The sequence below is a fragment of the Pezoporus occidentalis genome, unplaced genomic scaffold, assembly GCF_034315485.1.
Source record: "Pezoporus occidentalis ecotype Australia unplaced genomic scaffold, CSIRO_AGI_Poc_V1 ctg55, whole genome shotgun sequence".
Lineage (NCBI taxonomy): Eukaryota > Metazoa > Chordata > Aves > Psittaciformes > Psittacidae > Pezoporus > Pezoporus occidentalis.
Window position 1 is genome coordinate 4,006,890 of NW_026915888.1, and position 115,611 is coordinate 4,122,500.

General features: G+C 48.7%; 5 protein-coding genes and 1 long non-coding RNA gene across 9 annotated transcripts; 4 read left to right on the forward strand and 2 right to left on the reverse strand.

Moving 5' to 3' along the window:
• Positions 1 to 3,026: 3,026 nt before the first annotated feature.
• Positions 3,027 to 20,051, forward strand: HSPA4 (heat shock protein family A (Hsp70) member 4). The gene is made up of 19 exons (XM_062638174.1): positions 3,027 to 3,247; positions 7,016 to 7,073; positions 8,704 to 8,844; positions 9,550 to 9,672; positions 10,132 to 10,231; positions 10,636 to 10,769; positions 12,549 to 12,793; positions 13,175 to 13,251; positions 13,543 to 13,694; positions 14,620 to 14,726; positions 15,040 to 15,173; positions 15,608 to 15,789; positions 16,173 to 16,262; positions 16,752 to 16,904; positions 17,388 to 17,513; positions 18,491 to 18,598; positions 18,912 to 19,031; positions 19,379 to 19,540; positions 19,797 to 20,051. Exons 1-19 carry the CDS (start codon positions 3,141 to 3,143, stop codon positions 19,995 to 19,997), a joined length of 2,520 nt encoding a protein of 839 aa, XP_062494158.1. The 5' UTR covers positions 3,027 to 3,140; the 3' UTR covers positions 19,998 to 20,051.
• A 2,362-nt stretch (positions 20,052 to 22,413) lies between these two features.
• On the forward strand, positions 22,414 to 28,000 carry RNF14 (ring finger protein 14). 2 transcript variants are annotated; one of them, XM_062638167.1, is made up of 8 exons: positions 22,414 to 22,671; positions 23,154 to 23,311; positions 24,031 to 24,555; positions 24,978 to 25,206; positions 25,889 to 26,061; positions 26,560 to 26,690; positions 26,936 to 27,031; positions 27,113 to 28,000. In XM_062638167.1, exons 1-7 carry the CDS (start codon positions 22,518 to 22,520, stop codon positions 26,994 to 26,996), a joined length of 1,431 nt encoding a protein of 476 aa, XP_062494151.1. In that variant the 5' UTR covers positions 22,414 to 22,517; the 3' UTR covers positions 26,997 to 27,031; positions 27,113 to 28,000. The 2 variants fall into 2 exon arrangements, with proteins under 2 accessions (XP_062494151.1, XP_062494150.1); XM_062638166.1 differs by having other exon boundaries at positions 22,415 to 22,671; positions 26,936 to 28,000.
• Positions 28,001 to 30,483: 2,483 nt separating this feature from the next.
• On the reverse strand, positions 30,484 to 34,492 carry GNPDA1 (glucosamine-6-phosphate deaminase 1). 2 transcript variants are annotated; one of them, XM_062638169.1, is made up of 7 exons: positions 34,435 to 34,492; positions 34,232 to 34,363; positions 34,063 to 34,164; positions 32,503 to 32,685; positions 31,679 to 31,863; positions 30,971 to 31,145; positions 30,484 to 30,683 (listed from the first exon to the last, which is right to left on the reverse strand). In XM_062638169.1, exons 2-7 carry the CDS (start codon positions 34,353 to 34,355, stop codon positions 30,586 to 30,588), a joined length of 867 nt encoding a protein of 288 aa, XP_062494153.1. In that variant the 5' UTR covers positions 34,356 to 34,363; positions 34,435 to 34,492; the 3' UTR covers positions 30,484 to 30,585. The 2 variants fall into 2 exon arrangements, with proteins under 2 accessions (XP_062494153.1, XP_062494152.1); XM_062638168.1 differs by lacking the exon at positions 34,435 to 34,492 and having other exon boundaries at positions 34,232 to 34,419.
• A 2,061-nt stretch (positions 34,493 to 36,553) lies between these two features.
• Positions 36,554 to 37,505, forward strand: LOC134173779 (uncharacterized). The gene is made up of 2 exons (XR_009968394.1): positions 36,554 to 36,675; positions 37,222 to 37,505. It is a non-coding gene; the product is annotated as an uncharacterized LOC134173779 (long non-coding RNA).
• Positions 37,506 to 40,266: 2,761 nt separating this feature from the next.
• On the forward strand, positions 40,267 to 55,693 carry NDFIP1 (Nedd4 family interacting protein 1). 2 transcript variants are annotated; one of them, XM_062638172.1, is made up of 8 exons: positions 40,267 to 40,468; positions 47,971 to 48,058; positions 49,202 to 49,332; positions 50,578 to 50,665; positions 50,840 to 50,964; positions 52,350 to 52,416; positions 52,797 to 52,902; positions 54,672 to 55,693. In XM_062638172.1, exons 1-7 carry the CDS (start codon positions 40,430 to 40,432, stop codon positions 52,898 to 52,900), a joined length of 642 nt encoding a protein of 213 aa, XP_062494156.1. In that variant the 5' UTR covers positions 40,267 to 40,429; the 3' UTR covers positions 52,901 to 52,902; positions 54,672 to 55,693. The 2 variants fall into 2 exon arrangements, with proteins under 2 accessions (XP_062494156.1, XP_062494155.1); XM_062638171.1 differs by having other exon boundaries at positions 40,268 to 40,468; positions 54,695 to 55,693.
• Positions 55,694 to 77,196: 21,503 nt separating this feature from the next.
• Positions 77,197 to 89,027, reverse strand: SPRY4 (sprouty RTK signaling antagonist 4). The gene is made up of 2 exons (XM_062638173.1): positions 88,790 to 89,027; positions 77,197 to 78,852 (listed from the first exon to the last, which is right to left on the reverse strand). The coding sequence occupies exon 2, from the start codon at positions 78,804 to 78,806 to the stop codon at positions 77,907 to 77,909; it is 900 nt and encodes a 299-aa protein (XP_062494157.1). The 5' UTR covers positions 78,807 to 78,852; positions 88,790 to 89,027; the 3' UTR covers positions 77,197 to 77,906.
• Between the last annotated feature and the right edge of the window lie 26,584 nt (positions 89,028 to 115,611).

Sequence of the window (115,611 nt, forward strand, 5' to 3'; positions counted from 1 at the left end):
TGATTCATATCAGAGCTCGGGGCAACATGATACTCCAGGTACCCTCAGCTGAGGAGATCGCAAAGCCCATTCCTATTTGAATATCCCAGAATAGCACTATGAACCATGCGTTAGGTGACATGCAATGGCTATTTACAGCAACCCAAAGAATAGCCTGTGACAGATATCAGCTAGGACTTATTTTAAGCTCATATTAATGTTCATGTTTGGCTGGTGTTAATGAATTGTGAGACATGCCACTGTAAACAGTCTGAAGATGGAGGGTGCACACTGAGATGCTCCATGGATTTGTGGTAAGTGCTTCCTCTGAAATCAAGCCTCTGTTTCACATACAGATAACAGGAAGAGGAGATGCTTCATCTTCCAGGCAAGGAAGCATCTGTGAAGCTCCCCAGAGGAACAAGTTTTGGGGAAGTCTGGAGGCTGCACACTGAGATCAGGGCTGAGCAAGGCACAGATCAAGCAGACTTCCATTGAATGATGAAAGCACGATGAAGATACTTTGAAGAACAGACAAATGAACAGCAACACATCAGTCTTTTCCCATTTTAATTTATACCCATTTTATTTTATATATATTTTATATATTTATATTTATTTTATATATTTATATAAAATATAATACATTTTATATATTTGAGGATTAACTATTTATGATACCTGCCATGCTACAGAAGGCCCGTTTGCAGGTCAGAGCAGTGAAGCTGTATCAAGTCCACGAACAATAAATCATTCCTTCCTTAGAAACAGGCATGAGGTTTAGGCCATGTTACCACTACATTTGTATACATCCTCTGACTCTTGTTTTCTTCTATATAGCAGTAGTTGATCAAATATATAACTGAATTCTGAAAGTCTTGAGCATAGGGTGTGATTATGAAATAGCAAAAAAGCAGATATAGAATAAACCCCAGCATACACAGTATCAGCTACTTATCATGCATCAAGTCAGGAACTGTCAAACTCATAGGCAGACTCCAGCGACTTGAGTTACTTTGCTATTTCATTTCAGAGTTGCTCTCTACTGCAAACCAGACTTCACCAGGGAAGAAGTGATAAAGCCCTATCAAATAATATATATAACAAGAGATCAGGATAAGCTGCATGTCCTCCAGCTGTCATCAAATCCCAATTATTTCTTAGAAAGATCTATGCCACTCTTTTCATGTTTTGTACACCAGAAAATAGAGGAGAACAGGGAGAATCATGGACTCTGTTCCCCTTCAGATGAATACATCACAACACCTCGAGTTCTGATTTCATTTCTTTCTGTTTCCCGTGGCCAGGGGGTTGTATGTGATGACCAGAACTCTCTTCTTGGGCTGGTGGGGCCCTTCTCTCCCACCTCCCTCCTGTCCCCAGCACTCGGGCCCAGATCATAATGTCCTTTCCAACCCTAACCACTCTATGTCTCTATGATTAACTGCCTCATCTGACACCAGGCTTGCTGCTCCTGTCCCCTCACGCTGGCAGGGTCTTTCCTTTCAATAATGAAAGTGAAAAACAGAAAGAAAAGGGGAAATGAATCATAGAATAGTTCGGGTTGGAAAGGACCCTAAGATCATCCAGTTCCAACCCCCCTGCCATGGGCAGGGACACCTCACACTAAACCATCTCACCCAAGGCTCTGTCCAACCTGGCTTTGAACACTGCCAGGGATGGAGCATTCACAACCTCCCTGGGCAACCCATTCCAGTGCCTCACCACCCTCACAGGAAAGAATTTCCTCCTTAGATCCAATCTAAACTTCCCCTGTTTAAGTTTGAACCCGTTACCCCTTGTCCTGTCACTACAGTAAACGGGTGATGCTCTCCTCGCTGCGCTGCCCAATACCCTCCCTGCGGAGCGGCGCTGGGCTCATTCCCTGGCACCTCGCTCTACGCTCAAGGACGCCCGAGGCTGAGCCGTTCATTACTACCCTGGCGCTGGCACCGTGATGCAATTCCCGGCCCAGCGGCAGCTGCCAGCGCAGCGTCACCCAGCTCCCTGCCAGGAACGGCACCGGGGCTGCTGCTGGGCACGAGCCCTTCCTGCTGCCGGGGTTGAGTTCCTCGGCCGCGGGTCTGCTGGATCACTGGGACAAGGAGCAGTGCTGGAAATACAGAGCTGGGACCTGGGGAGCGTCCTGTTTGTAACACAGCGCATTGCTGCCTTACGTTTTGGCTCAGAATTAAAAGCATTCCCAAACAGGAAGTGTCATAAAATCACAGAATCCCAAACTGTTCCAAACGGGTTGAAGGGACCTCAAAGCTCCTCCAGCCCCAACCCCTGGCACGGGCAGGGACCCCTTCCACTGGAGCAGCTTGCTCCAAGCCCCTGTGTCCAACCTGGCCTTGAACACTGCCAGGGATGGGGCAGGCACAGCTTCTCTGGGCACCCTGTGCCATTGTCCCACCACTCTCATAGTGAAGAACTTCTTAATGTCTAATCTCAGCCTCCCCTCTGGCAGGTTAAAGCCATTCCCCTCGGCCTGTCCCTGCAGGCCCTTGTCCAAAGCCCCTCTCCAGGTTTCCTGTAACCCTTTAGGTGTTGGATAGAAGTTTCTCGAGGTTGCTAAAACAGAAGCTAGGTTTCACTGCCATTTGGGGGGGGGGGGGGGGGGAAGGCAGAACCACCACCGTGGTGCACTTGAATGGCTCTGGCCCAGAACAATAAAAGGTGATTTCTCAGTATTTTGGGTCCTTTTCTGCGGAACCCGAGTTCCCGGGAGTTGTGACCCATTTCCATCGCTCTCACAAGCACGCCCTTTGCCTCCAGCCCCCTCCCTTGTCATCCGGTGATTACATCGTGTGGAAAACGGCAAGTTTAACTTAAACGTTCTTCCTCTCGGCACTGCACGGCACGAACGGGGCTGTGACACCCCAGACCTAAAGGCAGGCAGGGCACAGAACCCCAACTTTCTCGGCACAAAACACTCACTTCTGGCCAAGGAAAAGCGCGCGCACCGGGCTGGGGGCGTGGCCAGCGCTAGCCCCGCCCCCTGGGCGCGATCCCCGCGCCCCTCGTTAGTCTCGCGAGATCCGCCTCCTTCCTGCGCTCTCTTCTGTGCCGCGGCCCGACGGGATCCTTCGAGAAGTGCCCCCGCCCGGGCAGGCCCCGCCGCCGCGCATTGACCCGCGCCGCTCCTCCGTGCCGCAGCCATGTCCGTGGTGGGCATCGATCTGGGTTTCCAGAGCTGCTATGTGGCCGTGGCCCGCGCCGGCGGCATCGAGACCATCGCCAACGAGTACAGCGACCGCAGCACGCCGTGAGTGGGGCGCGGGCCGCGCTCAGGCGGCGGCCTCCCGCCGGAGGGACCGCGGCCGCCGGGGCCGGGTGTGCCGGGGCGGGAGGCAGCCGGGGCTGGGGGCGCTGGGTTTGCCATACAAACGCGATAGGAAGCGAGCGGTACCGCGCGGCCGGCGCGGAGAGAGGCTGCGGGTGCCCCGCGCTGCTGCTTTCCTTCCTGTGCAGTGTGAGCAGCGTGTGCGCCCTGAGGCAGGGCTGACTTCTGAACAGGGTCTGTGAATACAGGGAAAGGCAGCCACATCTTTGCTGGAAGTAGTAAAGCTTAGCTCCTAATAAATCTCTTCACCGTGTTCCGATATCCTCCTGCCTGTACCCCTGCAGTTCAGGCTCTTCTCCCCCCATTTCAGCTGGGCTGAACGCTGAGCTCGTGTTGAGGCTTTTAAACTCTCACTTGAAGCCAGCCACCAGACTGACTGGGGATGTGAGCAGCGCAGCCAGCTCTCCCCCCCCTTACCTGGAAAAGGCCCTGGCTAATAGTGCAGTTTGCCGGTGAACTCGGTCTTGAAGCAGGTCGCACTTTACAACGTGTGTAGTGTGCTCTAACTCTGCTGCTCTAAATCGGACTCCCAACACTTGTCTCAGGAACACTCTGTGATGCCTGGTTTTAATAAACTTTCTGAGAGGGAGAACTGGGATAAAACTCTTCTAAGAATAAATTGCAAAATAAAGATGGAAAAGAAACCTTCCAGTGCATCAAACCTGGAGGGAACTGTTTGCAAAGCTCTCTGAAAAGTTTCTCTCTGTTGTAGCATAGTTTTATTTTAAGCAGGTGTTGGAGTAAATAGCTGTCTTAATGAGATAGTTACATTGTCTTAGGTGGGGTTTTTTTAGGTCCTTCACGTCTATTTATAAAGATGAGAAGAATAAAATGATCTTGCTTCTCATTAGACAATACCTCGGCTCTGTTTGCCTGTTGCTATCTCTAAGCAATGAATCAATGAAGGAAGTTTTTAATCTGGTACCATGTGCTGGAGTAAGGAATAGTCTCTGAAGTGTTGTCAGTAACATGGCAGCTTAAGGGTTAGATGTACTAGGAAAATAGTTAATGTGAAGAACTTCAAGGCGCTCTTCTAGAAGCTCTGGGTACCTCAGGGAGCTGAAGTTCTGCTTATATATATTTGAGGTAAGAAGACACGTATGGCTCACTGAAGCTGTGTAAAGTACCTGGCGCAAAGCATCTTCCAGGAAATAATTCAGTTATGAAGGGCTGAAGTGAAATTGGAAAAAAAAGAAGCATAATTCAAATGATAGAAAAAGTTTTTAATGGGACTTAATCTCCAAGCACTGTTCTGGGGGAATGCAGATACCATTGTGTGAGCAAACCCATCTGTAAAGGGAATGCTTAATGACTTTGGCTTGGAAACAGCCTCTTTCAAAAAGCCACTGCTCAGTATTTCTGTACCATGACCTCTGGAGAAGTCATGCAGGGTGTTGTGGCAGGTTTCCTCAGGAGTGTGCTCATGGTCAGGGTTAAACGCTATTTACTATGATGACATCCGTGTTTTGGGAAGGATTTTTAGGTATTTGTTATTGTCATTGTTTGTTTTAGTGAAGTAAACCCTGCTGAATGCACTGTATTTAGTGCAGTAGCACAATGGTGTTCTCTCTGAATCTGCTTTCAGCTCTGCACTTGGATTCTTCCAGAATCCTGTGAAATTGGAACTTCTCTATCCAAAAGCAGCACAAAACATGTTTGTCTTTGAATACAATATTCTTAAAATGGAGAAGTGGTAGAGAGCAGGCTGGTAAAAATGAGAGGTGGGGGGAAGAGGGAGGTCGTCCATTATCTCCATAGGATGAAAGTGAAGTTGTAACTGAGCTTATGGAGTTGAGTGCTGGTTTTTTTTTTTTACTGTAGAGGAAATGTGCTTTGAGGGGCAGGAGATACCATCTGGGGAAGTGGAAGCAGGTGGGAGTGTGAAGTTGTGCCTGCAGGAGCATTAATGAAGTTCAAAGCCCTGCTTAAGTTGCTTCATTAGACCTGTGATGACCTTCAGTATGATTATGACTCTGCTCTAGGTGCTGTGGTTAGTTATGCAGCTCCCAGTAAATTGTGTAATAGTCTAATTCGTGTTTAATGAGTTAACCCTGGATCCTGTAGTAAACTGATTTGGGGAATGAGGCTGCCTCCTCCTTCCTTCCTTGCAGTTTAACTTAGCTTTGTCCAGGGCCTGATGTGACTGCTTGGGGCTTTGAGAAAAGAAGGGCTGGGATGGGCACAAAGGGAAGGAACAGCTGAGAACAATCCCATCTGTCCCACTGCAGCTCCTCAGAGAAGCCTGCCTGTTCATAAAGCATGGTTAAGAAGGATGTTTGCACTTCAGGGTTTTATTCCCTGCACATAATATGAGTTACCATATCTTTGGTTACTGCGCTGTCTCCTTCTGTTGAGAGGGACTTCTGCTTTGAGTTTTTAGTCTGGCAGGTTTTGAGAGTTCTGTGATCTGTCTTAGTGGATTTGTGGTGGATGGGGCTGATGGCTTGTGAACCGAGCAGTGAAGTAGCAGGGTATCTTAGTAGTCTAGGAGAAAAGCAGCAATTCCTGTTCATGTCTTTAATTCCTTTCTGGAGCCCAGAGTAAATTAGTAACCAGCTTCCAGCGTAGGGCTCCTGAGCTTTTTAACCATAAGCTCTACAGCTTGTGTTCCCTTAGGGTTTGCGTAGCACAGAATCCCCTCACTTTAGCTGGTCCTTTGAGTAGTTGTTTCAAATAACAGGTTCATTCAGAAGTGTTAATTCTGTTGCAGCACATTGCTTTGGGGTGGGCTTTGCCTCAGTTGTTAAGCTGTTAATAAATTGGAAGAAGATACAAACCCAGTGCTTTATCTCACTGTTGTCTTCAGTTCTGGTTTTGACCATTTCTGTTTGACAGGCCAATTCCAAACCTCAGGCTGGGATGGGATTTGTTTCTTATGGCAGCTCTGTGGCAGAGCCCTGTTGTAAAGCAGATTCTTGACCTGCTGCACAGGGAGCAGTTGAATTGTGCTGTTCCAGTGTTGTGTGAATAGTAACAATCTACTTGATTCATGGCATTCTTTTTTCCCCAGTAAGTTTACCTCAGTGATATGAGGAGCTTGGATTGGAGGGCTGGATTTAATTTTATGTATGCAAATAAAGAGGCTTAATAGGAGCAGGAATTCCTCCAGAATGGAGGGGGTTTATTCTGTGTTTTTCAGACCTGCAGGCTGTCACAAGTAGCTTGGCATGAAGTATGGTTTTTCTTTCTGTAACCTATATTGCAGTGAGTGCAGATGAAACACAATCACCAATTTTTCTCTGCAGGTTTGCTTTGCAGCTGGGAAGTTTAGTTAGCATTTGGTGCAGATATGTGGGAATGATTTCCTGAATACCTGATTTATTTCCTGTATGTCTTCTGAACAGTTGAATGTTTCCTGTATTATTAATGAACAACTTATCTTTGAGTGGCCTTAGATACGTGTGTAACTACTGAGTTAAAGGGTGTCTCCCCAGTTAACTATATAGATATAGAGCTTGAAGCAGCATGAGTTAAGTTTGGGTTCAGTGCTGTGCTGCTGTGCAGAGCATTGTTCTGACTGAGCTGAAAGTTCCTGTTCCCAGAATTTCTGTGCATATATTGCAGTGAGTGACCAGCCCCTCAATAGACCAAATGCTGTTTAAAATCTGATACTATCAACATTTCTCAACAAGATAAGCAGTGCAGTTCTACCAGTCACTTACTAACAGTCAGTCTTTCCTCTCATTACAGGTCATGTATATCGTTTGGACCCAAGAACCGCTCCATTGGTGCTGCAGCTAAAAGCCAGGTGAGAGTGTAGGCTGGGTAAGTCAGTAGGTGAGGAGCAGGGTGTATTGTTTGATTAGGGAAGGTGGCAGGTGTCTCTGAGCTGGTTTCTTGGTGTCTCTAGAATGTGTGAACAGCTGAGCTGAATTCAGCTGCTCAGCATGTAGTCTTGGGTAGGAAGCTCAGGGTTGATCATTGCATGTGATGAAGTGTGGAAACAAAAAAAGATACATAGTTTTGCTGCTTCTGAAATTCTGATAAATACTAATTAGAATTTACATTTTCAGCCCGGAAAGCAAGCTAAGCAGAGTGCTTCATCCTACCTTAGCATGTTCTTGTTTGTATGTCTTATGATAGCTTTTAATTATGTGACTGCATTCTATGGAATTCCATCGAGTGTGTAGTTCTGGCAGAAGGGGGACATACTTGAGTGTAAATATATCTTTCTTGACTCTTCGTGGTTGAGTTACAACCTAGATGTCTGTCTTGGGCATTCTTGCTTATGCTTTGAGTGTCTGTTGGTGTAGGTAGGTAAATATGATTTAAGGACACAGAAAAAGTGAAGCTGACTTGTCCTACTTCACATTTGGGTCCTGCTGTGTCATGCCTTATGTTGCTGTGAAACCCCTATAAAATGTGACTATTTTTTTCTTTGAAGTCCTCTACAGGAAGTGACTATTCAAACACTTGATTTTTCTTAGACTAAAATACCTAGAGATGGGTGAAGAGTCATTATCTAGAATACAAAAATGACTGGACACAACCATGTTATTCAAGAACAGAACAACTGTACTAGAACTAAATACAGATGTTTTTTCTGGGATTGAGTGTCTGCTTAGCTTAAAGAAAAGCATTGATACAGAGATCCAGTAGAGATGAGGTATGTCCTGCAGAAACTAAATGTACCCAACATCAGACCCAGGTTATGTAGGAAATAGACACTTGACTAAAACTGAATCACAGGTAAATGTTACATGGTACAGTGTTGTCTGCTCAGTGAACTGCTCTGGGTTTTAGTATGTGTCTTGCTCTAATGTAAATTAAAGAATTAAACAAGTTTGCTTTCACCATGTGAAAACAGGCTGTAACTTCTTTCACTTCTCCATTTGCACTGATCCCTGCTATTAATAAAAGACTCTTGTCAGTTAAATCAATTTGACAGCATCTTGGGGCTGTCTTGACTTTTCAAAGCTTTGTGACTGTGTCCTTGAACTGTTTTGTGGGAATACCTGTGTTGACTGTCACATGCATGTGATGAACCTGAGCTGGAGTTTACATCAATGTACTTGTTTTGTTTGTGGAACTACTGGCTGTGCTGTGATAGAAAGTTGGGGTGTAGGTTAAGGGGAAAGACACTTTGCTGTTATTTTTAAAGAGCGTCCTACAATTACACTGTGGCAATGGAGTGCTGTTTTAATCAGATGTTGATAGAATCTTGGCTCAGTTTCCTAGCATACGTTTTATTTTAAATCTCAAATTCCTGTAGGTTCCGTGAGTGATCAGAGGGAAGGTGCCTTCTAGCAACTGCCCTGATACAAGATACAAATGACAAAACTCTGCCGGTGGGAGAGGCATGAGAACAAAACTCTGTCTTCTGTTTGAAATTCAGATGTTGCCCTGACATGTTGTATTAAAGATTTCTTTTCCTCTAGGTTATTTCAAATGCAAAGAATACAGTACAAAGTTTTAAAAGATTTCATGGTCGTGCATTCTCAGATCCCTTTGTTCAAGCTGAAAAAGCAAGCCTTGCCTATGAACTTGTCCAGCTGCCAACAGGCTCAACTGGCATCAAGGTAAGTCTGGCAGATCTGAAAAAGAGCCAGAGGAGGAAACTGATAAAGTTCTCTTTAGTCTGTTTATTTTAAATCTTCTTGCTGTAGTTTCTGTTCTCTTGTGAATGGAAAATCTCAAATGGGGAATGAAAGGCTGATAATGCAGATGGTCTCTCCAGGTGTTAGGTGAGACTGTATTTAGTTATACAGCTTCACTGCCTTGCAAAGCCCACACCAACTGCTGTAGCAGTGCTTTTTACCTTTCACTCCACGGTGAATCTGGAAGACAAGTTACTTAACCAGTGGACTTACTTGGCTACTGTCCAGGTACTGCAGAGTTGTGAGAAGTCAGCTTAGTCCCTTCAGCTGAAATGGTAAAAATGGGTCCTTATCTACAACGGCTGATCGTCTGATTTGGATTTTAGCAATAACTGATGAACTTATCCCACACCAGCAGGAAGGAGGGTATCCTATGCACTGCTTACAACTTGGGGTTAAAAAACACAAAGCTGCTCTGCGCATTTTATATGTGAATTAAAATGTGCATTCCAGTGTTTATCTCACAGTTGCTGTGCACAAGCCAGGCCCTCAGGGAGAAGCTTGTACAGAGCTGGATTACTCTGTAAGCTTGCTTTTAGTAAAGGCTCTTTCTTGCATATGTTCCTTATGTGTGTAGCTTGTGGGTTGTGCTGTAGTGTAACCTGTGTGCATGATTCTTCTTTGAAGGCCATGTATATGGAAGAAGAAAGAAACTTTACTATTGAACAGGTGACAGGAATGCTTCTTACCAAGCTAAAAGAGACTGCTGAGAATGCGCTCAAGAAGCCTGTAGTTGACTGTGTTGTTTCTGTAAGTATGTGATGGTAACCAGGTCTTACCTATTTGGTTGGCATCATAGACTGAAATGATGGCAGCATGAAATTGCCCATGAGACTTGAATATTCAGGTATTTGTCTTTTCTGTTTAAAATGAATCTTTCTCCCATCTCTTCAACTCTAGACTTACTTCATTAATGGTGAAATGTCTTCAATGGCTGCTAATCAGCAGCATAAATAATATTTGATACCTGTTTCTGGTTCTTTGCTCCTAAAATGAGTGGCTTGAGAATAGGGTGGAAGAAACTTCACAAGAAGTAACTTTGTCTTCATGTAATGTTCTTCTTTCCCTTTCTCTGTTGCAACTGAAGTGAGCACTGAATTTGCAGGGTACCTCAGTTGTGCTCTTTACTGATTCTCTACGCACACTTGTAGTTGTTTGCTAAAGGTGGCTGTTCCAAATGCTTATATTGGATATCTGATCATCTTTCAGGTTCCTTCTTTCTACACAGATGCAGAAAGGAGATCTGTGATGGATGCTACACAGATCGCTGGTCTCAACTGTCTGAGACTGATAAATGAAACAACTGCAGGTAGCATCTTCCTTTCTCTCCCTTGCTTAATACTGTAGTTGTATTAAATAAAAGGGCTTGTAATCTGTCAGTCATCCATGTCCTCTGGAGTTACTGCTGCTTTTGTAAACTTAAAATGGATTAGTCAATCGTAAAGTTCCTTGAGCTCTGGTCTGTTATTTTGTTGCTTTACAGAGGCATAAAGATATTTCCTTAGTATGTGTTATAATGCAGCTACTGGGGGGCTTATGTTGTTTTGTGTTTTTTCTGTGTCCCTTTAGCCCTGGGAGTTTTGTTTAACTAGAAACTTTTTTCTGTAGCTTGAAAATGAAGGTGAAATGCTGATTATCTTTACTGATGACTCACTTAAGGAATTATGGACCTGAATATCCTGACTACAGTCTCTGCTTCTTGTCTCTGTGTAGTTGCCCTGGCATACGGGATCTATAAGCAAGACCTGCCTGCCCTGGAGGAGAAGCCACGGAATGTTGTTTTTGTGGATATGGGGCATTCTGCGTATCAAGTTTCTGTTTGTGCATTCAACAAAGGAAAGCTGAAAGTAAACAATCAGTTCTGCATCCATTTTAATCACTAGCAGCAATATTCACTAGCGCATACAGGGCCTGTGACAGGCAAGCTTGCTTGTCTTTACACTATGCATCCAGACAGCTCAGTTCTTACTCTTAAAGTTGTTCTTTGTCTGGAGTTAAAAGTAGGGCAGGGAGCTAGAGAGCTTTTGAGCAGTGTGTGGAGGAAGCAAACATGCCTCAATCAGCACATTTTGGCAAAGAATAAAAAGCCTGAATTAAACTGTGTAGTCAGAAATTATCATATCTGACTGGATGCTGCTTTCAGAGAATACTCCAGTCATGAGAGCAAGCATGAAAGCAGGCATTCCTAGGATGCTCTAAGTGTCATGTTTTAAACATTAGCTGTGGGGCTCATTTGAAAGAGCAAAAACATTCTAATTACATTAAGCTTTGAGTGGAAGGTAAGCAAGTTACAGTATGAGCTGCGAAAGCATTACTGTTCTCAGCATTTCTTAGTGGCCTTTTTACAATTACAGTCTGGGCTTCTGCAGTTCCAGTAACTGAATCGGTTGGAGAAACAAACCCAAACTTTCAAGTACAGGGCAGTGAAATGCAGAGAGGGCAAGAGTTATGAAAGTCTTGGTTTTTGTTGAAGTTCTGTTTTCTCTTGTAAGGAAACGTGACCTACTTTGTGTTTCTCCGATTTGTCTTTTAAACACTGTAACCACAGAAGTGTGGAAGGGATGCCTCTGAGTGTAGAGTGGAGAGTGGGGCAGCAAGGCAGTTAAAACAGTGTAGAGGCCAAACCTTGTCTGGAGGAGAATAATGGGATACTTCACTGATTTCTGTTACTTAAAAAATCAGTTCCCAACATGTTTAAAGCACAGAATCAGCTGAGGTGGATGGGTCACAGATGTTCTTTGCAGATAATCCCCTCATCAGAAATGAGCACCTATTTGTGAGAGTTAATAGTATTTATTCTCTCCAGGTTTTATTCTTGGCTTGTTCCACCCTTCTGAGGCATCAAAAATTAATCTGGGATATGACTCAAAGTGACAGTGGCTAAGCAGAATTTGGGAACCGATCTTGTGCTTACAGTACAAGCTGCTGAACAGATTGTGCTGCTGAGCCTTGCCCTAGCTTCCTAAATTGCCTCTGAAAGTTGCCACCTGGCTACAGGAAGGCTGAGGGCCCAAAGCTGCTTCTAGCATTTGGTACATGGTTTTTTTCTCCTGTGAGAATTGCCATTCAGAGAGGGGTCTCATATTTGTGAAGGTGCCAGAATTTGTCCAAGGTAATGGTGGTTCTGTCTCCAACAGCACTTTGAACACATCTGATAACCGGCTACAACAGGCACAGGATAGTCATGGCTTAGACTTGGTAGGCTTTAAAGAAAACCAAACGTATCTCAGGATGTGTACATCTGTTACTGCAGATGCTGGTAATGTAATTGCTACTTAGGTTGCCCTGAAATAGAGTAGAATAGCTTAGTTGTTGCCAGCAGTGTGTGAAGTGTGAAAGCTGAGTATGGGACATGGATTTATTGTTTGGACTAGGTTGGGCCTCTTCTAGATGAGGCTTATCAAAAGAAAGTCCTCACTGCAAAGGCAGAGTAAAAAATGAACTGTACCGGATTCTTCCTGTTGTGGCTGCACCAGTGCAATTCTTCCTCAGCAGTAACATTGTAGTACTTGCTTTAATTTCAAATTGACTGTGCTTGAAACCAAGAAATGCTTTGATGTTAACTGCTAACTGCTGTCACTGAGTAATGAGAAACTGCCATTACTGAAGAGTACCGTTTCTTTAAGGTTCTCGCTACAGCGTTTGACACAACACTGGGAGGCAGGAAGTTTGATGAGATGTTAGTTGAATACTTCTGTGAAGAATTTGGCAAGAAATACAAACTGGACATCAAGTCCAAGATCCGGGCACTGCTGAGGCTGTCCCAGGAGTGTGAGAAGCTGAAAAAGCTGATGAGTGCAAATGCCTCCGACCTCCCAATGAATATAGAGTGCTTCATGAATGACATTGATGTCTCTGGAACAATGAACAGGTAATGGCTATACTTTAAGCTTCGTTCAAAATGCTTCAGTCAAGAAACTTAGCACTTCAAACTTAGTATCGAGTGCTTAGTCCTGGGGGGAGGTGGAAATGTGAGAACAGTGTGTGTGGGGTGCTGCTAAGAATGATGATGTTTAGGGGCTGGCCAGTGGCCTTGGGCTAGGAGGGAGGGCTGTGAGTGTTGCAAGTGTGCCTGGATTACTAGAGCAAAGTTTGTGGGAGAGCTTACTTCATAAGTATAAAATTAGGACTGGGGGAGGGAAAACCCTGCAGCATGTAGCTGCAGTGGCATTTTTCTGCTTTTGGTGTCCTGTTGTATTTGCAGTATTAACTTCTGGTTTGCTATAGCTTGATTTATGGTTTCCTCCAACAGAAGCAAATTCTTAGAGATGTGTGATGGGCTGCTTGCAAGAGTAGAGCCCCCCCTTCGCAGTGTGCTGGAGCAAGCCAGTAAGTGATGATGCATTCTGTGTTCTGCATACAGGAAAGACATCCCTATCACAAGCTTCCTTTGGGTCTTGACAGGGCTCAGAGAGGTGGATTTAGCACAGCTAACAATTTCTTGCTTAGCAGTTACAAGCTTTTAAACTTCTTCACACAAGGTAAAAACCTGAAAGTCTTATTGCTTCGAAACATGGAGAACAAGCTTAAATTAAGTAATGGTTGGTGTAAGCATCTAGTTTATGATGTCAGCATATTTGTGTAAAACAGTCTAAAAACTAATGTCTGACTCCTTTCTAGAGTTAAAGAAGGAGGATATTTATGCAGTAGAGATAGTTGGTGGTACCACAAGGATCCCCGCTGTAAAAGAGAAGATCAGTAAATTTTTTGGCAAAGAAGTCAGTACAACTTTGAATGCAGATGAGGCTGTGGCACGAGGTTGTGCGCTGCAGGTAACAAGTGCTGTTTGTTTTAGCTCTTGAGTATTATTACTGAAATCACAAGTATTTGAGACGGGGTCCCCAAGTAACATGAAGGATACTTCATGTGTATCCTAGAATGGATTCAAGTAAGCTTCAGGAAAGCAGTTGGAAGAATGAGAATAGCAGATTTAAGCAATTCTGTTGTGCTGTTTGTCTAAGCCAAATCAGAAGGTCAGTGTAGCTTGTTGAAGTGAAGCAGAGAGCATGTTTCAGTGTGGCTGGGAATTGGTAGTTTGGTAAAGCTCATGTGATGTTTTGTCTTCCAGGCTCCTTTGGGGGCCCAGGTTAAACAGGGGAAAACCTTTTTTTGTTACAGCACTACTGATGAACTTGTGATATTAAACAGTTGCTTAATAACATGGATGGGAATGAAAGCTTAGCTTCTTGCTAATGGGAATCTGTCTCCTGAGCTGGAATCAGCCGCTTGAATGGCTTAAGCAGTAGTAAATATTCTTAATAGTTACAAGTGCTATCATACCTTGAAGGCACCTTGATTTTGCTCTGATCACCTCACTTCTCTAAATGTTTAACATGTGCTTACAGCTCTGTTCAGTCAGTTGTATGAGCTGTAGGGATCTGCTTAAAGAGAATTTTCTGGTACAGTATGCAGATAGCCTGGTACTGTGTCACTGTAGAAAGTAACTTGAGATTTCCTAATCCCTTACGTGGGCACAAAACCCACTTCAGTAGCCTAACCATAGCAAACCAGACAACATGACTCTAAGGCAGAACTTGTGTATTTCTATTTTTGGAGTGATCAGATTAAGACAGCCATTAGCCTCCCTTAAACTAGAGTAAATCGGCATATGAAGCTGCCTAAATAGCCACTTGCTGAATTAAGTTAGTGGTCACCTGAAGTTTGAATGTTTCTAACATGGCTCTTGTGTTCTTTCAGTGTGCTATTTTATCCCCGGCTTTCAAAGTGAGGGAATTCTCCATCACAGATTTGATACCGTATCCTATTTCTTTACGATGGAATTCACCAGCAGAGGAAGGGTTAAGGTAAAAAGTTCAGTTTGCTTTCATGATTATATACAGCTTAAAACCGAGTGATGACAACTGGAAGTAAATAATGCTTTTAGAGCAGTGCTCAGTTAACAAATCAAATGCTGATACTTTTTCTGACGTTAATGGGGGGCAGTTTAGCACTTCCTACATGGCTGTTGGCCTTGCTCTAACCTAAAAGGTTTGGAGACTCTTCTTGTCCCTTCTTAAAGAAGCTTTTTCCTTAAGGTATAAGGGTCTCTAGAAAAGTTGTTACCTTTATCAGATTCATTAGCCATGTACTGAAGGATTGCTCTGTTTTCTCTTGCAGTGACTGTGAGGTCTTTCCCAAGAACCATGCTTCCCCGTTTTCTAAGGTCCTCACCTTCTACAGAAAGGAGCCGTTTACTCTGGAGGCATACTACAGTTGTCCCAAGGAGCTGCCTTACCCAGATCCTGATATAGGTTAAGACCATTCTTTAACCATTTATTAGTGGCCATGTCCAAGTTTCAGGACTTCTGTCTGATCATATAGTCTGGAAAGTGCCATGGGGATAGGTCTCTGAAGTCGTGGGTCTACAGTAAAATGAGTGGAGTAATATGAAGTTTATGGACAAATAGGCTAAATAAAGATCATCCTGATGTTGGAACAAACCTGAAAGGGGTACACTGAGAGTTGTGCTGTCTTTAATGCTCTCTTACAGCACACCATAGAGAATTCTAATAGCTGTGTTTCCTAGCACTGCCGAGTAAAAAAAATTGACTTGTTTGACTTGAGTAGGATTTGATACCCTCTTAAGTGCATTGCAGTGATCTGTTGTCAGCAACTCAGGTTTTACTTCACATTTAGTGATTAAGCTAATCAAATGGTATCTTTTTTTCTCTCTGGGATTGCTTAGCTCACTTCTTGGTTCAGAAGGTCACTCCTCAAACAGATGGATCCAGTTCAAAAGTGAAAGTCAAAGTCAGAGTAAATATCCACGGTATCTTCAGTGTCTCAAGTGCGTCTTTAGTGGAGGTTCATAAATCTGATGAGAATGAAGAGCCTATGGAAACAGACCAGCATGCAAAAGAGGAAGAGGTAATGAATTCTGTTGCTCTTAGTACTTGGCCAGTTGTGCTTTGTCAGCCTTCCAAGTTCTGGGAGGGTTCTAATACTTGTGTAAGGATTTAGTAGATACCTCCAACAACTAAAATAAAGATGCAATCAAGTACTAATTGAAGTATGTTACACCGGTGACAGATCCTCTTGATGCCAGGACTGGGGGGTATAAATAAAATTCCTAATTGTGGAGCTGTTGCTTGCCTAGGTTACAAGCTTATAACTTAAATCTTGAGACTCTAGGTTTCATTCTGTTCCTTTTGCCAAAGAGCACTAGGTGTTGTGATCAGCCTAGGAGCTGAAGCAGTGATCTGCATATGCATTGTTTAATGTGTCAAATTGGACCTCTTTATGAATTTCAGAAGATGCAAATAGATCAGGAAGAGCAGCAGAAAACTGAAGAACAACAGCAGGCCCAACCTGAAAATAAGGCTGAGTCTGAAGAAATGGAGGTAATGTGACCATTTGAGACTCCTGTTTTACAGGATACACTCGCACACTGCGTATTCCCATGAGTCTTGTAGAAGTATTTGCTGCTTTTGCTGTAGCTCTGGAAGCTGAACTTTCATTGAATGTATGGGTAGTCTGTGTTTGATTAGAGCTTTGGAAGTATGTAACTAGTGTGGATAATTAACTGCAGACCTGGCAAGTGTTCTAGTACTAATGAAATGAGTGAACACTCCTTTTTGTGTAGCTTTCAATAACTTAAATACTAGAGAAGTAGTCAATTATTGACTACACTCCTGTGGTGGTTTCAGTGTGCCTGGGAAAAGTCTGTAGTTGCCTTCACTACCTCTGACTAGCAGCTGCACTGTCAGTGTGACAGGTAGTATGTAGCTCTGCTGAGGTGCATCAACTCAGTCGTACTTTCTGTTATTAGTCTTGAATACTCGGTGTGAACTGGCTGATGTTCTTACCTTGAATATATTTCTTTAATGCAGACTACTCAGGCTGACTTGAAAGACAAGAAAGTGGATCAACCACCTCAAGCCAAGAAGGCTAAAGTAAAGACAACCACTGTGGACCTCCCCATTGAGAACCAGTTGGTGTGGCAGATAGGGAAGGATATGCTGAACTTATTCATTGAGAATGAGGTAAACTCTTAACTGCCAAAGTTGCCATTTCACTGGTTGAGCTCCAGAAATGTTCCTGTTTGAACATGGTTAATGGATAAGGATAATCAAGGAAAGATGGAAAGGCTCATGCGCTGTTGGTGAGGTGAACAGCATTGACCCACAGAGCCAAGCTACATTCTTCCCATTAGTGAATGCTGTAACTTTCCCTCAGGAGGGGTTCTGCAGAAGGCCAGTTCACAGGGTGATTACTTCTGAGATCACCTGCAGTTAAAGGTGCTCAGTGGCAGCTGCTATCAAGTTGAAAGTTCCTCAACGAGAGGAAGATCTGTTGAGTATCCCACCAAAACTGCCACGAATCCTCATACATGTGCTGCGTTTAGAACAGTTCTGTAAAGCACACTATTCCAAAATCTGAAGTCAACCTTAAGCTTTTAAGGTATTCCAGCAGTGTATGTTAAATAACTACCTTTTTGGCTTACTAACTTGACAACTTGTTCACAGGGCAAAATGATAATGCAGGATAAACTAGAGAAGGAGAGGAATGATGCCAAGAATGCTGTGGAAGAATATGTGTATGATATGAGAGACAAACTCTGTGGTATTTATGAGAAGTTTGTTAGTGAAGATGTAAGTACTGCTTACTTGATATCTTCTAATGCCTTTCTGTACGATCAGCAGTTGTATTGTCATAACCTGTGACCTGTATCAGATGCTGTCTTTATCTAGACTGTCTTCAGACTTTAAATGAGGAGAAATAGCTTTTAACCTTTCTGGCTATGCAGATAACTATCTAAATATGGCCTGAGTACCAGCAGATGGTACCCAGCATACATGGTGTGTTCTAGTCCAAAGCAGTTGCAGCAGTTAAGGTGTTACCAGAGTGTATGTTTTGAGAGTGAAACAGACTAGGTGCATGTGCACAATGCTTTTAATGTTTTCATGCATCTTGTTCTAGTCTGCTTCTTTGTCAGTATTTAGGGATAGTGTAAAGAATAAAAACCTCAAAGACAGCCCTACCTGGGCACAAAATCAAGGGATTTGTCTGACTAAAGGTGGGTGCCTGTGTCTGGACAGGTTGCCCTAAAAATCTCTTGGTGTTATTAATTAGCTTTCTCTCTTGTACTAACGGAGCTTGGTGTGTTAGCTTTAAAGTTAGGGGACTGTGGTAATCAGTTGAGTCACTGCAAACTCCTGCCTGGATCCCTGTTGGTGGCAGTGGGAGCCTTGCCTTGTAGAGCCCAGGCACCTCCATCTGAGTCAGAAGTGGGCCAAGTTGAGTGGGATTCATCACTCCCTCACTAAAGATGAGTTGTTGTCTGTTCTCTGGCTTGCTTGTGGACTGATGATGAAAATGTGAATAAAAGATAAAGGTGGGGGGAATAGGCTTTTGTGGCACAGTACTGGTCTCAGCTGTGATGGAGGGTTCTTCCTTAGCCCTGGGCTCTACCACAAAGCCATACTGAAGGATTTCTGATTTCTCATTAAAGTAGTTTCAAACAAGTTCTCACATTTTTAGCCTGTAACCCTTCCAGAAAGGTTCTGAGCATCATTTAATACCATCTAACAGAACATCTCACCTACCTGTTTTGTGTGGGTTCCTTCAGGATAGAAATAGTTTCACACTGAAGCTAGAGGATACAGAAAATTGGCTTTATGAAGATGGTGAAGACCAACCCAAGCAAATTTACATTGACAAGTTGGTGGAATTGAAGGTAAGTGGTTCTTGGATGCAGTAAGTTCCAGTGGGAATGTGGAGAGCTTTGTTCAGGTGGGGAGCTGTCAGAGCTCTCCTGGTGCAGTGATGAGCACTGCTAACAAGCTGCTTAGCTTGCTCATTAATAAGCACATGAGGAGCAGGCCTCCAGTAAACCTGTAGCAGTTCAGGGTTGAGGGAGATTCAGTCCTTACTGTAAGTAGGGGGAATAGTAGAAGTTTCAGGGGGGTTCAGAAGTGGTGAATGTACCCTATCAGATCGTGCAGGAGCATGGCTGTGTGGGTTTTGATACCTGCTGTTCTCTGTTTCAGGCTCTGGGCCAGCCTATTCAGGCAAGATACCAAGAATCGGAGGAAAGGCCAAAAGCATTTGAGGAATTAGGAAAGCACATTCAGCAGTACATGAAAACTGTTCTTGCATTCAGAGCAAAGGTATTTATGTATTTAATTTCTGGCAGATACAAGCAAGTGCTACAAGTCTTTTCTGCATTTTAAGTAAGCTCCTTCAACAAGCTGGTGCACCCTCCTGGCTCTATTTTCAGAAGTGGATGTTGGCTTGAAAACCTGACAGTCTCTTAAGTCCATGAGGTGTGGATTTCCTCATGGACTTCAGCTCTCTGATTAGAGCCGTGGATGATCAGGTGAACTGCTCTGCTGGCTCCAAAAGCCTCCTGGCTAAATGGGTCTTTCTGGTGTGCGGGAGCTCGGGTTTGAGGAGATCAGTGTGCAGTGCACTTAGATACTGGTTTTGAACAGCTACTCCTGCTTTGCTGTTTCAGGATGAACAGTATGACCACCTGGATGAAGCAGATGTGGCGAAAGTGGAGAAGAGCGCAAATGAAGCTACGGAGTGGATGAACAACCACCTTAATCTCCAGAACAAGAGAAGTCTTACGTTGGACCCAGTGATAAAAGCGAAGGACATACAAGCCAAGATTAAAGTAAGTCTTTGTACATAATTCACTGCATTTCCATGAATCTTTCTGATTATTGGTCTAGTTTGTCATGCTCGGAGAGACTTTAAGGTAAGAAATCTGTGCTGGCAGGACAGTGACTGGGTGTTAACCTCTTGATCATTGGGGAGCATCTGCCTGTGGCTTGAATATCCAACTGGTGGTGGCAGAGTTCACTTGAGCAACAGGTTAAAGTAGAGCTGTGGTTGGATAAACCCACTTCTGTGTTTTATTTGATTTCCAGGAATTGACAAGTATTTGCAATCCTATTGTCCGAAAACCCAAACCCAAAGTTGAGCTCCCAAAAGAGGAGCAGAAGCCACCTGAACCCAATGGACCTGTGGATGGGGAGGGTGAAGGCAACACCACAGCCCCCACTGCCGAGCAGAGCGCTGCTGCCCCGCCGGCTGCTGAGAAGAAGCTTCCAGAGATGGACATTGACTGAGTGTCAGCACCTGTTTATATTATGGCGAACTACAATAAAGCTTTAAGTTGTCAACTTTGTATGTTCTGAATACAGAGTGAAGCAAGTGCATACCACAGCGCTCGTAGGAACTCCTGGAGAGGTTTGGTCAGTGCGTCGACTGCGACGCTCAGTGCCTCGCTCAGATAAGCAGCATTTCTTGCCATTATGGTTGTATTTAGAAGTGTTGGTATTTTTACTAGACCTTTAGGAACAGCCCTAAGTTCATTCTCTATTTGTAGTGTCCATGGGGAGCTGGCCTTGATGTAGAGGGGTGAGACAGCAGCACTGTTCTCTAGGTACCCTTGGCCTGTGGTTCTCTGTTCACTTCCCCTCACCGGTGGCCCAGTGGCACTTGGTGCCATGTCCCCTGGTGTGGGAGCTGCTGGGGGTTGGGGGAAGCTCCCACCAGAGGCTGACGCAGAACCTTTCCGTCACTCACCCTCATCTAACCCTTGCTGTAGTGTTAACACACTGCTCCAGCTCATTCACGTGCGCTCCAACACGAGGTTGCAAAGCAGGGGCTGGTACCATCATGTTAATGGGTACCTTCTCATCGTGGGTCTGCATCCCTGGCATGCATTCAGAGAGGAGCAGCTCCTGTGGATCCCTGAATGTGCTCCTAGCCAGGGACTGTGTGTGTCTGGCTGCTTTCTCCTGATCAGACCATGCAAGCTTCTCTCTAATGAAATTAGATGCTTGTAGAAAGAGTGAATACTTGTATTTCTGCTGCCTGCACTGAGCGTTGACTCTGACTTGCTCCTAACTCTTCCAGGGAATATGCTTGCTTCCATGGGGATACGCTTGCTTCCATGAGGCCTTCAGTTGGAATGCTTGGGGTTTGGTTTGGCTTTTTTTTCCCAGGAAAAGGAAGACCTGACACATCTTGGCTTTTTTTTTTTCTATGATCTTTAGGCAATGATTTGCTTCTAGTACCGATTGTCATTAATCTTGCAAACATTAATTTGTATCTGTTAAAATCCAAACCTGGAACACCCATTCAGATACTGCAAGAAATAAATGCACTGGATTCTACCCCATCACCTTCTCCAGCTCTTGATTGCAATGCAGAGGCAGTGGTGGGGGGGCAGAGGCAGGGCACAGCTCAAAGTCTTTAATGCCTTTTGTGCTGCTGCGGGTGAAGCTGCAATTGCCAGACCCTGCTTCAGACCCCTTTAATGAAGCAGAATGGAGAGGGGCTTTGGACAAGGGGAATGGCTTTAACCTGCCCGAGGGGAGACCGAGATGAGCTCTTAGGCAGAAGCTCTTCCCTGTGAGGGTGCTGAGGCGCTGGCACAGGGTGCCCAGAGAAGCTGTGGCTGCCCCATCCCCATTCAACCCAAACCGTTCCGTGTTTCTGTATGGGACCGGGGCTCTGTACCGCCGGGGGGGGGGGGCTGGTCTCGCCAGGCGCTATGGGGCCTCCCAGCCGCCGGGGGCGCTGCAGCGGGCGGAGCCGTGCGCTGGGAGCGGGGCCGGGTCCCCGCTTCCTGTCCCCGTGCCGGCCCGGGTGCGCTCCTGTGAGGCCGCGGCAGGGACGCGGTGAGGCCGGAGCGGGGCCGCGGGCGGGGCCGGGGCGGGGAGCGGGCCCTCGGGTGCCGCGGGGCCTCCGTTCACGTCGGCGGGCGCGGTGGGGTGGGAGGCATGGCCTGAAAATGCGGGTTTCTCCTCTCCAGCTTCCCTGCAGCCCCTTCAGGCACTGGAGCTGCTCTCAGGTCTCCCCTTCAGGAGCCTTCTCTCCTCCAGCTGCCCCAGCCCCGCTCTCTCAGCCTGTCAATGGAGTAATGAGAGCACGGGCCGGGCTCCAGCCCCTGTGAGCGTTCCTCTGCCCGCAGGTACCGGAGCCACGGCCCCGCACCGCGGAGCTCAGCGGTTTTCCTGCCTTACCGGAGCTAAAGCCCATGAGCTGCCGTGCCCCGGAGGAATGAGCAGGGGCCCTGCGCTGCGCCCGCCGCCGCCGCTGCCCCTGGTGCGTGACCGGAGCCTGCCGCTTGCCCCCGCGCCGTGTGAGCACAAGGTAACCCACTGAACGTGGCTTCATTTCCCTGAACAAGAACTGAGAGGGCACCTGCGCGGTGTCGGGGGGAGCAGAAGCTTCACATTGCTGCCTTCAGTACCTTTAACCGTAAATGGGGCTGTTCGCTCGTTTCAGAGCGCTGGAGGAGGGATGCTGCTACTGACTCGTTATCCTCGGGCTTTCTCGTCCGTCCCTTTCAAGCAGGAACTCACTGTCCCTGTGTCACTTTTGCAGCAGGTCTGGTTCAGCCGCTGACAGAGGCCATTTGCTTTGTGACTTCCCAGTGTTGAGGGGTTTATTTTGTACAATCCTCAATATCCTTCTGTCTGTAAGAAAGCTTGATTCTGTTCTACACTGCTGCATCTGTTGCTTGCGTTTGTAGATCTAACAGAAGCATGAAACAGAGACCCCAAATGATTCCTTTGACTAGGGTGTGTTAACTCGGTGGATGTTGAAGAGCGGTTTTAACTCCACAGGAGGTTTAAATGTCTTCCGAAGACAGAGAAGCCCAGGAGGATGAGCTGCTGGCACTGGCCAGTATCTATGATGAAGATGAGTTCAAGAGAGCGGAGTCTGCCCAAGGGGGAGAAACAAGAATTTGCCTGGAATTGCCCCAAAACTTCAAAGTGTTTGTGAGCGGTGAGTTGGGACCTTTTATGTTATCCCAGACCGAGGGGGTACCCTGGTGACCTGCAGGGACACCGACCTGAGCCATACCTGGCCCCGTGCTGTGCTCATGGCATTCCTGGGGCTTGGATTGGAGTAGGGATTTCACCCTCCTACATCCAACCTCCTTGGTGACCTTCCAAAGCAGAGATGAGCAATAGGATTTCTTTGGAATAACTGAGTTCATTTATTACTCCTTTCCCTTAAGGCTCTGTCTTCCCAAGTGCTCAGTTTGTGCAGGATCCGGTACCTCACAGCTCCGGTGGGCCCTGGTTCCATGGGATAGCTACAGCCCCGTGAAACGGTGTTATTTAGTGTTGATCAATTCATTCTAAGCCCAGAGATTTATCAGATGTGGAGACACACACACACACACACACACACACACACACACACCCAGGTGCTGCCATCAGCAGCTGCAGGACATCAGTTCTCACTCCTTGGTGTTGTCTCAGGTGCAGGCAGCTCCGGAGGCAGCCTCCAGACGGGTGGATTCGAGTACAGCGTCTGCTTCCTGCCGCCCCTGGTGCTGAACTTCGAGCTCCCTCCAGACTACCCCTCCACCTCCCCGCCCGCCTTCACCCTCAGTGGGAAATGGCTCTCCCAGGCCCAGGTTTGGCAACGTTTTAACAGAGCTTCTGTGCCCATGAACAAGTTCGTAAATAACCCAGCTCCGAGGGGTGTTAACGGAGCAGGGGAAACGAAAGACAATCCCAGAACCCCAGCCTGGTTTGGGTGGAAGGGACCTTAAAGCTCCTCCAGCTCCAACCCCTGCCACGGGCAGGGACCCCTTCCACTGGAGCAGCTTGCTCCAAGCCCCTGTGTCCAACCTGGCCTTGAGCACTGCCAGGGATGGGGCAGCCACAGCTTCTCTGGGCACCCTGTGCCAGTGCCTCAGCACCCTCACAGGGAAGAGCTTCTGCCTAAGAGCTCATCTCAGTCTCCCCTCGGGCAGGTTAAAGCCATTCCCCTTGACCTGACCCTACAGGCCCTTGTCCAAAGCCCCTCTCCAGGGTTCTTGTAGCCCTTTTAGGCACTGGAAGCTGCTCTAAGACCTTAAACAACAACATATAAGGTCTTAAAATATCAGGTCTATAAACGATGACATTGCTTTTCCAGTTGGCTCTTCTCTTGTTTCCTGCTTGTTTTCATTTGGTTGCTCCTCTGAGGAATGAAAGCTTGCATCTCTGAGGGTGATATTTGTATTTTATGTACATATTTAAAGCTGTGGGGGCTGAGATGGCAGCATGGGCTAAGGAGGACTATGGGAGGGGAAGAAGACAGTCATGGGTTGTCAACTACTGAAATCTGGAATCATTTTTCCTTTCCTAGCTCAGTGCCCTTTGCAAGCATTTGGACAACGTCTGGGAAGAGAATCGAGGCTCCGTGGTCTTGTTTGCCTGGATGCAGTTTCTGAAGGAAGAAACACTGAGTTACCTCAATATTTCCTCCCCGTATGAGCTGAAAATGTGCCCCCAGGGGAGCGGGCAGGGCAGGACACCTTTGGTCCCTCCCGGTGCTGAGGACTGTGGCGGTGCAGCGGGCTCTGCTGCAGCTGAGGAAGAAGTCATGGATGCGAGAGCCGTGCAGGACGTGGAATCACTGTCGAGTCTGATCAGGGAGATCTTGGACTTTGATCAGGCCCAGAGGAGGAAGTGCTTTAACAGCAAGATGTACTTGTGCAATATCTGCTTCTGTGAGAAGCTGGGCAGTGAGTGCATGCACTTCACGGAGTGCAGCCACGTCTACTGCAAAGCGTGCCTCAAGGACTACTTTGAAATCCAGATCAGGGACGGGCAGGTCCATTGCCTCAACTGCCCAGAACCCAAGTGCTCCTCTGTAGCCACGCCGGGCCAGGTAATAGCAGTGTGTGAGCCGCGGTGGTAGCGTTCTGCTCCCTTACCCATCATTACAGAGGATGAGGTGTGGCTTTTCCTGGGGAGCCCTGTGAACAGGTCCAGGGAAACGCTTTTTGCATCCTCTGAGCCGCGCTGGGGCAGCTGAGCTACAACGGGATCACTCCGCACATGTTTTGCCTACTTTGCTCACCCTGGTGTCGGTCAGAGGCCTGAATCAATGTCCCATTGCTTTTCATGCTGCATGCTTTTCCTTTCATTAATGAATCATGAAAACACCGTTTCTAAAAGTGTTTTTATGAGCTATTGGGGCATGCAAAGCAGATTCACCCCAGGTGCAGGTCCTTTCATTGCCTCCCTGTGGCTGCAGGTAGCAGGCTCAGCATTTCCAGTGCATCTGACCTGTCTGTAGTCTTTGTTCAGGTGAAGGAGCTGGTTGGAGAGCAGCTCTTTGCACGCTACGACCGCCTGCTCCTGCAGTCGAGCTTGGACCTGATGGCAGATGTGGTGTACTGCCCTCGCCCGTGCTGCCAGACCCCCGTCATGCAGGAACCGGGCTGCACCATGGCCATGTGCTCCCAGTGCAACTATGCCTTTTGCACCCTCTGTAAGATGACCTACCACGGGGTCTCCCCCTGTAAAGTCACCGCAGGTGAGTCTCCATGTTTCAGAAATGGAGTGAGAAGCAGCTAAGGTTTGCATAGAAAAGACTGAAAGTCAGCAGTGAAGCAGAGACACTCATCAGCCCGTGAGCTTCCCCAGAGATCAGGCTCATGTGGAGCTGGTCTGCTGCTGGCAATTAAAGATTACTCCTTTGATGACACTCCACAGCTCAGGGGGTCCCTGAACTGCTGATTGCCAAATGCTGAGAGGCCACAGCAGGGCAAGAGCAATTCTACATGTGCCTTTTCCTGCCCTTTCCTGTGTGTCCACCACTTCCCGTTGTTAGGGTTGTTACTGGAATGGGGGGATGCTTCTCTGTTTGGCCTCAAAATCCTGTGACAGAGTTTCATTAAGTGTATGCTCAGAAAAAACATCCCCATTTTTCAGCTTAGTCTACGTTTTAGACTAGTCCATTGGCTGGCCTATTTTATAATGGTGTAAATGTATATATGTAAAGTATAACAGAGTGAAACTGTTGAATTTTGGGGTAGGGAGGTTTTAATATTCTCATCTTACGTATTCCAATGTCCTCCTTGCTTTTTAATCAGTTATGTTAGTTTCCTTTGAGAGTATTTATGCTGTTACTTGCTGGCCTCCTTTATGTAATATCTGACAAAACCTGTTTTATTTCCTTCCTGTTTTATTTGGGTTGGTTTTGATTTACTCCCCAGAGAAATTAATGGCTTTGCGAAATGAGTATTTAGAAGCAGATGAGGCAACTAAAAGGTTTTTGGAACAACGCTACGGCAAACGGGTGATTCAGAAGGCTCTTGAGGAGATAGAGAGTAAAGAATGGCTGGAAAAGAACTCAAAGGCTTGTCCCTGCTGTGGTACTCACATAGAGGTAAGCGCAGAGGGGAGAGGTGGAGGGGTCGTAGTAAGTCTGCACACAAACTCAGATGAAGTCAGTTCTGTGCTTAGGCTGGAACAGAGATGGGTTTGTAGGTGCCAGGGTCAGCAGGGAGGGCAAACTGCTAGGAAATGGTGAGAGAATTTTCCCTTTCTGTGTTGTATGGAAAAGGAGGTAACGTTTCTGGAGCTCAGGGACTTGGGTAAATACAGCAGCTGGGGTTGTTCAGACTCCAGGACTAAAATGATCCAGGTTTTCTGTGGATCCATGTGGATCCCTTTGTTTTCCATGTGTTTCAGGCTACTGCTGTTTCCACAACAGCCAGGAAATACAAATAGCTTCAGAAAAATACTGATTTCCAGCATGATGATTATTATTATTCGAGCCAATGTGCCATGTGTGATTGTAGCTCCTAGACCTTTGCAACAGGGAGAAAACGTCAGGGGTTGGTCCAGACTTGGTTATTGCCATTTCTTGTTTTCTTCCCCTCAGAAACTCGATGGGTGTAACAAGATGACGTGCACGGGCTGCATGCAGTACTTCTGCTGGCTCTGCATGGGCTCTCTGTCAAGGGTGAACCCGTACAGGCACTTCAATGACCCATCCTCCCCCTGCTTCAACAGGTACGTGTTCACCTCAGCACCCTCACAGGGCAGAGCCTCTTCCTGCCTTCTGGTGTTAACGTGCTGCAGAGCTGCTTTGTTCAGGTCATGCTGATCGACCTGGGGCACTGCAGCACCAGTGGTTTGTGATACTGAAGATACTGAAACTTGTGGCTTTTGTAGCTTTTGTCCCATTTAGATTGGTATTTTTTGGTGGGTGTTTTACCTTTTTTACACCCTGATGTGAGTTGCTGGCTGCCTTGCAGGTTGTTTCAAGCCATGCTTACTGAGGAGGAGTACTGGGAAGATGAAGATGAAGAGCAGTAGCTCTCTAGCAACAACACTGAGCAAAGCAGAATCAGGTGCTTCCAGTTTCATGTCAAGTTTGTTTGCTTTCCCCTTCTATTGCGTGGTAGAAGAATGGTACCAACCTTGCACTGCAGGATCCTCACCCTTCAGAGGCTGTGGCCAAAACCAAAGGAGAGCATTTCACCCATCCTGCAGTCAGGGTCACTGTGGAAAGCCCTGATAATCCTATTGATTGTTAAAGGCAGGTGCAGCCGGTCAGAGGTCTCAGTGTTGATGGCAAATTCACTTGTGTTGCTTCTCCTTATCTTGCCAGTGCTGAGGCACTGACCTGAGTGAGTGGCCAGTGAGAGGGTGGAAAGCATCAGTCAGACATTGAAACACATGTTCATGGATACATAGCTGAGAGTAAGATGAATTCTTGAAGATACTGAAATGCCCTTCTCAGATGATGAAGTAATTTATTTTTACTAACTCTTCGTAAGTTGCTAGGTTTGCTTCTGGACTAGATCCCTTATTTCCACTGTTCTTGCACTTCACACTGTTTCAAACCCCAGCTGGTTTCCCTGGCAGCTCAGTGAGTGGTGCTGGGAGCATGGCAGAGAATGCTGCGGGGAACTGCTCAGTTTGAAGAGGTTTTTCCATGTGCAGAATGGTCTAAAAATGTTGAAATTAAAACTGCATCTCTTGGGTTCAAATCAAAGAGCAGGGGCCGGGGGTATCTCGGGCACTGGGAGGCTCTTTAGAGGCTCAAGGTGAATTCCTCTCACTCAGCTTTGATTGATAGTAAATAAATTTATACTCAGATACCTGGCCAAAACGAGTACTGATTTAGTGCCCTCTGCAGAGGATGGGGGGGTCTGCGCTCTTAGAACTGGCAGTGATTAGAAACATGAGCTGGTAAGAGTGGATCTTGTCTTGGTTTAGCCTGTGGGACAGTGTGTAGGGAAAATTCACATTGTGTATGGTTTAAACTGTATTTCCTGCACCTTTCACCTGCACTAAATTCACTTTAAGACAGCAAACACAGTTGTCTCCCTGTTTGTCTACGTTCTGGCATGTCTATGGCAGTGCAGGTCTGTGCCTGGGTGGTGATGGCTGCTGGCTCCTGTGTGCCATGGGGCTGAGTCACTGGGCTGCAGAATGACAGAGTGGGGCTGGTGCAAAGCTCTAGGGTGAAGCTGTACGGGGTGTGTTCTGCTGAGAGGCTTGGCTGTTCATGTTCTGAGTGACCTTGCACCCAAAGAGCCCAAGTTTTCCCTGAGCTCCAAGGATACCTGGTGGCTGTTCACAGTGCCACACTGGGATTACTGCAGAGGGTGACACCAGCTCTGAGCTGCCATTCCCACTGGAGTTTCCACTCTGGCCATAATTTTTAGCTCCAGAAGCTGCCTGCTTCCGGATGGGAATATTTGTGACAAGGAATGCGCTTAAACCCTGGCCTCCTGCCTGGGTGGAGGAGATGGTGCTGGAGCTCTCAAACCTACAGCAGGCCAGGCATGTCCTTTCTGCCAGGACAGAAGTGGGCTGAGGGCAGGGCTGGGACACTGGAGGGGATGTTGGGATGGAAAGCTGTGGCTGGGGATGTCCACCAGAGCCACCACAGCACAAATGCTATAGGGAGTATTTGAAGGTGCCGCAGTGGCCTACCTCTGCTTTCACAAACGGTGCATGGAGGGGAAGAGGGGTGATGTGGTCACCACCGTGTGTGAATTCTGAGCACTTAGGACTCAGGGACAGACCCTCTGAGGAAGGGACAGGCAGGGGACTTCACTCAAAGCGCAATCAGTGCTGCAAAGGTAGGACAGATAACCCCCAACCCATCTTCACAGAACGGGGCAGGCAGCTTGGGTACTGTGGTGCCATTTCCTCCTTGTTTTTTCTCCCCTCTTGTAAACTCCACCTCCATTTCTGCATGCACAGAAGGAGCATTAGGTTATGTGCAGGTACTGTGGTACTGGGCAGAGAGCTGCGACCTCCTTCTCCTTTAAAGGCCTAAGAGCCATTTTTATATGGCAGGACAGGAGCACAGCAGGTGTGTGGTGGAACCCTGCCTGCAAACACTGGCCGAGGCCTGAAGGAGGGAGCAGCAGTGGCTGTTCCTACCAGACTCTCTCTGTACAGCTTTGGCTCTAGGTGCTACTGAAAGCTTGTGCAAAATGACAGCTCTTATCTCATGCTTTGAAGGTTTTGTTCTGCTCAAAGACTGTGTTCCCAGTCCTGCTGACCCACAGGAACTGTTCTGTGCTTCATAAGCACAGTGAAACTGAGCACCAGGTACAAACGTGAGCAGTTAGAAAACTTAAAGACATTTAGTGTATAAAGTTACATCACAGAGTAACAGCTTACAGCACTTCTGCATGGGGGGAGTAAATGCTGCCCGCTCTGTCTTGGCCTTCACATGGTAACATTTGATAGGAAACCCAGGGATCAAGTTCCAGAATTCATGGGGTCTTGTCAGTACAGACTTTTGTCCAGCAGTGTGGGACTTGTGTAATTCCAGAGGAAACAGTCCTTCCTTGAGGCTTATTTGGATGATCAGGGGCTGGAGCACCTCCCGTATGAAGACAGGCTGAGTAAGTTGGGGCTGTTCAGCCTGGAGAAGAGAAGCTGCATGGAGACCTCATAGCAGCCTTCCTGTATCTGAAGGGGGCCTATAGGGATGCTGGGGAGGGACTCCTCATTAGGGACTTTAGTGACAGGACAAGGGGTAACAGGTTAAAACTTAAACAGAGGAAGTTTAGATTGGATATAAGGAGGAAATTCTTTACTGTGAGGGTTGTAAGGCACTGGAATGGGTTGCCCAGGGAGGTTGTGAATGCTCCACCCCTGGCAGTGTTCAAGGCCAGGTTGGACAGAGCCTTGGGTGAGATGGTTTAGTGTGAGCTGTCCCTGCCCATGGCAGGGGGGTTGGAACTGGATCATCTTAAGGTGCTTTCCAACCCTAATTATTCTATGCTTCTATGATTATTTGGGATTTCCTTGTAGCAAAAGTAAAAGTACAGGAAGGGGCAGCAAGAGAACTTAACTGCTTCAGCTTTGTCTGGCTCAAAGCAGGGTTCAGTCAGCACTTAATCCAGTCAGGTCTTGAAATGCTCTTTAGGACAGAGCCTGCACAGCCCTCTCTGGGGAACCTGCCCCACTGCTTGGCTGTCCTCACGGGGAGATTTCTTCCTTATATCCAGTCTGAGCATCTCAGGGTGATCTGTGGAGGGAAGGACGCACAGGTGCTTGACCTAATTGCAAGGAATACATCCCAAAGCGTTGACCCATTTGGTTTCTGCAACACTGACTTTTGTGTCTCTCCATATTTAAGTTCTGCAGCCTTCAGTCCACATCAGCAGAGCTGCTCCATGGGGGAAACAGCTCATTCTCCACTGACTTTACCTTCAGAGAACATGGCAGTGGCAGAAGCTTGTGGAACGCAGTGCACTGGATCCATCCACATTTGGTTAGTCAGGGCAGGTGTTGGGCATGTTTTTAATGGAGAGAAGCAGCACATAATCACTTTGCTAATTTAGGAACACATCCAAGTTTATGCAGCAATTCCCTTTTTTCACAGCCGGTTTGCAGCAGGAAAGCTGGTTCAGCACCTCTCTGAACAGTCTCATTAATCGCTGTATGGCTTCTTGGAGTGGCTTTTTTCTTCTCCAGTCTCCTTCATGCTGTATAACGGTTCCACAAGCTTGTTGTGAACCAGCATTAAACCTGATGGAGGAAGTGAAAAGATGACTTCAACAGACATAATAAGGCAACATTCTCTTTCATTGGATGCTAATGAAATCACACATCACTACAGTCCCTGTTCCTTTGCTCTCATTCCCATGCAGTTAAGCATCTACCTTTGCACTTCTGTTACTGCTGCATACCTCAGCTGTTACAGTTAAGAAATGTACTCCTTTGGGAGCTGAGTATCAGCAACATCTAATGCAAAGCATGGCTTGTGCCTCTTAAAAACTAAATACAACAGCTGCTTGGCCTGCTCAAACACCCACCTTTAAAGTATTTCACAGTCTTAACTCTGAGTTCCAGTGTGGCGTCCTCATCACACACAAACACAGTGTTGGGGTGCTGCTGGAAAGCAGATACTGTCCACATGTGGTTGACACCTTCCTCAATTGCTTTGTACAAAGCAAAGGCTTTGTGGGCTCCTGTGATAAGAATCATAACCTGGACCCCAAGACACAGAAGATGGCAGTTAGGGTCTGGAAGATGGTTTCAGAGCACACACACCCCCCTGTTGAACAAAGATTGCTGCGCTGGTCCCTAATAGAGCTCCATCATCCTGCACAGAAGCACTTCACTGTATCACAGTTTTGGCTGCATTTTGTCAATGAAGTTGAGGTACAGACTCCATTAAAAGCTGTCCCAGATTTCATGATCTGCTGGTGGAACATTAAGCCAACCTGTGATTCTTGCAGTTATTTCCCCAGGTGAGATATTTAATCAAACACATCCTCCCAAACCTTCCTAGCTCCCTGTGGATAACAACTGTACTGCAGGGTTACACAAACCTAACTGCTGGTAGAGCAAAAAAGGAAGATGGAGCAAGAGGATCAGGTATTCAGCTGTCTGCAGCAGGAAAGGCATCAGCTGGCCTACACCAGCAGGGTGCATTGCAGCTCCAAAACGGAATCATCTTCAGCTGTTCCAGGAAGCCCTGTTAAAGAGCTACTGTATGGAGTCACTGCTTTCCTCCTAACCTCTCTGGCATCCATGACCGTGCCTACTCCGACCGTCAGAGCCATTGTGGGGACTTTGGAGAGGTCACCATCAAAGAACCTGGCGTTGGCCAGTATCGTGTCCATAGCCAAGGTCTTCACTCGTGTCCTGGATACCAAACTTGAGCCAGGCTCGTTGAAGGCAATGTGACCATCTGGGCCAATACCTGTGATAGAGACAGTTTGAGAAGGTCAGTGGCTGTACTGGTTGTCATGGGGAGCAGGGAGAACAGCACTCCTGTTAGAGGGACACTCAGTGCTTCCAGGAACAGATACACATCTGAGAAAAACACTTGCCATTTTCTGTTCAAGCTCAAATTAGCTTCTGGTAGGAATGACAGCAAAAGCCCCTCTGAAGCCAACAGAGACTCTTCCCTAACGGTCCCTAATGGGACAGCAATGGACCAGAGCAGATGGCAGAATCTTCAGGCAAACTGATAGGAAAAGCTTGCCTTCAACTCCTCTGTGCTCAGAGGACTCTGACTGCTCCTGGCAGTGTCCTGTTAGCACTGGCAATAGCGGTACATTTTGTATTTGGTGCAATTCTAGCGCTGCCCGTTTCTCCTGCTAATCCATTCCTGAACAATTCACTTACTGGATTGAAATACTTCAAACGGGGGGAGCAGTGCACTGGAAGGCAATGCTGCCAGCACAGGAGTGCCCAGGGCAATGAGCACGGGGTGGCTTTCACTGCAGACCCACTGCACTGCACATGCACAGTCCCGCCAGTACATGGGCTAGCTGGTGGAGGAAGGCAGCGCTTCCTGCCAGTGGAGTTAAGAGGCTATCAGTGTTTTGGGCCTCACCTCCCACAAAGAGCTCGATTCCTCCGGCTGCCTTGATTTTCTCCTCGAAGGCGTCGCACTCCGCCTGCAGATCCGGGGCGTTCCCATCCAGAATGTGAACGTTTTCTGCCGAGATGTCGATGTGCTTGAAGAAGTTATTCCACATGAAGGAATGGTAACTTTCCGGGTGATCCCTCGGGAGACCTGGAAGCAGCAGAGCATGGACAGGACTACGACCAACTGAGAGAATATCACCCATAACGTAAGCCACCTCTATGCCCTTGCAGTGGCTTTGGTAACAGAGCTCTGCTTTTGGCTGTCATTTGTGACTCCCTCAACTTCCACGAGTTGGTTTTGTTTCCTTAAATAGCACAATTAAAATCAATCACTGTAGCTCCTCAAAGACTCCTATAAGAGCTCCTATATGTGCTCATCTTAACATGCAGCAGATGTTCCAGAAAGCAGGCATGCACTGTGCCTCATCTGTTACCACCTTGAGCACTATAAACCCTCCCTGGACTGCCTATTCCCTAATGCTGCCTGATGAGGATTTTCCAAGAAAATATCTTGACCAGAGTAAAAGCAGCATTAGCAAATAATTAGCCCGTGTGTCTTTCACCTTTGGAACTTCAGGGTTATTACTAATCTCTCTGTACTCTTTCTTCTCAAGAGGCTGTTTCAGCACAGCTTCTTCATAATGAAACAGTTCTCTGCTATCTCAACAGGAGGGCTCGTTGTTACAGGAGGGCAATCACAAGGTAACATGTTGGTCCTTGTCAGACACCTGAACCTAAAGCGACCTTTATAATCACACAGCAAAGGTGGTAGTTAATATTGCACAGTATTGCGGGGATCTTCGGTCAATCAGTACCTAAGTTCATGTAAAATACAGCAGTGTCCAGTGTGTGTGGTACCACACACCTGATACCCTTTAGGATTTCATAGGAACATAGAACCCCAGCCTGGTCTGTGTTGGAAGGGACCTTAAAGCTCCTCCAGCTCCAACCCCTGCCACGGGCAGGGACCCCTTCCACTGGAGCAGCTTGCTCCAAGCCCCTGTGTCCAACCCAGCCTTGAGCACTGCCAGGGATGGGGCAGCCACAGCTTCTCTGGGCACCCTGTGCCAGCGCCTCAGCACCCTCACAGGGAAGAGCTTCTGCCTAAGAGCTCAGCTCAGTCTCCCCTCTGGCAGGTTAAAGCCATTCCCCTTGCCCTGTCCCTACAGGCCCTTGTCCAAAGCCCCTCTCCAGGTTTCCTGCAGCCCCTTCAGGCACTGGAGCTGCTCTAAGGTTTCCCCTTCAGGAGCCTTCTCTTCTCCAGCCTGGCTCCAGCTCTCTGGTCATATTTCTTACATGGATTTCAGAATTGCCCTGTTCACTGCCATGGCCAACACAAACGTTATCCCTCCTGTTGTGAACGTTCCTCAGTGGGATTCTCTGCACGCACCGTGTGCTGACACCAGAGTCCGGCTGCGGCATCGAGCACTGGGGCACATCTGCCCCTCCTCAGGCCCTTCAGACCTTCACACCCAGAGCACAACAGGTCACGGAGAACCAGCACTTCTGCTTTGCGGTCACTCACCCACGTACTCGTCCATGTTGAAGGTCTTCACGTACTGGAAGGAGAGGTCCCCGTTGTGGCAGTACTCCACCAGCTTCCTGTAGCAGCCCAGCGGCGTGCTGCCTGCGGGGAGCCGCCGCCTCAGCGCCGGGACAGGGGAAGGGCCCCCGCTCCCGGCCCCGGCACCCACCTGTGGGCAGCCCCAGCGTGAAGAAGCGGCCGGGCCCGGGCGCGAAGTGCACGATGCGGTTGCGGATGTACTTGGCGGCCCACTCGCTGGCCTGCGCGTACGTCTCCAGGATGACCAGCTTCATGGCGGGGCCTGCGCGGGGCGGGAGCCGAGCTGACGGGAGCCGCCATCTTCCCGCCGCCTCCCCGCTCCCCCACCCGCACACCCACCTACCTGCCGCCGCCTCCCCGCGATCCCCTCCGCGGCAGCGGCCACGGGCACGGCCACAGCCACGGCCGGAGCTGGGGTCGCGGCTGCAGCACCGCCGGCAGGGCCGCCCCCCGCTCCCGCTCCGCCCCTCACGGCGCCCGCCCGCTCGCCTCAGGACCCCGCGGGAGGGCCGGGGTTTGGGGTTAGAGTGAGCAGAAGTGGTTAAATACAGCCAGTAATGAAGTGCTTGGGCAAGCTGCTCCAGTGGAAGGTGTCCCTGCCGTGGCACGGCTTGGAGCTGGGTGAGCTTGAAGGTCCCTTCAACCCAAACCAGGCTGGGGTTCTGTGAAACGTCCTTGTTCCTTCACGCGTGTGCTGAGGGGTCCCTGCCACTGCAGGCATGATAGTGGATGGACTCCACACCTCGTTAGAGTTGTAAAGTAGGTATGCTTTATTCAGCGCTGAGGCGCATGGGGATTGCTCCTCCAAAAGCATGCGCACCTTTCCTTTGCCACTCAGTTCGTTTATATTACATGTAATGATTACCTGAACATGCTTCACGCCTAATACATATGCAAAACCTATTCCCGTCTAGTAGTATAATTAGTTTGCTGGCATTCATCCCATTGGTGCGCCTGCGCAGTGCCTCCTGGTGGTGCTCGTTAGGGGGTCATGAGGATGAAGGCCTGGAGCTCCTCTTCATCACCATGAGTCACCTCTTGCTTTCATGCAGACTCAATAGGGTTTCTGCTCCGTTCCAGACCTCAGGTTCGGTACAAGCCGGTTTTATGTATCTTAAAGCAGAAACTTGTCAAGTTTGTAAATTTTGTTACTCTGGCTGTCTTCTGTTCCTTTTCTTTCTAAAGATACTGTTTGAACAAGAATGTCTTAAATATTAAGCTATGAATCTTACCTACTACAATTCTGCCTAGCAGCTGTAACTCTTACAATTCTGCTTCACCGTTCTAGCAACTTTGACTCCTACGGTTCTGCTTCACCAAGCGCAGTGACTGCTTAAGGAAGCAGGCACAGTGTTAACCCTTTATTTCCAGGTATCAGGGATCTGCCTGACTCGGTCCTTCAGCCGCTCCGCGTGTCATTCACCAACCCCTGATCCCTAAAGGGAAGCCGTGAGCTGTGTCCTCGGCAGGAATGAGGAGCGCTCATGCTTTATACACCTTGTAGGGACCATTTCAGGGCAGATTAGGGGCATTTGGGTCCTCAGCTGCAGGGACAATGAGCAGACGATGCCCTGCGGGTGCCTGTGCTGCTCCTGACAGCAGTGGCACCCCCAAAAGACCTGGCTTCTGCTTTGGCTCCAGCTGCCTTCAACTGTGATGGAGACGTGACTGGCTCTCCTTGCAGTCTGGGCTGGGTGCTGAGGTCAAAGCTCTCGCTGCATTTAGACAGCTTTTCACTTTCATCAGGAGGACACATAATAACTGATGGCTGTGCTAGGATCCAGCCCATTCAAACGGCCTGGCTGGCTGAGTGTTCCTCACACTGGGTCTCATTGTGGATGCTGAGAAGTCCTGGCTTGGTTTGCATTGGGATGAGGAAGGAAGGGTGTGACGAGCTGTAGCTAGGCTGTGGTTGGTCACGGGAAGAGTTTTAGGCTACAGAGACTAAGTGAACTGAAAGTGCCATGTGTTTGCAGCAGCACTGGTTAGCCAGCAGGCAGGGAAGCCTCGCAGTGGCTGTGGTGATGGGTGAAGAGCTGACAGCAGCATCCTCGTCCCTGCTGCAGCGCAGGGCAGCCTGGGCTCTGGTTCTGGGTGAAACAGCATTTCCACTGTTCCCATGGGGGTCATGTTGGTGGGATTGGTGCCATGGACACTGGCAGGAATTGCAGTGCTTGTGGGTTCACAGATGAACAGGACTGTACCTCCACTGGGACCTGCCTGGGGTCTGAATGCTTCCCACGCTGTTCATTCACCAACGGCTTGCAGGGAATGTGGTGAGCGTGGCCTCTGACCTGACGCCGAGAGGGGAGTTGTGGTGAAGAACCACAGTTCCCACCACAGACTCAGTTACTGCAGCTCACCTGCAGCTTCTGGTGTGCAGAGCCAGAACTGGTGCAGGGCTCGGAGGGGAGAGAGCACCAGCACCTCAACCCTGCAGTCACCGCATCATTGCTTGGCGTTACCATGGAAACGTGCGCGGGCTCGGAGGGTTCTGGAAAGCAACTGCTGGAGACACGGAGCACATAGGAACTGATTGCAAGAGACACCATGGACTTCCCACAGCAGAGAGCTGTAGGGCAACAACCGTGTCCTGCCCTGGGGTGGCTGGGTTTGTCTGCTGTCAGAGCGGCCTGTGGACACCCATCACCCATCCCTGCCCTGCCTCTGCTGTACTTTGCCCCCAAAGGAGAAACGTGGCATTTGAGGATCAGCCTTACAGCATCCTACCACGCTGCTCACACAGCCCCAGTGTCAGGATGGATTTGCTTGAAATGCTGGGGTCTCTGTTGATCACAAAGGGTCTGGCTCTCGCTTTAATCTCCTGTGCAAGTGGCTTTGGCAGATACAGTGCACAAAGATGAAGGAGGCAGCCGGCAGCTCCCAGTAAAAGCAAAACATGTTTTGATGAGAGGAAGAAACTACAATGGTACAAGAGAGCCAGGCACGTGCATCTGCTGCCACAGCTGCCCTGTTCTGCCCACATCCCGTGTATCTGCATACTTTATGCAGTCTTATGTTACTTAGGAGTCGCTCCGGGGCTGGGTTATATGTGTGACTGGCACGCAGGGTATTTTTAGGTATGATAATTTATGCATGTTATTGTTTCTGCATTTCCAGCTAGCTGTGCAAATGTTGAAGAACTTCCTGGTATCTGAGCAGGCTGATTTTCCTTCCTTGCAAAGGCAGCAGATGGAAGGAAACAAACACTTCTCTGCAGAAGAAGTTGAACCAAGGAGTTCTAACAAGCACAGCATTTTCTTTTTCTCTGTGTCGAAGTGATTAGAGTCAACAGTGCTCAGAGACCAGGGCTTTCGCTGGGAACTGCTTGGGAGCACTGGGATTTTTTCCCTGAAAAAAGCAACAATTAAAAAATTATCTCCATAAAGGCCCCTCTCTCCAAATCCTGTAATCAAAGTCTTTTTGATATCCACCATCTGTCACCTCTCCCTGCTCCAGCATGTTCCACTTACCTTCCCACCTCTATTTATAAGAAAAGGAGAAACAAGATTCCATGTCGGGCAGATGTCGGCCCTGCGAGCCCCACTCCCTGCTTAGCTCTCCCAGCAGCACCCAAATCCCAGTTAGGAGTTTGCTGGGGGGGGTCACCACAAGCCAACGTGCTGAGGTGGTGCACGAGCAGACAGCTCTAGAGCACACACATGCCAGTCCCTTCCCGACGAGGCTGCGTTGGGGATTGAGATGAGACATAAGGAAGAAGTTCTTCCCTGTGAGAGTGGTGAAGCCCTGGCACAGGGTGCCCTGCTTATTTCTCACTATTCTAGCTTTAAAACACCCTGCCTCTGGGGGTTGTTATTTAGCTTTTAGCGTTCAATATTTATTACAAAGTGGAGATGAAAAGTGTTCCCTTTATTGCGCAGTCATACACAACAATTAAAGGAGCGCTTGTGCAGTGTTATTGTACAGTGATTTCAGAAGACTCTCTACTGCAATTCTGTAACACATTCAGTCGCTTTCAAATACTTCCACAGCACATCCCATGTGGAAGTCAATGAAAAGCAATGACTTCAAGCTTCAGAACACCTCTTGGCAGAAAAGACACTTTGCACTGGAGGAAGAGTCAAAACACACAGAGGCATGAAGTGATGTGCCCAAACCCATGTGGGAAAGGAAAGCAGAACCGGTCATGCGCTATAACCACAGCATCATCTTTCTACAGCTTTCCCCCACCTAAGAAAATCAAACACACACAGAAAGCAGCTGGAAGAAACTGCATTGCCCCTCGCAAATCAGTCTTGCTCAGACTATATGGCCTAATTAGGCCGTGGTTTGCCTCCAGCTAGCCCCAGAATGGCTCTGACACAAACTGCTTCACCATTTCTTCAGGATACATTCCAGCATCTTCCTGCAGGCATCTACAGGTTGCTTCTTTTTTTAGTGTCTACGATGTCTGAGTCAATCAGTGCACAGCTAATCACCACTGGGCTATAATCCCACCTCAACGGCAAGTAAATCTGTGCGTGTCAGCAGGACAGCTTCTTACTGCAGGGAGATTCTTAGTGCAAATGGTGAATGTTGTGGAAAGGTGAAACCAGAGAGCCCGCCAGCGCCTGCAGCTCGCATTCCAGCTCCTTCAAAGGTACCTGTGTTGCAAGAACCGTGCGTTCTCCTTGCGTCTCCAGCATTTCTCATGAGTTGCTCTTTGAGGTTATTCCTGGCTAAAATCCTTTATGATTTCTGCCTCTTCTTCAACATGACGTCCGTTCATCTCACTAAGGGAGCAGTGAGCTATCTACTCCTGCAAAGGCAAAAAAAGGAAACGTCCAACCTGATTATGGCCCTGACTAATGAGCATTAGGGCATGTATTTATGACTGAGTAGTTCAAACCGATGTTCTCAGGTTTAAATGCTTCTGACTCTGAATTTGCAGCTTGGAATCCCAGGGGGGCTGATTCAGCCTTCCTCATCCTAAAGCTGATATATTTAAGCCTCATAAACCTTAGGGACTGATGTGGGTAGTTCTGTACAAGGCTGACTATAGCTGGACTGCGCACGAAGAATATAAAGGTTACACAAGCTGGGAAGTCTCTTCACCAGTGCAACATTCAACGCAGAAACCCGTCTGAATAAACCAGGCTCTATCTCCGTGTGGTTTCCTACGCGTGCTTCTTTTGGATTGAGGTTTCAAATCTGCGATGCCATCTGCTTTCTGTGGATATGAAAGATCTGATGGTGCTCTCGGAGGAGTTGGCCAACATCTCGTATTTGCTTCAGCTGCAGCGCAGCATGTCGCAGGCCTCTTCTCTGCCTGTGCGGGTACGCCGCTGCGGATGGCAGTGCAGGCACGTGTCAGCACACCGATGGGGTGTTGGTGATGGGGATAGGTAGGGGTACGTATGGCCAAGCCTTGGTTAATGTGGCTTAGGACGGTGCTGGTTTCTGTGGGTGCCCTGGTGCGTTCTTGCTGAGGTGGCCTTGTTTTTCAACACGGGTTTATTTCAATTTTCTGACTCAGTGGGTTTCACAGAGTCATCATAAAATCACAGAATGTTTGGGTTGGAAGGGACCTTACACATCACCTAGTCCCAGTGTCCCTTTAGGCACTGGAGCTGCTCTCAGGTCTCCCCTTCAGGAGCCTTCTCTTCTCCAGGCTGCCCCAGCCCAGCTCTCTCAGCCTGGCTCCAGAGCAGAGCTGCTCCAGCCCTCGCAGCAGCTCCATGGCCTCCTCTGCGCTCGCTCCAACAGCTCCACACTCCTCGTGTGCCGTTGGCCCAGAGCTGGACCAGAACTACCCAGAGCGCAGCAGAGGGGTGGAATCCCATCCCTCCATGTGCTGCTCATGCTCTGGGGATGCAGCCCAGAACACGGTTTAACAACACTTTCTGTGGAAGCTTTCATTCTGAATAATCATACATGAAGTTTCATTATATAATATATAACATATATAACATATATAATAAAGTGGTGCACAGAGTTTGTGTGGTCACTTCTGCAGCTCCCACAGACTGCCGGCCCACAGCACCCCGCGGGCAGAGGAGCACCGGGGGCCCCGGGGCCCGCTCCGGGCCGGCTCCGGTCGTTCCCCGGGCACCAGCGGAGCCGGCCTGGCCCTTGCACCGACCACCGCTCCGGACCCCGCTGCCAGCGGGCTTCGGCCCCGGCCCGGCCCGGCCCGGCCCCGCAGGCGGGCGGGGCGGGAGGCGGGCGCGACCGAGCGTGACGGGGAAGGGCGGGAGCGGAGCCCGCAGCAAGGAGCGACCCGGTTGCCGCCTCCTGCGCCTCCGCCGAGCCCGTCGGGAGGCGGCCGGGCAGCGCCGCCGCCGAGTCCCCATCTCCGTGCCCGCTCGCCCTCGCTCCGCCGAGCGCCATGGCGGCAGCCGAGCCTGGCTGCGGCCGGTACCAGCAGGTGAGGGGGGCCCGCGGCTCCGTAGGCCGCGCCGGGGAGGACGGGGCCGGGGAGGACGAGGACGGGGCCGGGGCCGGGGCTCCACCGCCTTCCCCCGCGGCTGTGCCCAGGAGCAAGGAGCCGGGCGGCGCCTCAGCCCTGGCCCGAGGCCGGGCGTCTCCCAGGGCTGCGGGCCTGGGCCGGGCCTGCGGGAGCGGAGCCGCTGCCCCGCCGCGGGGAGAGGCGGGGATCGGGGCGGTGACCGGGGCTGCGGAGGCCTCGGTGCCCGCTGGGGCGCGGTGGGCCCTGCCGGCGGGCGGGCCGCGCTCGGGCTGCGGAGCGGCGGCTCCTCCTCGGCTGTGCAGCCTCGGGGCCGGGGCGACCTTGCGCGCAGGCGGCGGTCCCCGGCCGCTGTTGTCAGCCCGACCCCCGCCGTGCTGCAGGGCCGCGCCGCCGCGGTCCCAGCCCGCAGGTCGGGAGCGGGGCTGGGCCGGGACGTTACAGTTAGCTTCAGTTCATCGCTGACTTGGGGTCCCCGCTGCCGCAGGTTGAAACCCCCGCAGGCCAGAGACCGGCCCTACAGAGCTCCCTCGTAAATGCGGGGTTGTTCTCCCTTCCCCGCCTCCTGCGGGATTGGACGTGTTCTGTCAGGAGCATCAGCCCCATGGAAGGGGTTTGGGCCCCGTTGGATCCCGCTGTGTGACCCCGCTCCTCTGGTTGTATTCCTGACGAGCAGACGTGGAGAATTCATTACATAAAGGGAGAAGTCCCTCCAAATGGTACACAGCACTTTTCCTGCTGACCCAGGGTTCTTCGTAGAAATCCCTGTGCCATGACTTTGCCTTGGGAGCATTGTCAGCGTGGGTAGGCTGTCTCCAGAAAATGCGATTCTCTTCAGAGATTCACTTCAGCACACGAGATGCAATATTACCCTTATCGTGCCAGCTGGAGGCCTCTGGGGTTTACATACTAGAAATGTAAAAGTTAAATAAAACTCGGGCTTTTTTCTGTTGTGCCGTGCAAAGCAGATGTTTGCTTATGAAGACAAATCTCTCTGTTGTCGTTCTCGGAAATGGCAGGTACAAATAACCAGGTCTTCACTGATCGCCTTTCCTGTCAAGAGTCCTGCCATTAGCATTGACCCCAACAAACATCTTCACAAGTGTCTTTTAAAAGGCTCTTGCTTCGTGTCCCATCGCCTGGAGCCTGTGGAGAGGGCTGACAAACGTGCCACTGCTGAGTTGCTCTTCAGTGGCGCTACCTGCCCCATACATGCTGTCCTGGTCTCCTTACAGAGCAATGTGTGAAGTTGGTGTTTCACCAGCTCCTGTGGACACATCAGGCAGACAGAAAGCAGAGAGTGTTGGTGCTGTAGAGCTCTTATGGGGCACTGCAGAGAGCAGGCTGCGCCCTGGGGGTTTTACTAATGCCAAGCAGATCATGGAGGCTCCAGGAAAGCAGTGGTGTAACTGGGGTGCACAGTCAGAAACTGCCCTGTAAATATATTTACTTTTCTGTAGCTGTTTAGAAATTGATTGTTTTTCCCTCGACCTCTGCCAGAACCCAGGTATTTCATGGAATCCCAGCCTGGTTTGTGTTGGAAGGGACCTTAAAGCTCATCCAGTTCCAACCCCTGCCATGGGCAGGGACACCTTCCACTAGAGCAGCTTGCTCTGAGCCCTGTCCAGCCTGGCCTTGAACACTTATTTGTGGTGGTGTAATGTGTGTTACTGCTGAACCAGCTCCTAACGCTTGCGTAGCTCCCAAAACCCCTGCAAGCTGTGAAACTAAAGATGCAGAGTTGGTATTTAGATGAAGAGGAGATGAGAGGGTGGGAGGGTCTCCCCAGCACTGAAGGTGTTTCAACAACAGCTGATCCTTACTGTGTGCCTGAATGTACAATTAATGACTGTACCTTGTGCCAGTGAAGACAGACTTGTAGTGATTTGATATCTGCATGTGTGTACTTCCAGAAGAAAAAGGTTGATGGTGATGAGGGTGATCAGACCACAGCAGGGATCGATAACTGGGTTTGAATCTGGCTGTTTTCTTCCACCCTGTTCCTCAGCCCTGTAGATGGGGAGTGAGGGGTGGCCGTGCACCCCAGCAGCCTCTTTGGCTGCAGACTGGCAGCCTGTGCTGTGTCCGTTCACCCACGCGTGCAGTGTTCCAGGGCTGTGCAGTGGCACATGATTTGTTCTCTAAAGCTAACTTTCCAGCCCGTGTGCTCTGTGCAGGCATTAGATAATCTGATAAAAAATAGCCTACGATGACGCCTTCGGATGATGTTGCAGTCTGATCTGACATGTTGAGGAAGTGCAGCTCGGTGAAGAATAAAGCAAAAACTCCAGAGAAGAGATCTCGGCTTCCTCCAGCCCTTTTCCATCAGGAGCACAGGCTGGAGCAGTGTGACCAGGGCAGGCTGCTGGTTTCAGTTCCTCCTGGAACCTGCTGTCAGGGTGATGGGCTGAGCTTGCTGTAGATGGGAATGGGAGATGTCTGCAGGAAGGACGGCAGCAGCACGCCCTGGTGTCGTTATCCTGGGCGGTGCTGTGTTCCAGAAAGGGACACTGGGAGGCTGTTGGCATTTAGACCTGCCTCTGGGGAAGCTGTACAGGGATGTTGTTAGGATTAGGTGGCTTAAAGCCTTTTGGGCATGACCTGGATTGTGAGTTCAGTGGCAGAACTGTATTTTGTCCTTAGAATAGAAACCAGCCTCCACGCTGGAAAAAATAACCAGGCTTTTAATAGGTTTATTTACACTGTGTGTTCACCGCAGCTTGCTTTTTACTTGAAGCTTTTGAAGATATGTGTGATGTACGTGAGTGATGTAAACCCACCTAGAAAATGATGGGTGTGTTAAATAGTGAGGACACATTCCTTGCTGAGTGATGTTTCTTCCTGTTCCATTTGTTGAAGGCTTACATGGATCCTGAATCTCTTCATAAGGGGAGGTGTCCATGGCAAACATAAGGAAGAATTTGAGTTCCTTTGGTTTTCTTTTGGTGAAACTGCAGAAGAAATACATTGCTGAGGATATGATGTGAATGCAGCTTGAATCCATGGAGGACCACAATGATTACTTACTATCTGGGAAGGCTGGAGTGAACCAAAGAGCCAATTGCCACCTTGTGCTTACCTCAAGCTTGTATTTCATTTTTTCTGTTGGAGCAGTCACACAGATTGAAACTCAAAGATGAGAATATACCAAATCTTTTAATGTCAGCAGTTACAATTAGTGGTGTCGGTGCTGTTCGTTTCCTTGGTGAGGTGCTTGCAGTATGCAGAAGATGTGCTTGCTATAGATACAAGCAACTGATAAGAACGATAAGAAAATTTCCAGAGTAGGTTGTTTTCAGTTTTTTTTTGCATTCAGACAAGCAGAGTGGGAGATACCCATTGGCATAAACCCAGGAAAGATTTAAAGAGTTGCAGAGTAAAGTGATGCTCTTGCATTCTGCTGCAACTGATAGGGACCACACGCCTTGCCTGGGGCTGCCCAATGACCAGCCCAGAGTGTGTTGAGGTGACTAAAGTCTTGCTGTTTGCCTCTCAAACACCTACACCTGTAGGCAGCAGTGTACCTGTCAGGTGAGGCTGAAAGGCTTTAGTGATTCTATCTGAAAAAGTTATTGTGGAATTAAAATATAGTCCATCTGTAACAGGACTGGGAAGAGGCAGTGAAACAGTAGTTGGCCAGCGTGATAAATAGTTTGTGTAACAGGAGAAAATAGCCTTGCAAACTTCTAAATAAAACATTATCTTAGGTATCAGGATTCTGCCTTGGGAGGGTGCTGAGGTGCTGGCACAGGGTGCCCAGAGAAGCTGTGGCTGCCCCATCCCTCGCAGTGTTGAAGGCCAGGTTGGACACAGGGGCTTGCAGCACAGGTTTGTGCTGGCCCAAGTGCATGTTTGCAGTCCAGCCAGACCAGTATAGTTCCCTGTTTAAGCAGAGCTGTTTCCCAGGGCTGAAGTGTATTTCCATGTTGGCAGGCCATTAACTGCAGTGAGTCAGTGAAAAACATCCTCGTGAGCACGGGTGGTACTTCGATGGACATCAAATACGTTTTGCTTTGTGGTGTTCACCTTGGTAGCTGGGGAGGTCATTGCAAACTGACCCTTCAGGTGGATGCTCCTGCGGGGTTCCTGGTCCTTGCCCGTGCATCCCACTGTGTGGGTGCAGCTGTGTGCTCACTGCATGGAATGTTTTGGGAGGGGGAACGAAGGACCGGTTCTCAGTCCTGTATTAAAGTGAAGGAGAAGCTGAGGCTGGCAGAGACCTCAGGATTCACTCCCCAGAGCTGGGCTGTGCTCAGGGCCCAAGGGAGAATCCATTCCCCATCGTGAGGCCTAGGCAGGAGCATCGGCATCTCCTGGTGCACGGAGGAGCCAGGGGAGGGTTTGCTCGGACTGTGACTGCTGAGTGTCACTGCAGAGCTGACAGCATGCGTGGGGCTGGGGCAGGCACTATCACTCCTCGGGCTAAATGAACTGGAGGTGACGACAGAGAAAACAGTTATTTGCTCATCAGGGAGAGGCCTAATGGATGTGGGCTGCCTTGTCTGACAGCTTACCAGTGCTTATATTGTATATCTATTATATATATATTATATATATGTCTGACAGCTTATATGTGCTGTTATTCCTGGTGATTAATAAGGGGAATTATAAGTTATGGGGATCTGCAACAGCATAGGGCAAAAGTCAAGATTTCAAGTCAGGGGATGTAAGGAAGTATAAGTCAGTGAAAATAATTCTCTTCTTCAGAGTTGGCAGCAACTTGCATTTGCTCCCACAAGGCCAGAGATATGGAAGGAGAGGAATAAGGGATGTTGCGATGGGAGTGAAGTGTAACCTGTTTGTGGGCAGGCTCTTGCTGTGCTGGAGTACTCCCAGATTTAGTAGTGGTGCACATTTTAACTTACTTATTCTTAGCATTTGGCTTGCAAAGGTGATGATTCCATTGCTCTGAAAACATCGATCCTGTTGCCTTTTAAAACAAATATCAGTTCTCTTTCTGGCATTCGCCTGAATATCTGCCTTTTGAAATCTCAGAGAAACCACAGTAACAACAAAAATGGGATCTGATCAGGGTTATCTTCCTCTGTTGCATTTGTGTGCTGTTCTACCTTGTGTGCCACACATAAAATAAGAACTGAAATGCAGTAAACACAGATGATCTGTGGCTGAGTTAATGTATTATTGATGATCTGTTGCTAAGGCGAAGCTTGTAGTAATGCTGAATTAGTGTAAAGAATATCTGCAAAGGGCACGGGGAGGTTAAAACCCCCCAGGGTTAAATCTGTGTCAGCAGCCCCTGTGCCAAGTTCAGCAAATTTAGAAGAATTAATAAATATATTTGTTGGAAATGCTTTCTGCAAAGTTCACATGGAACTGTTTCAAGACAGAGAAGCTGTGGCTGCCCCATCCCTGGCAGTGTTCAAGGCCAGCTTGGACACAGGGGCTTGGAGCAAGCTGCTCCAATGGAAGGTCCCTGCCTGTGGCAGGGGGTTGAGACTGGGTGAGCTTTGAGGTCCCTCCGAACGCAAACCAATCTGTGATTCTGTTGATTCTTTTGTAAAGCCTCAAATATAGGAATCTTGCTGTAAAAGCTAAAATCCATCAGTAAATCGAAGAAGGAAGACCCACAACCTCAGCAAACCAGCCATAAGTCAAACCCTGCTTTCACCGGGTTCTCTGGGTTCTGAAGACTCAGCAGTGGCCCAGGGGGGAATTGGCCGCAAACCCGAGTAGCGTGGCTCAGTGCATCCCTGGTGCTACCTGGGGCAGACAGAGCATGTGAGGTGAGGGCAGAGCTGCACCACACGAAGCCTGGTGATTCATTCTTCCTGCCACATGAACCCTTGCTGCTTTGCTAATAGGCACTTAGTTGAATTTTAGATGGTTGGGATCATTAAAAAGGCTGGCAGGCATTTGTGTACGTTGTCCATTAGAAGAAAAAGCTGTTTTCTGTAACTATACCTCCTGCAGCCTTGAGCTGCGCTTCCAAAAGTAACTGTGTTTTTTGTGTCATTACCTGGATTGGAATGGTTTGAAGCCAGCAGTAAGCTCCGCTCGCTTTCTCCCACACAACATTGTTGTAAAAATAGGCGTTCCTTTTTACTATTGAAAGAAGAACCTTGTAAGAATTCCAGTGGTAGGAATTAATGTTCCACTCAATAATCTGTGTCCTCTTTCATTTCATCTCTCCCAGTGTTGTCACATCTAGCGCTTTCCTTCCCCCTCCCTGGTGATTGTGCTTTTAAGCTGTATATGTCTTCTTTCTTGCAGACATTAGGGCTTTAGTTTCTGCCACCCCTTCACCAGGTGAGGGGGTAGTGCAGGGAATGCAGTATCCAAAGTGTTCTGGTGTGTTGGAGCCTTTCCTCCTTCACTAATAGAGTGGGTCTTGCATCCAAACATCCAGTGAACTGCGCTTCGAGCATCTGAGAAGGTTTTGGCTTTGACTTTCACAGAGCACATGGATGGAGTCTGGGCTTTGCTCTTAGGCATTAAAAGGAGTAAAAACCCACAACAGTTATGTATGAAACAAGCCCTTCAGTTAGAAGTGTGAGCTGATTTTGATTTTTTCCTTATAAGACATGAAGTGAAACAGGAACATATTCCCACCCCCTGACCCCTTGCATTACATGCTTGGGAAGGACTTGAATGGCAGCATGTCTCTCCAGAGAAGAGAAACCAAAACATCATGGATGGCTTCATGAGTAGTAGTGTGGGTATATGGGAGGGGTAGGTCAAGGAGATGTTAAGGAAGAGGTTGCAGGGTTATTCCTGTGGTGATTACAAAAGAGGGTAGTTGGTGAGATGATGAGAAAAGGAAAGAAGAAGAAAATATCATTAGGTGGCAGCTGATTTACAGATTCCTTTCTGGTTGGTTCTGCTTTGGATGCTTCTGCCCTGGTATTGCTGGATTCTCTGGCCAAAGCCTGTGTTCACGTGCCTGCTTCATGCAAGTGACACTGTGTTTGATAAGCTGTGTGGTTATTTATACAGAGACTGTGGGAGGCACAGTGCACAAAATAACCCATCTCCTTTTCAGTCATGCAGTGTGAAAGGTTGAAAGGAAATGGCAAGATCCACACTTGTATGTATCTTTATGTAATGTATCCATGGAAAAACCCTTCCTTAGCAAAGCCACAGGCAGTAAGGGAGTCTTCTGTTGGGTATCTCATGGTGTCCCTTCGACTAAACCAGGTGTAACTGCAGTTCCTAAGCAGTGTGAGCTGAAGAAGTGCCAGGGGAATGGGAAGGTGCTGAAAAGATGTGTGCTGCTCTTTGCCAGGTGTGTGAGGATACGACTAAAACCACATTAAAGCTGAGATGATGTATAGATCATTTCAAGTGGGAGCGTTTGGAGGGAGGCTGAGCTGCTTCTCATGTATCCCATGGTGCTGCACAACAGTTGTCCAACAGAAGAGTCTGATGTGTGCAGTTAAAACTGTGGGGTGATTTCACAGAGCTTGGGAAGCCCCGTTAACCTCTCTGTGTGTGGGTCTGTTCAGCTGCAGAATGAAGAGGAGCCAGGCGAGACTGCACCCGTGCTGAATGATGCCCCTCCACCTTACAGCAGCATTTCTGCAGAGAGTACAGGTACATTTCACTTACAAAGCAAGGTTTGCTCTGCTCTTCTTCCTTGCTTGTTCTCCTTATTATTGATGGGTGGCATTGCAGCATCCTTGCCAAGGCTGCAAAGGACCAGAATTGATCCAGAGAGACTGCTGTTACTTGTGGTTTAGGAGATGCACTTTGGCTACATTCATCTGATGTCATCCCATCAAGTGGTGTTCAAGTTACATTTCGTGGTGTTCTCAGCAGGTTGAAGACAGTTAAAAATCAAAGTGCTGTGAGGATTTGTGGTTCCCCTCTCATTATTTGCCATTTGGATGATGCTGTGCTCCTTCCAAAAAGGGCTTGTTACTTAAAAGGGATTAAGAATTCACTCTTCCTGCAGTTTTCAGTAACTAAAGACTTTGTCCTAAGGATTATACTTCTGAATCATCACACTGTCATGTCCCTAATAGCTTGTAGCAAAGCAGCTTGGTTTGTGTTGGTTATGTATCAGAGCATTTTGGCTTAGGTAAATCTCTTTTTTTTTCCCTATTTTTTTCATAGTCAACTATGCAGACAAGATTTGTGAATCAAATGCAGCATACTGCAGGGTCTGTCAGCCAGCTATGGGTAGAAGTTTGGATATTGTATTTACCAAGCTGCCTGTTGAGCATCCTGCCTTGGCACAGTCACCATGAAGATGTCCCGTTAGTTCTAGTTCTTTAGTGCATCTCAGTGACTGGGGCTCAGAAGTGTGATGTCACTTATTCCAATCCCTTTTCCATCCAGCTAGAAACTGTTTTTGGTCTCTGTCTGGAAAGACTGGTCACTGGTGGGCTGAGGCTTGCAGTGAGCCTTTGACTCACTCAAAGCCCTTGGATTTGAAAACATGACTACTTCTGATCATTGAAGTCAGGAGAAACACAGCGTGTATCATTGTTTTAAACAGGAACAGCCAGGCCTGTTACACTGATACCCAGAGCACTGCTCTATATCAGATAAGGTGCTCCCATGTTTTCCACTTTCTGTTTTGGGATGGCAGGAGGCTGGGAGGGAACAGGAGGGGCCAGATCTGACAGCCTGGGGTATTGACGTCTTCTGAAGTCATCCAAAGCACAGCTCATTCCCAACGCGGTGTTCTCGGGGAACCCACAACTTACCTTCTGTATACCCTTTGTTTTGCAGCTTATTTTGACTACAAGGATGAGTCAGGATTTCCTAAGCCTCCATCTTACAACGTGGCCACAACACTGCCTAGTTACGATGAGGCAGAGAGAACCAAGGCTGAAGCCACAATCCCCTTGGTTCCTGGAAGGGTGAGTACACTCGGCCAGCTCCGTGTCCTTCACGTTGCTGGTGGAGAACTTCTGGTTTAACTCCTGCTGAGCAAGTGCCATGGCTTGTGTTTGTTCTGAGCTTCCTGGGGCGCTGGTACCACACACTCCCAAGAGCCTGGGGCTAATTTGGGGGTTTTTCTGCTGGTTATTTTTATTATTTGTAATTGCCAGTGTTCCTGTGGGTGGCTGTGGTGATGTAAACACCTCAGCAATGCCAGCATCCAGATTAGCTGGGCACGCTGACAGGGGAGCTGTACTGTGTCCCTGGGCACTGCCACTGGGGCTTTTTAAAGATTTAGGATTAACTGTTCAGCCTTGATACTCCTCCTGCTTACTTTGTTGACTGCCCCAGAGGTCAGTGTAGCTGATACAAGGATGGGAAAGCCATTCTGTCAGAATAATTAGTTTTTCTTTTCGTTTATTCTGTTTTTTTTCCAGCACTCTCTCTTGTTCAGCTTCTTCCTCTACCCCTGCGTTACATGGCCACTGCTTGTTCTGCTCCTTCGTAGAAGCCAAATTCTTTGCTGAGATGACAGGTTTAATAGCTTTGATGAGTAGAGGAGTTCTTCACAGTGAGACCAAGAACAGGCTGGGTCTTGACTATCTTAAAAATACTAGAAATCATATTATGTATGTAATATTTCATGCCCTGCATTGTCTCAGGATGAGAAGCGTCCTGCTTACATTTGTACCCCTTTGTGATTGAGGATTCCAGCCCTCTGCCCTACAGGGGACTTTTCATAGAATCCCAGCCTCGTTTGGGTTGAAGGGACCTCAAAGCTCCTCCAGCTCCAACCCCTGCCACGGGCAGGGACCCCTTCCACTGGAGCAGCTTGCTCCAAGCCCCTGTGTCCAACCTGGCCTTGAACACTGCCAGGGATGGGGCAGCCACAGCTTCTCTGGGCACCCTGTGCCAGCGCCTCAGCACCCTCACAGGGAAGAGCTTCTGCCTAAGAGCTCATCTCAGTCTCCCCTCGGGCAGGTTAAAGCCATTCCCCTTGGCCTGTCCCTACAGGCCCTTGTCCAAAGCCCCTCTCCAGCCTTCTTGGAGGCCTCCTTTCTTAAATGTAAGTGAAGCATTTTGGATCCCTCTGTTGAACGCTGCTTTCTGAAGGCTCTGCAATTTGCTGGCCCTTTCTTGAAGAGCCCCATGCAGGATTTGTAGTGCTGTATGGACTGGTCTGACATAAATCCACCCATGTCTCGTCTCCCTTGGATTTGCAGGATGATGAATTTGTGACCCAGGATGACTTTGACGACACTGACCAGCTGAGGATAGGAAATGATGGCATTTTCATGCTGACTTTCTTCAGTAAGTCCATGGGGGGACTTCCCCTTCTTTCAGGCAGTGAGCCAAAGTAGCTGGAGTTATTTTCACACTTAAGTTTATGTAGCACTAGGAGAAACCTGTGTGCAAAGGTTTATGTTTTCTTTGATTTGGAATGTAAAGAGGACTTGACCTGCTGCTTTTCTCCTGCTTTCTCAGTGGCATTCCTCTTCAACTGGATTGGATTTTTCCTGTCTTTCTGTCTGACTACTTCAGCTGCAGGACGATATGGGGCCATTTCTGGGTTTGGTCTGTCCCTCATTAAGTGGATTCTTATTGTCAGGGTAAGTTGTGTAGTGCAAACCCATGCACATCGACAGTTTAGCTCGGTTTTATCCCCCTTACGCTGAAGTTAGCTGAAGTGGATGGGAGAAGCCCGCTGGTGCCCTCTGGTGCGACATGCCTGCGGCACAAGCAGGAGGGGATAGGAGGAAGCACGCTTCTGTTTCATTTCCATATAAACTCGGCATATCCGGGCTGTTTAAACATCCACTGTGCTCCCCTCTACCGGATCACACAGCAGAGGAAGGGGATGACTGGTCAGAGCTGGTTTCTTTTATGGGAGCCTGGATGTAGAGAAAGGCTGATGTAGTGTTTCGAAAACTCGGAGCGGGAGAAAGAGAAACGGCTGTGGGGGAAAGCAGAAAGGGATCGAGATGTGCTGGTGCTGGAAGGAATGGGGGGAAAAAAAGCCAAAATGTTTTTTGGAGGGACTGGGAGAAAATGTTTCTATCAGGAAAGCTTTATTTGGAGTCCAAGGAAGGGTGGTGTCTGTGAAAATGGCACACAGACATTCCAGGCTGAGAGCTTAAATTGCAAGCAAAAAGGCTCATTAGGTGTGCTTCAGTAGAGAGCATTTGGGTTAGGGCTGTCACTTCATACCTGACCTTTTGGGGCTAGGAATTAGAATGTGTCAATGCAGCATCTATTGACTTTTCCTGTAGGAAGTGGAGCTTTTTGTGGTCACCTGGTACCAGTGGTGTTAAGAGCTGTGCTTGATTAAGAGGTGTGGCAGCAGTAGGTGCCACTTAACCTGTGGATGTGATTTAACCTCTGATGACAAGCTTATCTTTTGTTAGGTTTTTAAACCTGAATAGAATGAAAACAAAAAAACCTTGCTGTATTTACCACTGACACAATGAGCTTCAGTGCTCTGATAGTGTCAGTGCCTTTCAGTCAATGGGCAGTAATTTTCCCAATAGAAAAGCCTGTCAGAGGGTTCCACAGGTCTGGGGTTTCTTTTTCAACTGGACTTTTGTTTGCTGTGCTGTCCTACCTCAGTGTAATTAATGCACTGCTGCAGACCTGCTCTTCCCTTGCACAAACTGCAGCTGTGGTTTACAAGCATCAAAGATGTAAGGGAAAATAGGGGTATTTGCCCAGTAGTGTCTTAATGCTGCACTGATTGCGGGAGTTTATGGCTGGGCATTGTTCTGTTCCATTCCCCTTGGTTAGAGTTTGCCTGGTGTGTGTGGAAAAACCTTAAATGAAAGTCTGTGGGGGTGGCTTGTTCCCTGCAATTGGTGCAACTGATGAAATGTGGTGTTCTATAAAGTCTCTTCTGTGCACATCTGGGCTTGATCTGGTTACTGCTGAAATGGGGGGGAGCAGATTTGAATTCAGGTACTTCCATGTGCTCTAACTTGTATGTATGTATTTTTTTCCCCAGTTCTCCACCTATTTTCCTGGTTACTTTGATGGCCAGTACTGGCTCTGGTGGGTCTTCCTTGTACTAGGTGAGTGTTCAGCAGGGAGAAGGAATGTGTGCTTAAAAACTCTGTCAAGTGCAGTTTGGGCTTTACTGGCTGTTCAGATACGTGCATATTGATATAAAAGTGAAATATAACCCTCGTAGAACCCTTCCTCCTGCTGAAGGCCTTCAAGGTTTTAAAGGTACACACAAACACTGTCCTTTTGTTTTCATTTCTTGGTGGCAGCATCCTGAAGCACTGAGAGATTGGGTGTCATTGATTAAAAAACTCAATTACCTTGTATCTAATCAGCTGTTGTGCATCCCAGTGACAAATGTCCCTCTCTATTAGTAATGCTGGGTTGAACTGCTCCCTCTAACTGAAGGAGCAGCACCTGTGTTAACTGACATGGTTTTTCCATCTAGGTTTTCTGCTGTTCCTCAGAGGGTTTATTAATTATGCAAAGGTTCGCAAGATGCCAGACACCTTCTCCACTCTCCCCAGAACCAGAGTTCTCTTTATTTACTAAAGGTAAACTTTCTGCTTTCCTGATTTTGTTCTCTTTTGGTTTTAATTCTATTTAGTGACCCTTTCAGGCTGGGCTTTGCTTTGGTTTGAATATGGTTTAGGCAGCAGACAGCAGTTGTTTCTTGGTATCCTGTAGTCAGCTCCTGTTGCAGCAGAGTCCAGACTGACTTGATGGGGAGCAGAGGAATACTTGACATTTCTCCTTGAGTTTTTGCTTTGAGGAGTTTGTATATTCGTTAGACTCCAGGACGTGAATTGTAAGAACAAAATCTCTGCCCCTTGCTGTTGCACTGTATTTGGCAAGCGAGTCTTTCAGAAGAAGCCACATGCCTGAAGCACGTGGTGTGTCCTGAACGTGAGTGTTAGAAGGTTGTGCCAGTGTCTTTGGCTTATGCCCCAGACAGAACCATTTGTGTGGATTTTGCATTCTGCTTGAATAGTCTGCCAAGTTCCTGAAGAAATAAAGCTCCTGCACACCTTTGCTTGTTAGAAACCCCTCCCGCATACTAGAACATAACACACTGTCCTGCCTGAACATCCTTCAAAGGCCTTAATGCCTAAAAGTCTTTCATTCTGAGGCCAAACCTTAACTTTGCTGCCTTCTTAATGGGACTTTAAAGAAGGAGGCTTAAGTAGTCGAACCCTTCTAGCATAATTTCCTGCTTACAGCAGATAATGGCCTTGCATTAACTGTCCCTCCCTGAGGGGAAGGAAATCCTGTTGCTTCCCAGATGGTGAATGCAACATGATGCTCCCTTTAGAAATATCATAATAGCACTAGATTTCCCCAAGACAGGGTTGAAGCAATTGCAGCTGGGACAGTGGCATAAAGAAAGCAAACAAGCCCCAGCTTTAAATTGGGGGTCATTAAATTGTTCAGATTTTAAAACTGAGGCTTGATTCTTCCAAATTCACTTTCCTTTCATTAGAAACTGCAAATTGCGTAAGATTGTGCTTCATTTCTAGGCTGTAATGAGAGCAGGCCACACAAACCAGCCATTGTGCAGTGTTTTCCAGCCCGAGTTTCCACTGGTGATTGTGTGTAAAAATAGTTCAGTCCATTTATTGAAGTGTTTCAGTTCTGTTTAACACAGTCATGGTTTACAGCCTCCTCCAGGGTTTGTAATATCCTCTCGTATTCCTGCTGAGTCACCAGAGGGTTTCTTTCCCCCCGCTGTATGGTCACGTTTCAGCATCAGCTTTATCATCTGCAGTTTGTTCTCATTGAAATTGTGCAGCTTTACTGAAACTTAACCTTTCATGGAGGAGGAGAGGAACAGTTAGTGCCAACCAGCAAACACCAACTGGTGAAACTGTATGGAATGGGTAGCTTGGTGGTCACTGTTCCATCCACGTGTGCTGGCGATGGATGTGACAAGCGCGAGGGGCTTGTGGTGGGTCTCAGGCTTAAACAGTTCTAGTTTAGAAGTAGAGGATGTCTCTTTCAACCCAGACACTTGATGGAAAGATACAAACATCGTCATCATCCTGGGTGGATGCTGCAATTAAAGGCAGTCCAATTTTGTTCTCATAGTACGGTGTAATTTGGTACATGTGTATGTTTAATGCTGGTGTTTCTAAGAGCCTTGTCTGGTTCAGTGCCTGTTTTCCCCTGAGGAGTTTTAACTCTTCAGACGCACACAAAAGCACTGAGCATTTTGCTAGAGTCATGTCATTGTGTACTGAGATACTTCATAAGCCTTTAGACATCCTGCACTCTTTGTGAACTACATCCTTCTTTATCCAAAATAACAATCTAACTATAGTTGCAGTATTCAATATCCTTCTCTGACAGATGTTTTCTGGGAAATGTCTTCCTGCATTAGTGAATTCTCCCTCAAGAAGCAACAGGACACCTGCAGGAAGTGAATCAAGACTCTGGAGCAGAAGAAAAAATAATCACCTGCTTTAAAGTAACTAAATAAAAGTACTGTTCAAACAGACAAGGAGAAGCATTTCTTTCTATTTGTTTCTAGGTGTAAAGTTTGAATAATTAACGCAGAATTCTGTAATCATTGACTCATTTAGTGGCTGATGTTTGAAAAAGCTCTTGCGGTCGAGTCTGTGACGTGCTAATAAAGCCTTCCATGGGTAGTTCTGTAGTGAGCTTGGTAGCGTGAGCCCTGGCCCTGGAGCCAGCAGGGGACAGACTTGCTTTAGTTCCTCCTCCATCCTGGGAGCTGGCCTGGGCTCTGCTCTGGCCTCTGCAGCCTGTGCAGTGCTGCTGGACAGAGGGGTGGCCTCAAAGATGGGGTGGTGGCCTTGAGGTTGGGGTGATGGCTCTGTTCTGGCCACACACCTTTTCCTGCTGCTTGTATCCAGCAGCACCTCTGCTGCCGTGGCCAAAGCGGGTCTCTGGTACAGGCTCTTGAGGGCTCATTGGCAGAGAGCGTTGCTTTGAAGGCAGCACAAGTATTACGTTTTTGATAGTCTATACTCTCAATGTTGTAGGATACTTTACTTTCATACTACCTACCTTTTGGATCTCTAGGGGTTTTCACAGTACACATTGGTAGTGGAGACACGAAAGGTGATGATGCAACTTTGTATAAAAAATGACCTTGCAAAACAAAGGCCTTTTTTCTTTCCTTTGGCTTTGGGACTTTGGAGACAATTCCTACCCCACCTGTAATTCTTGCTTTTCTAATTTGTGTTAGCAGAGACTATGATGCGTTCTAAATGTAGATTTAATGTGCACTCCTGTGCTTCCTGCCAAGCGGTAACTCACTTCGGAGTTTTACTATGTTAAAACTGTAAATACAGCAGAACGTTAATAAATGTCACTTATGTAGCACTTCTTGCTGTAGAGCAGTGTTTAATTTGGGTTCAAGCCTTCATTGCACCTGGTCGTTGATTACAAATGCAGATGCTCTGGGGGAATTCCATTGCTCTTCCATGGAAGGTGTAACAGGAATCTCCAAGGTGTCTGTCTCCCCTTTGTAACCAGGTTTCCAGGTCCTGGTGCCAGCCTGGCAGCTCAAGAATTGGTTGGGTCCATACAATTTTGGGGCTGTCTTGGATTATTTTGGTAGTTTCACATACAGAACTCATCTGCCTTGTGGAACTGTTCATGGGTTTGGTTCATGGCTGAGCTTCTCCCATTTATAGTCCTCACAAACAAACAGGCTGATGGGGATAGATGGCGGTTACACAGAGACTTCCTTTTTAAACCAGAATAAGTGTACACAGAGAGAATTATTAAGTTTGTCCTGTGAAGCAAAACCTGGTGCATTCAGGAACTGCATCACATTTGCCCAAGCTTGGTAGATGAGCCTTGTGCTTGCTCTCATGGAATCTGGGCCTTATTTAGGATGTGAATATTTGGCATTCCTGCTTTGGTGGCTGAAGCTGCAGGCACCTGCTGCTCATCATCCCCTGCAGACAGTGTTCAGGGCACAGGGTGGGATGTGCAGCCAGGAGCAGGTGGGTGACGGGCCCGTGTTCAATGTGTGTTAACACCAGCTCCAAGCTCCAGTAATGACCTTGGGGCTCTGACAGCTCGGTCCCATATCAGTGGCCAGTCTGTGCTCATCTGCAGTGACCAAATGCACACCTTTGGCCCTTCCACCCCCTGGGTTGGCTTCTCCTTCCAGCACTGTAAACCTGCAACCCCTGCCACGGGCAGGGACCCCTTCCACTGGAGCAGCTTGCTCCAAGCCCCTGTGTCCAACCTGGCCTTGAGCACTGCCAGGGATGGGGCAGCCACAGCTTCTCTGGGCACCCTGTGCCAGCGCCTCAGCACCCTCACAGGGAAGAGCTTCTGCCTAAGAGCTCAGCTCAGTCTCCCCTCGGGCAGGTTAAAGCCATTCCCCTACAGACCCTTGTCCAAAGCCCCTCTGCAGTTCTCTCCAGCTCTTTCCTTGGCTGCTGGCACAGGTTATTCCATGGCAGCTCTCAAAATGGTTAAACTACTTTGCATCAGTAGCAGCCTTATGCAGAAAAGCTCAGCTGTGGTACAGAGGAGTCGCTTTTTCTCGTCCAAATACCAGACTTGTTTGTACACTGATTTCAGAACCCTATTTTTCAATCATTTGAGAGTTGCTTTAAGGTTTCTCCAGGTTTTTTTTAAACCTTATTTCCAGTTCCCATGAAAGAAGGAAAAGGAACCTGAGGGGGGAAGGATCAGATAAACGGAGACCAGCATGTGCTGGAGGAAATCAAATCTGTCTATAGAGAAGGTAGTACCACCACGGAGGAAACGAATGGGATCTGTCCATTGCCCCTGCTCTGCTGCTGGCTCCGGCTGGAGCTTGGCCCCCAGTGGAAAGATCACTGCTAATTTATCCGTGTGAAGTAGAGGATTATGCTAAGGAATAAAACCACTGGAGACCTCCAGGTCCATTTTGCTTTATTTCCCAAACTGTTTGGGGAATGGACAAAAAGCCCATCAGGGAAGGAAGGTACCAGAGAGTGTGGGGTTCAGTCATTGTTTAACGTGAGAGAGCAATCTCAGGATGTGTCCTAGAAGCTTATTTTTAAATCATAGGACTCACACAGACACAAACCCTCTTTTGCTAAGCTTAAGCATGTAAATAAAACCTAATGGCAATGGATATAAGAAATGAAGCAAAAGGCAGGGATCTGTGCCCGGGGTCTGAAGTGCCAGGAAGGGTCTGCACCAGGAGCCAAAAGTTCCAGGGGGGTTAAACACCATCCATGTCCCAAGGCCAAGTGGAGTGAAGCACAGGGGTGCTCTGGAGTGCCTTTGTAAGGATGGAATCACTCCATAGAAGTTATCCTGAGTAAGAAATCAGCGTTTCCAAAATATCCATTGCCCTTTGGTGAGCTCCAATGGGCCCCCAAACTGTAACCTCCATCCGGGCACCAGGAGATGGTCCTTGGAGCATCCTGCAGGCACAGTGGGCAGCGTTGCCTCCTGCCCATGGTCATCACCCCCAGCAGCTGCAGGGTCTGGAGGCAGCACGAGGGGCTTTGTGGGTCAAAAAGCCCCATGCCCACAGTCCCACAGCCCATGGGCAAAGAGGGCAGCAGATCGGAGGGCCGATGAGGAGAAAAGTCCATCTTCCACCAGGGTCTGTGTTTGTTGTTGCTTTAACCAAAGGGGCTGGAGCTCAGTAATTAAAGGCTCAGTGGCTCTAATTGGAATAGGTTTAAACTCGAGGTCAAAATCCCTTCTGGCACTTCCTCTGCCTAATAACCAGCAACAGAAATCAAACAAATCCAACTGGCTCCAGCCGCTCATCTGCACCCAGCAAAGGTCGCGGTGGTGATAAGGGACAGCCCTGCATGGAGGCACAACAGCCCAGAGCCGAGGGTGCAGCACCCAGCCCCGCTTGGGGCGGGATGGGACAGTGTCGGTGCCAGGGGATGAGTGACAGCGGGTCAGTCCCTGGCTGGACCGGTGCTGGCGGTGGAGAGAGGACGGGGCATCTTGTGCCAGTGCAGTGCGTGGGACAGGGATGGGGAGCGTTCAGCATCGTTCCACCAAAATGCCAGGTTTCTTGGAGCAGAATGAGGAAACCGAGGCTGTGGTGGGGGCTTAAAAGGAGGGTTTGTGACCGAGCGGTAATTCCCGTGTGCCTGGTGGTGCTGAGCGCGGTGTGTGCGGGGCTGCACCCCCAGCCCACCCACTGCTCCGCTTCCTGCCACCGCCGGAGGTCACTGCCCCTGCCAGGTCGCCATTTAACTGCCTGTCTAATTATGCCCTAATGTGGCCTTTAAAGTGATCTGGGAGGAGGGAAAGAAAGAGAAAAGGGCTTGCAGATGTGCAATGGTCAACACTGCAGGGCTGGGATGCAGCGAGTGTGCGTGCGGCCATCTGTCCCTCACTCCCTCCCTCCCTCCTGCCCTGCCGCAGCTCTGCCCACCCTCGCTGTGATGCCTGCAGCAGCTTTTGCCCACAAATTGCACCATTTCGGGGCTCTCTGCCGCTGCTGCCCTGTCTGCCCGCCCGCTCACACGCATTGCACTGCCTGGATTGAAGGGCAGCACCTGCAGTGCCCGGCTGAGGCTGTGGTGCAGCTGCAATCACCGCTGCCCCCTCCCGCAGCTGTGACCGGGGCAGTGCTCAAAAGCCCCAGCTGTGCGTGGTGATGCTTCCTCTGGGACTTCTGAGCCTGCAGCAGGGGATGGGGAGCCCCTGTCTGGGGGAAAACGCATCTCCCCCGCAGCCCACATAGGCTGCAACTGCAGCAGCGCCATCACCCTTTGCCATGGGGTGCGCTCCCTGTTTGCGCACTGAGTTATTGCGTTGGTTCTCCAAGTTGCACAGAGGTAAGTGGGACCAGCACAAAATGCCTGGTTAGGATTTGTCCCTCCGTGTGGGAGCTGGTTTGGGTGGTGGAGCTGCCAATGGGGCTGGGTCGCTGCTGGGGGAGCTGCTGGTGGCAGCACACTGCAGCTCAGCAGAGGGACAGCAGAAATACATTAACTTCAGTCTAACTAAAACCCCTTTGCAAGAAGCCCCCCAAACCCAACCCACCAGTGTCCAGCACATCTAAAGGGTGGTTGAAGCCTGCAGGGGCAGTCAGTGACACAAAGAATAACACAGAGCTTGGCTTTGACAAGATGATGTTTTAAAACTCCCAACTCAAGCCCCTGAAACAGCTACAGGTTCGAATCTGATGAAGCGCAGGGCAGTGGCTGCAGCAAGGGGGATAGAGCTGGAGTGGTTACCTGATGTAAATGTGAGCTGATTCTGAGTCTGGCTGGGAACTCTTCATGCCAATTCTCTGGCTTATCCCTTCTCAGACCAGCCCTTGGTTTCAGGGCTGCCACTGCAGAGCTGCAGCTCCTAACAGCCTCCTCTTCCTCTTCCCGGAGCCATCCCTGAAGGATGCCCCCAGTGATGTCCCTAACTCTTTGTTTCCAGGTGTCCCCATGTCCCCATAGGGTGTGATGCTGGGTGCCGGTGCTGGATGCTGCAGACCTGCCTGGCCCTGCTGGGCCGTGGAGATGGGCACAGCACTGACATGGCTTGCTCATTCCTCGGGCAGCTCTCTGCTAACACCTACATGGAAGTAAATCAGGCTTGGCTTTAGGGCTGGGGTCTGGGGAAAGCAGAGCTGCAGACAAGGCAGCATTTTGAGTGCCTGAGGGGAGTGGGAACCGGATGCTTTAGGTGCAGGGATGGATTTGGGTACAGGACCTGGTGTCTGCAGCTCTGAGACTTGTGGAAGTCCATTTCTCTGCTCCATTGTGGCCAGGTGGGATGAAATTGGACCTAATTACTCATGAATGGGCAAAGTGATTTGTCTGTTACAGCAGAGCACTTCTATCAGGGAACTGAGAAGCACAACCTAGAGAATGGATTTCCTGTGGTGTGGGATGCAAAACCCCATCCCCAGGCTTCCGGATGAGCCACTTGTGCTTAATTCCTTCCATTTGTGTGGGTGCTGATGTCGGTGTCCTCGTCTCTCCGTGGTTTTAGTTGTTTGGAGCAAAAGCTCTTAATTTCTTGGAGGAATTTTACTGCCATCTCAATCTGCAGCCCAAAGGGCAGGAAGCTGCTCTGAAGGACTCGAGATGAATCCAGTGCCAGATTCTGGCCCAGGGCAGTGAGGTGGCGAGCAGACGTATAGGGTACCAGCCCCTTGTCCTTTGGTCCTGCCCGGTTTTCTAGGAAGGCTTTTGTCAGACAATAGCCTCTATTGCCCCAAGCTTTTCAGCTGGAAATGGGAGGAAGAAGCATTTTACAGCGCAAGCTTTCCAAAGCTGCTGAGAATGACTTCCTCTGCACGTTAAGCAGAGCCTGAGCCAGCCCACAGCAGGTGAGGTGAGGTGGGGAGGAGGAGGCGGCAGAGGAAGTTATCTCCTCTTTGCCCCAGTGTGTGCCCTCCTGATAGGGATATGGCTTAAACCTCCTGATGGGAATGTGCCTGTGTAGCCCTGCTGACTGACACCCAAAGGGTTATTCCAACCTCTCCCTCATACAAGAGGTTTTGGAAGCTCAGCAAGTGCCAAGAGGAGAGATGCAATTGAGGTGCTTGCGTTGCTGGAGATGCAGTACTCCTATTAAGCAAGAGCTCTGTTTCTGTCCCTGCTAATTGAAGTCAATTGCTTTCTGCAATCAGACTGGGAAGTTCCCTTTCCGACCATGATGTGAGCTGTGCTTTAGTACACGATTTCCAGTATTTAAGCAGCTTTTAGTGTTCTCCCTTTAATTCCATGTACGCAGTCGATTGCTGCCAGCCTGCAGCGGTGGTCCTGGAAGGGCTCTGTCCCTCTTTAGAACAGGAGGGGTTTCTTTGCCTTGCATTTCTTGTTCTCATCCCAGGCTGTGCTCCCCGGTGCATCCTTGAGGTAGAGCCTGGGTACCTCTGAGGTTGGCTTTGTTCTACCCAAGCCGTGGCCCTGTGCTGAGTGTGGGCTGCAGCATCCCTATGGCCTGTGGGCTCAGCAGGAGTAGAACTGTTTCTAATCTGGTCCCACAGAAAAGTCCTCTTCCAGATTAGAAATTAAGGCCATGAAGTGGGCGTGAGTCATTCTGTTTGCTGCGGTCACGGTTTTTCCTCTCATTAATCTTACGGCCTGTTTTCACTGCTGGGATCTGAATGGGAGGGAAGGCTGCGGAGCAGGATGGAAACGCTGTCTCCCGGTCCAGCAGCTCTCGTTGCATCATGCACAATTGCCAGTATCTTTTTCTAATTATTATTTATTTTAATTCTTTCCATTCTGTAGAGAATCTTCGTGTTGTCCCAAGTGGTTTGCAATAGCTGTGTTGGAAAAACAAGGCTTTATCTACAAGCAAACATGTACCGTTTGAATTTAACTAGTGCAAAGCCCTGTTTGAGGCTAATACCACTTTATTTAACTTTAAATCAATGTAATAAATACATACATTAATAAGTATTATTTATATATTCCCAGGGCAGTGCTGGAGTCCCTGGGAGTGTTCACACACCAAATGACTCCAATGCCATGGGTTAGTGGTGGCCTTGGCAGTGCTGGGGAAGGGTTGGACTTGATGAGCTTAAAGGTCTTTTCCAGTTGGTTCTGTGGTTCGATGATATTGAACTTGCATGGATCTTAAAGGAAAAGAAAGCCTTCTTGAACTGAAATAAGAAAGCACACGAAAGGCTTTGGCTTGGCTTTGCCCTGTGGCTTCAGTGTCTAAAGCCAGATCCATCCCTGGGCCAACCCCACTGTAGGCACTGGTGCCGAATAGGCACATCCCAGGGTTTTGCTCTTGCTCATGGTAAGAGCAGATTCGGGCTGGTTGTGGTGACTTGAATTACTGTCTCTGTGGCCAGTAGGCAGAAGAGAGGAGCCGGTCGTATTCTGGACTGCAGCAGCTCTGTGCTGTGATGACACGATCAAAACATTAAGGATCCTGCTTCTTGGGGAAATGCAGGAATCCAAAACATCTGGTAAGCTTGTTTGTGCTTGTGTTGCCTGCCTTCATGCCTTTGTTCATCCCTTCCAATTACTGCTTCTAAGTATAAACTTAAAACAGAGACTAGGCCGAGTTTGTGGGGAACATATGGACAAATGGAAAATAAACAGCGTGAGGAATTCCTGGCTAATGAGCTCTTGGATGATAAGATACCACCAAAAAAAGGAGACAAAGAGGTCTGGCCTATCATGAGAAGCAAATTTCACTAATGATACCCAGCAGCATTTTGATGCTGCGCTGCAGCCTATCTCCCTCACGGTCTCCTCAGGCTCCAGCCTGCTGAGGACCCGGTTCTCTGTTGTCTGCATCAGACCCATACTCACAGGCTCACTCGGACCACGGTGATGGGCCAGGACCCCTGGAGCCTCGCGGCTGAGCGACAGCCGTGGTGATGGAGGAGCCGCATCCTGCCCGGGGCTGTCCCAGCAGCGCCGGCCGGTGGCACTGGCTCCGTGCTGGCTTTCCACGAGCAGCACGTGTTTCCCCTCCTGGCCTCCCCCGGTACATATGCCATTAATTACTGCAGCTGAACAACAGGAACTCGGTCCTTCCTCCTCAAGTTCAAGGTTCGCGTCTCTCTTTCTTCCTGGCAGAAGAATAGATGTTTCCTTGCACTTGAGGCAAGAGCTGCTCTGCTGGCTCTGCTTGTTTGTGGTTAGGTGGCTGCTCGGGTTATTTTTGGTGCAGGGGTTCTGATTAACAGCTACTGCGAGGCAAGGTGTTCTCTGCCTGGCTTGTGCACCCACGTCTGATCCTCAGAGCTTCTAAAACACCCTTGGCTTCCTCTGAAAGCCCCTGGAGCGAGCTGAATGCGAGCCCTTCGCATCCGAGCGTGTGTCTTGGTTTTCAGAGCAGTAATTTACACTGCCACGTTCTCTGTAAGCTCAAGGAAATGGCATTTTCCCATCCATACACCGCTGGGGACAGCGGAGGGGACAAACTGGGGCTGAGCACGCAGGAGGACATCACATAGGGGTTCCTGTGGGGTGAGCAGGGAGCGCTGCCTTGCTGGGCATCACATAGGGGTTCCTGTGGGGTGAGCAGGGAGCGCTGCCTTGCTGGGCATCACATAGGGGTTCCTGTGGGGTGAACAGGGGTTCCTGTGGGGTGAGCAGGGAGCGCTGCCTTGCTGGGCATCACATAGGGGTTCCTGTGGGGTGAGCAGGGAGCGCTGCCTTGCTGGGCATCACATAGGGGTTCCTGTGGGGTGAACAGGGAGCGCTGCCTTGCTGGGCATCACATAGGGGTTCCTGTGGGGTGAGCAGGGAGCGCTGCCTTGCTGGGCATCACATAGGGGTTCCTGTGGGGTGAGCAGGGAGCGCTGCCATTGCTGGGCATCACATAGGGGTTCCTGTGGGGTGAGCAGGGAGCGCTGCCTTGCTGGGCATCACATAGGGGGTGAGCAGGGAGCGCTGCCTTGCTGGGCATCACATAGGGGTTCCTGTGGGGTGAGCAGGGAGCGCTGCCTTGCTGGGCATCACATAGGGGTTCCTGTGGGGTGAGCAGGGAGCGCTGCCTTGCTGGGCATCACATAGGGGCTCCTGTGGGGTGAGCAGGGAGCGCTGCCTTGCTGGGCATCACTGCTCCTTCCCAGCTCCTTCTGCTGGTGTCCGGATCTCCCACAGCAGGCGGTCACGGGCACTGCTGTGCCTGGCTGTAGGGCAGGGAATGACCGGGATGCTGCCTACGGGCAGTGAGGGCAGGAACTGTGGAAGGGGATTTTACTGAGGGGTGAATGGGCTGAGAATAAGTGTGGGGTTGTGGGGGGGAATCCAGCAATTGGGCAGAGAGCTGGGGAAGGAGAGGGAGGATTTGGAGGTGGCCACGTGGGAAGGGGAGAGATGAGAGAGCAGCCCCCCAAAAATAAAGCAAAGAATAGAAGTGGTTCCTAGGGTGTGTGTAAGTGCTGAGGAGTTTCTGCCCTGGCGGGGGGGGCTGTAGGACTGTGCTGGACACTGGCTGGGGCAATACACTGATTTGGGGGGGGGGGATTTCAAGCTGCTTATGATGCAAAATAGCCTCAGTTCAATGAACGCAGCGCTGGAGCGTTTCCTTCCAGAGAGCAGGAATGCAGTTCTGAATGCCTCTGTGGCTCTCTTCTTCTGGCCAAAATACTGTTTGAGCCTTAAACACGAATGAGGTGACAGGTTTTGATCCAACCCGAAACCAAGGAGTTAAAAACCAAAGCAGTGAGCGCATTGTTTGTTCCTGGTTTGTGCCTTATTCCAGGAGAAATGGGGAGTCTTTAACTGGCTCAGCTGGAGCAAAAACCCCCTCGGATCAAACAGGGAGTGAGCTGGAACAACAAAGGAATGTCCTGGTATTTCTTTTTCCAAGTTTAGAAATGGAAGTCAGGGCAGCTTGGGATTTGTGGAAATTCCTCTGTGCATTGTTAGGAGGTGGAGGAAGTGGTTTAAAGTTTAGCCACTGGATTCTGCCTTGCAAAGCAGGGCCCAGTTTCCACTTACCCAGCGCAGGTTGCCCCTGGCTTGGCTGCCGGGGCTGCGGGCGGCTGCCTGCTCCCCTGCACCAAGGGGCCCCACACATCCACCTCCTGCCCAAGAACCATGCAAACACCTTTGGGGGGGTCTCACCGTGCCCCCCACCCCGTGCGGGGCTCCCTGATGGCAGGCAGCCTAGGGAAAGAATGGAAATGGTTTTCCATTCCTGCTGCGATTTCTTTTGCAGCTGCTTGGCGCAGCTGGGGGCGGAAAAGGTGGATTTCAGTCACTGTCAGCTCCTCGAGGAGCTCTGCCCGTTCCTGCACAAAGCTGCTCACGGGGATCTAGGTCACACTCGTACGTTTTGACTGCCTGTTTCCCAAAGCCGTGAGGGTCATTAGGTATCAAACCCAGCCTATAACGTCCCCAGGTCGAGTATAAATGCATTGGGTGGTGAAGAGAAGCATGTTTCCCCTGTTGCAGTATAGATGTCCTGGTGGTGTGTTTCGGTTTGCTGTCCAGCCTGCCTGTGCAGCTGGAGGGTAGAGCTTGTTCTCTGCTGGCTGGGCTGGAGTCGAGCGAGGCTGGGAAGCAGGACATGGAATGGGATGTGCTGTCCCCCCCACTGCCCCATCGGCTCCTGCCAAGGAAAACCTTTGGAATATCCTCGGAGGAGATGGTTTTCCCTCCCCTATGACCCCACGCTCTGCCTCGGGATGGGTGTTATTGTCCTGTGGGGCTGTTCCCCAGGGACCGCGCTCCTCCTCTGTGCTGGGGGTTGATGCTGTTGCCTCTTGCTGCTGGCAGTTGGTGGGGTGATGCTCTGAGGAGCAGCTCCTAGAAAGACACCTCCTAATACAGGGTGTAGCACCCTGCCATGGGGCAGGAGGGCATGAACTGCGCAGGGTGGTGATGGGATGTGCAGGGCTGTGGTGAAAGGGCCCCGCTCAGCATCGCTGCCAAGTACCTGGTGTGCACCTTGGGATGGGGAGGGATGGGGCCTGCTCACATCATGGGGCCTGGTGCCTTTCCAGGGTCCTGTGTGCTGGTTTCAGAGGCAGGGGCAGATCTTGGATCCCCTGAGCCGGCTGAGGCTGCGCCATCTGGCACACGGCAGCCCTGGCTAGCACCGCGTTATCCTTCCCTGCACTGAGATGCTCTGTCCTGCATAGGGGCTGAACATGTTTCCCACTGAATCCCTGCAGGGAACCCGAGGAGGCTGTCCTGGACCAGGCAGGGTCCCAGCTGTGGCCCAAGAGCAGGAATCCTGTGGCCCAACCCAGGCTCTGGGTGAAGCAAGGGGCATTTCTTCCTTTTATTCTTGTGCCAATGGGCTCTGCAATTGGGCAGCAGCACTGCAGCTGCCTGAGTCTTGTTCCAGGTCAAAGCCACCCTGCACAAAGGTGCCCCAAGAGCAGCTCTGCCCAGCACCCGGCTCTGTCAGCTCCATCCCAGTGGATGAGTTCTAGCTGGGCAGTTTTGCATACAGCTTTTTCCAGTCATGGTTGGTTTTTCTTCTTGTTCTGAGTTTTTAATGCAGTTTCTTCCTGCAGTCAGTGAAGTGCTTTGGAAGTTAATGTGAACCAGTGTTACATTTTTGTGTGTTTTGGGTTATTTGTCTGGGCTTTTATTAGGCTTGTCATGCAAGTCCTCATGCAAAAATGTAAGAGAAAAAACTGTGTGTGTGTGTTCATCCTGCGGATCAAATCCAAGCCCATCAGTACATGATGCAGGGAATTGTTCTTTGTTTTTCAGGGAAATTAAGTCCCGGTATGAGGAAGCCCTTGGGGCGATGAGTGGTACCTATTGTTTTATTCATGCTCTCCGTCAGCCTTGTCTTTCCCAGTGCCTGCCACATGCTCTGCCTGATGGAGGTGCTGGGACTGGGATGTGTCTGCTGTGAGAGGTGGGCTTTGAGACACCAGCAGATCCCAGGGGATCCACACCGGATTTTTTTTCCACTTGGTTTTATGTATGTATGTGTGTGTGCATATGTATGTATATATATGTGTGTATATATATGTATGGGATTTAGGAGCTAGTTTTACTTGGTCAGAACAGCCCTGGCTCTGATTTCCGGCTGGTCCAGGGATGGGAATGACCTGGGCAAGGGTCTCCAGCAATGTCACCCTTGTGTCCATGTTGTGTGGGTGATGCCATCCTCTCACTTGCCAGGGAAGCAGGAGACACATTTTAGTGCAAGTGAGCAGACACTGAAAGAAGCTGATATGGAAAGAACCTGCCTGTTACAACACCCCAGAGCTCCCCGCTTGTGTGGATGCTGATAAATGACTGTACCTTTGGGTTTCTTTTCAATCTCTGAGGAAATGGGGTGGCTTCTGTAGCATTTCCCGGTATCTGACAGCCTACAGGAAGCTGAAAGCTTCTCTGCTGACTCCTTGCTGAATGTGTACCTGCAGTCAAAGTCCTGCTCATTTCCTTTGGGCACCAGGCAGGGTGTTAAGGCAGCTCCTGCAGTAAATTGCACCCACCCAGGAGCTCCCAAGCAACGATACGGACTTTTCCAGTGCATACAAGACTGAAAGAGCCTTTCTTGACATAAAGGGTACAACTTTGAGTGATTCAATCTGAGCAAAAAGCTCAGCTGCGGTGCACCATCCTCTGGGTACAGCAGCAGCAATGCCCATGAGATGCTCTCCTCCTCCTGCAGCCGTTTGCAGTGGTACAAAGTAGCTGTAAAGATCCTGGTCTGGTTCCACCCCGTGTCTCACTGTTAGCACTGAAATCTCTGTGTTGGTGATTTCAGCCTTGTTGGCAGCAGGGTCCCCAGGCACAGGGCCCCCCCGGCAGGGATGTGAGTGAGATGTTATTGGTGCTGAAAGGGGCTGCTGAAGCGTGTCCTTCAGTTAGCATAAACCTAACATTATAACACTTATGGTTGACGTTTCAGGGGTTTGAACTCTCTTGTTCCTTCTGAAGTCTGTAATTTTGGGGGTAGCCTTTTTGTTGCAGCACAATCATTATTATAATAACTCTATTTCCAGTGCTTGTGGCAATGGAAACCAAGGGCTCCAGAGGGAGCAGGAAAACTGCTTTGTGAACTGACAGAAGGAATCAAGTTTACTGGACAGAAATTGCAGTGGAGGTGCATTGCTGAGAGCTCCTGGCTCCCAGGACCACTCCAGGCTGAGGAAGCAGCTCCTGCTCTGGGCTGTCCTTCCATTAGGGCTCTAGAAACTACAGAACTGGTCAGTGGCCAAGGGAAAGGCAAGGAGGGAATCGTGACTGTGAGAATAGCAGGTTTAGTCTCCCATGAGCTCCTGGCAGTGCTCCACGCCGTCACGTCAAGGTGCTGCGTAGGGTTATGTACCATTACCCCAACAGCCGGCTGTCCTGTTTTAGGATCAAATGCCATTTCAGAGCGTTACAATCCTTGTTTGTGTTTTTATGTCTACCCAGAGTTCGTGCTGAGAGTCCCTAAGTACATACAAATGGTTTAGCCAGTGAATTACTTGCAGCTTGGATGAGCTGTTCAAGGCTGGCCCTGGTTTGAGTGAGTCTGGGTGGCTTCTCTTGAAGCCATCCGAGATCCTCTGTTGTTTGAGGCTTTCACATCAAAATCCCCAAAAGCTGTTCCTGGTTCTGGTTTGTGTGTTCCAGTTTCAGCCGGGAAGCAGGAGCTGAGCATCCTTCCCCTGGGTTACAGCCGGTGCTTGCACAGGCTCTTTTGGTCTTTGCTCCTGGGAGAACCTGGGTGCTTGGGCAGCCTCTGCCCTGCCCGAGGGGTGGCAATGTGCCCTCCTGGAAACCCACCAGCACCCCAAGGGGAAACCTCGGCTCTGAAGTCAGAGCACAGCTCAGGGTGGGTTGTGCGTGGAGGTGTGACGCAGGGGTTGGCATCCCAGCATCCTGGCATGGTTGGGACACCTTGGATGGAGCAGAACGGGGACACTGGGAGGGGTTAAAAATGCTGAGATTGGGGAAAAAATGAATATTAAAGAAAATCCTCATTAGCTGAAGGGAGAAAGGAAGGAGGACGGCGAGAAGTTGCTAGCAATGGAGAGTGAGCTTTAACAAAGACCTCGTGTCCAGAGCGCTTTAACTTTTCCTGGCATTTCCCATCCATTCCATTGTTAAGCCCTCGGCTGTCGGAAAGCGGCGCCGGGCCAAGGCGCGCGGTGATCTCAGCGCGGAGGCTTCTGCACTCGCCTGTTTATGCCCCTCGCAGCGCTTGCTCCAGGTTCGGTTTCCTACTTGGAAGAGAAGAAAAGGGGGGGGAGGGAAGTTAAGGAATCTTTCATTTATGCAGCCCCCCCCGTTCGGGTGCTGTGGGGAAAAGAGCACCTCGGTGGTTTGCAGGCAGAGGATGGACCTCAGCAGATTCCCACCATCTATAAGGGGAGACAGGAAGGGCTCAGTGACTCATAAGCACACAGATTGGGCGTGCGGGCTCCTCTTTGTTGTTTGTTACCTCCGTTTCATGGCTTTCCTTCTTTCTGAGCGTGTTTGTGTATTTTAGCCGATGCCATCGGTTTGTTGGGGCGCTTTGTGTGCGGTTCCCACGCAGGAGCAGCGGGGTCTGCCCCACGGCTCTGCTCACACAGACAAAAAAAGCAGCCAGTGGAAAGCCTTGAGGGCTCCGCTTGGTGCCACATCCTGATGTGGGGATCGTGGGGCAGGGAGAAGGAGCAGGAGGGATGTTTCCCTGGTGTGGCTCAGCCGTTGCTGTGCCCCAAGGGGGTCAGGACCTGGCAAACAGAGGTTTGGTCTCGGAGCTCCCCAGCTGAGCAACCCTAAATCCATCGCTCCTTTGTCCTTCACGTGGTGCAGAGAGGGTGAGAGCACCATGGCCAATGTGACCTGGGCATTTAGCCATCCATGCTAGGCTGTGGGCCCCACCATGGCTCCTGGTGCTGCTGTGGTTCCTCTGGAAGTCCAGCGTGTCTCCGTGTGCTGCCAAAGGCAGGATGGAGGGGTGCTTGTCCCAGCAAAGGCAGCAGGTTTTCCTGATCTATTTAAAACCAGTTATTTGTCAGAGGGATGGGATGGGTTTCCCTTGAGCAAGGAGGTCTTCATTGCTCTCTATGGACGTTTGTGCGGTTCACGTGTCCTGCCTTACACAAGATGCCCATTTTCCTTTACCCCTTGTCCTCCCACCAAAATCTCTTCTGCTATTGCAGAGTGTACGAGTTGATACCCCCGCTGTGTCTCAGAGCTGGAGACTGCTTATGCCAACGTTATGTTGGCATAATAGGTTTCCTAGCATGTCATAAGGCATGGAGAAAGCCCTTCTGAATGAAGTATTTCACTGATGTAAGGTATTATTTGCGTGCCATAGCTGCCAGCTGTGGGATTGCTGAACTGATCCCTGTGTGTCAGGCGCACCTCTTGGCTGTCAGTGTGTCCCTGCCTACCCAGGGGTCTGAAAAAGCTTTCCACGCTGTGCTCTGGATCTGGGGACACGAACAGCACAGCTCTTTAAATGTGCTCCAAGTTTCGGAATCACACAAGCAAGCCCTAAACTTTCCCAAGGTGGCTGAGTAATCTTGTTTGCTTTAGCATCGCAGTCCCCCAATTACCCAAGTGAAGGATGTTGCCTCTTTAAACAGAGTTCAAAAAGCCGAAGAATTCTTTATAAATAGCTCACATCCTCTTGATAACAACCCGGCTGCTATTTATTGCCCGCTTCCCCTCAGGCAGACAGGTCGGGGTACTCAGAATCGCACTTCCCATGGAATCCAGAGGAACTCGGTTGTTCAGGTTCCTACAATTGTTTGTCCTTCTGGGTTTCCTCTGCAGTTTATGGTGCTTAGCCAGGATAACCCTGAGCAGGAGCTGGCTGAGGGATGGTTAAGATGTATTGCTGCATCGCTGGGGTCCTACGCTGCATTCCCCACTCGCTCCTTTGGGACTGGCAGAGAAGCCCATGGCTTCCCAACTCAGTGTTTTTCCATCTCCTGGCCTTAGTGAGCAATCTCTGGCCTTAGTTTAGACCCCAGGCTCCTATTCACTCAGACTGTGTGGCCGAAACGTGTCTCATGTGGCTGAGATGGGTGCTGCTTCTCAGTGCTCCCCTGGCTCCGGCGGTGCTGTTGCTTCTTGTCAGGTTTCTAGGCAGATCTGTGCTGGTGAGCTGGGGTTTGTCCTGCCAAATTCACACCAACCAAATCGGTTAGGCATGAGTCCAGTCACTGAAATACGGCTGGAGGTTTCTTAGCAGTGGATACAGACACCCATGGGAAGGGAAAAGTACATTTGGTTGTTGTCTTTATAAGGATTATTTACAGGAATGTGCAGAATCTGTGCCAAGAGCTCACCCTCTTCATGAAAAGCAGTTAAATACTGTACCAACAAGAATGGAATTTCTTATTCTTACATTCGGGCTTCAGCATCTGTTTGGACCAGAGGGCTCCACTGAAGAGCCAGTGTGGACCATTTCCTTCCCAGCTCAGAGCAGGATATTTCTCAGTGGGGGATTTTGCTGCTTCGCACACGGTTGGATGCTCCAGCGCAGTAACTGGAGCGAAGGGACGTGGTGCGGAACGTCCCAGTTTCATGCTCGGGGAATATCATGGTTTTGATTAGGAAAGCCCAGTTACATAACTGCATCTCATAATCACAAACATACCTGGCATCGAGCAGAACTTGGGCTTATGATTTATTCATCAGAGTTTCTTCTGCATAAACTTCCATTTATTCCGTGTTGTAAGGGGAGAAAAATGTCAATGAAAGCTGCAGTGCTGTGGAGCAAGGGGGTAGCAAGTGTTTGCCTTCCCTCTGTTCAGGTATGCTGAGAAGTACATTTTATCAGGCTGTTTATTGAGGAATTCTGGACCTTTATGCTTGGGAGCACAAAACCTGCTTGGGCTTGCAGAGCCCAGCTAGGCCGGGAAGGGAGCAGGAGATGCTGGGCTGCATCCCAGGGATGCTGCCCCACTGCCTGGAGGGGTGATGGGCTGGCAGAAGCGAACCAAAACCTTAGAGACTGAAATCCTGGCTGGATTTCCAGGATCTCCTTTGCTATTCCATGGGTTTAATAGGCGGTGGGGGTGAGCTCTGAGTCCTTGAGCTGTCACTCAGCCCAAGCTGCTGATGGGAGACTGTTAAGCCTGTGTGGAATAGATGCAGCATCCTGGCACCAGGGAGACCCGAAGGTTTGGGGTTTTGATTGAAAACCTTCTCCAGTCATGCCTTTGACTGCTGTTTCTCAGCTTGCTGTTGGCTGTTTTTAACCTGCCGCAGCAAACCCTGAGCAAGCAGCAGAAGCCCCAGTGTGTCCTGGTTGGGTGCCCAGGGCTGCTCTCCGTGGGGTCACAATGGGCTCCAGTGGTGTGGGCATGATCAGCACCTGCTGTGAACCCCTTCATCCCTATTCTGCCTCAAATCCTGGATCCCCAGGGTCTGTTCTGGGTTTGGGTGCCTTTGAGCTCCTTGACCCCAAAGCCTGTTGAGGCTGAGCCCTGAGCTAGTGTGAGGTGCAGGAGGAGGGTGACTGTCTCCCTGCTGAAATGTTTGCCTTGACCTCTATAAGCATCCCGTTATTCCCCTGAAAAGGAGCATTCCCTTTGGGAGCGCAGGTGCCCTCTGAAGGCTTGTGGTTGTTCCTGGCTCTTTGAGGAGGTCCCCGATGTTTCATGGGGCAGGCAGGTGGTGATTCAGTGTCTCACACGGGAGGTTGCTGTCCTTGGGAAGTAAAGCAGAATGCAAAGGTAGTACATCATTGTCCTGGCTGTTTGTCTGCTACTCACAAAAGGCCAAACTTCATCCATGGATGATGTGTGCTGGTTGTGGATCCCCTGCAAGGAGCCAGCTCCTCATCCGGCAGGGCACAGGGTTCTCCCTCCTGGCACTGCCACCATCGTGCCCATACACACCATTGGTGTCTAATCCCAGTGATGGAAATAATTCATTACTCTGCAGAATCATTTTAAAGGAATGTCAAAATTAGCTTTTAATCTCATTTCTGTCAGTTTCAGCCCATTCACTCGGGGTTAAGGCATTCATTAATGGGTATTCTGGATGCTTTGGTTCACTAGAAATTCCCTTTCTGGTCTGACCTCCAAGAGCTGTTCTTGTTCTGGACCTGATGGTGACCTGGGATGTCTGGTTTACTTTTAGCTCTGTGTAAGAATTTGCTACCTTATAACCTGTGCTCATGGTGCTGGAATTGTTTTCATTCAATGGTCAGTTACTGAGAATGGTGTAAAAAAAGCTATTTAAAAAAGGTGGGAATTCAGATTGATTGAGAAAACCTTACATTAACAGTTACTCATCAAATCAACCAGCGTGCTCTGGTTTGCTTCCAGCAGAGATGAGAACGTCGAGTTGCTATTTTAAAGCTCTATGTGCAAGACATTGGTCGGTGTTGCCAAACTCCGATTTAAATTTATACATCCTGGCTCAGCCTGTTCAAAAGAAACCCCAACAAACCACCACCAGAATAACAAATCCAGCATCTTTTCCTTAATGCAAATGCCATGATCCGTACTGGGTAGCTACTGTCTCTTTACCTGATCCAGTGGTTAACTCAACATTATTGTTTCAGTAGTATTATTTCAGGCCAGGTAAAGCACTGGGGTTACCTTTGCAGATGACACAAACCATGGCAGGTCTTTTAATGACTCACAGCTCCATAGCACGTGCAAATAAATAACTGGGATGGTGAAAAATAACCCAGATACTTTATTTTTAGCAGTCTAATGTGATGCTGGTGACACACGAGGCAGGAGGAGGGGAGGGAGGGTGGTGAGCGCTGGTGGATGGGAGCTGTGGGGGTGCAGGATGTGGCTCAGGGGCCAGGCAGGGTGAGCAGGGGCATCCCTAACTCACCTGAGGTGTGGGGTCTTGGAGGGACCTTAAGGGGTCTTTAACCTGCCAGAGGGGAGACTGAGATGAGCTCTTAGGCAGAAGCTCTTCCCTGTGAGGGTGCTGAGGCGCTGGCACAGGGTGCCCAGAGAAGCTGTGGCTGCCCCATCCCTGGCAGTGTTCAAGGCCAGGCTGGACACAGGGGCTTGGAGCAAGCTGCTCCAGTGGAAGGGGTCCCTGCCCGTGGCAGGGGTTGGAGCTGGAGGAGCTTTAAGGTGCCTTCAACCCAAACCAGGCTGGGGTTCTATGGGTGAGCTGGCCAGGGCTGGAGGATGCTCTAAACCCATCAGGGACCTCAGCAGTGCCTGTTGCTGGTGTCAGCACCTGGGTAAATGATGCCGTAAGAGCAGCTCTGACTTTCTGCCTTTCAATAACTGTAAAAGAAACTGTGCCCTGCTCTTATGGCGAGGCAGCTGTAAGTGAATGGCGACTCATATCTGCATGTGAGTGACTCTGTTGTCCTTAATGCACTGTGTATTTGGTCCCGAGTGTTGTGTCCTACCCTGTGCCATTGGGGAACAGAGCTGGGCTTGCATCCTGTACAAAAAGCACAGTCTCTGCTCATAGAAGTGAGCAGCATGACAGGAGGTAGCAGGGCTGGGTTGTCAAGGGAAGCTTTGTGGGACAGAGCTGTCACCAAAACCCCTCTGTGTGGGGGTACCACTGACTTTGGGCTTGGTTCCTTTTTAATCTCTATGTGAATGTTAGACCTGTGGAGGAAAGCAGCCTGACTTGAATGCAACTGGCATATTCTAGGGGCAGAGGGAAGGAGAGAATTGCTCCTGCAAGTGGGCACAAGAGGGTATTCCTCCTCACCGAGGAGCTTTTCCCTGCTGCAGTGAACTGCAGGATATTTACTGGATGTGCACCCTGATGAGCCAGGCCATGGAACGAAACGAGCCCAGCATTGCCCTGAGTTCCTTGGCTGGGATGAATCGGGCTGGAGAGCATCCCACTGAATCTTGGGCTGCTCTCAGCTTGTATTTTTAGAATAATTGCTATAGACATTCTTTGGGATTTATTTTTTTGCTTAAAAACCACAACAGCCATTCATATATTTAACAATATATATTTATATATATATATAATTTCTAGATCAGTACATTCATCAGTACTTGTTTTTCTTCACAAACAGAAGAACTCTTACAATAGTAGACCTTCTAAAATAAATACTATTAAAATAGAGCTTCAAAATAAATATTCTATACAAAGAAAACCTTCTGTGGTAACTTCTCAGGGTGTGTATGTGGCAGGGTGGTAATGGAAGGGGGGACCTTTATCAGCGTAGGAGAGGAGGGGGAATGCCCAGTGCTGGGAAAGGGTGAGGGTTGGTCTGGTGGGAAAGCCAGTGCCTGGGGAGCAATGGTGTTGAATTTAGTCACTACTCCTTGTAGCAGCACTGGGCTGGAGGGTGCAGGGGGGCTCTGTCTGTCTGTTGAAGCTGCTCTGCTGACAGTGAGCTCCAGCCAGGGATGCCATGTGGCATTGCCCATGAAGTCACCCCTTCTTGCTTCTGCGTGTGGGCAGGGGACAAAACCTGGCAATGAACCTGCAATGAGCAGGTCAAGGTGGTAAAGCCGAAGCATCCTGCCACCCTCCTCCTCCTCCTGTGGTGGCACAGTGCCTGTTCCAGAGGAACCTGCCCTCACCTCCCCGCTTGCCTTTGCCATCCCACCCCACTGCAGTGACACAGCCGGAGGCCAGAAGCATCCTGACGAGGTTTGTGCTCATTCGCAGCCATTCCTCAGCCTGCAAGGGGGGACCCGACCTGCAGGAGGATGGCCAGAGCTGGGGTTGCACCATGCACATGGTACGTCTCAGGGGGTGGCAGGAGACCCAAGTACCTTAAAAGGGGATGGGAGAAAGGAGGCATTGGGATGAGGGAAGAGAAGGGATAAGGAATCCTTGATTGGAGACGTACCCTCCAGCACAGCCCCTGCCTTGGCTGACCCCAACCTTTACGAGTGCTCTGCAAGGAGCTCTGCGCTTCCTTGCCTTGCCTTGGACCATGAGCTGATGGAGCAGAGTCTGACCATGGGGTTGGGAGGCTGGAGAAGAGGGAGGGTCGCTCTGCTACATTTACCACTGCTCTAACACATCCACTAATGCTTTACAGTCTTCCAGCATGGGACTGACTTACAGGACTTACATATTAAAAGAAACCAACAGAGAAATAGTTTACAGCTATGTACAATGAATGTAAATCCATACGGGATTGCTGGGTGTATGTACATGAGTGTAGATTGGCACAGTGGCGACCACTCCAGCGTTGTGTTTGCTGGCAAGGACCATGCACCTAAGCCATGGGCTTTGCTATTGCAGGTTTTCAGCACAGGTCCCCCAGGAACAGCCAGGGACAGAGGGTCAAAAAGGCAAAACAACCACTGGTGGAAGCCGTTTGGATACTGTATGGTCCCAATAGAGGAGGGCAGCATTTTCTAGTCTATTTGCATCTTGGCAAAACGATTTCTCTTATTAAATACAATACCTTATACATTCAACCAACAGTTCAGCTAGTTGGGGTTGGTTTTCCTTTTATCTCTTCCCCTCCAGCTTGTGCAAGATAATCAGTACAGTTCTGGATCCCCACCTGCTTCCTTCTTTCTGGTGTCCCCAGAGGTGTCAGCATGAGGATAAACTATAGGACTTTGTATCTGGTGACAGATGTAGCATCCCTTTTTCTATACCTGCAATTGAGCTTAACTAAGCCCCAGGTTTGACTGAATTCCAAAGCCAAAAGACACCACAAGTCCCAGTAGTACCCTCCTGCCAACCCCTATGCAGCAACTGTATTGCAGCCAAGTCAATGGGATTCCTGGAAATGCTACATGAGCTCTGCCTATTGCTTATCTAATTGGAGATGACATTTCACTGTCACTGCTGTGCATTTACTGAGGAAACTTCCTCTAATTACAAAGGAAAAAGACTAGATCGGGTTTCTGCATGCAACAAGTACCTGCCCGCTTCCAAGTGTTGCATGGCTGGACAGAGATTTTTAGTTAGCACCTTGTAGTCGTTGAGAGAAAGGGGTTACTGCATCTTCAGGGGTTGCTGCATCCGAAGGGAATGCAGAATCAGCCCCAGGATGAGTGCACGGGCAAAGCCGATGATGTTCGCTTACTGAAAAGCATGGGCGCACTCTTTAAATAGCCTCTCTTCCCTCCCCTGGCTTTCCCATGTGTTTGTTAGCACTGAAATAAACATGAACAGCATTCTGTACACTGAAAAAGACACGTTTTTGTACAGAGGAGGCAGAAGTCGAACAGCAGCAATAGAGGTGGGGAACGGGCTCTGCTCCAGCAAATGCCATTCGTCCCCCAGACACAAAAATCTTAATAGTCACTGAGCAGAGAGGAGCTTGTTCCAGGAGAGGAGGTACTGGATTGATATCCCTATAAAATACACCCAGGTGTGTCGGACACTCAGGTTTTTGTGACTTCCCAACAGAGCTGAAGAGGTTTAGAGAAAGAAACGCCGAACGTCTTCGATTTGTGGCGTGAGTTAAGATCCAGCACCGGGGAGCAAGCACGTGCGCGGGGAAATGGGATTTGAGCAACATCCTCCTGGAGCGGGTTTGTACTGGCGGTGTAGCATCACCATTCCATTGAGCAAAACCTACCATCAGCTGCAGGCAGAACGGCACCGCGCTGGTACAGCTGCCTGAGCACCCCCGCTGCCGTTCCTCCCAGGGAGGGAGCACCCTGCTACCAGCTTGCTTCACAGAGAGGGGCTGAATCGCTGTGGCCAGGTGGGTTCAGAGAGAGCAATGTGCCTAATGTGGAGAGGCCCTTCAACAAAGGAACCCTATCTTTACCTGTGGCTCCAGACCTTTGAGGGACACGGAAAGCTGTTGAGAAACGTGGACTTTGTGTGCAATGGGCCCCTCTAACGGGGCGCAGGTGGGGAGGGAGGGCGGAGGGACTCAACCCATCACCTTCAACAGGCTGCTGGTAGCGAATCGGTTTGGAAGGAAAGCAAAACCGAGGAGCCCACCCTGGATATGAATCCAATGCAGCTCTTTGCAGCTGGGAATGGGCATTGCTTGTGCGGCCACGCCTGCCAAGCAAGCAGTTAATGGTTCTTGTGGTGTGCAGGCATGGTGAGCAGCCGTCTGTCCAAACCAGGGGTTTCTAAGCAGCTGTACTTCACGATATACATAGGTTTGCAGCCTTCACTTTATGCTATTAAGATTCCTCCTTGGCCCCATCTACTTAAACTCTGACCAGTTCCAAAACCCTGAATAACCCAAAGTGCTTCAGTTTGTGGAAATAGTTGCTTCTGCTTTCTTCAGATGCAAAAGACTAACGTTATCCTCAGAACACAGGTTATTAAAAAGAGCCAATGCCACTGTGGAGTGTCCTCCCACTCCCCATCCTCCCAAACTATCAAAAGGGCTTCTCTGGCCTGTTTCCTTTGCTCTCAGGCAGTGCCTTGCAAATGACACTGTTTGTGTTTTTACATCTGCATCCGGGCCGGCTCACTTGGTCGTAGCATCTCTGGGACAGCTTGACACAGCCGGTGGCTGGCAGGTAGCAGAGCAAGCAAGGGAGCACCAGGGAGAGGGCGCTCATGAAGGACCAGCGGGCACAGCAGTTTGAGTGGGAGCAGGAGCAGGGGTGGTCGGCGCATGTGCCCTCGTCATCCTCGTTGGTGCAGTGGTAGAAGACGCCCTTGACGAGACACATGCAGGTGGAGTAGTTGACCAGGTTCTGCGCCGAGCAGAGGCACTCTTGGTTGCACACCCAGCACGAAGGCAGCGTCCGGGGCAGTGCACACTCCTTACACTTGCATTTCCCACAGGCTTCGCACAGCAGAAAGTGCTTGTCCAGTTCCTGAGACACAGGTTCCTTCAGGTCCAGGGGTTTGCAGTTAATCACCTTGGGCTGAATGCGAACCGCTCGGGGGGACGACTGCTCCGCCACGGGGGCTGGGGCCATGTGGTCCAAGAGCCTTTGGTCTGAGGAAGTGCTGCTGCTGCTGCTGATGGAGCTGGGGCGCCCGCTGAAGGAGATCCAGGGGTGGGTGACATCCTGCTCACAGCGCTGCGGGTGCTGGTTGGTCAGGACCAGTTCATGGGGGCCTCGGGGACGCTTCTGGGCTGCCAGCTGGGCAGCGGTGGGGTTGTCGGTGTAATCGTTCTCTATGTGAGTGGTCTTCATTTGGTCTATTGGCAGGATGGTGAGTGGGTGCTGCAGGCGCCCATAGGGGATCCGACTGTCCAGCAATGGCTGGACCATCACAGAGTTGGGGACAACGGTGATGTTGTGGGGAATCCGGGGCTCCATTGATCAAGCAGTCTGAGTACGGGTGGAAAATCTGTTCTTAAGTATTCTGGGGGAAGGAAAGGAGAAAGAAAAGGGTAGGGGAGAGAAAGAGTGCATGGTTATTGAGTTACCCTTGAGGGCATTGAGCAAGCTGCTCTAGTGGAAGGTGTCCCTGCCCGTGGCAGGGGTTGGAACTGGATGAGCTTTAAGGTCCTTTTCAATCCAAACCGTTCTGTGGCTCTACCCTACAACCTTGGATCAGACAGGGCTCTTTACTGAGGCTGATTATTGTGCAGAAAGTCTTCTAGGGTGAACTTAGAAGGGAGTCAGAGCATTTGCCTGTGTACAAAATCTATCACCCTTCACTGCTGTGTTCCCCTCCCTAAACTTGGCCCTATACAGCTCCTCTGGTCCTGGGCGGGCCACCACTACTGCAGGGCCCTGAAGTGCCCGTGTCTCATTTTTTCAGGGGGAAAGCCCATCTCAGGGTTACTGCTGTGTGTTCACATGCTTTTTTGTCAGCAAACTGCCTGAAGCGACTTATCTAAGGTTTGGGGTTTTTCCTCAATTGACCCTGATCCCTAAAAGCCCTGATGCGAAACTGTGGCTCGTGGGAGCATTGCCCTGGTACAAAGACGCTTTGGAACATGGGGTGAGCACTCATCCTTGCTCACCCCGAATCTGCCTGCGGGAGGGCGGCTTGGCTTTGGTGAGGAAATGTCCTGGCTCCACTTGGAGCCGCTGGGCTCGGCGGCTGCTTTCAGCCTTCCTGCAGGACGTGGAAGTTCTCGCTCAGCAGCTTGTCTGGGTGCAAAGCCGGGCAGGGGAGAGCACACACACGGGTCAGACTTGATTTGTGCACCTCATGCAGGTAACCAGGGCGCTCTGAACCACTTCAGTGGGCTAATACTTGGTTCGGGCGCTGTTTTACCAGCTACACCGGCTCAGCCGTCTGCTGCCGCAGTTTCTCATTTCATTGAAAGAGTGCAATTTATCCTGGAGCCAATCCAAAGATTCAGCAGGACAAGAAACCACAGGAAGTAACTAAACTTAAATCAAAGAACGGAAACGACTCGGTTCAAATTTAGAAAGTGCACATTGTTTTCTAGTAGATGTGCCATTTCCTCACGGGGTGACCTTTATTCATAAATAATAGAATGCTGAAGAGCAGTTTAGAGAAGGGCTGAGGAAAGCTTCAGAGCAACTCGCAGGAGGGGAAAAGCTGCTGGTATCAAGAAAAAGGAAACAGTGCACAGCTTAAGGCATTGCCAGTTGTTTGTGTTCAGATAAACGAAGCTTTTCCCAACAGCATGAGGGAGTTTAATGTTAGAGCAGGCTGAAAACCAGTCAGGAAAAACCATGCGTCAAACTACGGCCAGGATGTGTGTGTGTGTGTGTGTGTGCACAAGTAAATGTATGTGTATTGCAAGAACAAGCTCCTCTCTAACCTCAACACAACAAAAACTGGAGCATGAACTGATTACTCATTTATGGAAGGAGAAGGGGAAGTGCATTTTTCTTTACCCACTGAATAATGTTACCAGAGGCCACTTTTGCATTAGTAAATCATTGCTTTGATAGGTCACTTGGCATTTGAAGGGCTGGAAATCTGCCAGTTCTCCCAGGATCAATAGGAGTGAGGGCTGATGCTGGATGGAGACCAGGGCAGTGACACGGAGTGGGGAGGCACATGGCACCTCTAGGTGCTGGCACCGGGTCCTGCCTGCTGGGCTCTGTCTGCTGCACAGGGCAAGCAGGAGGAAGTGCTTTATCCAGCAGTGATGATGATTATTAGAGTGTGGTCCTTAGGCTGTTTCTCTTGACAAGTTAAAATCCTCTGCTGGGTCTTAGCCATTCATTTGGGGTTTTTTATTTCATTATTCATAGCTCACTGACATCCTGACTCGAGCAACAAGAGAGTTTTCAGAGCATCTCTTCTTGTTTACAGTACTTCAGAGTAAAAAGCAGCAATGATTCTGACAGCTATGGGGCATTGCTTTTCTTCTGTATGTCAGAATCTAAAGTCATGATATAAAAAGGACTTGCTGCAAGTCATAGTTTAGCAACAGATTCAGTTCTGCATGAGCTAGGTGGTTTGTTTGGAGCAAGGCTTTGACTTCACAGGGGTTTTGGGGGTTAGTTTTCTTTAAGGAGAGAGATGCAGCTGTGTTGGCTGCCAAGAGTAAGTGCAGCAGAGCTGATGCTAGATGGAAGGTAGCTGAAGGAAATGGTGGCACACTGAAGGATGTTACAAGCCTGACTGCTCCTTCACGTCCCTGGCACCAGTGCCTTCATTGCCCTTCCCCTCTAGCACAAGGCTCTGCGTTCTGGCCTGAACCCACTCCCCCTTGTTATGAAGCCTCTGGAGTTTGGTTTGTTTGCCGCATATTTAGGCTGGATCCACGGAGCACTATTTTGTTTAAGGTGTGGTGTGTGCCAGCACTGTATGGAGGAGAGCTGGGCAGCACCCGCTGCCTCTAGCAACGTAAACAGCCTGACTTGATGCTGATTTTCCCAGCAGGGCAGCTCTGGTGGCACATGGAGGGGTTCTGCTTCACTGAGGGCACCCCACAGGGAGCCCCTTGCCGCAGCACTACGGGAGAGCAGCAAGCAGGAGGGCAGCAGCCCCGGGACAGGAGTCAGCATCTGGGCTTTACATTAACTCTGTAATTGCACAGTCTGCCACGGTCCAGAACCAGCGATGACATCACGTGGAAGTTATGATATCAGATTAGTTTGGAGACATATTATAGCCACAGGCACTCTTAGAACACCCAGACCCTGGTACCCAGACACGGCCATAGGCAGGCAGACATTAAAGATGGCTTGACTAGATATGCTAATGCTGATCAGGATTTTAGAGTTTACTAGCACAGAAGGGAGATGAACCCTGGACTAAATACTGCACTTCAGGATAGTTGATGTTGAAAACTATTCACCTTTTTCCATTATAACGCTGCTTCAAATTGTCTTTCTAAGAGGGAAACTATTTTTGCAGAATAAGAGGAATGGAAGCTTCAACATGGCAAGAGATCTGCAGGTACCTGGGCACAGGATCTCTACTGGGGTAAAAGCTCTGGAGTGAAGACAGAAAAATGAAGGCCAGCTCTCCTAATTCCCAGACCCCTGCTCTGGACACGACCTCTCTCTTCTTGAAGATCACTTTTAAATCACTACGGATACACACCCTACCAGCTCTTGGTGCTCGTGCTAAACATGGTCCTTCAGTGCCAGCCCTGCCACAGTTAACTGCTGCCACTTTTCAAGCTACTCTTATAAGACATAAATTTCTGTCCCTTATAGAACTTCCCAAGGACTGTGACTACGCTGCTGCTGCTGGTCCTGTCACAGGAAGTTTCAGCAGTGCATAAGATTGCTGGTGACAGATCCAGGTCAAACATCTCCTGTGCTGAGCTAGAGACTGAGCTGAGTGGTGCTGGTCCTGCAAGCAGGCTCTTCTCCACTGGGATCTAGCCCAGATGATGACAACGTCAGTATTTAAGGATGTGGTTGCTTCAGGTTCTGTGTCTACATGCTTCCCCTAGCATGTGCCTTGAGCACATCTTTCCCTGAGCTGTTTCTCCCTTAAGCTTTATGTCTGCATCGCATGAAAGAAGAGGTTGTAGCAAAGGGTACTAGGCAGCTGTTTATGTGCACAGCACTGCATCTCTCATGGTAAAGAAGAGGAATCCAGTCAAGTTCTCAGGTTAAGGACTTGTGCTGGACCAGAAGCAAGTCAAGAAGCCAGGCTGTTCCCGTGAGACTGGGTATGTGCATGGATCCTGGCGACTTCCTTGGAAGATCCTCTGGGATATCATAACTTGACCATGTTTGGTTTCTGTGCTCCCCAGAGGGGGGAAATGCAGCTGCAGCCAGTCTGAAATCGTTCCAGGATGACTGGAACAATACAACCAAGTCATCCTTTGAAATGCAGTCAGTTTGCAGGATACCTCATGACTGTTCACAGGAGTGTCTGCTGTGATGTCTGCTCAGCAGCAGGGAAGCTGGTTCCCACTCCAGAAGCAGGACACTATGCCCTTCTTCACCTCCCCATCGGACACGTGTCATGCACAGGATGCTTGTCAGGAAGGACAACATTGACTTGAGCAGCGATGTTGGTATCTTACAAACTGCAGCTTCATCCCCAGTCAAAATTAATGCTTGGGGTGACCTGGCAGAAATTAAGACCTTGGAAAAGGACAAGAGCTGAAGGGCTGTAACCCCGGGGTTCTTGCATTGGCTCTGAAGGCCTGCGCAGGGGAGCAAGCTGGGGTTCAGGGGGTTTTGTAGCTGGAGTGACCTAATTCAGCATACGGCACATAGAAGTGGCCACTGCCCGAAGCTGCCTGGGTACAAGTGGTGACAAAAGGGAGGCACTTTGGCTGGGATGGGATGCACACGGGAACAGGCTGAGCCATCTCCACCACCGCCTTCAACTGGAGTGCCTGAAGGTGCCTGCGGCAGCTGCCCAGGGAGGGGAGGGTTACTAGAGATGAGCTGCAAATGCTAACCCCCCTAAGAGAGAACAGTTCTGCCTGTAGGACTCAGCCATGGTGGTAAGGAAGGACTGAAATTTGTGGTGCCAGGGTTGTGAACAGCTCTTCTTCTGGCAAGGGCAGTGGGGTTGTGCTTGCAGATACTGAATTAACTGCTCAAATTGAACAGATTTAATGGAACCAGATGTGTCACTTAAAGAAAACTGTAGATTAAAAAGGAAATATGGAAGAGATAATAAAGCAGAATAGGTCAGAGGTACTTGAGCTATGAAACTTTATGCCTTTGTTGTCCACTGCACTAATCCAGCCAGACTCTAAATTGCATTTTAATTGAGGAAAAAAGCCATACAGAATAGTGGTAAACAAAATCAGTTAATCTTTGATCATCAGTAATTGCAGACCTATTACAGCATTAACATGGGCACAGATTCACTGGGCACAATGTGCAGGCAATTGGCTGAAAGCAGACAGCAAGAAGGCAAATTCATGAGTATGCTCCTGCACTGGGATTTGCTTGTTCCTTAGAGGTAGGTGAAACAATGGAGTTCTTTCCAAAGCAGACATGTCAGCAAGCTCCCATGCAGAGGAAGCTTCTCTTCCCCGTGCTATCCAGGGACCGGAGGGCTGCTCACCACATGCAATTTTCATGTCAAAATATACTTCCTTCCAAGGAAGTACAATGGATTCGGAAGGCAAGCTCACAAACGCGCTGCGGCGCTGGCTTTGTCTCTTCAGCGAGGTATTGCCAATTTCAAATTACTGTTGTACCAGATAATTGCAAGTCCTAAAGTTGTAGGAAACCAACTGTTATTTTCAAGTGTTTGGGTATAATTTCAGGCTCAAACAGTTTGTAAGGTTCTTCAGTCACAGGAAATTCAAACAAACGTGACCGTATGTTTTAATGGGATTTTGGACTTCCCTCCATCCTTTTATAGGAAGCTACATCCTTGTAGGCAATTCCATGAGAGAGTTGTATAAACCCCCAGGAAAGCTCATTCTCGTTAGTGTTTCTCAGAGCAGTTTTTGAAGCAATAAGGTTTACTATAGTTTTAAGGTGGGGTTGGGTGACTTGTCTGCCATGTACTGAAAACCAAAATGAAGCTTGACTTGAATAGCTCATGAGTGCAGAAATACAGAATGTTCACAAGTGTCTCATTATCCCTTAGTTAATCGTTTTAACAAGTTCTTCCTTACGTTTAAACAACGTTCCAGATGTAGGTGGGAACAAGTCCCTTCCTCTCAGCATCATTTTAAGCCCAGAAGCAGGTCCTGTCTGGAAGCAATCCTGCAAAACGCAGCCCTGGGAAGCACTGGTGTGACTCAGACACATCCCCAGTGCCCACAGTCCCCATGAAGCCAATGGGAAAACAAGCTCCCACAACCACCTCCTGACACCCAGCACCAGGTAAGAGATACCATGGTTTCTTCCAGCCTGTTTCTGAAGGATGCAGGGAATTTCCACATGAGATGCCAACATGCAAACATCTGAACATAGCCTTAAACATCATAGAAAAGCCCCAAATGCACTGTTTGATGTGTGATTGCTAACAGAGACACCACCAGGATGCTCAGAGCAGTAACGTAGTCACCAATAACTCTTTCTATCCTTTGTAAGCTGCATGTACCAGATCAGGGGTCATTTTATCTCCTTCTAATGAATTATGCCTTAATTACACCTCATGAGCAGCCTGACCCTTCTGTTGCCACTGAATGACACCAGTGTCAGGTAAGAGCCATTTGCCTCAGCAGACCAAGCCTTCCTCTGGGGTTGCTGGTGCTGGATTGTCCTGTGCACGCTCCTGGGCTGTGGTACAGCCTGAACTAGTCACCAGGAGCAATGCTCTGAGCCAGCGATGGTGAAGCGACAGACCAGAGACCTCCGAATCTTGTCACCTCACAGCTGGATGACACTTCCTCTCGGTTACTATGATGCTAGACCTGTTATTATCCAGGCAAAAGCTGAGTTACAGTCTCTGAAAGTGATGCGACAATCACCTCATTAAGATCAACACGCAGGTAGGAATAGTTGCAGTAAATGTACTGCAGAAATTGCCTTATTTTCTTTGCTATCTGGGACACACAAATCTCTAAAGCAGGGCAACAGGAAAAAAAACAAACCAAAAAAAGCAATAGGCTCTTTACGGGTAAGTCTGAATACAGAGAAATCACCATAATTGAGAACTTTGTACTTTGAAGTAGCACAGTGTCAGGTCAGGCACGTATTTCAAGGCCCTGCGCAAGTCAGCACCGTTCAGACTCAATGTAACCAGTGCAAAATTCCTCTGAATTATCACTGCTTTCACACCAACCATGGCGAGTCCCTCTCCTGTGGTGGTTTGGTTACAGGGTCTGGAAAACCTTATCCAGGAGGTGTTGATCACAGCAGCATCCCATGCTCTGGGGGTGTGCACAAACCCTGCCTTGCTGGCTCCACACAGCTGGTTAGAGCCCCTCCCTAAAGCTGTTTGGAAAAGAGGGAAATATCCAGGACAGGCATGGAAAATGAATGCAGGGTATCTGGGATAAGAGCTTTCCTTGCTATCAAAAAGTACTTGTAAAGGGAAGATCTATAGGGCTTCACAGGGTGTGTGTGCTCCAGCTGGGTCAGGGCTGGCTTCCACTGTAGACAAGCAGGGTATCACGCAAGGACCTGCTTCCTAGCGGAGGAGGTGGCGATAAGGGAGCAAATTCTGCCATTGCCTTTGTCTGGAATGAAGGACATCCTCTTGTCCAGAGCTCCAAGGCCACGCTGCCACTGACGGAAGTCAGAAAGCTCAATAAAAGCTTTTAATGAGGGAGGACTACACTTGGAGTTAAAAGAGACCTTTTACTAAGCACGTGTTTTTAATGTGTGACTAAGAATAATATATAATGTTGGAGTTCATTAAGCTGAGTTTGGCTGGATTTCCAGTCAAGCTGTAAATGCTTTAAAAATGAAAACAGCTCTTTTCTATAAAGCATATATTAATATTATCAAAATATTGGTGTTAATTATTCTTGTTCCCCTCCTGAACAGCCTTATCTAGCTAAGGAGAGCTGGAATTTTCTCTACGAGTAATAAGGGAAGGGGAAAAAAAAAACAGAAAGCTGATTAGGGAAACCTGCCATTTTTAAACGGAGACGCTCGGTTCCTGCCAGAGTGTGGAAATTCGGAAGCTGGGAAATGAGACCTGTAGACTTCCAAGAAGCTGTCTCTGTCCAGCTGAAGCCTGTTCCTATGGTGCGAGTGAATAAAGCACATTTTGAACCACTAACGTTCAGACCTTTGGGACTCCGATTTCTCAGTCAAGGCTTTTTATTGGAGAAGAACATTTATTTTAAGGACAGAAAACCAAGCTCAGATATGATCTGTGAAGCTAATGGTAGTAAATGACAACCACATTAGAAGGATTTTCCATGTTCTTAAGGAAATACATTGTATTGCATTTGAAAAGAATAAACCCCAAAGAATACTCATGCAACTGTTTGCCTATAAAAAGGCAGTTTTAAGTACTGGGCTGAATGTGAAACATCATACAGCAACATGATTATTTCTTTTGCTCTTATGGTTAATATTTGGAAACCCATCAGAACTGTGCATTATCATTGCTGTGGTGCTGCAAAGGTGGTGAATTTTAGTCCTCAGTCTCAGAACAGGGTATTCTTTTTTTTTTGGTGGGGAAACTGCTTTTTCAGATGTTGCATTTCCCACTATGGTTTAGGAGTTAGTCATGATTCCATGAAAACAGCTTTTGTTTTGCTGTTTCAGGAGGAGAACAAATAATTTCTCCCTTGCACATACCTCACAGAGCGTTTCAAAAGGACTGCAGTATTCAGAAATGGTCCTTTTAATTTTATAATACCAATATAGAGTCACTTCTAGCAACAGAAAACACAGTAGCCCATGGAAAATGGCACATTTATCAATGAGACATCCCCAGCGGGGTTCCAATAACTGAGAACAACCCCTCCTCCTGCTATCATTCATTTTTTTATGGAGAAGGGGGAAGCCAGTCATCAGGATCATTGTGATTCCGTGCACAAATTGTAGCTTTATTCTTGAACCCAAAATAAAGGGAGAGGGGGGAAGCCTTAATATTGGGAAAGCTGGGTTTCTCTTTACCTAATTAAAGAGCAATCCCTAAGCTGATTTTTGACATGCTGTACCCTTAGCATGGTATGGGAGAACGGCAGCAGCTGAAGAAGTTTTAAAGAATCTAGAATGTTTCTTTTCTTCCCTGGATAATGCAGGGATGTTTTTCCTCTCCTCTTTCTTTCTCGCCTTCACCCTTTAAGGAAAAACTTGGGGGTTCAAACAATTTAAATCAAGAAACCAGATCCATGGTCACTTAAGGAAATAGAGGGAAGCCTTTTCCTCCTGTGATTAAGGCTGATATTCATTTGCACTGCCATTTCCAAGGGCTGCCTTCCCAGTCCTGCTTTCCTCCAAGACCTTTGTGCCTTTTATATGCCCCTTTCTGTTTTTTCCATTCCCCTCCTAATACTGAATTTTCAGAACATGTCGTCTCCAGGCTTGTCTTTCTCCTGTGACGCCAGGACTGGTACCAGAAAAGAAAATCCTGGCTTATCTTTGCTACGCAGTTGGTGGGGAAGAGCAGCCGAGACAGGTTTTGCCTCCATATATAATATATTCCACATACCTTTGTGAAATGATTCTTAGGCACACATTTTTATCACTTGTATTACTTATCTAGCCCTTAAAATGCATCATCCATCCAGACATCCAGATTTAAAACAAGTGTACAGCAGGACAGGGAAGAGAACAGGGATGGAATAAGGCATAGAGGCCAAAAAAAATAAAAGAGAAAAGGACAGTTGTGTGAAATAAAATGCTAAAGAGCAAAGGTCACACAGGAAAGCTCTGACACACCAGTGCCGAGCTCTGAAGTGTCCTATTATGGAGACAGCTCAGAACTACTTGACACTAACAAGACATAAGGCTGTGGAAAAGAGAGGAAATGTGTACAATCAGTTTTCATATGCCAAAGCAAGAAATACCTGATTCTTATTTGTCAGCCCAGGTGATCCCATATTTATGCTTCTTCTTAGGGGAAAGAAGAAGGGATGAAGGAGACGACATCCCATCAACAGAAAGAAGAGCCTTGTTCTGTTATTAAAATCCCTGCACGCAAACCCAGCACAAGTATGGTGAAACCTGCCTGCCATATATGTACACCAACTGCAGATGTTGATGAACAAGCACAGAAGAGAGGTATAAATGAGAGACACGGGCACACAAATGCAAATTCTGCAAGAAACATGATATTCCTTCAGAATGCAAAGTCTCCCGTAGGTTGTGAGGCACCAGGCAGATATCCACTAGGCATAATTAGAGAAAATTGCTGTTAGAAAAGTCATAATCAGAAATATGCTTATGATCAGGGATCTTGAAGGGTCTGGCTCAATGCATCTAGAAAGAGCACAAGATTTTTCCCTTGGGGAAGAGGCTTGATTTGTCTTTCTCCACAACATTTAACATTTGCTCACAAAAGCAGATCTCGTACTTACTTTAAGTAATTCAGCTAGGACCATCTCTCCATAGGCGAGTTAATCCTAAATCCGAGCCGGAGGAGGGGGCCGGACCTGGGAAAATCCTGGCAGGAGCCGCTGGAGCTGCGGGCAGGGACCTGCGAGCGCGGCGCTGTCAGCGGCCGCCGCGATGCTGCAACCACCGCTGCCTGGGAAAATGGCTATTTTATGAATGGGAGGGTAGCGGCTCCTCCTGCGCATGCGCGGCCTCCCGACTCTATGAATGGGTGGGCACCGGGGCGCCAGCGCGCATGCTCGGCTGCCTTTTATGAATGGGGGGCTGGCGCGGCGCGCGCTCCCGGCGGCGGCTCGTGCTTTTTTTTTTTTTTTTTTTTCCCTTTCTTCCTTTTTTTTTCCTTCCCTTTTTTTTTTCTTTGTGTTTTTTTTTTTTTTATGAATGGAGCGCAGGCGGCGGCTGCGAGTGCACCGCCCCCCCCTCCCCCGGGCTGCAGGTAACGGCGGCTGCCGCGGCGGGGAGACGGGAACACCGAGCACCCCCAACCCCGCTCCCACCCGAACCACCCCCCCACCCCGGGCTCGCCCTGTCCCGGTCCCTCCAGGCGTGGCCGTTAACGGGGGGCAGCCCCGTTACCCCCGCCCGGCCGCCGCCAGAGCCCCAGCTCGGGAGCGGGGCGGCATCGGGGAGCGCTTCTCGTCGGGGCTGGGGAGGGGGGGGGTTGGTGATTCCCGTTCTGGGGCGTGCGAACGGGAAGAGAGAAGAGATCCGTGATTTGCTCCCGAGCTCGGCGCTGCGGTTTCTCCTTCCCCCGCCTCGCCGTCACACGCGTCCGGCCGCCGCGCTGGGAAACCGCGAGCGAAAACCGCGGCTGCATCCGCGTGTGGGGTTTGGAACCCGCTGGTTCCTTCTGTGGCTCTTGCCTCTCGAGGAGGCTGGAGCTGTGCGGGTTGCACAGAGCCACCCAGAGCGGGAGGCTGGTCCCCGTTTGGAAGTGAGCCACTGATGTTCCCAGCTTTGCTGTTCTGTCCGTGTCCTGCTGGACCTCACCGGGCGGTGTGTGAAGCCCTCAGGGCCAGATGTTTAAACGATCCTTAGCAAAGAGCTGCTATTTTGCTGCTCAAAGCTGAGCTCCTCTGAAAACCTTGCCCTAACCGCATGCCGAGAGTTCCCAAGCGTCCTTATGTGCTTCACTTCCCATTCAGCAAATGGAGAATCTCCATCCTCAGCTGGGCAGCAGCGGCTGTGGGCCGGCTCTCGGGCACAGTCCTCCAGGATCCTCGGAGGCAGGTCACTTCACGCTGAAAATGCAATAATAATAATGTATTTCTAATACGTGTGAAGAGTCATCTTCAGAGCACAAACCAAGACCCTTCTCATTTCCTGCCATGTTTATGGCACACGTATTTCAAACCTTGCACAGCACTGAAAGAATTCTGGATTATCTATATATTTAGTACTTATATGAATGGTGAATGTATGTTATTGCAGCTACACCCTACAGAAAAGATTGCTCTAAGAGCATGTGCTCCAGAGCTGATGGTTTAATCTCTGAGGGTAGTGGGAGCCGTGTTCACAGGTCATGGGCAAATGCAATTTGACAAGGGAAGGGCAGAAGAAGGAGACTCTCTAAAGAACAGCTTATCTGAGGGGTATGTGAAATATTATGAGACTTCAAATATGCCCAGTGGGTGCTTGCTTTTGAGAATGAATAGAATATGGTTGTTAAAAATGTTCCTTTGTTATTGGTTGTGTTCTTTATGGTAAAATACTGCTTGAAGGACAGGCAAGCATAGAAATTCTGTGTCTGATTTCAAACACTGGCAAATAAATGGGTAATGGATGAAAATGCAGTTTTAAAAGAGCTGATGGAGAGGAAAGAATAAAATGACATCTAGTGCTGGAAACCATCTCAAAGCTGAGAGACCCCGGTGCCTGAACAAATAAATATCTGCTCTGATCCCCCTCATGGTACGGCACTGGCATACGTGTAAATTCTGAGCCTTGGTTGGGGTTTGCAGGCGTGTTGTAATGCTGCAGCAGTGTCAGAGGCTAGCATTCTGGAGTTAAGGGCTGCTCTAGATGAATGCTGTGTTCTGTGTTTCAGGGCTGTGTGTTCAATGCACTCGGGAAGGCTTTTGTTGCAGGACGGTTTGTGTCTCCCCATGAGATGCAGCGTGTATGTGCAACTGCAGGCTGCTGTGTAGCAGCGAGCGAGCCTGACACTGTAATTACAGCGCAGTTACTGGCAAAGCCCAGCTAGACCGTGCTCTCTTGACAGGAGCCCTAGCAATAAAACTGAAAAAGGATGTCAAGATTATTATATGCGTGTGGAGGGGTGAGGAGGAAATGGGCTCAGGCCATATGGTTCCAGGAGAGAACATTCAGAGGGGCTTTCACAGGAAGGCTCTGTGGCCTGTCCTGTGCAGCGCGCACACAACCTGCCTCTGAGCACGCAGTGGTCTCAAGGCTCAGAAGCTGGGTCTGCCTTAGAGGAATGTGTGTTGCTACCCATGATTTTAAGGTTACCTTCCTTTTTTCCCTACCTTTAGAGAAAACCAAACCGTTCCCCTTGCAGCTGGGGTGTTACATGGAACATGCGCTTCCTCCTCTGGGTTTCTCAGTCACAAAATTATTGGATCAAGCTATAATAACAGAACGCCATAAACTGAACCCTGGGCCTCGCTCAGAGGAGCTCCTCAGCCAGCCTTTCTTCTTTACCTGCTCTCCCTCGAGCCCAGGGGAGCTGGGTCTATGGTGAGAGCCTGGCAGTCGCTGCAGCCGGCTCCTGGGCTCGCCTCGGAGCAGCTCAATGTTGGAGCGTGGCTCCCCAGCTCTGCCTCTTGTGCGAGTGCGGGCTGGCAGGTCTCCAGGAAGGGCGTGTGTGTCTTGGCCAAAAGCTGGTGGTTTAAGGAAATGCATGGTTCCTAATCTGCCATCAGAAAAAGGCAAACATGCAGGCAATTTAGTCAAGTGAAAGTGCAACCCCCTGGGGAACGCGTAACTTGTGCTTCTGAGCCGTTCTGAACGTGTAGCCATGTTCTCTCTTAAATCTTTGCTGCTTGGCGTTTTACTATCTTTAAACCGGATCAAGAGCATATGCGTAGACTTTATCTGCTGCGGTTTTCATGTTCCTCCAAATCCTTTCTGGCTGGTGTTTGGAGGCTTACGGGAAGTTGGCGCGCAGGCACTGCTCCCGTGTGAAGAAGTAGCTAATTCCCTGTCTAAACTGATACTGCATGTGGAATTTGCTAATTTGCTGGCAGTGGGCTCAAGTTATTACAGAAGAAGTGGTTTTTAAACTTGGCCTTGCCTCTTGAAACCAAAGGATGCCCTTATGGGATGTTTTGCCATCTGTTGGTAACACGAGAAGAACTTTTCCCTTCTCATTATTTATTTAACTGTTTCTCTGTGTTCTAAGGATGGAAACTGTAGATTAACGTTTCCTGTTAAAAATAAGAAAAGGGGATTTCAGTTTTTTAGCACCTCTTAGAAATACTTCATAAAACCTGGATAACTGGATCTGTATTTTTTCATCTACTGAGATTATATGCCTCTTGCATGGAAATGCATTGCTGCAAAATCAGTCAAGGGCAGCATCATATATTTCTGATGGTTTGATGCTTGTGATGAATTGTTTGGATGTTGCTATAGGAATTCTCCTTCCCCCCCTTGTGCATTGTTAACAGCAATTATTGTGCTGGTCAATCATGCCTGGAAATAAAGAAGGAGTTTTTGATGTGGAATGACAAAGGTGTTGGTAAAATGGTCACTGCTGTGTTGGCAGTGGCATCGTGGGCTGTCAGTCACAACCTGAACCAGGTCCTTGTTGAGATGCCTAACAGAAATGAGGTGCTACAAAAATAGATGCCAAACAGGAAACAGGGGTCCCTGCTGAGATGCAGAGGTATTAGACTTGCGTGCAACTCCTGTAGGGCTGTGCTGTGGGCTTTTAGGACTATCAGAATCTGGGAGGATTTAAACTGATTTACTCTATTAATCCAGTTCTTTGGAGCTTCCTTTTGGATTGCACCCCTCAGCCTCTGTGGGAAGCAAGAGAGAAGAACAGTGTTTTAACTCAGAAAGGGAGGGAGGGATGGATGAGTGGATGGATGTCAAAGCAGACCCTGAATTCCTGGTGGGTAGAGGGGGTGCTGTGCCCATCCACGCATCAATACATTATGATGTGTCCCTGAGCTTTATCTTGCTGCCTTGAAATGCCACGGCACATAGCCAGGGCCTCTCCCGGCAGCCAGGCTCCCTGACATGGGGCAGCACATCCCTCTTCTCGTTATGGAATTACTTCAGGAACCCTGTAATCCACCCTGGAGGTGACTCAGTGTCGTTATCTCTGTTAGGAATGGCACTATCCCGGTTGTACGCTCCTGCAGCACACATGAAAGGCCTGGGTTTCCTTCTCTCTTATCAGGCACCTGTTGCTTGTAGCCAGACGTTACTCACATCCTTTAAGTCACATCTTGTTTTGCATAATTAACACCAACTGTGCTTCATTTCCTTCCTTCCCTTGCTGCTTCACTCTGTGCCCTTACCTGGCTATGGAAACAGTCAGGGTTCTTTTGGAGTTTAATGCAAGGAATGGAAATCAGGTTTGAGGTGGGATGGGTAATGCCAGCACTTCTGCTTGCTGCAGTAATTCAGGATTCACTTTTGTCTGATAGTTCACTTCGGCTTTTTATAACCATTGACCTGGTTCTCCATGAATAATTCAGTGTTTATGAGCAATTACAGTAAGTGACACTGGTAACTGAAGTGTGAGCTCAGCGAGGTGGGATAAAAGCGCATAAAGAGTAAAGTGAAAGGTAATGAGGAGTTTGGAAAGATGGTCTGTGTGAGGAAGATGGAGAAATGGGATTCGTTAATGGGGGAGAGAGGTGAAAGGAGATCCTGAATGAGCAAAGAGAGAGCATCCAGAGCAAAAACTGTCCCTGTCCTTCCACATCCCATCAAACCATTCATGGTTTGCCCTCTCTCCTGAGGAGGCCAACAGGAGCTCTCTTTTTCACTCCTTTATTTTATGTATTATTTCTGACTTGCCTTCTGCTTTAATTCCACCTGGATGTACCATTTTGTGCCCTTGCTTTTCCAGGTTTTGCTGGTTTGAGGCTGTTTTCTGATGCATGTTTGCTGCCCATTGGCTGGCTCAGTCTCGAAATCCGGACTCACTGTATCAGAAAATTCACCATTCATTGGGATAAAAAATCCCATTGAGGCAAATGCAAATCCTGAAGCTGGTGCCTTATCAGAATACAGGTTTTAGATGGGCTCTTCTGCATGGCTGCAGCTTGCACAGGTAGAAATCCTTGAGGTAGAGAGCAGGCATGGCCTGGTTGTAAGGGGTAAGCAGGGCTCTGAAGCTGCTGTGGTGGTTCCTGCTGTCCAGCTGGCAGAACAACAGTGCCTGTTATCAGCAGAGACTCTGTAAATCTGAGATATGGATTTTCCCATCATAGGCCCCAGGTCTGAAACTGGATCTGCTCCTCCTCCACGGAAGGGCTGTGGGTTATTTACCAGTCTCCAGCTCTCGGCCACTTGCTAGGAGGTTGGTGAGGGCACTCTGGGAACTGTTTCCAACTGTTTCTGATTGAGCAGCTCATCTGAGGGACCATAAATTGTGAATATTTCTATCTTTTTTCCTGAGTATTTATTTACGGTTCAGGTCAATAGTCTCCAGAAACACAATTCTGCTTACAAACGACATTCCTGGGCTGCATTCCCAGGCGTTCCCATGTGACTCCAGCATTTTTAGCAACTAAATGAACGAACGCAAACATGTTTTCAGGGCAGTGGAAGTGTTGCTATCCACATTCTCCCAGGCTGCCTGGTCCCAGGTCTCCTGAAACACAACAAGGAGAAGGTCACTTCTGCAGAGCATCCTGTGTGTAGGGGGAGCTTGGAATCAAACATGGAGCTGTGCAGGGCAAGCACAGGTATGTTGGTCGTCCTGCAACTTAATAAGGAAAACATAATCATAGAATCATAGAATAGTTAGGGTTAGAAAGGACCTTAAGATCATCCAGTTCCAACCCCCCTGCCATGGGCAGGGACACCTCACACTAAACCATCTCACCCAAGGCTCTGTCCAACCTGGTCTTGAACACTGCCAGGGATGGAGCATTCACAACCTCCCTGGGCAACCCATTCCAGTGCCTCACCACCCTAACAGGAAAGAATTTCCTCCTTATATCCAATCTAAACTTCCCCTGTTTAAGTTTTAACCCGTTACCCCCTGTCCTGTCACTACAGTCCCTAATGAAGAGTCCCTCCCCAGCATCCCTATAGCCCCCCTTCAGATACTGGAAGGCTGCTGTGTCCCATGTCCCTGCTGGACGCATGGAGCTTTATGTCCCACAGCAGCGTTCAGCCCGGAAACCAAATCTACTCCTGAAGCACCCCAGATCATGTAAACCCTCCTTGGGCCTGCCTGAGCCTTCACTCCTGCCTTTTGGGGCAGATGTGGCCAGCTGTGGCCAATGCCCTTGCTGGAAAAAGCTGGCCCCCTGGCATGGCGCAGCCGCTTGTCTCTGTTGGGTCTGGAACAGCTGGGGATTGTCTTTCCTACTGGATTTCTAGGCTTGTGATGGTTGGTGTGTGTATGTATGCTTTAATGCTAAGGAAGAGCGGGCGCTACCAGCCTGTTACCTGCTGGCACACCTCTCCCACAACCCGATCACTTCACTTGTGACTGAGAAAATGAATTTTCATATGGAGGAAACTGTTCCCTGGCAAACAAAGCAACACTGTGGAAAAGTACTGACACTAAACCCCTGGTGACCGTAAAGCAGGGCTTTATGCGCCTTTTGGTGTTCCTTTTGCTACAGCAGGCCAGTGTGAGCCCGAAAACCCCAAGTATTGGGATTGTTCTCACTTCTCTGGCACCAGTCCATAAAGAGAGCTACCAACTATTGACAGCAGCCTGAAAAAAATGCATCATCCTTCCCTGAAACCATCGCTAATAACCAGTTACACTTCGAATAACCCTCCTCTGACTCCTTCCTAAAAAAGCTACATAACTTTCCACTGCAAGGCTCCATTTAGAGCTGATGTCATTGATGAGCAGCAAAACAACCACTTAAATATCAACTTTTTTGCTCGTATATTGCAATGAAGTGATCAAAAGCAGACAGCAAATCCATCTTTGCTTTGGCACGAATAAGGTTTATTCTTTCCACCTGACATAGACAAGGATACTGATCACTCAGAGCCACACTGAATCAATCGTGTCAGCATAAAAACTCCAGTAAGTTACTGCTGTGTGCCTGTGCCCCCATCTGTAGATCTGGGTTTGCCCTGATAAAACACTACAGGGAAATGATCTCCAAGGTCCCTTCAGTTAAACAATCTGCCTTCAGCTTTGAACTGGTTTTTGTGGCAATTGGTTTTGAGGTGTTGGGTAAGATGCTGGGACTGTTTCTTTAAAAAGAGCTGAAGTCCTACAATGCAAATGTATAAATCACTTGTGCTTACAACTGATTGCTGGGGCACCGCTGCTGTGTCTTTCCTGTTGCCCTTCTGCATTTCGGTTTATGAAACCTGTAGCAAAAAGGAATGTATTTAATTCCAGCTTAGCTGCTGCAGTGGTTAATGGTATTTCTGGTCAGCAGTTCCTGGTATTTCTGAAGTTAAGGTTTAAAATGTAAAAGCTTCAGGGGAAGATGGTGTCTGTGAACTGTGGCTGTGCTGATGGAAAATAATTGGGGATTTTGTATACTATAAACTCATTCTGCGTTGTAGCTCTTTGCTGTTTCCCCAGGGTTGGTGATGATTAACTGTGTGTTTTAACCTCAGCTCCTTTGTGCCCCATAACGTTAATACGGGTTGTGTGTCTCCCTTTTCCATCCCCATGCATTAATTTTTAACTAGCTTTGATTTGGGATGTGATGTGTGTATGTAACACGTAGTACAATAGCAAAGGATGCAATGTAACGTTTCATTAATGATTTATAACTTCTGAAGTAAGTTGGAAGTTAAAGACCCTTAAGGATGTGACATTGACCAAGCCCCTGGTGTGATGTAGCTCTGAAACAACGTTTAATGTGAACTTCCAAGCAGGTCAATGATGCATTCCCCCCGATCACCCTGGCTGGGTGATGGGCAGCTTTGCTGTTGCTCCCTGCTGAAGGAAAGCCCCAAATAACACATAAAACACCTCTTACAAAGAGGCGCCAAGTGAATGTCCTGCTTCTCCCTCCCCTTGCTCTGCTGGAGCGGGATGCCTGTGACCCACAGAGCAAGGGGAATTCTGCCTTTCCCTGCACAATCAGCTCTGATCCCCATTTTTCCATCCCTCCTGCTTTGACTCTTCCACAGCGGACAGCAGTAGAATAAAATTAACTCAGCCCTTCCCTCTTTGAAGTATTGCGGGGTATTACGGAGTCACATACTTGTATATAATTATCATATTCTAACACTTAAATATTTTCCTGACTAATTTCCTCCTGTCTCTGCTTTGAAAATACCCAGATTATATCCATTAAAACGTTACAGACTGGAAAATATATGATTTCAAAGGAAATTCTTTTGAACACTTAAACCCCACTTCTCTTTGCGGCCTCAACCTGTTATTCACAGGTATTCACAGAATTACTGGGGTTTAGTGTTCTGTGTTGTTTTGCTTTTTCTTTATAATATAACCCCCCAGCCCTCTGCCCCCCTGATGCTGTATATCAGAATGTTATGGCAGGTCTGCTGGGCTGAGTCCAGCATTCTATGCTCTGTCAAAATACCCATCAGTTCCTGTAGTTTTGCCTAATTAATGGTGCAGTAATGTGGAAACTTAAAACAGCTCCAGAAAGGAAAGGAAATGTTGAATGATTCGCCTTTAATGGATCTCAAAAAGCTTTTCTTCTTGCTTTGTTATTCATGAGATCTTTTTTTGGACACCTTCATGTTCTTCCTCTCTGCTGTTACTGGTTCTTTCAGAGTGTTTCTGTCTTCCCACAAGCCATCGATCTGATTGATGTCAGAGATTTATCAGGATTTTCCCGCACCTCAAAACCTGTGTCCTCTGCTGCAGCTTAATGCTGTTACATCGTGTTCCGTTCACACTTGCTAATGAGCGTAATTAATTCATGTTCAGCTGATAGCATCCTTTTGTTTCTGTCCCTCCTTGGCTTCTATTCTTTGAGTAAAATATGGGTAGTTTGGGTAAAGCATTCTCCAGATTCTCCTTTTCCTGCTGGGATAGGGAGTGAGGCTGTGCCGCTTGGAGCACAGGGAACGGTGGGCTTTCCTTTTGTTTCCTTTAGAATGGGATGTTAATTAAATAGTAGGCAATGGACACGATAGAATTGATTAAGAAAAGACCCTGATACAGCAAGGGTTAGGGTACCCATCAGAGCCATGTTGGCATCAATGGAGCTCTCACCCTGCACCAGCCCCAGGTCAAGGGCAGTGGCTCTGCGTCTGTGTGCCAAGACTCAGGAGGACATGGGGACGAGCGAGTGGTGTTTGCTGATCCTGGTTTAAGGTGGTTTGGGTAGCTTAAAAACACTCTGTTGTGAGGCGCTCCAGATGGATGTGAATGTTCTCAGGGGTGGAGGGAACAACTGAAGGGAGAAAGTTAGTCATCGTCCTGGCAGGCGAGAGCCCATGAGGACAAGCGCTGAATGATGCACAAGGGCAAAAATAGCCCGAGTTTCAAATGCAATGGGATGTGACGGTCGAGTTCCTCCGAGGGAAAACACTCTGAAGTCCTTGTGCACGTCTTCACAAACGTTTTGGTGCCCAGCACAGCGTAGGAGCTTTTCTTATCTGTGGGACAAACAGGAAATGTTTGGGAAATGGAAAACTAGAGAAGAGAAACTGATGTAAATATATGTAAGGGCCTGGAGTTACAGGAATGATGAGGTACACGTCTCAGACCAATCTAAACATCCACTTTCTCAGTTTAAAAGCCAAGTCTTCTGTCCATCTAATGTGTGTTAACACTTTCCAAGCCTATTGACTTGTGCCTGATATTCTTTGAAAGGGTTAATGTTAGAAGGGAAAAGCTATTTGTGTGGATTTTGACCTGTTTACCCACTGGTTTTGTGAGTTCCTTTTCATTAGAGTATGTGTTGAAAGAGACTTGAGTTTTCCCCTCAAACCTTGTCTTAACTAGCAAAGTCATTAGAAATGGAATGGTTACATGGAAATTTCATAATCAAATCACATTTTGTCAGGAATGTTAAATTCTGGTCATTGATTTGCTAATGGATATAATGACAGGAGCTCGGCAGCCAAAGGGGCAGGGAGCCCTCAGAGCTTTTTGTCACATCCAGACAAATGCAGTGATACGATTAAGAAATAAAATGTGTGTGAATCTGTCCTACTGATGCCATCTGTGGGGTGCTTTAGACAGGAGGCCCTCGTCCGACTGCTGTGGACTCAGCTGAAGGGCTCTGAGGTTGGGTGCTCCAAAGTTACCTTTGCTTTGTCCAGTGGGAACCTCCTCAGATGTTTAAGGCCAACCCTAACTGGGGCCTGTCTTGCCCACTGCAAACTCCTTCAGGGTATCTGTGTTAGGAGCGGAGTTTCTTTTATTGCTCTGTATTTGATTATCTTCGTGCTCACAAATAGAATTATTCCATGCTGCAGTCTCCCAGAAAGTGCTTCGTGTTTTGTCAGTGGGATATTTGCGAGAGGCGTGCCCGGGACGTGGTTTATCCCCATTTAAGGTTTTCATGCCTTAGGGATTGGATAGCCTTTTTTTAATGGAACAGCGTGTATCTCCAGTGGAAGTGTTTTTGTTTTCAAAGTCAAACAGCACATTGTGGACACATGGAAGTGTGCGGCTTTCAGAAAACAAACCTCTATTTAGGGATGCTTAAGCAGCTAGCGCAGGCCAGTTTGGTGTATTTTTAGCAGTAAAGAGTTCACCATTTGATACAGGGGGATTAGGGTTTGATGAACTGAAAGGTGGAGATTTCAATTTGGGTTTTGTTGTTTACTTGGAGGTAGAAAAGCTCTGGACTGTTAAACTCCTGCCTCTAGCTCTGGAAGGGCAAGTTAAAGTCTCTCAAGAGAAACCAGGGTCTCATGGCACTCAAGAGGCAAGCTCAAGCTATTGCATGGGAAGCTGATCCGAAGACTGAGGGAAGTCCTAGTCTTTGACCCTGCTAGTCTCTTGTAGGCTATAAAAGAGGATCGTTGTGATTGAAAAATCTATCTAGAAAACCTTCTATGATTAAAATAAAGTAATATTATTAAGACAAGTAATATTATTATGACTTTAAAAGGAATGTGTGCTGACATGGTCTCCTCATTTGCTGCTTTTTGGAGGACATGCTCACATTCTTAATGCTTCTGCTGTTCATAGGCATATGTGTAGTCAAGGCCTGACAGTAACCTGGGATTTATGTATGCACAGGTTAAATGAATCCGTAGCCTTCAGGAGAGCAGTGCCTCAGTATCACAGGGTGAGATGGTTTCCTACGTGCTGTTGTACTTTGGTTTTAGGACAAAGTGTAGGGGTGTGAACTGCCGGTTGCTGCGAGCACAAGGCTGTGTGTGACAATGGAATTACTGTACAAACAGTGCCGGCTTCTGAACGTGAAACAAGAATGCAGGGAGGAATTTTTAGCACGTTGTCATGCAGCACTCTGTTTCCTGGCTTGTACATTCGAGCTGTGTAATAATATTTATATACAAATGCTGACTGTGATTTTCCACCCCGGAAAAAGGAGATGTCATTTAAAAGTGCTGTGTGTGATGTAAAGCAGAGATTTTTGACTTGTGTACTTGCGTATGGTGTGGGTGTGTGTTTTAATTGTTCAAAAGGAGATCGGTTCAAAAAACAGCATTCTTGCTAGATGAGCACGTTCTCCTAAAGTAAAGGTCATTTTGCTCTTTAAAAGCTGTGCTTGGAAGGGAGGGGAAGGTCCTCGTGTTGTCTTCTCCCTGTTCCTACTCTTAAAATGCTTTGAAATACATAAGGAATTAACAGTCGGGCTGAAGCAGCTCTTAGAGCATGAGCCGGGATGCAATAACACGAGAGCTGCAGCCATGACTATGTGCAGTGGTGCATGGAAGCTCATTTTTCCCCTACACTATTCGATGTGGAACCAACACCTGCATCCTGGAAACACGCAGACTCCTCCTACTGTGCGAATGATCACATTGAGTCTCTGCAGCTTTTCTGGAGCTGGGATTTATAAACAGTTCCAAGGCAACATTGCTGCTTTTTGGCTCCAGCCAAAGGAACTGCTGTGATATCTTGCCAGTTACCAGCACATTTCTGATCCTGGTGTCCTGGGGCCTTGGTTTTCATGCTGAAATCTCTTCTCCTTAGAACCCCTTAGCGGACTGTTTGTACAGGAAATAACGACACGCCAAGCTGAGATGTGTGTGTTCGTCTTCTGATCCATGCTTGACCAAAGAAGGCTGGATCACAGCTTTGCTGTATCCTGCTACAATGACAGAACCCAGATGCGAGGATCCTAAATCTTCAGTGTTCCTGGTTTTCTCCTTCGTAAACTCTTTGAAGCCAGGGTTATCATTCTCTTGGTGCAGCTCTTGGTGTAGCGGGGTCCTCCACCTCTCTGGCTCTGTAACAGTGGAGTCGTTGGGCTACAGGTGTACCTATGGCAAGTCCTCTTTCTAGGTAATCTCTTTGTTGACAGCAAACAGAGGGGTCCAGAGGATAAAAAGGCAGTGGAATAACAATGGGTGGCTTAAAACCCCATCTGCTGATGTGTAGTGAGAGGTGAAACCCCTTCTGCTCTCTGCACCCAGCTAGCATCACTCTGGCCAATGTTCCTGCTGCATCCCTGTCCTCCTGGACTCAAATCCAAATGAACGTGGGCATTCTCAAGTTGAATATCTTTAATGCTGAAAGGGCTCCGCTGTCAAAATAGTGCTGCAAAGCACAGCTGGGATATGCACATGGATGTTCATAGAGGCAGCCCAGCTCTACCTGCTAACGTAGACCGAGACCAGTGCTGCTGGTCAGGCTGTGCATGCTTTAAACCTCCGTAACTCTGCCCAAAGTGGTGAAGCTGAGTAGAAACATGCCTCTTTAGATAGCTCATCTTCAGCCTCTGAGCTCCTGGATGCCCTTTAGACCCTCCCAGTGCATGTGGAGATCTCCACTGTAGTGAGCGGCCTGTGGCAAAAGCATGGCTTTTGGCTGGGCTCTTGGATGCCTGGGGATGAATGGGTTATCCAGGGCACTTGGAGACATTTCAGACATTTGTGGGTTTTCTTTTGTTGCACATTTAAATTACAGATACCGCTTGATACAGAGTAAGTGGGATCCTGTTTCCTCCCACTTCTTCCCCTAAAGAAAGGGAGCACGGTACCATTTGGAGGAATGCAGTCAGGCTTGCCCTGGCTCTGAGCATGGCTCATTGTGACAGCACTTTTGCTTTTCTTCTTTAAACTCGGGAATCCTGCGCTCTGTTAATTTATGTGACCAGATGTGCCACTTTGTCACATCACCAGTAACAGGGTTTGTGTCCCCATGCCGTGGCAGGGTCACAGTTTGTGTTTTCCTTGGCTTGCCACTGGACGTCTTCCATGTTGGGAAGAATAAGGGCACTTTGTGCCCTCAAAACAAGTTCACTCATCAGGCTTTGCCGTGTTCTTTACATTAAAGCCTCCGCCGAGCTCAGACCTGCGGTGAAATGAGTGTCTTTGATTGCTCTCTGCTCCTTGTATCTCTCTATTTTCACAAGTCTCCAAGTGGCTTGCCAGCAGTTTGTCTCAGAGTTAGTCAGTAAAGCCTTTGGATGGGACTGCTGGTACCCAAGCACTTGCTGAGGTAGGGGAGGAGGCCCTGCAGAGGGACTGGGTGGGTTGTGGCATGGTTGTTTTCCTTCATCCACAAGGGAAGATGCAGAAGCTGAAGCTTGGTCACCAATAGTTGTATTAGGTTGTTTTGCTGATTGCTTCATACGGATTCCCTTTGAGGTTGTGTTTTTAAAGGACGAAGAGTACAAATAGTTTTATGTGCCAAGTTCAACTTATGTTAAGGAAAATGCTCATCCAGATCCACACCACAGAGATGCTCTTTGTCAGAGTTGGTGCAAGAGATGCTCGTTGCCATCGGGTTGACTGTAGGCAGGGTTGTGATGCCAGCAGGGTTCATTGCAGCAAAGCCAGGCCTGCCCAGGAGAGGTCCAGGGCTTTGCCAAGGATGAGCAGATGTTTGGTGGGTCTGGTGCCAGCTATGGCAGGTTACTTGGGTCTCATTTGTGTCGGGATTCATATTCCATAACCCGGGATGTTCATGCGCCAGGTGTCCATGTTCAGGATCCCTGGTGTGTCCATGGAATAACCATGGGTTAAACAACAACACACGTCGTGCTATTTTCAAGTGTTTCTCACTGGGTGCCACACTGAGCTGCTCTTGTTCAAACTGGGCTCCCCAGCTGAGAGCTCAGTTACTGGGGAGCTGCCCAGAGCCCCAGCAGCCCGTTATAGGAACTGGCTGGTTCTGCAATATTGCCATTGCTCATCAGGAAGCAAAAGGGTGCTCAAATAAGGAGATGTATTAACTGTCCCTTCGGAATAGCTTCATCTGGAGGTGGGTGGGTTTGGCCAAAGCAACCGCTGCCCGAGAGGGGGATACTGGGGTTGTGCACGCAGAGTAACATGGCTTTAAAGCCCTGGGCTGGCCAGGACAGTGAGAGCCAGCACTTCCTCCCTTAACACTTTCAAAAGCAGTTTGAAATCGGATTAGGATTTTAACAAACCCCTCATGGTCTACTCGCTGCAGGGAGGAGCAAAGGACTCTTCAGCTGTTTGCTTTTCCTTTATGTAGAAACTTCGCTGTGGCTGCCCTAAAAAACCCACGATAGAAAAAGATCCCTGCTCAGAAAATCAAATCACTTGACCACAGCCTAAAATAAGGTGTTCATTATCTGCTGACAATTTGTATTCTCTGTTTGCTGCTTTACTGAGCTCCCATTCAGAGGCAGTACAGGGAGCAGGTCTGTATTCCCAGCTCCAGCTGAGCTGATCCTGGGAGATCCCAGAACCAGGCCCTCTATTTGCCTCAATGTGCTCTGTCATTGCAGCTCATGGATGAAAAATGAGGTTCAGCATTTACTGCACTGAAAAATGCAGTATTGTGGTGTCTCACTAGAAAAAAATGCTGCTGCAGCTTTGCACAGGTTTGTGTATGGGCTTTCTTCTGCTTGTGTGCATAGAACCCCAGCCTGGTTTGGGTTGAGAGGGACCTTAAAGCTCCTCCAGCCCCAACCCCTGCCACGGGCAGGGACCCTTTCCACTGGAGCAGCTTGCTCCAAGCCCCTGTGTCCAACCTGGCCTTGAGCACTGCCAGGGATGGGGCAGCCACAGCTTCTCTGGGCACCCTGTGCCAGCGCCTCAGCACCCTCACAGCAGAGAATTCCTTCCTAATGCCCAATCTCAATCTACCTGCATGGCCCTGTTGTTGTTATCCTGCTGATATCAGCGTGATCACAGATGTCTGAACCATGCCAGCATGCAGAGGAATGCTTGCAAGGTCAATGGGCTATGATGCCTATGATGTATTTGTAGACTGATGCCTGATTTCTCCTGCCCATGTAATGTGGTTTAGTTCAGAAAATGACCTAAATGCAGAATGAGGATTAAACTGTGTAAGCACTGGTGGATGTTTTGTAGGTGATGCCTTGCAGAAATCATGACTTTGAAATGTTGGAATAGAAAAAACCATTTTTCAGACATGTGGAAAAGAGGCTTGGAACAGATGTACTCCTAGTTTATTCCATTTATCGTATTAAAAATAAAGAAGAGACAATTTCAGCTCATTTACTGCTTTATTAGTTCAAATGAACAGCTTTTCTAATCAATGTGTATGGCAAAAACAATGCTTTCATAATTGGCTGTAGTGGTTCCAAAATTAATGAGATTGTCCTTGTTTTATTGTCTGGTAACAAGTCACACAGGGAATGCATTGGTCTGATCCTTCCGTTCTCTGTTATTTGTGTTGGTATAGGAAAAATTGTAGTCTTATTTTTAGGATTTAATGTATTTGAGAGTTGTTTTTTTCCCCCATTCATTTGAGAAAGTGCAGCTAGAAATGAGAAGGGCTGCACAGGAAATGTTCACCAAGGCAGGCATCTAAACTACATCTAAGGGAGTCTTTTGCTCTTATTTATCTAGAGGTATTTATTGATTTTTTCCTTCCTTTCCAAAAATACTGATTTAATTTATGGGGTGATAGAAGAGGCTGGGAGAATGATTTTACCTATGAGAGTGCAGCATTGTCTAACGAATTACCCAGGAAGGAGAGAAAAGATCTGCTCTAGCCCTGCAGATGTTTCTCATCTGGAATACAGAGCGATTCTAGCCATTTTTTTGGTTTTGTTTGGATTGCTGTTTATGTTGATGCTTTGTTGCACTGCCATTACCAGGAAGGAAGCAGCAATCCATCAAGATGCTGTTTGTACTTTGATAACGTTCATTCAGTAACAGTTTGGGGGTTAACCCCTTTCTCTCCCCTTTCTTTCTATAATTGTGACCCCTCACTTCCATTCTTTCCTTGGAAACAATAAACCATGCTGCTGGGTACACGGGCTTATGCCCATCATGGTTGTTATTAAGGTATCTGAAATTTTATAGGTACGTTAATGCTCATTTCCAGAGCAGAATAAATAGGGACCTGTTGGCTCTTTTTGCCACCTAGTGCTTCTGTCCCTGCATTACTGTGCGAGGTTGGCATGTGTGAGCAGGGAGGAACAAGATGCTGCAGCCTGCTCAGCCCAAGCCCGGGATTGACTTCTCAGAGACGTTTCCTTGCACGCGTGGAGTAAACTCAAACCTTCTGTGTTTTGCTAGAGAGCTCCCAGGGGCTGTGGCAAACCTTTCCTGTGCTGAATGGGATGAAGCAGCTTGTACGGTGCCAATTGCTTTTGGACCCGTTGTGATCTGGATTTTAAACCTGGCAAATTCTTCTTTACGAAGGGTGCTAAGCTTGCTGATGTTTTCCGTGTTTGATTGGATGATGCATGTTCCCACTGCAGACAGGGCTTCAGGCCTTTCAGCTGTGTACACAGAGCATCTTTGTCCTCTGGATCGGCAGCCAGTGATGCTCTGACATATCTAAGCTATCATTCCATGTCGTTAAAAATGTCTGGGAAATTAAATATAGCCACAGCCAACAACTTAATTTCTCCAGAATTCTCCTGTAGGTGTTGCTGCGTGAGGCTGGTGTGCCTACATTTACTACATGATCTTGCATTGATGCCCACAGCCACATGTGGAACTTAAGGTGATGCTGTGCATTCTAGCTGAAAATGGGCAGAATCACATCTGTATTGAAACTGGGTGGCTGCAGGAGCCCCAGTGTGATCTGAGGGGAGTGTGCGTTCATAGTGGGGGAAGCGCTCCTTTCCCCATGCAGGTTCTGGCTCAAGCAAACCCTGCGGTATAATGGAGCTGTTCTGCTCCAAAAGGGAGCAGGAAAGTGGGAGGATTAGGAAAAACTTCATATTAGTAGGCTTTTTTCCACTGGGCCATCTCACATTCGAGCACCATCATTGCTTTATGGCTTAAAAGGCTACTCACCCATCAGCAGCAGATGTGTTGCTGTTTGTCTGTCTGTCTGTCTGTGGGTCCAAGGTAGGGCTGTGGTCATGCTCAGAGGTGGGTCAATGTTCTGCAAAGCTTTAGAGCAGCAATAGCTGCAGGTTAGAGCAGCACCAGCAGACTCCTGCAATGGGTAATATATTGCTTTCTGGTACCTTGCTATGGCATCCAGACCTCCCAACATTTCCTAATCCACAAATGGAAAAGTGGCACTTAAAATGAATTTATTCAGGTGGGAGCACTGTAAAACATGAAAATAAGGCTTTTGACTTGCTGCACCTACATTTGAGTGTCAATGAAAAGCTTTTTATTTGGTTTTAGAGCCAGACTTTCAGAAGCCAGTGTGCCTTGTGGTCTGGAACAGAGTGCTACTGGTAGCAGATTGGAATGGGGCACTGCACAGCAAGAAAGGCAGTGCTAGCAAAGCTGCTTGGGGGAAAAGTAAGAAAGCTTTTGGGCATCTCATTGCCTAGGGGAAGGTTGGAAATGGGAGGGGGAGAGATGGAAGGGGCAGGACCCAAAACTGAATTCCTTTGGGATTAATAAATCTGAATCTGCACACCATCCTTTCTTTTTTCCTTCACTTTCCTTCCCGGTGCATGGTGCTTGCCTGCAGCCTGCTTCACGCAGCCATCAGTGTGTGCTATGCAGCGCGGTCACCCAGTGCACCCAGGCTGCTGCCTGCCCAGCAGCGTGTGGGCATCTCTTTCAGGAGCTCTTCAGCTCCATTCAAGCCGAGAAGCTGCCTGTACCCTGAGGACAAAGAAGAGAGCTGTGAAACAACAGTGGGGATGCTGGGGGAGCGAGCAGGCGTGGTTTTCCTCTGCCTGCTTATTTTACTTGACACTGTCCTTAAACATAAGGTCATTTTACAGCCTGCCCGAGGGCTGCCAGACAGAGGAAGTTACCTTGTGAAGGAAGGAACTAGCCCATACTGTCTAAATATTGTCAATTGTGTGCTGAATGGAGGCCACGGCTTGGGGAATCTCAATAGTAGCTCTTTGTGCCGCTGGCTGCCTCCTGCCAAAGTACTTTCCATAATTAGGCGCAAAGCATATTTACATTCCAGTCGTCCTTGGTCCCGGACACACACCTGTATGTGCGTGTATGTACATGTATGAGGCGCAACCACGTGTATTCTACGTGTTTAGGATATGTGTTTCTGCCCAGTGCTCCTGACAACGGCTGCAGCGACCGATGGGGGTGACAGGGATGTGGGCTCTGAGACTGTCAGGGGGCCATAACGCTGAGAGGCAGAAGAAACGCACTGGATTCATCCCTGTGCCAAGCAAGAGTGTAATCCCCATATAGAGAGATACTGTATTTTGTCTGAATCGGAAGGCCTGGGCTGAATGCTTCCTTTTTAAATTCATTGACGTTTGCATGGAAACCAGAAAAATGGGCTTAAGTCAAGAATGCAATAACCCATGTTGAAACTGCTCGGCATGGCAGACACTCATCCTCTCACAGCCTTCCTGCCTGCATGGAGATAAATGGTGGCGTGAAACACTGGGGAGAGCTCTATCGCTCGCGTATTGATAACCCAGTGCTTGATGCACAGCAGCTTTCCCGTGTGTGTTTCTCCCCCAGCCCTCCCCATGATACCCAGGAGCCAGGCCATGATTAGTTCAGTTTGGGGCTGGGGGGGGAAAGGACAACTGGAGACAGCAGCAAAGAGATTCCTGAAGCGTGTCCAAGGGAGAGCGGAGCGCTCACGTGGCGCTGGCTCGGCGCCTGCTTCCAGCTGCTGACTTTCATTAAAAGACAGCCAAAATACATTAATTAGTCTTCTAACATAACTTTCCTGTGCAGGCGATGCTATAGCTTCCGCAGCCGTGCCATCGGGGCAGAAGGGATGGTCTGCACAACGAGTGAGTGATGGCCATGAGGCAGCCTCAAGTGTTGGGATGCCCACCTGTGTGAGCTGGGGCAGGGGAGGTAGCCTGCTCCAGGTCTGGGCTTTTCCAAAGTTCGCGGTGGCTCCAGATCCAGGGCTGTTTCCATCCTGCCTCTGCATGAAGTCTCCTCCAACAGCTCTTCCTACCACTAACTTCAGGCAAATACTCTCCAATGGCTGTGTCTGTGTTCCTATCTGTATGGCAGTCAGGGGAGATGCTCTCAGACTTACCAGGGCAATCCCTGCTCCTGTTGCAAAACTACTTGTAATAATTGTGTGGAAACCCAAGCAAAAAGTCCTGCTCAGTCTAATCATGAGTTTACTTTTTCTCCGGATGCTTTCGGAGCTTTCAGGCACTTAATGGAAACACCAATGCTCACACTTGGAGGGCAGGCTGGAAAGTTTGCGTGGGCTTGTGTGTGTGCCAGGGAGTCACTTTTTTGTCTCTTGGAAGCCTGTTTCCATTATGCTTTTGTCAGACTTTGCCTCTGTGAAGGGGAACTGGGACTTTCTGTGTCAAAGCGCTCTGCAAATATAACCCAAGACCTTTACATCTCGTCAGTGCTGTAGTTGGTCCCAGGAACACCTACCAGGGCTCGCACTCTTGCCCTTTGAGGGAAATGTCTGACGATTTGTCTCTTTAATTCCTTCCTTCCTCTGCATTCACCATTTCAGATGCATGCTCATGCACATGCTCTCTCTAGCAGCCTGTTTTGCCTCTAACCACTTCCAGCTCCAAAACCTCTCTGCGTCTTCTCAATGTAAATACATTTTAGCTTGCCCGGCGCAGCCTGGGGAGACAGAAGTGCCCTTCAGCTGAGAGCAAAGCATTTGAACCTGACCTAGTTTGCTGGAGAGTGGGTTTGGTGGTGGCAGGGCCGCTGCCGAGCTCTCTCCTCCCCTGCCCTCCTCTTGGGAAAGGTGCTTGGGAAGCCCTCGGGGCAACGTGGGGGAGATGTCGCCTGTGAGTGGCAGAGCAGGACTTAAGGAGGATGAAAACCTCAGGGCTGGAGGTTTGGATGATGTTCGGGTAGTGAAGATGCAGGCAGGCTGGGCGCTGGGTTTCTCTGTAGTGCCAGCTTTGATACTTGTGGCTTCAGATGTTTGAATGTGTCTAAAAAACCCTGCTGTAGGTTAGTTACACAGAACACCCTTCACAAAACACTCCTTTTGCTTTTACTACCTAAAATTCTTCTCTTTGGATTCTTTCCTCAAGCCTGCTTGTATAAAGGCAGCTGCTGAGGAAGGAACCAGGCTGCTGGTGCCTAAGGGCACTTGGTTGCACCAAGAAGGGCCCTGGTTGCTTTGCCAGATCTCACTCATCCACTGTAAGATCTGGGCAGTGCAGCTATTGCTTTGCTTGGGCATTGATGCCACCGCAAAGGGTCTGGCCTCTTCTGAACCCTTCAGGAGGACAATCCTGAGTGTAGAGGGGCTGCAACCCCCCAAATCTCATTCTCATTTGTGTGTGTGTGAATATATGCACACACATACACTTAGATTGAAGCTTAACTGTGCTGCTGAGTCACAATTACAATTCCTTTAGCCAAGACTTCTGAGATCTGTAATGTTGTGCGGCTGCGTGGCTTTGGGCAAGTTATTTCTCCCTGGATTGAAAGCTTGGTCCCAGTAATGTTGGCGGGGACAGTAACTTCTGAAAGGCTTAGTGGGGATTTGCCAGAACTTGTCTGTCGATGGCTGGAGCTAATGCAATAGTTCAGGTTTTATCTACAGAAATTCAGCCAGTTGTTGATATAAATGCAAGCAACTTTGCAGTGGTTTATGCAGGGTTTAAACTGGCTTAAACCCCCATCTTTGAGCAGCACAAACTGGCCTGCAGTGAAATGAATTGTCACACATGAAGCACTTTGTAGAACACAAATGCCACGTTTCACCCGGTGTGTGTCTTTGTACGTTACCTGTGTTCATTACACACAGGTAATGAAGCAGCGATGGGCACTTTTTACCTGCAGAGACCTGCTTTGGCTGAGCTCATGGAGCAGAGTTTGCGCTCTGAGTGTAACCAGCAGGGGCCTGAGAAGGTGGACAAAAATCAAAAGAAGTATTTTCGTGTTGTATTTCTCTCACAACCAGTCAGGGAGGGGTGCGTTAGGCGAGGATCATTCAATGACTGTGCACAGCTCTTTAGAATCTGCGGTTTTCTGCAGTACTGGTTTCTCAGGAGCACTGCGGGCTGGCCCCTGTGGCAGTGTCTTTGTCTTTTGTTAGGGGACATGTGTCTTTAAAACAAAGTTCTCTCCTTATCTCAAGTTTAAAGTGCAAAATTCCCAGGTTGGAAGCGAGTTAAAGTTTCCTGTTCCAGCTGCGTCTGCGTTCAGTCTCAGAGCAGATCCTTGGCTGTAGTGTAAAAAAAGAAAGGAAACAAATGGGTATTGCAGGTAAAAAGGAGCAAGTGAGGAAAACCATTCCTCTAAAAGCCCCTCGAGCAGTTTTCAGGGTAATTTCCACTTATTTCCGAGCAACTCCAACCGCTGCTCAGCCTTTAAAACTAACAAAACCGAGGCCAGCCCCACATCCCTGCTGATAAACACCACGGACTCGCTCGTAGCTTATCTAATGCCTGAACATCTGTTTCTCCCTTGCCGAGAGGTTCTCTTGCGATGAGTTAATGCAATTCCCTACACAAAGGTTAAACAAAGTTGAGAGGCTCCGACCGGTGGCTTCGTGCCATGGAGGGTTGTGCTGCAAGAGCAGCTTTGCTGCTGAAATGTCTCCTCCTAATTCAGAAAGGAGCTCAGGAGGGGGGAAAAGTCAGCCTAAGCATGGGCTGCAGCTCCGAGCTTTCTCGTTGGAGGGGAAGATACTTCACTATGGAAAGGGTGCTTTGAACCAGCCACTTCTCCTGCGTCTGAAGAGCTGCCACAGGTGGGGAGGGATGCGGGGTGACCCCACCATTGCAAGGGATGGAATAACCTTGGCATTTGGTTTTCCAAGTCTTGTTCCAGTTTTCCTCCTATAAGCAATTGTTAGCTTGCGTGCAGTGCTAGATGTCTGTGGGATTGGCACCTGACAACTTGCTCATAAGACTGCTTGTGGTTATGGAGCCAAACAAGAGCCTTAGGATTACTTCATGGCTTGATGCTGGGAGACACCAAGTGAGTGTGACCGGTGCAGGAAGCCCTGCCTGCTGGCAGGCTGACGTTGAAGGTGGCTTCAGTTGGGTTCTTTTGCCTTTTTGGATTTTTTACTCCTTGTAGCTTTGATCACGATGAATTAGAGTCAGCCTGATCCAGGAAATACCAAATGTATAGAATCCTGTAGCACTGGTTCAATGTTTAAGGAGTTGTAAATGCAGGGTTATATGGTGCCATGTAATCCTTTCTTTGCTCTTTCTCTGACAGGTTTTGGTTGGATGGACTTCCCAGCCATCTGCTGCTGCTCTTTATCCCTACTGCTTCCCTCCTTGAGCTTTCCAATCCGTGTGCCCCTGGGGGAGCAGGTTGGGACACACAGCCCGGAAGTCAGCCCGTTGGGTAGGGACGGGGGCTGCAGCGAGTTATTGACAAACACCACAGCCACACTTTTGCTTTTCTGTCCTTTCCCTTCCGTCTCGGCTTTCGGCTCCTCGGGCTCCCACATCCTGCGAGGCTGCGCTTCACACACCGCAGCAGGGGCATCAAAGAGGAGCTCCTGAATAAAAACACTGCTTTATGACATGCCTTCAAAGTGCCTTTTCCAAAGTTCAAAGGACACCAGGAAAGGAGGGGATGAAAATCAAAGGAAGACTCAGGGGGAGGGAAATTAAAGCCCCAGAGGAACTTTATGGCACGCTTTCTGTAACACTTTCAATGCCAAAATCACAAGTGCTGCTCCCAGCACCAGCTCCTCTCTTGCCACCAGACTCACTTGCACTGATTTCAGTGCAGCTTGGCAGTTACCAGTAGCTCCTGCCCCTCATGCAGGCACAGGGCACCCACAACTTCAAATTCTCTCATGAATTTCATGTAAGGCCAAAACTTCCCATTCTGTTGCCTCCAGGCCAAGGGGAGATAATTGTTCTGTACCGGCTGGAAGTGCTGGGGCTCCCAGTGCCTCCCCTGACAAACTGCAGCTCCTGGGCAAGGAGATGGATCACTGTCTTCGGAAACTTCCTTGGGAATGGGGCTCACCTTAAAGAAAAGCTCTTTTTCTTTCCAGAAATGCATCTTACTCTCATCTCTTACTGTCTTCTACTGCAGGGCCAGATGAATTTGTCCGCGTTTGGGAGATTTCCATTACTGTTAGGTTTTCACCTGAGCAGAACAAGAAAAGAGAAGCAAAGGATGCTCCTCTGTGTGACCCCAGCTACTATCAAGGGACTCTGCTTTATGTATGAAGGCTGGGAAGAAACCCAAATAGGTGAGGGACATACTTCGGACCATTCAGTTAGCTCTCATGGTTTTATCATTTCCTTGCTTCTCTGTGTCTGTTTTTAAACAGCACAGAAAAAAAGTGATGTATGAGGCAGGGGACAGAAATCAGGCTGGTTTTGGCCCAGAATCAAACCCTCTTTATTGATGGACATGTGCCCACTGAGGTGACCTGGAACTGCTGTACTGCTGTAACTGAAGCTAAAGGGGACAAATGAGCATTGCTTCACAGCACTGCCAGGCTGGGTTACAGTTCTGGGAGCTTTCAGGCTTGCGTGTTGAAATGGAAGTGGAAAGACTGAGAGTCCATATGAATTGTCTGAGCAAAGGAAGTGGGAGGCTCATGCTCAAAGGAGCCATAGGGAGTTTCCTCTGGGTTCCTCGAGCTGCCGAGGAGCAGCCTGTGGATCCGTTTTGGTAACCACGCTTAAACCATCAGCCAACAAATATGTTTCCTCCATAGGGGTGATGATGGTGTTTCCTCATCCGACTGCTTTTCCAGAGCTCATGGAGTCAGCACATGTGTTGTTCCTGCAGCAACGCTCAGTCCTCATCCCAGGTGAGCTCACCTCAAGGAAGCGCTTTTCCCACAGATGCTTTCCAGAGCTTCTGCCCAGAGTAAGTCAGAAACCTGCTGCTGAGCACCCTTCTCCTTGATTCATTCTCCTGGTTTTTAGTACCCTGAGCTGTGCACCTTGTGCTGTGTGCTCTGCTTTAGGCAGCCATCCAAAACCAGTCAACAGCGGTGTGTATGTGGGACATAAAATCCAGTGTGTGCTGTACCGTTGCGGAGGTCTCGAACTGTGGTGTGTGGATGGTGGTCTGGAGAACGACCAGTGCAAAGCAGCAAGTCAAAGTGCTTGTCTTTCACCAGAGAGGTCCCAGTTTCACCGCGTATCACTGGGAAGGGCAGCTCAAGGTGAAATTCAGTAAGTGGTTAATGTATCTCAGCAAAAAGAATTTGCAGTTTTAGTCTTTGGTAACTCAAAGGGGGAATTTAAGGCATGTGGAGTAACTAATCAGATTGGAACTTGCCTTAGAAACCAGGGCTGAGACCTGCAACGTTTGTTTACGAGAGAGGATTTGCATCTGAGTGAGATCCCTTAATATAAGCTCTTTATACTAATTGGCTTGCAGCAGGCATGTCTCAATGAACAGACGGCTTTATGTCCCTTGCAGTCACTGAGGCCATGTGGGGGGATTTCCTTCTCAAGCACAGCAGTGGGGACAGGCACACAGAGAGACATCCTGCTCCATGCCAGGGCTTGGGACCGTCCTGGCAGTGCCTGGAAGGAGCCCTGTGTGCTTACCAGCGCAATGGCTTCTCTCTCAGCATCCCATAATAGCGTGCAAGTTAAAGGATGGGAGAGTGTTTAGGAGGCTGTTTGTGGCTTCTCACAGGAGCTGGGATCCTGATGATTTCCATCCACCTCACCCAGGTTCCAGAAATAGAAAGGGGCTCTTCTATATTCCCCCATGTCTTACTCAGCTATAGGTCTACCACTGGTAACGTGGGCTGCTGTGGGAAAACCTCATGGTCCTTGGTTGTGTTTTCCCTACCAGAGGAAAAGCAGTGGGTCAGCAGAGATGCAGACATCTATGGCTGATGTCAGTGCTTTCTCCTGACTGACACGCAGCTTCTCTCTGCTGTTGCAGCTGCTGAAACCTGCTGGATACTTGGGCCATGGAACAGAGCTGTTTGCTCCTGGGACAGTAACCAGGGCTTGGTGCTCAATGGCAGCACAGTGGGGCACTCAGAAACTGAAAGGTAGATGAGGTGTTAATTGGATAGACTTTAGGTGGGTGGGTAGTGCTCTGTAGTGTCTGCCTGAGTGAGGGGGAGAGACTCACCAGCAGCCTACAAACAGGTTCAAACCCTTCAGAGTCATTTGAGCCCTGCTTTGAAGAGGCAAGGGGATGACATCCAGAGCATGTTGTGTGTCCCCTCTGTGGGAAAGGGCACGATCGCTTTGAATGAGGGAATTTCTTTACTTCTTCCAGTGGCAACCTGCATCCCTGGGCCATCGGGAGCAGCCTGATTTGCATGGCAGTGGTGCTGGCAAGATTTGTCACCAGCCCTTTGGGTTTTCATCCATGGGCATTGCTCCTCATTTGGAAATTCCTTCCAGTGCTGCTTCCCAGAGCTGCAGTGAGTGTGGTGTGAGGATGGCACAGGGGGAATGCATCCAAGAGGGATGCGTTTCCCTGGGGTCTCCTCACCCTGCTCCTTGGGGTGACAGGGTCACAGCCAAAGGTGATGGTGTTTGTGCCCAGAAGAAGCACTGAGACTGCTGGCATCTCCTCACTGTTTGCTGGCAGAGTGAGTGCATTAACTCGATGAGGTGGGTATTTCAGAGAATCATAGAATCATGGAATAGTTCGGGTTGGAAAGGACCTTAAGATCATCCAGTTCCAACCCCCTTGCCATGGGCAGGGGCACCTCACACTAAACCATGGCACCCAAGGCTCTGTCCAACCTGGTCTTGAGCACTGCCAGGGAGGGAGCATTCACAACCTCCCTGGGCAACCCATTCCAGTGCCTCAGCACCCTCACAGGAAAGAATTTCCTCCTTATATCCAATCTAAACTTCCCCTGTTTCAGTTTGAACCCGTTACCCCTTGTCCTGTCACTACAGTCCCTAATGAAGAGTCCCTCCCCAGCATCCCTATAGCCCCCCTTCAGACACTGGAAGCTGCTATGAGGTCTCCACGCAGCTTCTCTTCTCCAGGCTGGACAGCCCCAACTTTCTCAGCCTGTCTTCGTACGTTCCAGCTTTTTCTCTTCTCCTTGTCTGAAACTCCGTGGCTGTCAGTGTTGAACTCCCATGTTCCAGCCCTCCCTGTTGCAGGTGGCTGCAGCCTGGCCTCTGCCTCAGGTCTGTGCAGGGGTTTGTTTCATTTTAGTCTTGTTTTTGTGAGTGTTGCTAAGAGGTGTTTCCCCATGGATGCTGCTGAACCTGCAGATGCAAAACTGGTGTGAAAGGGAGCGGAGACTGCGCGAAACCCGAAGGGCAAGCATGGCAAAGGGAAATCTGTTTGGGAATCC

Excerpts from the sequence above, each read along its gene's own strand:
- GNPDA1 (XM_062638169.1), bottom strand. The coding sequence starts at position 34,355 with ATGAAGCTGGTCATCCTGGAGACGTACGCGCAGGCCAGCGAGTGGGCC. Across the intron at positions 32,686-34,062 it reads CAACATGGACGAGTACGTGG|GTCTCCCGAGGGATCACCCG; the intron begins GTGAGTGACCGC and ends TGCTGCTTCCAG. Across the intron at positions 31,146-31,678 it reads CGGTCATGGATGCCAGAGAG|GTTATGATTCTTATCACAGG; the intron begins GTTAGGAGGAAA and ends CTTGGGGTCCAG.
- RNF14 (XM_062638167.1), top strand. The coding sequence starts at position 22,518 with ATGTCTTCCGAAGACAGAGAAGCCCAGGAGGATGAGCTGCTGGCACTG. Across the intron at positions 24,556-24,977 it reads CTGTAGCCACGCCGGGCCAG|GTGAAGGAGCTGGTTGGAGA; the intron begins GTAATAGCAGTG and ends GTCTTTGTTCAG. Across the intron at positions 26,062-26,559 it reads GCTGTGGTACTCACATAGAG|AAACTCGATGGGTGTAACAA; the intron begins GTAAGCGCAGAG and ends TCTTCCCCTCAG.
- SPRY4 (XM_062638173.1), bottom strand. The coding sequence starts at position 78,806 with ATGGAGCCCCGGATTCCCCACAACATCACCGTTGTCCCCAACTCTGTG.
- NDFIP1 (XM_062638172.1), top strand. The coding sequence starts at position 40,430 with ATGGCGGCAGCCGAGCCTGGCTGCGGCCGGTACCAGCAG. Across the intron at positions 50,666-50,839 it reads TTTCATGCTGACTTTCTTCA|TGGCATTCCTCTTCAACTGG; the intron begins GTAAGTCCATGG and ends CTGCTTTCTCAG. Across the intron at positions 50,965-52,349 it reads AGTGGATTCTTATTGTCAGG|TTCTCCACCTATTTTCCTGG; the intron begins GTAAGTTGTGTA and ends TTTTTTCCCCAG.
- HSPA4 (XM_062638174.1), top strand. The coding sequence starts at position 3,141 with ATGTCCGTGGTGGGCATCGATCTGGGTTTCCAGAGCTGCTATGTGGCC. Across the intron at positions 15,174-15,607 it reads TTACCCAGATCCTGATATAG|CTCACTTCTTGGTTCAGAAG; the intron begins GTTAAGACCATT and ends GGGATTGCTTAG. Across the intron at positions 15,790-16,172 it reads AGCATGCAAAAGAGGAAGAG|AAGATGCAAATAGATCAGGA; the intron begins GTAATGAATTCT and ends TATGAATTTCAG.